This window comes from Cheilinus undulatus, linkage group 5 (genome assembly GCF_018320785.1).
Source record: "Cheilinus undulatus linkage group 5, ASM1832078v1, whole genome shotgun sequence".
Classification (NCBI taxonomy): domain Eukaryota; kingdom Metazoa; phylum Chordata; class Actinopteri; order Labriformes; family Labridae; genus Cheilinus; species Cheilinus undulatus.
In genome coordinates, this window is record NC_054869.1 from 51462228 (window position 1) to 51599114 (window position 136887).

The 136887-nt window shown below is 38.8% G+C and overlaps 2 protein-coding genes across 2 annotated transcripts; one reads left to right on the forward strand and one right to left on the reverse strand.

Annotated features, from left to right (window-relative positions):
* Nucleotides 1-17237: 17237 nt before the first annotated feature.
* si:ch211-158d24.2 (multiple epidermal growth factor-like domains protein 9) lies at nucleotides 17238-97188 on the reverse strand. Its single transcript, XM_041786636.1, has 6 exons — nucleotides 96544-97188; nucleotides 86925-87129; nucleotides 51155-51294; nucleotides 40236-40385; nucleotides 22929-23198; nucleotides 17238-19497 (listed from the first exon to the last, which is right to left on the reverse strand). The coding sequence occupies exons 1-6, from the start codon at nucleotides 97082-97084 to the stop codon at nucleotides 18974-18976; spliced, it is 1830 nt and encodes a 609-aa protein (XP_041642570.1). The 5' UTR covers nucleotides 97085-97188; the 3' UTR covers nucleotides 17238-18973.
* Nucleotides 97189-102366: 5178 nt separating this feature from the next.
* LOC121510152 (serine/threonine-protein phosphatase 6 catalytic subunit) lies at nucleotides 102367-111163 on the forward strand. The gene is made up of 7 exons (XM_041788087.1): nucleotides 102367-102477; nucleotides 104866-104961; nucleotides 105101-105166; nucleotides 105254-105395; nucleotides 105501-105580; nucleotides 107004-107213; nucleotides 110255-111163. The coding sequence occupies exons 1-7, from the start codon at nucleotides 102403-102405 to the stop codon at nucleotides 110501-110503; spliced, it is 918 nt and encodes a 305-aa protein (XP_041644021.1). The 5' UTR covers nucleotides 102367-102402; the 3' UTR covers nucleotides 110504-111163.
* The last annotated feature ends 25724 nt before the right edge of the window (nucleotides 111164-136887 follow it).

Below are 136887 nucleotides of genomic sequence, written 5' to 3' on the forward strand. Positions count from 1 at the left end.
CGATTTTAGTGGTTATCCTTCCCTAATTCCTGCTGGAGGTCCAAGCCAACAGAACAATGTTGTCCCCAGGCTGGTGACCCTCTTGACATCGATATTCATCACCAGTGATTGACACTTAATATTCTTCTTCATGGCCTAGTGCAGGGGTGTCAAACTCAATCACAGCAGGGGACAGATTCTGAATTTAAGTCTAACCTGAGGGCCGAACAGGGTCATCATTTAACCAGAAACTTTCATCATCATCAACATTAATGAATTATGGAAAAAAACTAAGCACTGATGACGGTTTTAAGATTAAAAAATTCTAAATGATAAGTGTAAAGGCTCAAAATCTGAGATTAAAATTCAAACTTATAAGACCAAAAGGTCAGAACAGGAAATTAGAAGTCAAAAAAGTTTTTTAAAGGCAATTACATGAGATAAATTCAAAATCATGGGTTCTAACAGTCCAAATATAAGATAGAATTCAGAATAATACATTTAAACTTCAAAATATGAGATTAAAAAAGTCAAAATCAGACATTTTAAAGGTCAAATTATGAGATAAAACTGGAAATCATGAGTTTTATCAGTTAAAATATGAGAAAAAAAAATCAAAATCATGAGTTTTTAGGGTCAAATTATAAGATAAAATCGTAAATCATGAGTTTCATCAGTCAAAATATGAGAAATTCAAAATAATGAGTTCTGAAGGTCAAATTATGAGATAAAACTGAAAATCAGGATTTAAGGATATTTTAAATTGTTGAGGTTAACTTTACATTTTTATACTGAAGAAATCTGCAGACCTCATACTTGTGGGCCAGTTATAATAAAAACATTTATGGTCTTGTGGGCCGGGAATGACTGTGCCATGGGCCGGATTTGGCCCACGGGCCTTGAGTTTGACACCCCTAGGTCTCAGGTTTAAGTCTGGTCTGTGGCTCCTTTCCCACATGTCTCTCCCTCATCACTGGGGCAGGATAGCTGAAGAGAGACAGGAAATATGGGGAGGCAGAGTTGAGGAAGATGTGTACCAAACTGTGTCAAGACTGGCATTTGATCCTGTGCATTGTGGACTGTAGTGTCTGTATATGGGTGCCTGCTCTACCAACCAAGCTAAACTGGTACCCATGTCTCCCCCTCTTTGTCATCTATGTTTCGGACTCTATTGACTCTCCTCCTTTATGATTAAAGGCGTAAAAATCTCCAAAATGCATCTTTAAAAAATGTGATAAAGCATACTTAGTTCTAATCTATTTGCATGACGCAGAGGTAAGTCTTCATTTCTGTTTAACCCCTTCTGTATTCTCCTGAAGAGCTAATAATTCTTAAATACACATGACTTTTGGGTAAGTCCCTGGAAAAAAGAATGCAAAATCTTCCAGTACGTTCCAGGAATTGTCTCCTGTTGTTCCTGAAATGCACACAATCAGCAGTTTAACTGTGTGGCAACCACACAGCTGATCCTAACTACAAACTAACTTGAGTAGTCTGTCTAGTTAGTTTGTTTTAAGGCTATATAATGTTCCATTTGTAGAACATATAAACATGTCTAAAGTGCCCTCGAAAACACGTGAAACTTAGTGCCCTCTTCAGTGGCGAGAACATGCTGTATGTACCTTTTTTTTTCTTTTTGCCCCTACCCTTGAAAAAGTGTGTGCACACAACTGCAGACAAGTAACAGCAGCATGAATGCCTTATTCTGTAAGAGATGAAACAGCAGATAGGCACCATGGCACAAAGAGGGAATGTGAAGAACATGTAAGGCCGTGGGTTTCAAAGTTTTTTTTCTCACCCAAGTCACACCTAAGGTTAAGCCAAAATCTCAAGGCACACCATATTGATATCGATACAAAAATACTTTTTAAATAATATAACTGTCAAGGTAGCCCATAAAGGGGGATAAAGGGGTGAGCTTCCTGGGGCCCAGCCAGCTGGGGGTGGCAAAAGTGGGCAAAGGTGGCAAGACAAAGTCAAAATGGGTAACAATTGGCATAAGGGGCCAAAAATTGATTAATAGTGGCAAAAACATGTTGAAAGTGTCAAAAAGGTCCAAGAATGGGTAAAAGTGGCCAAAAAGGGCTAAATATTGTAAAAAAAAAAAAAAAAAAAAAAAAAAAAAGTGGTAAAATGGGTTAAAAGTGGTGACCAGACAAAGAGAAAGTAAGTGAAAATTGGCAAGAAGGTGGCAAAAATGGGTTTAAAGTGGCAGAAAAGTGGCAAAAGGGTTCAAGTTGCTTAAAGGTGGTAAAAAGGGGTTAAAAGTGATGAAAAAATTGGCAAAAAATGTCTGAATGATGGCAAAAGTAGGCAAAAAAAAGCAAAAAGTAGCAAAATGGGTTAAATGTGGCAAAAAGTTTCAAAAAAGTTATAAAAATTGGTAAAAAGTGTCCAAAAAGGCCTAAATGTTGTAAAAAGGTGGTAAAATGGGTTAGAAGTGACATAAAAAATTGGCAAAATTGGGCAAAAAAGTGGCCAGACAAAGACAAAGTGAGTGAAAATTAGCAAGAAGGTGGCAAAAATGGGTTGAAAGTGACAAAAAGGTGGCAAAATAGGTTACAAGTGGCAGAAAAGTGGCAAAAAGGGTTCAATGGGCTAAAAGGTGGTAACAAGGGGGGTTAAAAAGTGATGAAAAAATGCCAAAAATGTCTGAATAAAAGCAAAAGTAGGCAAAAAACTGCAAAAGGTAGCAAATAGGTTAAATGTGGCAAAAAGTTCCAAAAATGTTGCAAAAATTGGTAAAGAGTGGCTAAAAGGGCTAAATGTTGTAAAAAGGTGGTAAATTGGGTTAAAAGTGAATTAAAAAAATGTGCAAAATTGGGCAAAAAAAGTGGCCAGACAAAGATAAAGTGAGTGAAAATTGGCAAGAAGGTGGCAAAAATGGGTTGAAAGTGTCAGAAAAGGTGGCAAAATAGGTTACAAGTGGCAGAATAGTGGCAAAAGGGTTCAGTGTGCTAAAAGGTGCTAAAAAGGGGTTAAAAATGATGGAAAAAATTGGCAAAAATTGTCTTTATAAAAGCAAAGGTAGGCAAAAAACTGCAAAAAGTAGCAAAATGGGTTAAATGTGGCAAAAAGTTCCAAAAATGTTGCAAAAATTGGTAAAAAGTATTTTGCAAAAGTTGCAAAATTGCAAAAAAAAAAAAAAAAGCAGCTAAAATGGTTTAAGTTGTCAAAATAAGTGGCAAAATGGATAGGAAAATTGGTTGACCTGGTTAAAAGTACCTTGAATTTATAATTTTAACACCACTTTCAACTCAGTAATCGCTTGCCAAATGAGATAACTGTTAGCCAGGATACTAGCACCAATGCTACTGATCCAACACACTTGAACTGATATCATCAATAAATCACAGCTGGGGGGAGGTCCCACTCTCTGGGCTTTTTTCAGGGGCCCAGGCAGATCCCCAAAGCACACCTTGACTTTCCTGCCTTGCCACACTTTTTGAGCACCACTGCTGTAAGGGATGGCCAGGTTAAATTGAAGTAGTGAATTTTCATTTTCACCTGCTCAAAGAAGATTGAATTAAGGCTGGTTTTGTTTCATTAAGATGGTAGTATGAAGTAAATTTATGAGCTAGAGCAAATCTCAAAAGTTATCTTAGTATAATAAAGAACACCCAACTTAGTTTATGATTTTATGGCAATGGTGCAATGCTAGCAAGGCGTAAAACAGTGAGAAAGTAAAGTGTACAGTAAGCTTCAGAGATAAGCACAGTAATGATTTGTTTAAGAATGCAATGCTGCAAAGGTGTGCAAATATAGTCCTCTGATAGTCCAATGAGGAGAAGCTGACCCCTAATGACCCCAGGCAGGGAGAGGGGTCAAAACATCTTCTAGCTCTAAATATACATTCATGACTTAGCTGTGACTGATTTCTACAGTAAAGATAGAAGAAGCATTCCAGTGTCCACTCCATGTCTGTGGTATTTATTGATTTCCAGGGCTATTCATTAATTCCTCACCAAGCCCTTTGGACCATTACACTTGAGTTATTCTCAAGTCTGTTGAGTATGACATGGCTGTTTTTACATGAATGTGTGTTTTTCTGCATGGAAGAGTGCACCAGCGGTGAGAGGTGTCTTTAATTCTGTTGTATCCTGTTAAAATGGTGGTGAAAGCATTTGTTTAAATGCTTTTTAAAGAGTTTAACCTGAGTGGGGAGAATGATGAGTGCTTCAAAGTTTTATGGAAGCAAATTTCAGCTATGAAAAAGAAAACCAAAGTTTGGTTATTATTCAAACAATATTAAAGTTGAAACGGTAAGAAAAAAGTCACATAATAAGATTAAATGTCAATTTGTTTGATAAAAGGTCAAAACTGTGAGATCAAAAGACATAATTATGGGTTAAGACATTGAAATCATGAGTTCACGTCATACTTATTAGACAGGAAGTCAAAATTTTAGATAGAAAGTTATAATATGTTAAAATGTCAATCTGTGGGATAAAGTCAAAATTGATAAAAGTCAAAATTTGGATACAAGAAGTCAAAATCAACCATAATTGTGAGATGAATAGTCAAAATTATGAGTTTGAGTCCCGAAAAGATTCTATTTCAGTTTGTGAGATAGAAAGTAAATTATGATGTAAATTATTATACCCCACAAACGCTCAGCACGCTCACCGTCACTCCCCTCTGCTGCCAATCATGATAACCTGATCCACATTCCCCTTCAACCCCCTGTTCCCTCTGCCCCTACCTGTACTCCAGTCAACTTGGGACTTTTAAAAATCAGATCTTTAAATAACAAATCTTTTTTTATGTCATGATTTTATCTCTTCAAATAATTTAAACTTTTTAGTTTTAACAGAAACATGGCTTACTCAGGGAGATTTTAGCTCACTCATTGAGGCAGCCCTGCCTGATTTTATCCATCTACATCAACCCAGATTATCTGGCAGGGGAGGGGGGGGGTTGCTGTTGTTTTTGAAATGGTTTTTAAATGCTCATCTTTTTTACCAGTTAGTTTTTCGTCATTTGAATACCTTGGTTTTATTGTCCATTCTAAAGCCCCTGTGTTAGTTTTAATAATTTACAGACCACCCAAACCAAACAGTGATTTTATTCAAGATTTTGCTGACCTTTTATCACATTCTGTGTCCAGTTACGACAACGTTTTAATTTTAGGTGATTTTAACATTCATGTCTGCTGTCCTCAGAGTCTTAGCATGGATTTTATTGACGCCTATGAGTCTTGTAACCTCACACAGTCAATTCAATTTCCCACTCACTCAAAAGGTCACACCCTTGATTTGGTCTTACACCATGGTCTCAGCCCTTTTAACTTTGAATCTAAGGATATCTGTGTGTCAGATCATAAATTGGTTTTATTTAGTGTGGTTTTATCATTTTTACCTGTTCCTAAAAGTGCACCTATCTCTCGCCGTGTTTTTACCCCTACCTCTGCCACCAACTTTTCTGAACTTTTTACTGCTGCTTCTTTTACTGCTTTTAACCCAAATTTTAATACAGAGGAGCTGGTCTCCAATTTTAATGACATTTGTAAGGCTTCTTTAGACTCCATCGCGCCGTACAAAACAAAAAAATCCTCTAAGACACTGCAGCCTTGGTTAACTATTTATCTATTTCATTACTTCTCTTTTATTTACACTACTCTTCTTATTCTTTTTATTATTTTAAACTCTTCTCATGTTAATTTTCGTCTCTATCTCGTGTTTACCTACCTAAATTTTACTTATCTGTTCTCATCTCTACTACATTTCTGTCTTGAATCTTATCTTTATTTTATCCCCACTGATGTGATGTCGTCATTATTATCATCATTATCTTCATGTATTTGTTTGGTTGTTTTGTTTGAATATATGTATTTAACTCTCTTCCTCCTACATCCTACCATATCTCTCAGAATATTATCATAGGAATCATTGCTTTTCACTGATGTTATTATGTTTTAGATTTTACAATTTTCTACTGTAACTCTCATTCAAGTTCTACTTGTGTCATTTTCATTTTTGTTATTTTTCCTTGTTATATGTCCACATTATGCTCTTCCCTTCGTGTTTGATTCTACAGAGCTCCTATTCTGCTCTGATTGCTGATGTTTATTTTTCCCTGAGTTTTTGCTCTTGCTGTATGTAAAGCACTTTGTAAACAACTGTTTTTAAAAGTGCTATATAAATAGTTATTATTATCATTATTATTATTATTATAAGTCATAATTAATGGGGAAGAAGTTGAAATCATGACTTTAAATCATACCTGTGAGATTAAAAGTCAAATTATGAGATTAAAAGTCACAATTATGGGATATGAATTCCAAATTATGAGATTAAAATCCAAATTATGAGATAGTAAATCATAATAAGATTAAATGTCAATTTGTGAGATAAAAAGTCAAAGTTATGAGATAAGCCAAACTTATGATATTAAAGGTATGAAATAAGATTTCAAAATTCTGATATCAAAATTAAAAAAACTGAGATGGTCTAAATTCCAGTGAACATCTGTGGAAGGAGCTGAAACATGCAGTCTGGAGAAGGAGACAGCTGGAACAGATTGATCAGGAGGAGTGGGCCAAAATACCTGGGACAGGTGCAGAAGTCACACTGGGAGTTACAGAAATCAATTCAAAAGCAATGACTGATTTTCATTGGTTAATTTTCACTACATTTTATTATGGCCCGAGCACTGTGCGAGGACCTAATTGGATTTGCTAGGATTATTTTACTTACACATTTGGCATCGTTGCATGGACTTTTGAGACCCTTAACATTTCTGCCATTGCAGGAAACTTTGCGCGTACATCCGGTCTCGTGAAAATTTTGATTTTTTTGGGGTCTCCAACATGAAAATTCAGAATTGCAAAAATAGCGCCCCTTAACAGTTTTCAAAGTTAAAGCCCCCTCCTTTGACTTTGTCGTAGATTCATCAAATTTTGTGTGCAGGTGCGGCTTGGGGAGATCTACAAAAAGCCTCTTGGGCCTACACTCTATCTCCAACAGGAAATCCACCATTTTGAATAAATATGGAAAAAAGGGGCTGTTTTTGGCCTTTTCCAGGGGTCCTATCTGGATTAACTCCTCTGAGGGATTTCATCCCATCGACTTGTACTTCAGCACAGAGCTACATGAGACATGGATGATTAAAGTTATTCAGGGTTTTCTCATTAGTCGAAAGGTGTGGCCATGGCGAGCCCTCAAATTTGCATATTTCTTTGGTAAACAGGAAGTAGTTTATCACTCAGCTGTGCATTGTCCAATTAGACTCATATTGCTCAGGAATATTGACAGTCATGGCCTGCATCCATTCATATGGTCAAATATTTTACAGATCAAAGCGCCACCTAGTGGTGACAGGAAATGTCAAGGTTTATGGTGCAAGCTACAGTTTAAAAACTATCCAAGATATCCACTTCAAATTCGTGTCAGGAAGGACTAAAGAAGTGGATTTAGCGTCGTGAAAAATAAAATAGACTTTTCGTCAGAGGGTGTGGTCCCGGCGGGGGACAAAGTCAAGAGTCGCCATTTTGTCTTGCCAAAAATGTTTAAACATTCATAACTCTAGTATACATGGTCATATCTGAGACAAATTTCATGTGCTTGATAGCAGTCCAGGCCAGAACACATCCATACTTGAAATTTTGAAGGATTGTACAGTGCCACCCTCTGGCAACAGAAAGTCCCTACTCCTGAATTTCACATTGCAGTACGTACATGGTTGGACAAATCATTCTGAAATTCACTCAGGCAGTTCCCAAGGAGTTGGCCTTACACAGATACAATGATCAAAAGTTAAAGGGCATGGCCATGGTGATTTTTTGTTTGCCATGAAACAGGAAGTAGATTTTTCAAATGGTTATAATACATCTACAGCAATGAAACTTCACAAAAAAAATCTCATTGACATTCTGAGATGATTGATATTCATTTTGTAGGTGGGCATGGCCTACTGGCTCAATGGCGCCCCCTAGAACATTTCAAAAGTTCAGCCCCCCCAGCAGGCTTAACCTAGGATTTTGAACATGTGTGGGCAGATGTGTCATGTCAGGATGCACAAAAAATCCTCTTGGACCCATATCGTAAGTCAAACAGGAAGTCAGCCATTTTGAATTTTTTTGTAAAACAAGGCATATTTTAGTGGTCGTATTTGAACAAACTCGTCCTAGGGCGTTCATCCAAACTACTTGATCTTTGGTGTAGAGCAAGAAGAGATGTCTTAGGTCCAGAGTTATTTGGGATTTTCTCATTAGTCGTAAGGCGTGGCCATGGCAGCCCCGTAAATTGAAATGCTTCATCATGTGATAAAAGTGGCTAAGTGGTGCTAACTAAAAAAACTTCCATTTATTACAAGATTGTCCAAATCCTGCTGAAATTAGCCCAGGCACATCCCTCAAGGTTGATATTACTCAAATTTGAAGGTCAAGAGTCCTTACTTAAAATGGTGTGGCGGTGACAATTTTTCATTCACCATGTAACAAGAAGTAGAATTATCCAGTGCTTACAAAACTTGTAAAGCCATGAAACTTGGCAGAAAAACACCCAGTAGCAAAACGAGATGATTGATAGGATAATTGTTGATGGGCGTGAATTTTTGGCACAGTAACGCCCCCTGCAGTAATTTGAAAATTCAGCCCCAGGATTATCCGAGGACTTTGAAAATTCTTGAGTTTATACATCATTTTAAGTTCTACAGAAAAAAAGCCTTTTGGACCCATGCTGTAAAACAAACAGGAAGTCTGCCATTTTTATTTTTGTGGTCAAAAAGCAGCACATTTAGCATAATTATCACTACAGCCATTTTTACACAAAACTATCCTCTGAGAACAGAATCCCTTTTCTTCTTTGTTTTTTTTTTTTTTTTTTTTGTTTGTTTTTGTTTTTGTTTTTTTTTTTAATTTGGTGTTTAAATGTAAATCAGATCACTAATGTGCCTTAAACTGCTGTAGTATGCATGCCAGGCCAGTAGTTGGCAGTGTGACTGACAATGAAGCACATGCATGCACACCTTTCCTTCCTCCTGGTGGTGTCAACAGACAAACATGGCTGACACACAAATGTTTGTGTGGACAGATGAAGTTGGGTTGCTTCCTAGTGACAGTCAACCACAAAATAAATACATATTTAAAAAATGGGAACATATAAACATTGGCTGGAAGTGAGCAGCACAAACAAACAGCACATTTTTGTGTGGTCTGTGCAGCACCAGGCCAAGATCAAGTCTCTGACCGACTACATGCAGAACATGGAGCAGCAGAAGAGACAGCTGGAGGAGAGACAGGATGCTCTGACCGAGGAGCTCGCTAAGCTGCAGGCTCACGGTTCTCACATTGATACACATCTCACATTTATATTAACCATTAAAACATCTTAGCTCAATTAGAAACAGGTTAACTTGATGGAATTTTCCTCTTTGTTTTTCATCAGAGAAAAGACATGAGATAACAGGAGAGGAGAAGGAGAAGGAGGACATCGGCAGACATGATGGGGACGGAGACAGGGACATAAAGGTAAGGAGGAAACACGTCACTGAGAATCTCTGTTACAGAAATGTGAAATAGCTGAATGTTTTTGTGTCTGTGTGGCACAGAAAACTCTGGAGAAGCAGCTGGAGAACCACAGAGAGGCTCACCATAAACAGCTTAGCCCACTGAGAGACCAGATCAAGACGAGCAGAGGATGCTGGACGAGCTCACAGAGTAAGTCTGACTGTTTTAAATCCAACTACATTTTTAAAGATGTAGGAGAGCACAGACATAAGAAGAAACACAAGGCACGAGATATTTAAATCAAAGTCTGCAGTAAAATAAGTACTCCAATTATTTAGACCAGTGTTACTGAAAACTGCTCAACAAAAGAGCCAAATTGTTGAAAAATACCTTTGCAATAGCCACATTTAAAGTGGTGAAAAGTGGCAAAAATGGATTAAAAGAGGCATAAATGGTCAAAAAGCAGAAAAAAAAATGGTAAAATGGTTCAAAATTGGAATAAGATGGCAAAAAATGGGTGAGAAGCAACATAAAAAAGAAGTTACAGATAACAAAAATGGTCAGAAAGCAGCAAAAAATGTGCTAAAAATAGTGAAAGTGACTAAAATGGCCGAAAAGCAGAAACAGAATTGGTGAAAAGGCAAAAAATAGGCATTAAATGGCAAAACTAGGTGACAAGTAGCAAAAATGGGGGGAAAGTGACATAAAAAAGGAGTTATGGATAATAAAAATAGTCAGAAGCCGCAAAAATGTGGTAAAAAATAGTAACAAGTGACTAAAATGGGCAAAAAGCAGCAAAAATGTTGTAAAGATTAATGAAAAGTGACTAGAAGGTCAAAAAGCAGAAAAAATGTGGTTAAAAAATTGGTGGATAGTGACTGAAATGGGACAAAAGATGCAGAAATATGGTAAAAATGAATGAATAGTGATTAAAATGACCAAAAGCAGCAAAAAATGGTGAAAAGGTGCAAAATTGGAATAAAATGGCGAAAAATGGTTGTAAAGTGGCAAAAATGGGTGAGAAGTGACATTAAAAAAGGAGCGACAGATGATGAAAAAGGTCAGAAAGTGGCAAACGTAGTAAAATTTAATAAAAAGTGACTAAAATGGTCAAAAAGCAGCAAAAATGTGGAGGAAAAAGTGAGAAGTGACTAAAAAGGTCAAAAAGCAGCAAAAAGATTGGTGAGAAGGTGCAAAATTGGAATTAAATGGCAAAAAATGGGTGAGAAGCGACATAAAAAAGGAGTTACAGATGACAAAAATGGTCAGAAAGTATCAAGAAATGTGGTTAAAATTGTGAAAAGTGACTAAAATGGGCAAAAAGATGAAAAAATGAATGAAAAGTGACTAAAATGGCTAAAAGCAGCAAAAAAAATTGGTGAATAGGTGAAAAATAGGCATTAAATGGCAAAAACTATGTGAACAGTAGTAACAATTGGTGAGAAGCGACATTAAAAAGGAGTTAGAGATGATAAGAACAGTCAGAAAGTGGCAAAAATGTGGTAAAATAATGGTGAAAAGTGACTGAAAGGGGCAAAAAGTGGCAAAACGGGCAAAAAAATTATGTGAAAACTGACTTAAATTGTAAAAAGTGGCAAAAATGTGGTAAATTATTGGTGAAAAGTGACTAAAAGGGCAAAATGCGGCAAAAATTGCCAAAAACATCAAAAGTGTCATTTGATGGCCAAAAAAATTGCCAAAAAGGAGAAAGAATTGCAATTAGCAAAAAGCAGGATGAACGTGGCAAAACTACAAAACTGGCAAGAAGAACTGGCACAAATGGGCTTAAAGCAGCAAAAATGGATTAAAAATGTCAAAAAAAAGGCAAAAAGGAGAAGAATTAGAAATAAGGGTAATGAAAAAAACTAAGGGAAAAATAAAGGTTGACAATTAAAGCCTCCTGTTTAAGAACTGATTAATGTGACTTGGAATGTACATTTAAAAGTACATTTTTGAGATGATAAAGTCGTATTTTTTTAAGAACCTGAACTCAGAATTTTCTAGTTCAGAAGTCCTAAATTACTACATCATGCACTTCAAAATTTCAAGTTTGTAATGTCAGAATTTAACATTCTCAACTAGTAAATTAACAAGGATCCAAACTGAAAAAAGTGAATAGAAATGTCTCTTCAGAGTCTGGGGAATAATGATAATGTGATCATTCTTGGATCATTTCCTTACTGATCAATCCTACTAAAAAAATCTCCTGATTAGATCAACTGTAGGATTTATGGCAGGAAAACAGCTTCTTCTCTTGTAATTTTCTTTTTCCACGGCTCTTTTTGATTTTTAAATGACAAAAAATTATATGTTTTAGTTGACATAAATTTCCAGTTTTCTTTTTCTGGTAAATTTATGACTTGTTAAATTAGAAATGTTAGAGATTTTACTTAAAAATTGACTGAACCTTCTCATTTTGGTATTCTTATGGTGGCTCTTAATGCCGTTGTAATGATGGATAGTTTATATGCAGATATTTATGAAGAACTCGTTTATGCAGGCCTGTTATGCTGGGATTTAGTCAATAAAACAATAAAAAATGATGTTTAACTTTTCAGAGATTGTCCTGGGGGCCTTTAGAGTGTTTAGAGTAGAGGGACCCCTAAAGAAAAAAGGTTGGGACCCACTGATGTAAAGGTCTATCATTTCAGAAATGTTCTGCCTTCTACCATTTTTGAAGCCAAATAACTGTTTGGAGAAATTTCCAGAAACCAGATGAACAAAATGAATCTATGTTGATGTGGTTTGTTGACATTTCTCCAGACAGTTACTCTGCTGTTAAAAAGCGCCCAATCAGAGCTTAGCAAGCGTCTCCTCTCAGTCTGAACCAGGGTCTGCTGCTGGAGCAGGAGAGGCTGATGTCAGACCAGGACACACTGAAGACTGAAGAGCAGGAGAAGGATGCCAAGCTGCAGAAACTCATGTGAGTAAAGGACTCATCCGTACATTTATTTATGTGGAATATGAGCTCATGTGGTTTTTGTCTGCAGGCTGCTGAATGAGCAGAGGGAGCAGACCAGAGAGGACCTGGAGGGCCTGGAGGGTCAGGGTACCAAAGTATCATTTATTTTGACAAGGCATTTGAACATACGGAAATCAAGAAAACGGACAACTTCTCTGGTTTTTTGATATGTGTCCAGAATGGAAAAACCAGTGAAGTTGTCAGTTTTCTTGATTTCCGTACGTTCAAATGCCTCTTCAAAATAAATGATACTTTGGTACCCTGACCCTGAAGGAGGCCATGGTAAGTATTTCCTGTTTGTACAGTGGAGGAGATGAAGTCCCCATGAGGGGCTCAGTGATCATCCATGCATGCAAATAAAAACTCCAGCTGTGTCTACGTTTTTGTTGCATAACCCCCTACTTACATCTTTGATGGCTCCCCAGGGGGGCGCCGCACCGCGTCCCCCCCTTCTCCATCAGGCATGCCTTGATCCAGGTACCGGCCACAGTGGGGTTTGAACCCCAGCATTCCCTGCAGAACTGGTCTAGTCCAGTCCTCTGTGCCACCGCCGCCATACCTTTCACACTACAATCTCTTCTCCTGGCGCATTTATCCTCTTTGGTCAGGATGTGGCTTTAAAATTCACTGAGACCAAGAAGGGGTTTGAACCTGGAACCTCCAGACTCTGAGTCAGTCCACTATCTCTTTAGGCTACAGAGCCAGACATGCAGCAGAGCCTCAGAGGGGCTTTTCGTTCTTTATTTGGACTCAAATCTTGAAAACTTTCAGACATTGGTTAGATTTGTAAAGGCCAACTCCTGTCCAGGTCTCCTGAAGTCTAGATTTGGACTTAGAAAATAGATGAACCCATGGTAAGATTTGAACCTGTAAACTTCTGATTTACAGTCAGTTGGCTTTTCCACTAATCCACTGAGACACACGCCTGTTCATCTTTCTCAGAGGATCTGATCTCTGCTTTTGGGGACTGGACTTAAAAATGCACCAAGAATCAAACCCACAACCTTTCAACACTATGGCAGTCCTCTTTACTCCTGAGTCAGCGATTTACACCATAGCTTCAAAATTCCACAGAAGATTTGAACCAAGAACCTCATGATCTCAGGGCAGTTACCTGTCCAACTGAGCTAACACACAGGCTGAACCTAGCCACAGTTTCTCTGAGACTTCACATGTGGAGTAGAACATCTCAACAATCCACATTCTTTGCTGCTGAAGACCACTTTCAAACTAGAGTTGCACATCTGCAAGAGTTATAATCTTTGCTGCTGAAGACCACTTTCAAACTAGAGTTGCACATCTCCAAGAGTTATAATCTTTGCTGCTGAAGACCATTTTCATACTAGAGTTGCACATCTCCATGAGATATAATCTTTGCTGCTGGTGACCACTTTTATACTAGAGTTGCACATCTCCATGAGTGATGATCTTTCCTGCCGAAGACCATTTTCATACTTAAGAGGAGATATAAATAGCTATAAAAGCATTGATGAAAATGATGAAACAAACTAGTAAACATCTTCAGCTCTCTATTTGCTCCTCTGGTTGATCTTCATCACCAATGATTGGAACATTCAGTTAATGCTTTTAGCCACTCTGTCATTTTTCTCCTGTGGAGTGAGTGCGCACACGAGGGAGAGGGAGTGAGGCTGCCAGCCTGCAGGAGAGAGAGATAGAGAAACAGTGGCTGAGCCAAGCAGAGCAGAAAGAGGAGCTGTGAAAATGACATTACAGTGATTTGTTCATAATTTGGAGCTGCATTCAAGATTTTCAGTGCGCATGCCTCCTTCCCATTAGTTTTACAGCCAAAATAATGGCAAGCTCTGGAAATTAATGACAGGCATCACCCTCTGTTTCTGTGACGGTGTGAGTGTTGCAAAGCTCACATAACCTATGGGTGCAGCGTGCTTTGTTGCTGGCACTCAACGGTTGCTACGTATCCACTTTCGTGTAACACCTCAACATGCAACGGGTTGGGAGGGCCCGTTATCGCTGCTTGCAGCTTTAATTTTAATTACTTTTTCTTTTTCTACACATTTTAAATTGCTTTTAAGTTTTAATTTTTTTATTGAAATTTTTAGATACCGTGCAACACTTTTTTAAACTGAGCTTTATAAATAAAGTGGATTGCACATGATTGACTGTCATTATTGACTCCTAAACTTAAAGTTTTGACTTTTTAATCTTATAATTGTGATTTACTGCTCCATAATTTTGACTTTCATTTCACAATTATGCCTAAACATTGCATAATTTAAACTTCAAATTTTAATTTTCTTTTCTAATGACCTCACTTTCATATGATCTTTCTTTTTTAAGTGGTGGAAATGGTTTTCATACATGAGGCTGGCAGGATATGAAGAGCATTGTATGAAGTGGCATACATAGACACTGATAGTGGCAGTGAAGTGGTCGGCCAGCAGATATTTATTGATCTGCTCTTCCTGAAGAGGAACTTTAAAATGTTATGGTGGTTTTAATGCAACATAAAAGAAACAAAGACAACAGTTAAACCCATTTTTATTGAGAGCTGAGCTTTGACTTTGGGGTCTTATTTACATCATTTTATTCTTGGTTTGTGTCGTGGATGGTGCATCATTAGTCCTGCAGCTGTGTGAATGGCATAGTCCACTGAGAATAAGAAAAAAATAAAAATTACAAAAAGCTGTGGGCTGACTGCAACATCACACCCTGAACAGAGTGAAAGGTCAGGAGCTTGTCGAGTGACGGTGTACACAGTATTCTAGCTGTACAATAATAGTGCTACTATTCACATTCATCTGTACAATAATCATATTTACAGTGATCACATTAGGGAAAGAGCCAGTACCTGAGGAGTTAGATCCATAATTAGCTCAACTCATTCACCGAAGTAAAAGGAAGCGCACCCAACCAATGCTAGTCCAAACAACACATAAAACAAGGATCCACATCCAGGATCAGGTGTGACGCTTTGGAGTTTGTCAGAAATTTATTGTTGGAGCTGAAACAGCTGGACTGAAGGATATCATAATGTGCAGTAGAAACATGGAGAAGGTTCTACTTATAAATCAGTACTTGAATACTGCTTTTGTTTGGGAAACCACGAGCGGTACACCACGAAGCGAGCTCAACAAACCCGTGCTTTCCTCGGGTATTTTGGTGCGATAAAGCCTGGAGCTCCAGTTAGAGATACTGGGAACCATGAAGCCTTTCCCTCTGTTGACTCAAGCTTTCAGTTTCAGGCTACAAGCTCACAGGAACGTGGGCGCTTCTTTTGCACGCAAACAATCACGGCTCTCTGCCTCTGTCTGATTAATATGAGAGGAGATGATGAATGCATCAATGTTATTGAGCTGTGAAAAGACAACACTGCTGCAGCACTGAAGGAGAGAAACTGCAGAAAATTATAATTTATAATTAAAACTTCCCACAGTAGAACTCTTCATCAATGATGCACATGACTGTGGAAGTATATCATTAAAATCTGATCAGGTCTGATAGTATTTATGTTGTGGAAAACACTTTTGTTTCACAAGAAATATAAGCCAAGATAACTACTGGATCAGATTAGTAACTGACGATACAGTCTATGGATAATATCTAAAGCAGCGTTACTCAACCCTGCCCAACCAAAGAGCCAAATTACTGAAAAATACCTTTGCAAGAGCCACAATTTAAGTGATGAAAAGTGGAGAAAAAAGGCTTTAAGTGGCAATAAAAATTAGTTCAAGGTGGCAAAATGGCCAAAAATGGGGGGAAAGGGGCGAAATAGGCATAAAATGGCAAAAACAAGAAAAAGTCATGGGAAAAAATGGCTGAGAAGTGACAAAAAAATTAGTTATAGGTGGCAAAAAAGGGTCAAAAAGCAGCAAAAAAATGGCAAAAAAGGAAAAAAGGGGCAAAAAAATCAAATAAGGGCAATAGAAATGTACAGACAAAAAAAAGAGGTTGACAATTAAAGCTTACTGTTTAAGTGTGGGAAACAAACTGATTAATGTGACTTGCAATTGGCAGTTTCAGAGGTCAAAGTTGCCCTTTTTTAAGTTTTTCTGGGGGAGTCATGTCAAATTAAGATATCAGAGAGCCACAAATCATCACAAAAAAACCACGCTAGTATCACTGATCTAAAGGAATCTCAGCAGATCATCTTGTCCGTGTCTTTATGCTTAAATCTTGAGCATTGGTTCCTGCTGTGTGATTGGCTGCTGCTTGCGTGTATCTAGAAGTGATCAGTGGTAGCGCTCAAGTAGAACATCTCCAAGCAGTAATTACTAAAAATGCAGAAAATGCTAAGTTGTAACCGTTACCAGGTACTGTTGCTATCTACAGCAGTGGTTTTCAACTGGTGGGTCTGGACCAGTGTTGATTTTGGCAGCTATTTTTAATCTTTGTTTAAGTTTTAGTCTTTTAATTAAATGCATTTTAGTTTTAGTCACACTTTAGTCATTTCTATCCTTTTTAGTTTTAGTCTAGTATTAGTCGACGAAAACTCAAAACATTTTAGTCTAGTTTTAGTCCACATAAAGTCCTCACATTTTATTCTTCACTTTTATTCCAACTATTTATTCTCTTGTCTGAATCTGGCTCCAAATCATGGTAGTGTGTTTTCTGCACTCAGCAAAACCTGGGGTCCCTGCTTTCTACAGCTGTGAGGCAGAAGAGCAAAAGTTGCATTGTTTTCTGACAGATTTGCCACCAGTAGAGAAATATCATGGATTTTGAATGACTGACAAAAACTAAATTACATTTTAGTCTGGTTTTAGTCATTTTGACAAAAACTAAAATTATTTTTTGTCAGTTTTAGACATCAAATATCTATTTTTGTTAGCGTTAGTCTAGTTTGTGTCATGGAAAAAAAGGCTGTCGACGAATAGTTTTAGTCATAGTTTTAGTCAACGAAATTAACACTGGTCAGGACCCAAAAGTGGGTCACGGAGCAGTTCTCAGAGGGGAATGTGTGTCTGGAAAAAAATGGTGGCATAATTCTATGAAGAACATGCAACCACACCAGTTATTTGACTCTGTTTTATTGTGGTAATTGGGTAAATTTAAATGTTTTATCAATATTGCTAATCATTTATCTACTTTTCTTGCAATAAAGAGCTTTTTACCATGTTAATGAAGTAATTTCTCAAGATCTCTGCAAAATTGGCTAAAATTTACACGTTATAATGGGGAAAGGGGGGTTGTAAAACGGGTACGTTTGCCATGTCTCTTGTTCCTGTCATAAATTCTGTTCCCTCCAAGATCTTAAGTGCAACATTTTTATTTACTAAATGTGCATTGCTGAAAATTTTTGGCTATTCGGGTCAAGATTTGTCATCACAGATATCTGTGGGTCCTGAGGCTAGACCAGTTGAGAACCACTCATCCACCGGACTGAGGAGTCAGCTTTCAGATATGTCCTTAATGGTTTTTATTGCTGGGCATGGCAGCGCACAAACCACAATGAAAACATTTGAATGAGCAGCGTCTGCATGTTGAAATCTGTCTAAAGGTGTGTGACGTGGTTTGTACACTTCCTGTGTGTTTGTGCACCTAGAGAGGTCAAATAGTTGAAGTGTGCTATTTCCTTTACTGTGGTGTTCTCCCACACAGCAGGCCAGACTTTCCCTCTAATCTCGCTTCCTGGTACACCTTCGTGGCTCCCTATCACCTAAGACTGAGCCATAAACCCAACCTCTACATAAACATTTGTAAATAGTTTGTTCAACATTTGCTAAGGTAGACAGCAAAAAGCGGATTAGATAAGAAGTCGATTATGGTGGTTTACGTGAGCCGAGGATGAGTCACTACCCCGCAGTAGTGCCAAGTGGTGCAAGTTTGTAGTTTCTATAAAAGAAACACTCCTCTAAGATACTTCAGGTGAGCTGGCACGCTTTGAAAAAACAGGAAGCTATTAACAAAAGAGGAGGTCATTACAATGCATGTGCCAGCAGCCTTTACCTTCCCCCAAAAAACACACAAACTATACATGAAAACATACTGGCCAATTCAAATTACCATTCGACAGCACATAAGATAAAACACCATGAATAAACACGTCATACATGTGCAGCATTTCTCCCGAGAATGAACATCAACCAATAAATAAGAGCAGAATAAAAATTCATTAAATAACAATCATTGTCTCCGTTTAAGATCACTCCTTCAGTGATCAGGTTATAACTTAAACAGTCTGAAGTCCATTTTAAAAATATCTGAAATGCTAGGCTCCTGTTAGTCCTCTAACCAGTGTCAGGATCATGTTTCAGCAGACAGGTGAGTGTTTGCACCTGTCTTACACCATGCTATCACCTAACTTGTCTGCACAACATCGCCCTCTGCAGGCACAGCTCAAACAAAACTCTCTTGTCTTTGGACCCATTTCACTAAATCCACACATAATCATATCAAAAAGGGAAAATGTTTCAAGTGGAAATCAGTCTCCTTTCCACATATTTGATCACATCAGCTTGATCTCACTGTCAGTCTGAAAAGTGTGGTGAAGTGCTGCAGGGTTACAAAAAGCAGTCAACATGAGGAGCTTTGGATTTGGTTCTTTCCAGCAGCTTTGTGTCATCAGTATTTCTGGCTGTCCAGTCTTGGGGGTGTATGCCGTGCTAAGCCTTGTAGCAGTTCCCCTGCGTGGTGAGGGCCAGCTGGCCATTGGGCGCCACCTCGTTGGCTTCATCCTCCAGCAGGCCCGACACGTCAGCGTTGGGGATGCTGTCGTGATAGCTGCTGAAGCTGATGTTGTCCTCTTTCAGTTCTATGGTCCAGAAAGGGGCATTAAGCTTGCGGTTCTGGTACTCCCGGTACGTGTATACGCCTCCGACAAAGCCCAGAAGCAGGAGCACCACCAGGATGATGACGGCCAGGATGATGATGTTGAACTGGGTCCAGGAGACCTCGGTCAGGGCGGCCGTGGTGTTGTCAGTGGGGCTGCTCAGGCTGGTCAGCAGGGCCTGAGTGGTGGCAGCCGTGCTCACGGCATCGCTCGCGTTGCTGCTCGACGTGGAGGCGGGGCGGCTTCTTGCTGTGGAGGTCAAAGGTGTACTGGTGGTGGGTGTGGAGGGGTGGGGTGTGCTTGATGTGGGGGCTTCTTTTGGGGTCGCAGCTGCGGGTGAGGGAATGAGCCGAGGAGCTGAGGAGAGAAAAACAGGACTTAATTCAGGGAAAAAAAATGTAAAAAACTAAATAAGTACATGTTTCTCTGCTGCGTAAAGGCTTTTATTCCTCCAAGATGCTGCTTCCAGCAAATTCACAACCCTGTAGCTCACAAACTAAACAGCCAACATGTCCACCTGAACTCCCTCCCCTCACTGCCCATTAAAGTTCCCTGGTCCTACCTTCACAACAGAGCCAAAAGACTTTATCTAGTCCCTTCTCTGTAGTCTCCCACTAGTGCAGGGGTGTCAAACTCAATCACAGCAGGGGCCAAATTCGAGATTCAGGTCTAACCTGAGGGCCTAACAGGGTCACCTTTTTAACTAAAAACTGTCAACCTCATTTTCACTAGTAGTAAAAAATTTAAAAAAAGAAGAAAAATCAGCACTGATGATAAATCATTTGGAAATTCAAAAAAGTTAAAATGTTAGGTGTAAAGGCTCAAATCTGAAATAAAATTCCAATTTATTAGTTCAAAAGATAAGAACACGATATTATCAGCTGTTTCAGTTGTGACTACATCATTGGGATGTGTCCATACACATGGCAGCATCAGAAATCAAAAATGGGAGGGATATGAACATCAACCTCCACAAGTTTTACCCAGCTAAAGCTATCACATCATTATATAGTCATAATATATACACTCTAAAAAATCATTCAAGGGCAGAGTAAATCTAACAGTTATATTTAGGTATTTTTACTTAGTAAACCCAATGAACATCATTATTTTGAGTATTTTGGTTGAAATGATCAATATTCTTGAGTTAAACTCAAACATGAATCTTTGAGTGAAATCTACATATGTGAAATAAGTTAATTTGATTAAAAGAAATGATGACTTGACTGACAGATTAAATCGTTTGAATATCATTAATAATAATGTCTGTACATTATACACTATGAAAAGTTATCACTTTTCAGGACAAAAAATGTTAGATAGTTTTTCTCAATACTATTAGTGACTTGACTATTCTACTCAAAATAAGTGATGTCACTCTCTAACGGTTCTGATTCAAACAGTGCATTTTTGGCAGAACAGCTACTCTCAGTCTGACCAGACTTAAGACTACAACAAGACTACAAAGTCATTTTAAACAATATTATATTTTTACATACACAGCAGTAAAAGAAGCAACACATAATCCCACTGTGAGACTGAACAGTTGAGGTTGGTTAAAGAAAAATAGGTTGTGTTAACTTAAAAATCCCAAATAGCTGTTTCAACTCTGTTTTTCTGAGTTGATGAACACAGTTTTAGTTGTAGGTGAACAGTACTGAATCTTTGTAATTATGTTTTGTCCCAGAATGCCTTAGGGCATCAGACACTTTTAGGGGACAGGAATAGTATACAGTGAGTGGTAATCGTAAGATGACAGAAGAGAATTTCCTGATTTAAAGTGCACTTTTCACTTATTGTCATTTGTAGCCGCTTAAGTTGGACTACACTGGGAGGCGTTAACGTTAAAGATAGACGTACATGATGGAAAAAAGGGAAATTTGAGGTTAATGAAGAACACGTAACTTTATGGAAAGTATCCAACATAGCCATATGAGTAATGATTACTCAAAAAATACATTTCTACCACTTATAAAAATTTGACAAAATTAGTTTCAACAAAGAAAAAGAGCAGTTTTGTGGTTCCTCTTTATTTTTTCTGTATGGTTTACAAAGTATTTCAATTACATTTACGCAATTTAATTTGGTAATTCTACTAACTTAATTTATGTGGCCTTATTATATAAGTATATAAGTATATATATAAATATAAGTTAGATTTACTTGGTTTTAATGATTTGTTTTACTTTATTCCAAAGCTTTGAAATCTACTCAGTATTTCTGAGTGTAAAAAAAATCACTGATTTAATTGAGTAAAGTGCAGTAATATTATTTAGAGTGTATAATGATATGATCATATAATCAGATTGATGATTTAATATAACCATGTAATATAGTTATATAATATAATCATATTATATGGTGTGACTTTAACCCGTCCAGCTTTACTTTAACGATATGAACTAATGATGACAACATATTTACAGTATAAACAGGACATTTAAAAGTGGACTGAGTGCTCTAGGACCCCCCTTTCCCCTTTATATTACGCTATTTCTTTATTTTCAAGAGAAGGAAAACAATGCGCATTGGATTGTGGGTAATTCCTGCAAGCAGAGGATCCATATGTGCATCCTTGGAAATTCTCTCTTTGAAGGACCCAGTCCTTGGAAAAATTTGAGGACCCTCGAGATTGAAACAGTCCTCTGACGGTAGTCAATGATGTAGTATCCTTCAAAAATGACCATCCGGGGCGTGCAGATGGTTGAGTGGTTTAAGGCATTACCCATGTACGTGGGTGGCCCGGGTTCAAATCCGGCCTGAGACCCTTTACTGCATGTCTCTCCCCACTCTCTTCCCTGTTTCTGAGTCGATCCACTGTCCTTGCTCTATCAAATAAAGGCCCAAAAATAAATTTTAAAAGAAAATGGCCATCTGGGGATCCTTACCTGACAACCAGGCACACCTACGGCCAATTTAGAGTGATCAATTAACCTAACGAGCATGTCTTTGGTGACAGGAGGAAGCTTAAGTACCCGGAGAGAACCAACAGGGAGAACATGCAAGCTCCCATGGAGAGGCCCTGACCGAGGAGGGAACCAGCGACAAGAGGCCACAGCACTAACCCCTGTGTCACCGTGCAGCCCAAAATGTATTATTCTCAGTGAGTATCTTCGTTATAATAAGACTGAGCTAACAAAGATGTTTTGTGTTTATATGAGCTGTGATGCTGCGCTACGACAGTAATTACAGTGATTATCATGAGGATCCGATGAAAAACGATAGGTGGAATCATTTCCAAATTTATGGCATGATTTTATCTAACTTGACATTTACAGCCCTAAAAAAAGGAATAATATTTCCTCTCTTCACATTATTTGTTTGCAACATTCTAAATCCAGTTGACAAGCCGAATTACAGGAAATCACTCCAGACGGCTTGCCTTAACCTGCAGTAGCTTGATTCAGACTGCTATGACACTCGTGCATGCAAATTGAGTGCAACCATAGTGTGCATGTGCATTTTCAGAGAGTATTGTTCTGCCCCTCTACACGGAGGACCGAGGTGGGGGCATTTTGAAAATGTTTCACTCTGTACCAAAGTTTCCTACTTAGAGTGTTGTTGTGTAAGCATGGCCTTAGAAGAGAAGCATTGGACAGCTAAGATTAAGCTGAAAATAAGGTTTAATACGTAGGACTCAGATAGCATGGAATATAGCATGATAGCATGGAATTATAAACATCTGTCCATGTTCTGGTAGATTTCTTCAGATAGGAAATGAAAATGTACATCACACTGTGTATGATGAGCTATATTTAAGAGCATAACATAATGATATTTATACTAACTTGGACGGGTGCAGTTCTGTGCTCTGGCGTCCCCTATGAACCCTGGTGCACAGAGCTGGCACTGGGGCCCTGTGGTGTTGTTGATGCAGCGGAGACAGTGGCCAGTGTCGGGGTGACAGAGCTCGACGGGGCCCTTGGGGTCAGCATTCCCGCTGCAGTCACATTGAACACAAACTCCTGACGCTTTGTAGAAGCCCGCGCTGCACTGATCACACTGTGGGCCGCTGTACCGAGGAAGGCACTGGTCACACACCGGGGAGCCACTGGAATCTGTGCAAGGAGACACAAGGGTGCATTTTAGAGAGACCACTGCAGACCATACAGCCACAATGATAAACTAATGTAATGGAGCCACTCCTCATTAAGAACTGCTGGTCATCTGCTGCAGCGAAACATTGAAGTATAAATTTAGACATCTCCACAACTACCTCATATCTCCAGCTTGTTAGTCATTTTCTAAAATTAGAACTCAAAACTTCAGTCAACATAACACAAGAGTTGTTGAAAACACTCACAGGGATTGTGCTGGAAAATATAATTTCAAAGGAAAATTCAAATCTTTTGGTTGTGTTTTAGGGAGAAGCATGCAAAAGTATGTGGCTCTGTCTTCAGTCAGCTTTTTCTGAATAAAACAGCCACAAGGTGGCGCCACATGACAGAAATCAGTGCTCAGAAGGAGCTTGTTTTACCCACACAAGGCAGATTTTACCTGGAGAAAAATACTGATCTGTTATAAAAACTCTAACCAAGGCCAGATATTAAGGAAAAACACTTTAAATGATAAATGTCAGGAAAATTCAACACATCAGGAAACAAAGAGAATGTTTCTAAGCACTTCTCCACCCTGTTACTGTAGGGCAGCGATCATCAACTACATTAGTACAAGGACCAGATTTGGCCCAGGCTTTGGGGTCAGACTCTCAGACTAACTAAAATAAAATAATTTTTTTGGTCCAAATAGCATAAATTGTGTTAGTATTTGTATTTTCTTTTAAATGAAAGTAATTTTTAAGCATCCTATCGCCTATGGGTGATCAAAATATCTTATCAGGACGGCCATATCCTCCATCTTCAGGTTTGATGCTTGTCTGGAAAATCCCCATTCTCCAAGAGGCTGACCTTACAGAGAAAACTACAGGACTGGACAGATAAGTGCATGTTTATCAGGCATCATATGCACTTCTAATAGCTGATGATGGATTTCTGTAAAAAAAAAAGAAGATTAAATATCGAGTCATTCCTGATAAAACTGTTGTAAACCTGATTATTTTGGACTTGATTTCATAGCTGTAGGGATTTAAAGACATAAGATACCCTAAAAACCACAACACCTCCTTTCAGCATCACTTTTTTCTGGATTTGACAAAGGTAACTATGACTTCAGGAGAACATTTAAATCCAAATCTGTCTGCATGTTCATGGTGATGAAAAGTTTTTGTGCGTCTGTTAGTGGGAGGAAACTGGAATACTCTGAATGTGGAGCTAAAGCAATGTCTTAACATGACCAAGTTTAAAATGAAGTATAAAGAAATTATTTTCATTCCTTACAGAAATGAAGAGGGTGTTTAATGTTTACTTTGATGTTTATTCTTCTCACGCATCACCCAAATAAAAAATTCAGCCATATTTGAGGTTTTTCCAGCATGAACTGCCCGTTAAAGGTCACACCACAGCATCTCAATGGGATTTAAGTCCGGACTTTGACTTGGCCGATCCAAAACCTTAAACTTGTGTTTTTTGACCAATTCAGAGGTGGACCTGCTGGTATGTTTCAGGTTGTTGTCCTGCTGCGTAACCCAAGAGCGCTTGAGCCTGAGGTCATGAACTGTTGGTTGGATGCTGGCCTTCAGGATTTTCTGGTAGACAGCAGAATTCATTGTTCCATCAATCACAGCAAGTGGTCCAGGTCCTGAAGCAGCAAAGCAGCCCCAGACCATCACACTGCCACCACCATGTTTGACTGTTAGCATGATGTTCTTTTTACCAAATGCTGTGTTATTTTTACTCCAGATGTACCGCACACCTTCCAGAAAGTTCAACTGTTGTCTCGTCAGTCCACAGAATATTTCTCCAAAAGTCTTGGGGATCATCGAGATGTTTCTTGGCAAATGTGAGATGAGCCTTTGTGTTCTTTTTTGTCAGCAGTGGTTTTGGCCTTGGAACTCTCTCATGATGCCATTGTTGCCCAGTGTCTTTCTGATGGTTGAGTCATAAACTCTGACCTTAACTAAGGCCATTGAGGCCTGCAAGTCTTTGGATGTGGTTCTGGGTTCTTTTGTAACATCCTGGATGAGTCTTCATCACACTCTCAGAGTTATTTTGGTTGGCTGACGACTCCTGGAGAGGTTCACCACTGTTCCCAGTTTTCTCCATTTGTGGATAATGGCTCTGACAGTGGTTCGCTGGAGTCCCAAAGCCTTGGAAATGTCTTTGTAACCTTTTCCAGACTGATAGATTTTGGTCACTTTGTTTCTCTTTTGTTCTTGTGTTTTCTTTGGATGGTGGCATGATGTGTTTCTTTTTGAGATCAGAAAGCTTCTGCTCTCCTGAGTCGGCTTTAGACAGAACTCTTCTTCCTAAGAACTCCTCAGCTAAATGTAAATTTGTCATCCACGCGAGTTTATGACTGTCGCCTTATTCTTCTAATGGCTAACTACAGTCATCACTATATGATTAGTTTAAGAAAACACTGTCAGCTGTTGAAGTGAAAACTGAGCTGAAATAACTTGTTTTCAGTTAAGTTTGTTGTTGCCGTCTCTGTCAAGTCCTCAATCCCAAAAAGCTAATAAGCAGCTGACAAAATAATGGGTTGGAAGAACACGTTGCCGAATGTTGCATTGCAAAATAGGGCCAAATGCAGAGGCTTCTGGGTAAAGAATTCTTCAAAAGCTTGCTACAGAGTGTCAGTTTAGCCAACATTGATTTTTGGCCCAAAAACTTGCTAAATTAGGTGCAAAAGTTGTACCTGCCTGTAGCACTGTATAGCCTAGCTTCCCTACCAGTATGATCAGTGATCTCTTCAGTGAAATCACTGGAGGCTAATACTAGGGATGCACAATATTGGACTTTTGCCGATACCTGATATGCCAATATTTAAATATGTTTTACATAATTAAAAATTCAGTCCTTTGAACACAATTTAAAGGTACATATTTACCCTTTTTAGACAAGTTTTCTTTCATCTCAGAGGTCCCCAAAGCATGCCTGTGAAGTTTGTTGCTGAAAAACATTACAGTATTGTATTTTTGTCTGCCTAAAACCCCCTCTGTTTCAGCCCTGCTCAGAGCGAGTTGTTTCTAAATCTGTGGCTTTAAATGGTCATGAGCTGTCTGACTCCTCCCCTCTCAGGAAATGGCTGTGGCTTAATGGATGTGGCTCTCCTGATCTTCCTCTCAGCTGGCAGCTGAGAGGAAGTAGAGGAGATCAGTAGAGGAGGGTGGAACTTTTTTCCAAGTGGGGAGGGCCAACTGGACCTGGGGGCGGGGCTAACACGCCACATGACATCATGAGGGGAGAATCTGAGAACAGCTTATTCTCAGATTGAGAGGTGGGTAGGTGGGGAGAGAATGGAATTTTCTGGTAGTTGAAGAGATTGTGGACAGGCCAGGGGCACATACTTTGCCTGAAAAAGAGATTTTTGCAGAATATGTCCCCTTTAAGATTTGAGGATGAAAAAAGAAACAAATGCTCTTTTATCTTCAAACACATTTTAAAGTTTAAACAATGAGGACAAATAAAGAAAAAGATATCAAATTACATAGGTCTGTGGGCCCAGCCTAAAACTCTTCTAGTTTATTAGTATATATGGTCAGATTTTACACTTAATATATGCTGATATTCATGGCCAAAATATCTATCAAGATCTAAAATATCGGCAAAAATTTTGATATCTGCTGATACTAGGACGATAATAGCGTGCATCCCTAGCTTATACCACCACTATTACCGAGTACCTGATACAACTCAACTAAAAAAACATCAAAATAAGCCTCTAATAAAGGGACTTAAGATCCTGAAAGAGTTCATTCAGACAGCGCAGACCTCGGCCATTAGCCCTATCTCCCAACAGTGAAGAATCCTTTAAAAACATTCCTGGATCCAGACAGTGATCCAGATCACTCCCAAAATCTAATTCGCCAATTACTCCTTCCCCGGTGGGGTGGAGTCACAGTGAAGTAAAGCACTGGCTTTGCTATGTGTGGACGGTCAGGGCTGAAGCATTGCCTGCCTAGCCAACAGATGCACTGACAGTCTCACCCATGGTCTCACCGGACGACTGAAAGTCATGGCAGAGGGTGAATATTCCTCTATTCCTCCCAGCATTGTGAGTATTCTTGCTAAAATTCGCTGTCTTTCTCTCTGTTATGCTCCGACTCGTCTCTTCGACCGGGCGTGCATCTTTCAAACTCTATAAACTCCAAAACTTTGAATAGAAACACACCCAAAACATGCAGCTGGGATTGAAGATACTCATGTCCGTCATCTCCTGGTGTGAAGTGGTAACAGCGCAGACCTCGGCCATTAGCACTATCTCCCAATAGTACAGAACCCTTTTAAAAAAATTCCTGGATCCAGACTGTGATCCGGATCAGTCCCAAAATCTAATCAGTTCTTCCTTAGGCCATTTCTGACCTTTCCTGAAAATTTCATCAAAATCCATCCACAACTTTTTGAGTTATGTTGCTAACAATCTAACAAACAAACTAACAAACTAACAAACCCACCTGATCACATAACCTCCTTGGCGGAGGTAATAAAAAAGCAGGAAAACACTACAATAGAACAAAAAAATGGGGGATTTCTAATTCTGGTTTATGGTCCTACTCATGGGGAAGTCTTCCTAAAGGACTCCAAAATGAGACGTTTCTAGATAAGACCAAAAATGTAGAATCATATGCAAACAATATAATAATGCAGCAACAGAACAACAGCTGATAAAACATGGTTATCATAGCTTAGCTTTACAAAATACCATTTTTTTGCTGACTTTCATGGGCCATCCCAGGTTCCAGCAGGTTTTCAGCTATACCCCTTTAATGGTATGGTTAATGGTTAATAGTATTAATTATTTTTAGCAAAGATAACAGTTAGTACATAACAGTTGTGTGTTCATGTTTGGCCTGTCTGCAATCACACTAGTTATCTCTCAGTGACTCCACCTTCAGGAGAGTTGTCAATACCCGACAAACTGATAGAAAGAATCTAGGTCAAGATATTCTTTTCCGTGATCGTCTTTTCTTCTCCGACTTTAGACCCGAGCAGCAAGCTGAGGTCAGAAAATTAACTCTGAGTTTTGAGGAGGCATCTATGACTCCACCTGGTCATGGAGGTTCATTGAACACTATCCAAATGTCAGACTGAAGTAGCTGGCTGCACGATTGCCCCAGAAAAAGCGTACAGCTTTATAGCCCATGTATGAGTACACATAGAGTACTTGGCCTATGAGTTGAATCTGAAAACATTCCAGTTCACCACCCTCCTCTGCAGCTCTGCTCACTGCGTGATGCTCTTCATGTAGACTCCAGCTCTCTCCACAGCAGAGTCCTTTGGTGCTGAATGATTTAGACACAGATAACTGCCTTCCATTGGCCTAGATGTACACGGTCACATGGCTGTGTTGTATTCCAGCACTGAACAGGCTGCTCCTGATAAGCTTGATTTAACCTCTGCTGGAGGTTCAAAGGCAGCCGGCCTGCTGGGTTATATAACCAGGAGGAAAGATGAGCTGCTGGGCTCTGGGCCGTAGGACGCGACCTCTTTGTTTAACACCATCATCAACTTTGATGACACACATTTAAAGGCCAGGTAACTCCTGAGCAGGCACTTCCAAACACATGTGCGCTAATAAAAGGAAAACAACGGGAATAAAAGTAGAGAATGATTGAAATTATCAGCAGGATGAGCCCAGCCGTGGTACATCACTGAGATACAATCATACAAGCATGATTTAACATGTGTGACCCATATTCTGAACTGGTGCAATGCTCCATTTCACCTCTGTGAGTGTGTCAGTGAAGGGGGTATTCATTTACTGCAACAGGCCTCATCAGCACATTTAGAAAGCATCTATCCTCCGGTATGGAGCCCTGATACTGCATTGTGGCATCTTCTCATCTGTCACTGTTGCCAGGGCAACCTCTACTTGAGGGCTGCTTCTCTTTTCACTTCCAGGGTTTCATCTAAAAACATCATCCACCACCACGCACACAATTAACATAAGAGCAGCTCTCTGTGGACCTGATCCCGGGCAAATTTACGATCACGTCCTCGCTAACGCGGCTCTTCCTATGGTTTCTCTGTCTAAACAGAGGATGCGATGCTGCCCATCCCCCTCAGTCTGTTGCTGCCTGACTGGCGCTGAAATGGCCCAGCTGTGTTCATGCTGTCCCAGCTCCGCTCAGCCTGGTTTGTGTCCCTTCCCCTCCCCTCCCACGTTGTACAACCTTCCTCTGCGGCCCCTGGTACAAGCAAACATAACCTGACAGCCTAAGTGCATCTATACGTGGCTGTTGCCATGCAGGCAGCCGTGCGGGGGGGGGCGTCGGGACACGGGAATGCTGTCGACGATTGGTCCAGACTGAGTAAGGGTGAGGTGAGAGATAATGTGATGAGGAATATCCATGTAAAGTGAACGCGATGATGCGGTGCTAAATGGAAACCTCAGTAGGCAGTTTGAAGAGAGGGTTCAACAGCCGTTTGACGAGGATAAGCTGTGATCTAAGCCGCCGTGTCACAGTGTGATGTCGGAGCCAGGTGAACTGAAACCATTAGATGCTGAGGACATGCACAACATGGCGTAACGTGGCTCCTAGCCACACTGTAATTAAGGCCTTGAAATAGGAGTTCACACTATTAACTCAGATAAACCAGAAAACTCAATTTCCCCGAGGCTGGGATCAGACTGCAGCTTGTTTTTTCATTAACCTAAATGATTTTAAATTAGGTTGCGTTAAAAGAAACATAAGGAGGATTCCCACGAATATGTCATCTCTAACATGCACATATTAGGATAACTGCATTCCACTGTAAAGGAAACCACTAAAAGCGTCTGTGATCTTCTATGATCTTAACCTTTATTTTGTGTTCAAGTCAAATTTGACCCGTTTTCAAGTTTAGGTATGTAAAAAGTATCATTTGCTTTTTTGTACTGGAACGAGGCTTCATTTAATCCTCAGACACAACTATTTTAACACAACAAAAGAACTTTTCACCATTTTAGTAAATTCTGAAGGTCTCAAAAAAAAAAAAAAAAAAAAAAAAAAAAAGTGACATTTGTGGTGTTACGGGTCAAATATGACCCTGCAGAGAATACTGGCTGTTGCATGTATCACTTAAAAGCTGTGGGGTGCTCTGTGGATCAAATATGAATCAATTTGCCTCAAAACACACACATGCACACACATCCCAACACACCTTCATACAGACACGCACACCATCAAACAGACACACACCTCCATATAGACACACACAAACCTTCAAATAGAGACACACACATTCATAAAGACACACACACCTTCATACAGACACACACACCTTCATATAGACACACACACCTTCATATAGACACGCACACCTTTATACAGACACGCACACCTTTATACAGACACGCACACTTTTACACAGACACACACAAACCTCCACTTAGACACACACACCTTCATATAGACACACACACTTTCATATAGACATGCGCACCTTCATACAGACACGCACACCTTCATGCAGACACATACACCTTTATACAGACACACAAACCTTCACATAGACACGCGCACCTTCATACAGACACACACACCATCATATAGACACACTCTCATACAGACACACACACCTTCAAATAGACACACACACATTCATAAAGACACATACACACCTTCATATAGACACACACACCATCATATAGACACACCCCCATACAGACACATACACCTTAATACAGACACATACACACACCTTCATATGGACACACACCCTTATACCGACACACACATCTTCATATAGATGCACACACCTTTATATAGACACACACACATTAATAAAGACAGACACACACAAATTAATAAAGACAGACACACACCCACACCGACACACACACCTTCATATTAACACATACCTTCATACAGACACACACATCTTCCCACACACCCGCCCTGACACCATATTGTTGTTTTATGTTCAATTTATGGTATAATTTTCAATTTGCACTTGCTATTCTGAGTAAAAATAAAGTTGTTTTTTTAAAAAGGAAACAACTTTTTACCTTTTTTCTAACCCTAAATCTGTACGGGTCAGTTTTAACCCGAAACACCTCACATGTCACTATTGTAAATAATGTTAAGTTAGAAAAACAACACAAGCAATATTTTTCAGTAGGTATGCTCTAATATTAGTCTATTAGACTTGGATAATATACTTACCCATTATCTTCACTGTAGGGAATAAAATAAGTGAATTTAAACGTTTTTTTTTAATTGAAAATGAGCGGTAAATTCTAAGAGAAAAGGTCTATTTAGCAAAAAAACAAACAAAAAAAAAAAAAAACAACAAAAAAAAAAAACATTTAAAACAGTTTTTACATGGATATGAATACATACTAAGTTAGTTATGGGGTGAAAAACAATATTGGAAGATAACTATTGTTTTTAAGTATTTTCAATCTTAGTCAAATTTGACCCGCTAACACTAAAGATGTGGGCAGCTTTCTAACACATTACAAGGGTTCAAACATATGTAAACATATGAGGCAATGATAAGATGCTAATAAAGGATGTGCTGATTCAGGTCTGGTATCAGGTAGCAGCTCAACAGCTCAACCCCAACAGTTAGATTGGGTATCAGGGACAGTGGGCCTGTCGATGGAGCTGATCGATTAGGCTCATCTATACACTTTAATTCTATGCTGATCTGTGTTTATAGCAATGCCACTGTTCTCAGTGAGCCATAAGGCCTGTGCATAGCAAAAAAACGCACTTCCATTGATCTTCATATCCATAGAGGGGGCTCATTCTATCCTCTGAGCTGCATGGATATTCTCAGAAGAAGGAGTCATCTCAAAAAGGATAAAAGCATTCAGAGTTATGATGTCCATGATGGACTCTACTCTGCACAGAGCAGAGATAAATGTCAAGCTAACTGGTGCCATTAAGAAACCAACATTCAACACAGTCAAATCTGCACAAATTTAGGAGAGACTCAGAGAGTGTGTCCTTTTATGCCATCTGAGGTCAGACCAAGACTTTCTTACTTCTTGGCCACTGTCCCATTCTTAATCCTACAGATTTTCAATCCTCTATGTTTAAGATGTTTGAACCTACCAGTGACGCCCCGATGAGTCAGTGACTCATTCAAGAGATTTAGGACTCTATCTTTAAATCCCTCATATTAACAGATAATCCAGGCCTAACATTAATTCAGACTCAAATCGGACGTCTTCTTTGATTTTAATGAGGAAGGTTAAAAAAATCAGCCTAAAACTTCTTCAGGCTTAGACTGAAACTGGTGCTCTGTCCATGACTAAACATGCATCAAAACTGCAAATATAGCTGGAATAATTAGAAATATTAAACTACATCTGTGGCAACAAAATGAACTAGCATTTGCTCATAAAATTTTTTAGTTACTTTATTCTGAGCCCCTCTTAAACACTGCATGAATTCTGGGTGTGACTTCCTGTGCCAACTGTCATCGAATGAGGAACTGTGATTTTCCACCCAGACATTGATCCTGATTATTAAACAAAGATTAACAAAAGATTGGCAATGCAACAGGGCTGTTTTAGAACATTATGAGGGAATGTTGCAGCAAGGGCTGGGCAATTAATCGCAAATTAGATTAAATCACAATATGGCCTGCTGCAATTTACAAATCGCAGAAGTTGCAATATTTCTTTAACTTGAAATGTGTCAAAATATCAATTTAATAAATCATTATTTTGCAGCAGCAGAGATTTTATGCACATTATGCAAGCATTTAAGTGTCAATCTTTTTTATAATAATTTACAAAAATACTCCTTTTTGTGTTTTATGTATGTTTTTCTTAATCAGAATGAGTAACACGAAAGTGATATATCCCTTAAACAAAGCAAACAACATCAAATCTGCAATACGAGCAGAAATCGTTAGCTCATTCTATCTAAAATTGATGAAGCCTAGCGTTTCTTCATGAAAGTCATGCTTTAGCTATGATCAGCTGTAGCCAGCCTCACCTCCTCCACCCCAGCCGCCTCCTTTATAGCTTAAGGCTCATTGCACCCCCATAGTCAGATCCATGCTACCATGGATTAATTGCTTCAGAAATAATTTCATTGTTTTCAGTACACGTGGTGTTACTTATGGAATTATTTATTGCTTGAATTTGTCAAAAAAATACACAAGATTAACCCAAGAATAATCGCATGTTAAATTGCAATCAGTGTTAATTTTGACAGCACTTTTTAATTTAGTTTTAGTTATAGTCTTTCACCAAAATTATCTTTTACTTTTAGTCTAGTTTTAGTTGACGAAACTTCCCAACATTTTAGTTGACGAAATTTACAGTAAATTTTTTAGTCGACTAAAATCTCCCCAACTTACTCTGCCACCACGCAGCAAAAGCAGTTGTGATTGGTTCTCCCTCGTATCTCATCCCACCTTTCCACACAGCCAAAGTAGCTGTGACTGGATATATGCCTAACTTGCCCCTACTTTCTACATGACGAAATTAGATTAGATTGGATAAAGTCTCTGTCAAACATTTACGTCTCCTTTTTATTTGTTGACTAAAGTGTCAATTAATTTCATTTTGATTTTTCTCCATGTGCACTTGTTTTTATTAGTTACTGTCTCATTTTCGTCAGGGGAGAAAAGGCTATTAACGAAAACTATAAAGAAAATAATTAGTCAACAAAATTAACACTGATTGCAATTGTAATATTTGGGGGAAAAAAATCACAATAAGATTATTTTTGCAAATCGGTCAGCCCTAGTTGTAGCCATGTGAACTGAGCTTTTACAGTTTAAATCAGGCTGGATAAAGTGTGGTTCTCTACAGGAAATCACTGCATGAGCTCAGAAACACTTCCAGTTCACCGTGCTGAATAGATGTTACAGCTATATCATGGAAAGAAGAAGCCGTATGTGAATAGGATCCAGAAACACTGCTGTCTCCAGGCCAAAGCTCATTTAAAATGGACTGAAGCAAAATGGAAAACTGTTCTGTGGTAGATGATCATATTCTCCTATCCAGACAACATCTCTTTCAGGGAAGGCCTTGACTATCTCAGTGAAACAATGCTAAACCACACACCAAATCTATCACAACACCACGCTTCACAGGAGAAGAGTCCAGGTCCTGAGCTGGCCTGACTGCAGTCCAGACCTTTCAATAACAGAAAACATTCTCAGCAGAGAAGACCTGGGACTGTTAAACAGCTAGAATCCTGAAAATGAGCTTTTTTTTAACTGGGACCTTTTTCTTTGTTGATCCAGGTGACAAAACTACATAAATGTGAGTGGTGTGTAGACTTTATCTAACATGTTGCTTGTGACACACACCTACACACTCAAACGTCACATTAAGTTACTGACTTCAGCTGAAGGCAAACACCACTCCATAAATCTGAACATTCTGCCTGGTCTGATGAGCTAATGTTTCTGTCGTGACATGCCAGAGCAGGCAGTAACAAGAACACAAGAATCTTCATGAGTCCCGGCGTGATGATCCTAACATTTCTGTGTCACACTCATAAAGCTCTCGCCGTACCTCCTAGCCTCACCTGCTTCTACAGCTTCTTATGCATTCAGCGTTAACATTTCCGGCAGACTGAAATTGTTTGAAATGCGACTTCGACAGTTTAACCCAGATCTCCACCCAAAAGAGACCCCTGGGTGTGGTGTGTAAGTAGGGCAGCAGCAGCCTGGAGGTGGAGGAGGTGGGGTCATACGGCGAGGTCACTGTTATTTCCAGACTGTCGCGTTGCACAGCTCACTTTAGAGTCTCCTCAATTATTTACCTTACTACAAAATATTTTTTCTTAACTATCACAGATAATGAGGGACTCTGAACACAGCCTGAAAGATAAACTCTTTTCTGGTGCTCATAGAGTAAAACCGCACAAATCTACTTTTGTTTTTTAGGTAGCATCAGAGAGCACTATGAGGAATCACAACAGAATCAAAAAGCACTGGGAGGTGTATATTCAAACTGGGAGGTGGATATTTAAACTGGGAGGTGGATATTTAAACTGGGAGGTGGATATTTAAACTAGGAGTTGGATATTTAAAACTCTTGTACATGAAGAAAAGTCCAACTAAAGGCTTAGTGTTTAGGTTTTGTGTTTGGTTAGAATTAGAGATTTTTACTGCATCAATGATCTTTTTTTTTAACCCCTGATGTAAATGATTATGAAAAGAAAGCCGCAGCATTCACAGACAGATCTAAATGTAAGATTTCAGATTGTTTGTGTTGGGATTTAGTCTGTAATGCTCTGACCAACTGGTTATAACAACAATAAGTTCATAAACCAATTACCTGCTTGGTGGGAAATCGTCTGTTTTTCTTTTTTTTCAGCAAAAAGGTGTGCAAAAGCGGCGATATTTTCTGCTTCCATGTTATTGGATGTCAGAAGTTGCTTTATATCTGTGTCATTTCTGCAAGTACACTTCAGCTTTTTCTTTTTTGTTATCGTAATGGATACCAAAAGTATGGAGCCCTGGAAGGGCCATGGGGGAAATAATATAAACGATAATGGAATTAAATTTTTTTTTTTTTTTGGAAACAGTTTGTGAGATCTTGCAAACCAGCCAAAACAATGGAGGAAGAGCATCCGTGGAGAAGAGTCTTGACTTTTACTTCGAAATTGGCCTTGCATAAAAAGACATTCAATCCGTGCTTAGTTGCAGGCACACATTTCGTATCAGTGAAAGGCATTTGAATAGAATTTTGGGTGAAAGGGGACTATCTCGTTGTAAAACTCAGTTCTTGCAGACCTGGTCAAATTCATCAGCAACCAGTTGCAATCCTCTGGACAGCTGCACGGGTACAGATGGGTGTGTGCTAAATGGAGAGAGCTAATATTATGTGTAAGGAAAGAAGATGTATGAATGATTTTGAAAGAGATGGATCTCAGAGAAATTTCATTAAGACAAGCGAGACGTTTAACCCGAAATTTCCACATAGGACGAATGCGCCACGCATCGAAGTGCCGTTGGTTTGGTCTGACCGACCAACTGGAAGCAAGTCTAGAGCGCTGTGCCATGGCACACAGCACTGATCAGCAGGCAGAGCTAATGGGAGAACTGCGAGCTTATGCAGGAATAGCATGTCAACAGCAGACTATTTTACCTTTAGGGGTTAAATTAACATCCTCTCTGGTATAAGTCCATGATATTATTGTTTCTGCCATTGGGTGAGTACATTAGGAAGTTAAAAGGTTAATGCTTGCTTAAAGGATCTGTGGTTTTATGTAAAATTTTTTGGCTAAATATCCCCAAAAGTTAACTTTTCCTCGTCAGTTGCGCCGTTGTAGCTGTGTGACCCACTGACCTCTCTGTGACCCTTTGCTCTCACTACAGGATGAGTCATAATGTTGATATCGTGATGATTTATGATTGGGGGTCCGTGCTTTGTGTTTTTACTTTGAAAGAACCGGATATCCTACTTTTGTGACTTCCTCTTCTGGAGCTTTCTGATCGACGAGGTTTGGCAGCGGCCCGCACTGAAAATAGACCTGCAGCGTATCTCGAACGAAGCGGAGCGAAGTGTCAGTCCAGGCACGCACCGCTGCCGGTCTGGAGCGCCAGCTGTGGAAATAGACTAGAGAGGGAGTGATGTGCTCCACAGTACGATTCGCCAGTGGATCGCGGTGCATTCGCTGTATGTAGAAATTGGAGGTAAGAGGACGGAACTACTTACTAAGCTACTAAGCTACTTAGCTAACGTAATTTGGCACTTGGACTCGTACAATGAACTGAAGCCATATGGAATATGCATCAGTGGGAGCATTGGTGGCTTTTCAAGGAAAGTAATGTGGCTTAATGCCTACACAACATTTGGTACACACCCACCTGTACCTGTGAAGCTGTCCGGAGGATTGCAACTGGTTGCTGATGAATTCGACCGGTCCCCCCCCCCCAAAAAAAATCCATTACCATTTTTTTTTTTCTCCCATGTTCCTTCCATACTTTGTAAATGATGATGTATCAATACTTCAGCATCGATACTCCCACCACTAGTGCTGACATAGACCACACATTCAATGAATAAAGACTTTAAAAGTTTGTCGCAGCCCTACTTTAATCTACGACAACTGACTAGAATTCCCTCAACTGTATCTACAGGTTGGATAGCTTTACAGAATCATGAGCAGTCCTAAGTACAAAGGCAAACACAGACGTCTAATCCACTGAAGTACACTAATTGGCTTTCTGGCAGGTCGCTAGTGAGAGGACTAAAACCACACTGACATCTGTCTGCTCATTTAACCTAAAGTCAACCCGGCTGTGCTGTCCAAACTTTTATCACCGGGGGCCACATGCAGAGAAATATCAGGATGACAAGGTCACTTTGATCTAGCTAACGCAGATTAAGACATGCTTAGTGTCTGAATATACTCAAAGCCTCCTTCACTGCTTTCCAGGAATGGCTGACCAAACAAATCATAGTTAAAGATTCTGAGGTGGCCAATCAGATTTCAGGATGAGAAAGATGCTCTATGCAGGAGGGAAACATTGATGGCTCATCTCCTCATTCAGAGAAGAAACAAGAGCAAACTGCACAAAGCTGACAGACTTTATAGGAGTGTTGGTGCTTACAGATGATTAGTGTGATGTGCTCTGAGACGGAGCAGACAGTAGAGTAAATAAGCATGATTCATGCTGCTGTAATCCTGTTGTCTTTATTCTTTGGGGGCTTCATGAATCACACTATCATTATTATTTTGGTAGACAATATGTTTGTCATTTTTGTTATTATGTCAATTCATTAGCTCAGGAAAAAGCTTGTCAGCACATTTTTACAGATTTAACATTGGGCTCAGTTGATACTTGGAACCAGAGGGTCATGGGTTCAGTCCCTGGCTCCTACAGTCAGGTGATGTGCAAAGTCATGAAGACTTTTATTTGAGGGAAAAAAAACTTTTTAATGGGGGGAAAAATCACAATGAGATTATTTCCCTAATTGTTCTGCCTGAGTAAAATAGCAGCAGAGCAGATACATGATTCCTGCATTCAGGTTGGAGCATTTTTAAAAAATATGACAAGATCATATTTCTCATGAGTGGGCATGGCTTCAGCTCATTCAACAGACACACCCACACCTACGTGGAGCAGATTTTACTGCCTCATTTTTCATGATTTTGGATCTTAATTTGACAAACTTAGAGATGTTTTTCATGACTGAAATTTGGCCTGGTGGTTCAAAACACAGTGGCCTGTCATACAATGAACCTAAATATAGATTTTTTTTATCACTTTGCAGGGACTTTAAGACTGGCAGCCACTCTGTATTGCAGCTTTGCATCAGTGTGTGTGTGTGGGGTGGTTGGGTGTAAAAGGGTAATTGCGACCTGTGGAGTAAAAGCGCTTTGAGTAAAAGCTTAAATCCGTCTATGACCATTTAACACAGCTGCAGCAGCTAGTGTCAAAATTAGAAGTACAACACAGTTAATGACAAGCTTCTAAGGTGGGCCATATTTCATTTAATTCTTAGAATTAGGTGTGACCAATTGCATATGAGCTAGGGCTGAAGGATTCTGGAAAATAATCTAATTGCAATATTGCAATATTGTTTTGGTTATTTTTTGCCACTTTTATCAAATTTCCAGCATTCCTGGCCCAAGAGGGCTACTTATTACACAAATGAATTAAAACGATATTTGTTTCTTTGATAAGAGTGGTTATTATTCAGATTAAATATAAAATACCACAACTTCAATTTACAATGGACCATGATCTTGCTTGCCCCCAGTTTGGCTGGGCCCCAGAAAGCTCTCCCATTTTCCCCCCTGTAATGGGCAGCCTTGTCTGCACATGAATATTCTTGAATGTGCATGGCTGTGTTCAGCCACCTTCAGCTACAGTGGGGGGTCCCCTGGCAGCTTTATTTTGGGGGTCACAGGCTGAAAAGGTTGAGAATCAGTGATGTATAGCGTCTCTGCTGCAAAAAACATCTAAAACTCCTCTTTTTACACTAATTTCAGGTCAAAGAAAAATTGCACCTTCTGCGATTTGAAAATTGCACAGGCCATTCTGCGATTTATTCTAATTTTCAATTAATTGCCCAGCCATAATATGCACCGTTGAGAAGAAGCTGGATTCTCTGCCTGAAATCAAGACCAGGCTGCAGTCTGGAATTCGGCTGAGCCAGGATCCCAAACCCTTGGGCGCCGGCTTGGTCGAGCTCAAGTGGAGTCAAAGACATCCTGTGGTATCTTAACTATATTTTAACCCAGAACTTTGAGTTTTTGTCTATTTTTCTTGCAATAATTTTAGAACACCATCCCTCAGTGCAGACCAGCTGCAAAAATCACAAGACTACCCATGTCCATGGTCACATTTCTCAAACAGATGTCTTTAAAGATGTTTCATTTACCAAACATTATACCACAGTTTTCTTTAATGTATGTTTTTGGCATGATGAGGGAGAAAAGCTGTTAAAAACTGCCACTATCAGCTTGCTCCACTCTGTAAGTACACAAAGAAGTGCAGTGGGGAAAGCTCAGAATGCAAAGCCCAGGTGGAGGAATGAAGTAAAATCTGATGCAACTCAGTTTATCAGTTAGGTGAAAGTAAAGCAGTGCAGACTGTAGCCATCTATTCACAGACTGAGGCTCTTCAAAAAGCTCCACTTGTTCATGATACAGAGTTATCTGCATGTCTGCTCCTTATCCTCACTGCCCAGTCAGTCCTAAACAATAAATAGGATAAATCTATAAAGCATTCGTCCATAGTCAGAATATTACTTTAAAATTTAATTTATAAAAGCCAACTTATAAAGAAAATGTTTGGCTTGGCTCCATAAAGAGTTAATGGGATGGGACAGGCTGAATGTAGAGATAACATGCAGCAGGTTCATCTTTAAATCAAGAGTTGACTCACTGGTTTTAACTGTTTTTCTGTCATGCACTCTCACACTGCGTGTTAGCTCACTTGTTTTTTTTACTAAATATAGCATCCATCTTTTTGTCCCTGTAACAACAGATGTCTTTGTTCCACTGTAAAACAAACACATGACAGTACAGCCGTCAGGTGCGTTATCAGTACCTGACTACTGATCAAACATGTTTGACCTTAATCTGAAACTGTCAGATCTGTGGGTGTGCAGGGACTGACCAGTGTGACAGGTGCCGGTGGACGTGGAGTTGGAGCAGGGACATGGTGCACAGGCTTCGGTCGAGGTGGTTTCAGGGCTGCGGTAAAAAGCAGGCTTACACTCCTCACAGTTTGAGCCCTGTGTGTTACCCTCACAGTTCAGACATACACCTGGAAGACAGAACAAAGGTCACATGATTAGAGGGATATTTGAGCTGCACACAGAAAGTGAGATAACTCTGTTATATGACTCACCCTCAGGTTGGTTGGTAAAAATCATTCAACAGTTCAGGAGTGGAAGGGTTTAAATATTCATTCACATAAATGAGCTGATACTAAAGGGGACATATTCTGCAAAAATCACTTTTTCAGGCTTTTCTAACAAATATGTCCCCCTGGCCTGTGCACAACCCCCTCAAGTACCAGAAAAATCCATTCTCTCCCCACCTCTCATTCTCCACCTTTCAGAAAATGTGTGCTAAAACAAGCCGTTCTCAGATTTTCCCCTCATGATGTCATGTGGGGAGTTAGCCCTGCCCCCAGGATCGGTTGACCCTCCCTGCTTGGAAGAAAGTTCCGCCCTCCTCTCCTGATCCTCCTCTCAGGATCAGGAGAGCCACATCCATTAAGCTACATCTATTTCTTGAGAGGGGCGGAGTCAGACAGCTCAGTAACATTTAAAGCCACAGACACAGAAACAGTTCGTTCTGAAACAGAGGGGTTTTAGACATGCAAAAATCCAATACTGTAATGTTTTTTCAGCAACAAACTTCACAGGCACGTTTTGGGGACCTCTGAGACCAATATAAACTTTTCTTAGAAAGGGTAAAATATGTCCCCTTTAAACCTTCACATTCAAATAGTTTCATCTGGATCAGAAGGATTAGGATTGATATTCTGTATTTTGCCATCTCAAATCAGCTCATTCATCAGATGTTGGTACCATTCTCAGAGGATGACACTGAATCATCTACTCTTCCTTCTACAGAGCCATGAGAAGTAAAAAGGGTTCAGGCTTGAATGTTGACTGGGAGTGAACAGCCTAAACCGTCCACTATTGTTGTGGAAGTCCACCTACTCTGACATGACTGAAACTAATGCACATGTGCATGATGAAGTCTCTGTTTCAGAGGAACTGAAAATTAGCAACAGCTAGAGAAGCAGCTATTTTCAAAAGCTTGCAATCTGAAACACATTTTTGAAGCTGTACATTTCCAAGCACCCAAAACAACATTGGTGACAAAATGGAAAACCCAAAACCTAACCAAATCCAACCACTTTTAGATGAATGTGTCATGTAAACACAGCTTTAGTGTGACCCCTATGGAAGCACAAATCTGCCAATTTTAAAAAGAAAGCTAGGTAACTATAGAAACAAATATATTAAGTCAGAATTATGAAATAAAAAAGTCAAAATTATGAGACAAACTGTCACATAATTTGGCACACTATGGTTTAGTATCTTGGTTACCAACCTGGGGTCCAGGACCCCCCAGGGGGCGCCAAAGATCTTAGGGGGGCGTGAGGCGTTGTCTGCTTTTAGGCTGCCAAAATTAGATTTGCAAATATTGTCCAAATTCATGATAAAGTAGTTATAAAGTAGTTTAAAGGTCTTATGATAACAAAAAGCATGCACAGGCCTTTTTAGGGTTTTACCAGTGAAACAATTAAAGTCTATGTTGATTTTTGTCAGTAGTGTGTCACTTCTTCTTCTCTCCTTGGGTCCCGGGGGAACTCTGCTTTTCTGAGGTGCATGTAGGGGAGACTCCAAGGAAAAACGGTTGGGAAACACTGGCTTAGTAGGTGGAGTCAGTCACCTCATAATCTGAAGGTTGTGGGTTCGATCCCCAGCTCCTGCAGTCACATGTCCATGTGTCCTTGGGGACTTAAGAAACTTAACCCCAGTTTGCTCCCACTGCTGCGTCAGTAGCGTGTAAATGGGTATGGAAGTGTATGAATGGGATTAACCAATACTGATGGTCAATTCTCCTTAGTAACCTCTGCCATCGAATGTGGAGTGACCTGCAGTGTAAAAGCCCTTTGAGTAGTCGGATCAGCCCTGCAAGCATAGGTCCATTTACCATAAAAAGTCAGAATTAAGAGATAAATAATAAAGCTATGTGATTAAGACTAAATTATGAGACACAAAGTAAAACTTATGAGAAAAGTTTAAATAATGAGTCAAAAGTTATTACTAACTTATCTTACTATCATGACTTTCTACCACTTTTGATTTTTCATCTCATACTTGTGACTTACTTTCTCATTATTCTGGCTTTAGATCATTTAGTTTAGTTTACTTTCATAATTTTATCTTCCATAGACTCATCTGAACCAACAATAAAATGAAAAACACAAATATATATATATATATATATACACACACACACACACACATACAGTGCTTAACAGATTTATTAGACCACCACCCAAAGTAAGGTTTGTGCCACAGCTGCCCTAAATTAACAGCATTGGTAATTACCAAAATCATTTTTTGCATTTCTGCAATGGTTAATACACCAATATGTAGAAGCTCTTTAACCCAAATGAAATTTTTAATGCTAAAATATTATTAATGTTGTTATCCATGAATTTTCAAATTTACAAGAAAAAAAAAAAGAAAATTTGAGCCGGCTTTCAGATTTCTCGATTAATATGTCAAATTATAGTTATTTACTTGTATTCCTGAGCAGAAAAATGAGTTTTAGTGGTTGAATGTTATGCTTGATTAATTTCTGACTTCTCAGAGAAGCCCAGGGAGCCGGCTCAAATTTGGGTGAATTCAGTTTGAAATTCCTCATTCCTGTTCAAAATGGTAAAATGTGGAGAGCTGACTGAAAATGAAAGAGTCTGCATTAAAGCACTTCATGATGCTGGATGGTCTCTGAGACAAATATGACAGGTGGTCTAATAAATGTGTTAAGCACTGTGTATATATATATATATATATATATATATAACTGCCATTAAAAGATAAACAGATCTTTGGCTGTGTGAGGGAATGGGATTAGCTGCTGCAGCCCAGGTTAAACAATGATGGCCTTAAAAGAGCAAATAGGGATGTTGAAAGGCTTTAAACGTAACTTCAGGATGTTCCTAGACGACTGATGTCAAATCAGATTAAATGCAAATCTGAATGGCGTTGAACAGACCAGTATAAAGTAAAGAAAACTGTCGACACTGAGGACAGCGTCTGTACCAGCACTGCCTGTTTTCAGTTTTCTTTTCAGATTAATGATAGCAGAGCTTTGTGCTGATCCAGTCAAGAGGTTACACATGAATCTGAGCTAATTTTCTAGATAAAAATACTGCCGAACCTCGCTGCTGCTAGGAGGTTATATCGATGCTATCCACTCACTGAGCTTGGTTCCATCTGATGCACTTTCCATCAGCCTTTCTCAAACTGCAGCCCAATCGAGACCTGGACGATCTTCTCAGGACCACCGAAAAATTCTTGTACACCCCTGACATAAGACTTAAATGTACTTTTTAACATATTTTATTTCATACACAGGGGATGTCAGTGCAAGGTTGGCTTTCAGACACATTAGCATTGTTTGAAAAGTGTTACTGGGATCACAAAGTGCAATTAATGAGCTGCTGACTTTTTGAAACTTTAATCAGGCATCTGCAGTTACAGTTAAAGATTATTTTCTAATAACTTACTCTGTAAACGGACTCGTGGCCCAGCAAACTCTTAATGTCTCCAGTGATATCTGCTAAATTCTTAAAATCAGTCAATCAATTTTAGTCCCATTTGAGTCCATTTTTAATCTTTGATATTTAAGTTTAGCGTACTACAAATCAACAGGAACTCAAAAAGGTTCTAACATGTTAGGCTGTCCTTTTAATCAAGACTTTTATTTTATCAACTTATTTAAATCAGCCAAATTTAAATAAGTACAAATATAAAATACTTACACTAGAAATAATTCATTTGAATTAAAATACACTGATGAAAATACTGACATACTTTATATGCACAGTGGTGAAATACAGGCCACCCACAGATTTTGCTTTGCCCCTGATAAACCCAGAGAAAAGACCCTCCAGTTTAGTGATGATTGTATTTTGGATTGGTAGCATAGGTGCTAGCATCCCGGCTAACAGTTACCTTCTGGCTACCCCTTTTAATTGCTTTTACTGCACATTTTTATCAGTTTTGCTAAATTTTGGCCCATTTTTGCTACTTTAAATCCCATTTCACCACCTTTTACTCACATATTTGTTTCTTTAAACCAATTTTGCCACTTTTTAATCTCTTTTCACCACCTTTTCTTGCCATTTCTGTAACTGTTGAGCCATTTTTGCCACTTTTAAAAAATTTCCACCCCTTTTTCTTTCCGATGTTGCCACTTTTAAACTATTTTGCCCTTTTCCACCTATTGTTGCCTATGTTAGCCCATTTTTGCCACTATTACCCTAATTTTCACCACTTTCACACTTATTTTTGCCAGACTTAATCACATTTCACTGTGTGTACTGTTTTTTTTGCCCCTTTTCATCTTTTTTCCTGCTGTTTTTTGCCACTTTAACCTATTTTTTTGCCTCTGTTAACCATATTTTGCCTGTTTAAAAACCCATCTCTTTTAAAATTCCATTTCATCCACTTTTCCACCTATTTTGCAACTTCTAACCTGTTTTAATTCTGTTTTAAGAAAAGAGTTTACATCTTTAAGAAGGTTATATCCTACTGCCTAAATAAATACTTGTTGTTTTAAAAAAGTGTGGTTATTATTCAGGTTAAAAAAAATATACAGCTTAAGTTTACCAGGGACCATGATTCGCAGACCTCCATTGGGCCCAGATTTGGCTGGGCCCCCTGAAGCTCTCCTATTTATCCCCCTTATGGACGGCCTTGGTGAAATACCGTGGATTTTTGACGTCCAACAGTCTCTTTCTCATGTAAAAAACATAGTCGACTCACATTTTAGTCAGTTTAAGTCCACAAAACAAAAACTGGTGTAACGTCTACATTGTGTTCTTTATCATTCTTGAGATTTAATCCAAATTCAGTTTCATTACATAATGTTAATGCACATAAAGTCTTTTTAAAAAGCTAAACAGTTCTTTAAAACCTATATTCATTGACAAAATAATGTTCTGAGTTAGGTCTGGTTTTTTTACTACCTCCTTGTTAAATCACCTGGAGTGTTTATTTAATCACTGACATAAAAACTCTGAAGTATGAAGTCATAATTTGTTATAATGTAAATATCCTTGAAGGTGTCTCCTCCATTCTTTGTTTTTGGTCGGCTTGTTTTGCCTCCATGGTTTTACTCTGTGTCCATGACGACATGACTGAACCTGTCCAAGGCTGCAGGGCATGCTATACCTTTACGTAACAGTGGTTTGAAACCTCATCTCATCAGCTGCTAATGTGGAAACAGCTCTCTAACACACCTGAACATTACAGGGTTAATGACGGGCTGAAGAGGGGTTTCACCTGGAGGAAAGTGCTGCGGACCAGTAATGACAAAGGACAGCTTTTGACAAAGTGTTTAAGAAAAAGTATGCTCCTTTGTCTTTTTCTTATTTTTTATTTTTTTAGGGAAATCAGATCAAGATATACAAATAATCATGTAATACCTCTCTATTAATCATTTTTGCTTTTATTATGATTTCAACAGCTTAATGTTTGTGGTTTTACCAGCCTGAAAATTGAGTGGCACGTTACCAAACACAAACCGTGTTATTCATGAGATGTACAGTTGAATATTACTGATATAGGATCAAGCACATGTAAAGAGAAGCTGTAGGAGGCAGACAGAAAGTGCTGAGTATAAGAAGAGAACAGAGGTGTGCACTTGTGTTTGGACAGTAATTTAAATGAATAACTAACGATCTCAGTCTCCAATCATAATGTAAGTGTCAAAACTTTGTCTATAATGATCATCAAACTAATTTAAATATCTCACAAAGACAATCCAGGTAAATACAAAATCAGTCTAAATGATGATTTTATTTATTAAGAGGAAAAATTCCAAACCAATCTGGCCCTATGTGGAAAAAGTAATTGCCCTCCTTGTTAAATCATGAGTTAACTGTGATTAACCACAGATCTTGGAAAGCTGAATTCAGTTTCACTGGCCACACCAGGCCTGATTACTGCCAGATTTGTTGAATGAAGAAATCATTTAAATAGAAGCTGTCAGACAAAGTGAAGTAGGCGACAAGATCTCAGAAAGAAACGCATCAGGCTCCAATCCAAAGAAATTCAAGAACTAATGAGAAACAAAGTGATTGAAATCTATCAGTCTGGAAAAGGTTACAAAACCATTTCCAAGGCTCTGGGACTCCAGCGAACCACAGTCAGAGCCATTATCCACAAATGGAGAAAACTGGGAACAGTGGTGAACCTTCCCAGGAGTGGTCAGCCAACCAAAATGACTCCAAGAGTGCAACGACGACTCATCCAGGAGGTCACAAAAGAACCCAGAACCACATCCAAAGACCTACAGGCCTCAATGGCCTCAGTTAAGGTCAGAGTTCATGACTCAACCATCAGAAAGACACTGGGCAACAATGGCATCATGGGAGGGTTCCAAGGCCAAAACCACTGCTGACAAAAAAGAACACAAAGGCTCGTCTCACATTTGCCAACAAACATCTCGATGATTCCCAAGACTTTTGGAGAAATATTCTGTGGACTGACGAGACAAAAGTGGAACTTTCTGGAAGGTGTGTGGCCCGTTACATCTGGAGTAAAAATAACACAGCATTTGATAAAAAAAAAAAACATCATGCCAACAGTCAAACATGGTGGTGGCAGTGTGATAGTCTGGGGCTGCTTTGCTGCTTCAGGACCTGGACCACTTGCTGTGATTGATGGAACAATGAATTCTGCTGTCTACCAGAAAATCCTGAAGGCCAACATCTGACCATCAGTTCATGACCTCAAGCTCAAGCACTCTTTGGTCATGCAGCAGACAACAACCCCAAACATACCAGCAAGTCCACCTCTGGATGGCTCAAAAAACACAGAATGAAGGTTTGGAGTGGCCAAGTCAAAGTCTGGACTTAAATCCAACTGAGATGCTGTGATGTGACTTTAAACGGGCAGTTCATGCTAGAAAACCCTCCAATATGGATGAGTTAAAACAATTCTGTGAAGAAGAGTGGGACAACATTCCTCCACAGCGATGAGAAAGACTCATCAGCAGTTATCATAAATGCTTGATTTCAGTTTCAGTTATACTGTGCTTGTTTACATCCAGATAGTGGAGTATGATGGCTGCATGGCACTAGGCCTTTAAAAATGCCAGGTTTTATCCTATATCTAAAAGTCAAATCCTAAATCGAGACTGTTTAAACCTCACCATCCTGCTTCGACTCCACACAACACAGAAAATGAAGAACAGTCTGCATTTCCTGCATTCTTCCATTTCAGCAGTGGCAGTAAAACTGTTTGTGGACAGTCTGCCTCCGTCCCGTTGGAACTTGACGAGTCCCCGTCATGTTTATTTCAGGTCCGCAGTGTTTGGTATACTGTATAATTTGCATTCGCACAATGTGTTCTTGTGCAGGCGGCCCTGGGGAGAGACCGGGGTCAGGCTTTAAAGGGAGCTGTCAAACCTGAGCTATGTTAATCCACAGCAGTGTGAAGACTGAGCCCAGGCAAGGCTACAGCACTCCATCTGCCCCTGCATTATAAAGGAAAGACATATGGCTCCTTAAACTACCCCCACCACCAAAACGCCGTCCCCTCCACCTTTCCTCCTCCCTGTCACTAACGGGAACTTTAAAGCCTGACTGCTGGCACTGAGCAGAAATCCTCCTTCACAGAAAATCACAGGCTCAAAAGACGAGAAATCAACTGAAATTCAGACAGTAATCAACATGTGAAGGCTTTAAACTAGATACGTTTGTAATATTTGAGATCTAAATATGCGTCTGATGCTGCACCTTGCCTTTCTAGATTACTGAACATTACACTCCAGTGGTGTTTCCACAGTAAATATCAACTTTAGAGACTCTAGAGGTTTGTGTACTCCAAACTCTCACACCAAACCCAACAGCTTACTGTCAGCATGTGGTGCAGCAGCGCTAATCTGGACGACACACAGGAGTTAAATGCGTTATCAGGGCTACTCCTGAAAGTTGCTGATTTAAATCTTTAGTGCAGAAGAACCTTTAAATACCAGCTTGATCTCTGCACCTTTCAGCTGTGTCATTGCACACGCAGCAAAGAAGGAAAAACATTCAGACAGAGATCCCCCTACTGATCGACAACTGAGATCAGAAGACTGGGATTAATGCATCTAGTCACCAATCTGATCAGCTGAGGTTAACGCTCTGAGATCCTGTAGGAGCACCCGTAGGAGTCATGGTCAAATCTGTGGAAGTACACATGAAGCCCTGAGGTTCAGCTTTTTAAGTGAGAGCTGACATTGTGTTGTTGGTTTTTACATGGAGCTTAAACTTACCTAAATATTGTCACAGATATAAAGTTTTTTTACTTCATTTGACCAATCAGTGCAGAGCATTTTAATGCTAAATCTAGCCTCTGCTAGCTGTCATTGATCCTCAGACTGCACTAAAATATGTCAGAGTATTATGATGAGACAATATCTACAGCCTGAACCCTAAACCGAGAGCCAGTGTAAGACAGAGGTGCCAAACCCACCCGCAGTACAGTCATACCCAGCCTGCAATACCAAATCATATTTTTATTATAACAGGCCCACTGGTATGAAGACTGCAGACTTCCTCCAGCATCAAAATGTAAACCTAATCATGAAAGTTTAAAATTTCCTGTTTACTCACAAAAATCTGAAAAAGTAAAAGAAAAAAAAAAGTTAGATAAAAAGTCAGGAATATGAGAAAGGAATTAATCTATGTTTTTATTTCATATTTTCAATTTTGCATCTCAAAGTATGACGTTTACTTATGATTTGGTATTTTCAGTTCATATTTTGACCTTCTAGATTCACAATTCTACATTTTATGTCATATTTTGACCCTTTAAAATCGTGATTTTTAATTTTATCTAAGATTTTGACTTTTGAAAGTCATAATTTTGAACTTAATCTAAGATTTTGACCTTTTAAAAGCCATTTTTTTAGATTTTTATTTAGATTTTGACTATTTTAAATCATACATTTTGAATATTATCTTAAATTTTGACCGTTTTATAGTCATGGTTTTGAATTTTATCTAAGATTTTGAACTTTTAAAACTCATGATTTTGAATCTCATCTCAGACTTTTACCTTTCGAATTCATGATTTTTTAAAATTTTACTTAAGATTTTGACCTTCAAAATTCATGATTTTGAATTTCATCTACAATTTTAACCTTTTAAACTCATGATTTTGAATCACATCTCAGACTTTTACCTTTTGATTTCATGATTTTTTAATTTAACTTAAGATTTTGACCTTTAAAAGTCATGATTTTGAATTTTAATTAAGATTTTGACTGTTTTAAGTCATAAATTTAGAATTTTCTCTAAGATTCTGACCTTCTAAAGTCATGATTTTGAATTTTATCCAAGATTTTGACCTTTAAAAGTCATGATTTTGATTTTTATCTCAGATTTTAACTTTCAAAATTCATGATTTTGAATTTTATCCAAGATTTTGACCTTTTAAACTCATGATTTTGAATCTCATCTCAGACTTTTACCTTTTGAATTCATGATTTTTTTAATTTTACTTAAGATTTTGACCTTTGAAAGTCATGGTTTTGATTTTTTCTCAGATTTCAACCTGGTCAACTTCCAACACTGACATTTAATTCCATATTTTGAATTTTTGGACAAACAATATAAGACTTAAACTCATTTTTTGACCTTCTAAACTCATAATTTTGAACATAACTCAGATTCTGACCTTTTAAAGTTATGATTTTGTCTTTCTATCTTTTATTTCAATGTTTTAAAAACATTTTGACTTTTAATTTCATGTTTTGACCTTCAGAGCAACAAGTTTGACTTTTTTTTCTCAGATTTTGACCTTTTTTAAATTTCAGAATCATTTATCATCAGTGCCCTAGTTTTATTTTTCTCATAATTCATTTCTGGAGAAAAAGAGGTTTGGAGAGTTTATGGTCAAATGTTGACTCTGTTAGTCTCTCAGGTTGGACCTAAATTCAGAATCTGCCCCTCTGCTGTGATTGAGTTTTACGCCCCTGGTGTGAGATGAGAGCGACAGTGGGAGTTGAAATTACCACTCACACTGGGTAATTTTACGCCTCTTTATCATCACACAGCTGGAATCATCTCTGCTCATGGAAAAGAAAGAGCGAGTCCTGAGAAAGTCTTCAGAAATATTCGAGGGGTGTAATCGATCACAGAGAGCGCACTGCTGACATCTAAAATCCACGTAAGTCCTCATCTGTTTATCATGCTCTGAGCTATCCCACCTTTCAAAACTCTCAGTAAGATAACCTCATTTATGGAGGACTACACCTACCAAGAGGTGGGTGGAAGAGTCACATTACAACTTAAGCCTAACAGCCTAAAACTGTCTCAGCTGGTGCAGAACCTTCAGGGTCTGAGTCTCAACATTATCTTTGCTAGGTTAGGAAAGTTGACTTCTGCTTCCCTCTGTTGTATCCATGATGTTATTTGTAAATAGCTCCATGAGCTGTGGGCTAGGTGACAAAAACTATCTGCTGCTTTGTATTTTTAGTATAAAATAAACTGAAGTAGACACTGCAGCTAGAAAATAACTCTTTTAACTCTTCTGCTGCTGTGAGTCAGTCATCCTAATCCACTCCCAGCAGCCGTGGTAAGATCCCAAAACTTTGCATTCAGAAAGTTTCAGACTCCCTTCATGTTTTACAGTTCTGAAAAAAATTCTCTTTATTCTCAGTGCATTGGTGTGCACATTCAAGTAAAACTACAAACTAGTCCCCTGCGTCATCAGGCTGCAACATCAGAAAACTGAACAAAGTGAAAGGGGTCTGTTAAAGCCGACATTTGATAGCAAGACTCACCGGACTGTGGGTGGCAGTAGTTGGTGTGGTTGTTACACTGGCAGGGCCGGCAGCCTGTGCTGCTGAAGTGGAAGAAACCGGGGTGGCATTCGTCACACTTGGGTCCGTACACTCCTGTCTTGCACACACAAATCCCTGAGCTGAAAGAGGCAGAGGAGAGTAGAGTACATTAATATATACAGTCTGATAAAGAAGCAGTTCATTTAATGCATCACAGCAGAAAGCTAGGGATGTGGGCGGAGGTCAGTGGGCTCGGTCTTTTGGATTGTTGTCATGACAGCTGATATCCAGACTGTCGAAGGGAATCCACACTTGACTTCCCGCAGGTTCTCCTGTCGATCCATCTGCTTTGTGCAGCTCTGCTCCAGGCTTTGAGTGTGAGGGAATCTGTTACTCTGCTAATGTGCTAGTACGGTACGCTGTGGTCTCCCTTACTCTTAATGTGTTATTAATTTAACAGGACAACAGCTATTAAAGGGTTAATGGACTGCCTTTGTAAAGTGCCTGCTCTTCAGGGCTGTCCAATGATTTAAAAGTTTTTAATCAAGATTTATCTCAGAATCTCTTCAGTTAATCATGATTAATCTAGCCTTGTCGTTTCCACTATTTTGCAATAAAAACTCTTTTTGTTTCATTTTGGTTTCTGTCTTAAACTTTGGCTGACTGACTCGAAAATTAGGAACTTTGGATAGATCTAAGATTATGACATGAACCAAACCACAGAAAAAGGAACTTATTATACATCTAAAAGGAAATAAGGGAACAGTAGAAGGTGAAGATGACTTCTGACTCGTCCACTGAGCTGTCTGAGAGTTTCTAAAGTGAAATGAGACATTAAGGAGCAGAGGTGGACTGATTTACATCACTGTGGTTGCAGGGAGACGATGACATGGCTTAACCAAAGTGTGCTTAAAGCAGGGGGTCTCAACCTTTTCAGACCGCAACCCCCAAAATAAAGGTGCCAGAGACCGGTACCCTCATAGTACCTGAAGGTGGGTGAACACAGCAATAAGCATTCAGGAACAGTTATGCCCAGACAAGGACACCCTTTAGAGGGAAGAACTTTCTGGGGCTGGCCAAACTAGGAGTCAGCAAAATCCCGGTCCACTGTGGAGTTAAGCTGTGATAACCATATTTTACTTTTTAACCTGAACAATAACAGCTCTAATCAAAGAAAAAAACAAAAAAAATTATATCAATTTGTGCTGTAGTAGTAGTAGTAGTCTTCTTAAACATTTGAATTGCTTTTCTAAAAAAAAAAATGAAGAAGAATGTTTTAACTGAGGCAGGAAAATAGGAAGACATTGGAAAGAATGAGTAAACTGGCAAAAAAGGCATAGAAAATGTGAAATCTGGTTAAAATGGAGAAAAATGTGCACAAAAATGGCTTAACAGTGGCAACAGTAGGCTGAAGGGGCAAGAATTGGTTTAGAATTGACAAATAAAGGCAGAAAAATGTGGTGGAAATGGTTTAAAATTGAGAAAATGGGTATAAAGTGATAAAAATATGTTGATATTGATGGGAAGAAGTGATGAAAACGGGTTCTAAATTAGATTATCCTGTTGTAAAGTGGCAAAAAGGGGTAAAAGAAGAAAAAATGGGTCCAAATTGTGCAAAAATGAATGAGAAGTGGCAAATAATAGTGGCAAAAATGGGTGTGAAAAATAGTTAAAAGTGGAACAAATAAATACTCTCAACATTATAACTAGGGCTGGCCAATTAATTGCAAATGAGATTAAACTGCAATATGGCCTGCTGCAGTTTTCAAATTGCAGAAGGTGCAATATTTCTTTAACCTGAAATTTGTGTCAAAATACCAGGTTAAGAGTTTTTTTTTGCAGCAAAGACATTATGCATTACAATTAGATTATTTTCCTAAATCGTTCAGCCCTAATTATAACCCAATAATAATTTGACACTTTCAGCTCTAATATGAGGAAACTGTTATTCAGGATATTAGCACCATGCTTCTGATCCAAAACACATGCACTGATACTATTAATAAATTGGATCTGAGGAGAGCCCATCCTCCAGGTTTATCAGAGGCCACGAAAAATCTGTGGGAAGTCCATCACTTCTATTTCAGGATTAATCTCACCTTATAACCATGTTTTTATTCTACTTTTATAAATATATGCATCATTGTATTGGATGCATATATTTTCATGAGAATTTACAGTTTGAAATCATTTTAAAAATATTTCATTTTTTTAAATTTTGGGGTTTCATTATCTGTAAGCCATAAATATCAACATTTCATGAAATAAAGGCTTGAAATATTTCACTCTATGTGTAATGGGTCTATATAATACATGGGTTTCACTTTCTGAATGAGTGACAAAAATATTGAACTTTTTCATGACATTCTAATTTTTTTAGATGTACCTTTACATGCATAAGCACAGCTGTATATGCAAATTTGGCACAATAGGGCTGAGTGCAATCATATCAGCCCTTTATAAACAGGCCAAATGTGCAACTTCCTCATGCACATTAATGATCATGTGCAAAACATCAGCACTTTGGCACTATGCATCTGCCTTATGCACTTAAACATCCAGGTCAGTCATGAGCAAAGTCATACAGCCACCTTCTGTATTGTTATAGCTGGTTCTTTGTATAATAATGTACTGTTTATGTTGTTTGGTCTCTGTGTGTTGTCTGATTTAATGCTTGATGTTCACTTTTAAATGTAAACCAACAACTACTACTGATGGAAACTAGCCTGTGGCTACAATCTGGCACATTAACATGTCCATGTTCATTAATGTGCACTGTCCCCTACAATAAATATATAATAAAAGATGTATTGTGATTTTAGTCAGGCATGTTAGCGTGCATTTTAAAATTCTAGCACGATAACATGGACTTTATTCAACTATTGATTCTAAAGAGTTTGTGCAAAAGGCTACAAATACCAGAAATAAAAGAACTTGGCAGCAAAGCCTTTTATTGACCTCATGTGTTTTATAACAGATTATGACTGTTCTCGGTTGATAATGCTTCCAAGAATGCTCAAGCAAAGTTAAATCCAATTACATCTGAGGTCTTTGTAAAAAAATGACTTATTTCTGTTTGTTCGTGTCTCCTCCAGGATAGATCTGCACTCCCACCGCCCTGTGGAGCTGGCGCTTAAAAATAGGAAGTACACGCTCATGTATACAGACAAGCGTGAGTGGCAGTGAGAGATTGTATTTGTTGTTAGAAAGAAATCATCTTTAGCTCTCTGATCCCGCCCAAGCTCAAGGTAATATACGAGGAAAAGTATGACGCCAGGGGAAGCCGGATCAGCCCACAAATCCAGACAATGGCCTCTAAAACCTAATCTGGGGACAATAACTTCAAAACAATTGAAGTAAATCAAGAGTGACTGGAAGCACTTTCCTTCCAGTGTGAGCGTGGGTCTTCATACAAGCGGGGCTTTGTTAAAACAACTGCACTTAATGCAAATGAAGAGGCCCACGGCGATGCTCAGCGGGGCGTGGGCACTGCTGAGGACGAGGCTGGGAGATCAACAGTCCTCATTCTTCTGCTCAAACGCACACGCACACATTTGGAGATACAAAACAAACACAACTCAAATTATTCACACGCAACATTGTGACCCAGGAACGCAATGAAGTCAGACAGATAATGTCCAACTGTCACAGAGGCACTGAGCAAAACTGCTCCCACTCAGCGAAAGGGCTTAATCTCAAAATGCCATTATTATATAAAAATATCTGCAATCATGGTCATCTGAGTGTGCAACATGCAGATGTCTTAGTTTCATCTTACTAAACTTTATATACTGTGTGGGGGATTGCAACGTAACACCGATGTAAGGCTGCATGTTAGAAGCACAACCTTTGTCCAAACTGGCAATTTTTATGCTTGCAGGAGGAACCGGCTCTAAAAATCAATCATTTTACTCCCTGTCGTGTGTCAGAGCAGTGTCAGTAAAGGCCACATTTTGGACGCCTCCCAACCTCCTGACAGATAAGTCTAACTTACATGATGGACCAATGAGAGCACAGAGTGTTCTGCATGAGCGTAAACAAATCAAATGGCAGAGTGAAGAAGAGTGATGAAGAGTTTGTCGAGCTCTGCTAACAACATCCCTGCCTCCATGATGCATCGAAGGACTCCTATGACTGACTGAGAAACAGAAACAGAAATGTTGGTGAGATCCAGCAGACACATTTCAGCAACTCATGAGTAACTGCTGTTAGCATTAGCATCAAGCTATCATCAATCCTACCGTATGTTTACATTCTTCTTCATGTGTGTTGTCTTCTCCTAACATCATCGCACAGATTGGCCGGGTATCACCATGTCTGATTCTGTGAACACCTAATCTGACGCAGTGGCTAACAAAACAGCAAGATTAAGCAGTCTGACCTTGACATGAGATTAAAAAAGAACATGAGTATGGGTATGTACAGGCAGAAAGGAATAAAGGATAAACACCTCCATGCAAAAACAAAAGGAATGTCATTACAAGAATAGTGTCACCACTAAAAAACTGACAAAAATGGCAGGAAAAATCATTGGTATGGCAGCACCTGTAACTCCCCAAGACCTGTTTGAACAAACAACCCTCAGACTTGCAGACAATATTCTATTTGATACGTCTCACGTACTGTATGGGTCTGGGTCTTCCCCCAGAACATTTTCAATTAAGTAGATGCCATTTCCTGTATTCTAGTGCATTTTAACACCATATTAGCACCAGATAACCCAAACTGGTTCTGTGAGATACAGTTCTGGCTCAATATAGATCAAAAAAAGGCCTAACATAAAAGTCACTGCAACAGTAATGTTTCATAGTATTTCTTGGTCTTAGTGGTCTTCTGGAGCTTAGTGTGTTTTTTCCACCCAAGAGGGCAGTTTAGTGTGTTTTGCCAACCAGGAGGGCACTTTAGCAAGCGTTTTGGCTCCAAAGAGGGCACTTTAGCACGCGTTTTGGTTCTCGAGGGCAGTTTAGCATGCGTTTTGATTCTCGAGGGCAGTTTAGCATGTGTTTTGATTCTCGAGGGCACTTTAGCATGTGTTGTGGCTCCCAAGAGGGCACTTTAACGTGTGTTTTGACACCGGATTTAGTAACGCCGCTGCTGGAGCCACCATCACCACACTACAGCCTGCTTCAGGGGACTCTGGATAATTACTGTGCTCCCTACTGCCAACCACTGACATGAAGGAGTATTACTCTTACCAGCCACCACATTACTGGCCCAGGCACTAAACAATGAAGTGCAGTGACTAAATAATATATTTTTTGAACCTATTTAGTGAAACTGGATAATTTCCCACGGCACACCTGAAGATCTCGCAGTAGTATTCCACGGCACAGTGGTTGAAAATCACAGCTCTAGTTCTCTCCATGCAAGCATTGTTTTTTCTGTACTCTGGCTTCCTCACACAGTCCAAAGGCAGGCTTGTTAGGTTGACTGGGGACTCTTAATTGCCCGTAGGTGTGAGTCTGAGCTTGTCTGTCTCGATGTCAGCTCTGTGATTGACTGGTGACCAGTCCAGACTTGACCCTGCATTTTGTCCAGTGGGTTCTGTGATTGGCTCTGGCCCATGTGACCCTGAAGGGGATAAGCAGCATAGATAATGTTAAAGAAAATTCCACCGCCAGGAGGCTCTAGATAAAAAAACTGCAAAAGAAGATGTCAAAGGGAATAAATCCTACGATTCCCTGCCATAGTCCAGATGAACCTGTGTGACAGAGCGTGCAAACGTCGTGGTCCATCTAAGAGGCAGAAAATACGAATGAGACTTCAGAGCTGACAGATTATTTGGTGAATAAACCCCAAATCTAAAGATGTCTCACTTTGGAGAAATCAGCAGATTGCCACATTTTAAAAGCTGAAAACCAAGAATGTATAGTGTTATTTTTGTTTTTTGTTTTTTTGACAGTTTATTATATTTTCTGCCTTTTTAATACCCTATAAATTGACTTACAGATGCATGAAAGAGCATTAAAATCTACAAATCTATATGAGCTCTGCAGGTCTAGTCCATCATATTTAAGAGACTTGTCTATATTGAGAACACAGATGTGAGAAAATGACAGATGTAAGTCTGTCTGCTCTCAGTCAGACTTACATCTGTCATTTTTCTCAATATTTACATGTTTAACAATAACTGAGATGAGCTGGGAGTCCTGCAGGTGAAAATTCTTTCATACTTGACCTAAAAGCCTATAAAATGATCTTTACATTCACACTGCATTATGACCGTTTTGATTCGTTTTCTATTATTGATGATTTTAATGTTTCAGTATAGTAAATGTTGTTTCTCCCTGATGTGCAGCTGGAGTTTGGAGCTTAAAGCTGTGGACAAACCTGTTCTGGGGAGGGATCTGAGATGATTTCATTTACATATTTTAAGCCCCGTCTCATTAAAGAGGAAGCAGTGATGTGATGAAAAGAGCTTCCTCTGGGAGTGGCCCTTGCCCTTTCTGTCCTTGCTGGTTGAATAACATAAATATGTTAACAAAGTTTGTGGACCTCCGGGCCCATTCATCAATTAGAAATAAATGCATTAAATGCCTTTTATTTGCCTCATAGCAGAAAAAAACATCTGAGTGCAAACACTAAATGTAATTTTCAGCCATCATGGATGAAAACAGACATACTGATGCTGTCGAAAATACCTGAAACTTCCTGGACTGTGAGAGTCAGTGGGAGTAGATTTGTCCCTGGTCCTACTCCAAACAAAAACACAGAACACGGCTGTGTGCCAGATGGGCGGAGCTTCTCCACCGTTTAAATTTCAGCATATAAACGACGCATGCCACATAATCTGACCTCCATTGACGGCGCGCGAGGAAAGAAAACAAAGTACCACGTGTGGCAGACAATAGACGAGGCTAAATGCATGCCTGGCATGGCTTAAACCAGTTTCAGTGTCCTAACCTGGCATGAATGACTGTCACTGATACTATCCTGGCCCTCAGTTAACACTTTTTCTTCTTCATCCTCAATAAGCAGCATCTCAGAGCCTTCACAAGCCTCTGTAGCGGCCAGGATGGGTAAAATTGTTTTATTTTGTGTATTTATTTAACCTTTATTTAAGCCTTGAAAACCATTTACGACGATGCAGACATACAAAAAGACACAAAACAAACCAAGAAGGATGACATTCAGGGAAAACTGTCAGTCCTGAGACTTTGCTGTAAACCAGGAATACTCAATGTGTGGCTCTTTTGTGATGATTTGTGGCTCTTCATGTCTTATTTTCAAACATTATTCCCATTTTTGCCACTTCTTTTTGCTACTTTTATCCTGCTTCTTGCAATTTTTTGCCCTTTTTTTCACCTTTTTGTTGCCACTTTTTGCCCAGTAAATCTGCTTTTTGCAATTAAATGCCAGCTATTTCCCACCTTTTTGCTGATTTTTGTCCACTTTAGTCACCTTTCACTCATTTTTTACCTCGTTTTTTGCCACTTTTGGACCATTTTTGCCACTTTTAACTCATTTTTTACCACTTCTCATCCATTTTGCAACTTTCTGCCCTTTGTTGCCACTTTTTATTGCCATTTTTGCCACATTTCTCTCAGTGTTTGCCAATTTTAGCCCCTGTATGCCTATTTTGCCACTTTTCACCCATTTTTGCCATATTTCTTCTAGTGTTTGCTGATTTTAGCCCATTTTTGCCACTTCTTTTTGTCACTTTTCACCCATTTTTAACAATTTTTTCCTACTTTTAGCAATTTTTTTTGTCCCTATTTGCCTATTTTTGCCAATTCTCACCAATTTAAGCAGCCTTTTACAGTTAAATTTTATGTAATTCCTATTTTTCCACCTTTTTTTCAGATTTTTGCCACTTTTTGACAATTTTTTGCCACCTTCAACTTATTTAAATGGCCACTTTTCACATCTTAGATTGTGGCTCTTGCAAATGTATTTTTCAACAATTTGGCTCTTTGGTTGAGCAGGGTTGAGTAACACTGCTGTAAACCGTCCCACATTTTAGGAGCATCAAAGCCAAACAGAGTAGTGTTCATTTTGATAGCTATTCTAAATTTCAGTCTCAGTCTTGGCCTTTAGATTACATGTCTTTTAGTTTTAGTCACGTTTGAGCCATTTCTACCCTTTATAGCAGGGGTGTCCAAACTTTTTCAACAGAGGGCCAAATACAAAAATATATTAGCATGGTGGGGCCACTTTCATATTCCTTGCCATGAGGAGTTTAAAGTTAGTAAGGCTAATCTAATGTAAGTTAATATATAAAAATAAAAGTAATTGAGTATTCTTAAATAGCTAATTAATGGCTTACAGGGCAAATAGACTGTAGGTTTCTGGATTTTGGGGAGCCAATCAGATTTCAGGATGGCCCCTTTAGCCCTGGCTGCCTCTGGCTCTGCCCCTGAAAAGTTATTGATGCTGCTATTTGCTGTGATAATCCATCAGAATCTGTGTATCATTCGTTTGTTTGATATTTGATTGATAATTGAATAACAAATAAATGAAAATGGCTCATTGTTCGCTTTTCTGTTTTAAAAACCAAATCAAATAATGACAATACAGTTCATTTTATAGTTTTCATTTTTGACTTTTGCTCTTTATGTTGGGATCAAAGAATGTAATGTGAAAAAAAACAGCTGTAAGCAGTCAATTTGATTGCAGTATTGATTTGTGTAACCTGGTGCAGGTGTTGTGCTCAGAAAAGCATCCTGAAAATCACATGCCCATCGCTGAGGAGTTCACGCTTCCTGGAATGATATACAGAACACAAACGCCGGCACCGAGCTGGAGCGCACTCACCCTAGGTGCTCCAGGTGTTCCTGGGTAAAAGTCTTTTCTAATGTAATAATGACGTGCTAAAATTCTACTATAAAAATAATTTCTGATTGGCATCTGAAAATAACTTGATTTCACTTTGTTATATCTCAAGAGAATGTGGGCCAAATGCTCGTAGGAGTTAAAAGATTTCACCACATCCTGCCATGAGACGAATGAGGTTTCAAAGAAAGTGCTGGTTTTCTATTTGTTTGTCTCTTTCTTTCTCTTTTGTTGCAGTTGTGGTAAAGTTGGCATGAGTGTGGTGGTTCTGCTCAAGGTTTCTACCATCAAAAGAAAGTTTTTCCTTGCTGCTGTTTCTTAAATGTTGCTGCATTCTGACGTGGAGTCTTTAAAAAACAATTTTAATACAGTCTAGACATTCTTAAAATAAAATGTGGATACTGTCCTGAATGCACCTGCAGGGTCTGCTCTGCCTTCTTCTTTGACTATATGAGCAGCTTAAAACTAAGATCATGACTTATTGAGAAACATGTCATCTAATATGCATCTGCAAACCCACCAGGTCTTCTGTTGCCCTGGTCTTGGGGGTCTTGAGGACAGATTATAATCTTGAATGCACAGACACGATGCTTGTCAGAAGATAAAACCTTCTCCCTTAGCGATCAGTAATCCTGGTGTTAATTTGCGCCCTCTTGTCCAGAAGGAGGGGGATGTTATTGTTTTGGTTTGATTTCACTGCTCTGTGCTTTGCTGGCCCAGCCGCTCTGCGTCAGATCTGCATGTTAACTAGGTCAGTATTACATGGGCGATGAAGCTTAACCCCATTCTGAGGCTGCCGCGGCGACGACTGGCCCATCGGCTGTTTCCTCGTGTCAGATAAAGGCAGACAGTCGCAAACATCCTCTCTGCAGCGGGGAGGTGATCACCAGTTTAATTACTGGGAGGTGAATTGTTGGCAGAAATAAAAAGGGAGCTCTGCTAAGCAGGTTTAGTTGCATTGCTTGGTGTGCTGCCAAATCCTGAAAGGGTATGTTCAGCAACTGAGCAGCAGGACTTGTGATCCACTGTTCCTGGGTAACACCACTTTCTGCCAGCTTCAACAAGCATGGACTCGTCAGGATGTTAGGAGAGTTAAAGAACCAGTTTCCAGGGAAAAGCTCAGCATTCCCAACCATGTAGTCAAGAGGAATCCTGCTATGTCTTCTAGCTTGTTTGATAACAGGGCAAAGTCCTGATGGCTTTGGTCGCGTTCAAAGGTACAACATGAAGACATTTTGGGCTGAAATGCGAATGTATTTATGAAAAATAACTAAAACTATGTTAGATATGTTTTTACTTTGATTATTGAAATCAGTTCAGGTTTATAGTTAAAACACGACTGACACACACATGTTTAGCATTACCGTGTGGAATCCCTGGATGTTACAGAAAAGACTGCTATATAAGAAAGCAGGAACTGCTGCTGGAAGCTGTTGTTCTGGTTCTGAACCTCATTCCTGTTTGATGCTGCTCATACCCAGCACACACTAAAAGATTTTTAAAGCCTTTACTGTTTTCAAAAATGTGACAGACTCCACATATAATGACAGATTAGCCACTTTTGTTGTTGTAGTGCAGTAGTTCTCAACTGGTCTAATGTCAAGACCCACCCCCACTTCCTTAAAGAGCCTGTAAAGTGAAAAAAATAAATCTGTATTAAGGTTTGTTGTATGATAGGTCACTGTGTTATCAACCACCAGGTCAAATTTCAGTCAAATAAAACATCTCCAAGTTTATAAAATAAAGCTTCAAAATCATTAAAATGAGGTAGTAAAATCTGCTCTAGGATGTTGTGAAGCCACACCCACTCAGAAGAAATATATCTCTTGACCTTACATTGACCTTATGATCAGAGCGCAGCTGCCTGGCTCTGTGCCAGAGAAGAGACAAGGGCTGTTTTCCCTGTCATGATGCTTTAAATGATCCATAGACCACTGTGGCTGATAGATTTGGCAAATTTACCTCACAATGAACAACAAACAGAATTTAACTGACTGTTAACTATCAATAAAGGCAGTGACATCAGCTAACAACAGACTGGACTGAAACAAACTGCTCTGTGATTCTAGTGATAGAGGGGTGGGGTCATTTCCCACTGTGGGCCGATTACATCACCAGCCCACATATTGGTCCCACCTACATGAAACCCAGCCAGGAAAGAGGTGAAAAACTTTCTAACAGTCTCAATCCAGAATTCAGTCACTTGTAGTTCTCAGTGTTTTCACATGTTTACAGCAACTATAATCAAACATGTCGTGTGTTAAGACAAAAACTTTGGATTTCACTTTACAGGGTTTTAAACGACAAATCATGACTGATATTAGTTTTTCAGGGCTGATATTGATGGGATTATTAGTCGTGCATGTGACTGATATTTGGAACCAATATGCCTTTGTCATGACAAGCAAAATGTACAAAAAAAAAAAAAAACTCTGCATGAAATTAGGTTGAATAAATAATGAAGTACAAGCTCATGAGAAACAGCACAGAGCAACACTGTAGCAGCAGGAAACAGAAAGTGATTCCTAAAGACTCTATAGGTCTGTCTGTTTCCAGTCTTTTACACACTAATGAAGTGAGAATAAAAAATACTCACTTTTTTATTGCAATTTTTTAGATTAAATCCTATTATTCTAACCATCTTACCATTATTTATCAAAATAATATTTAAAAAATTATAATGTTGTTGTTATTATTTTATTTAGTTTCTATTAATATAATTTAATAATATAATAATAATAATAAATTAATATAATTGTTGTAAATAATTAGTAGTACTATATATATATATATATAACTAGTAAATAATAATTTATTTACATTACTATCATTTCTTAATAATAATCTTACAATTTATTTAATTTTTATTAATAATTATCTATTAACTATATTATATTTTAAATTATTTTCTACAAATCAGATTCTTATTAAAATCAAATCTATTTTTTAAATAATTTAAAGTCTTCTATTGCCCGTTTGATTTGATATACTAGATTTAAGACAACGCAAATAAATTGTGCAAATGCAAAAGCCAATAATTTCAAGGCATACTTCAATGTGCATTTCTATGACTACCAAATTATGTATGCACATTAAAAGACATTCACGCTGTGAGAGCTGTGTCATGCTGTGCACACTTCATGATGATTTGGGTAATTTTGGGCCCTGATTTTGACCAGTTTCAACAAAAGCTTTAGGATTTATTCTCAGGTTCTAAAGATGATCTTGCCAGGTGAGGTGTGAGGTGTGTGAGAGTGAGTTCACCCTCCCTGATCTGCTCAGAAGATGATTCAAGTTGCTACAATTTGAAATGGTAAATATTAGACATTCAACATTTATGATCAGAAATCCTGCTGTCATTGGAGAACACAGAGGACAGCCAAGCATGCACGCTTTGGATTGTTATGAATTATGAAGCAACATCCAATCAGGAAGCAAGCTGACGGGAAAAGGAAGCAGAACAAACACAGCCATGGTAATGATTGTAAATCTAAAACATAAAGTTAAGATTTACATCAGAAATGGATGAATGTTGCAGCTAAACATGAGCGTTAAAACAGCTTGGACTGTATAATGGCCACTATCATACTGAAAGAGACGGGAGTTGGGCCAAAATTGTGACCCCATTGGATTACCTTATAGCCAACAGTTAGCCACATTTAGCTTGACTACTCCAGCATGTTGCCTGACCACACAGATGTGCAGTTTTAGAGTGGAGAACAGCTGAGAAAGTTTTGGATAACCACACAAACAGTCCCTTACTGAGCAGGCAGCATCAGTATGTAGACTGAGCGCACAGACACAGATGGGATAGTCGAGTCACGCACAGACTGCAGGTCTCCTGAGTGTAACCATCAGTCAGGACTCAGACATGTGGCTCCAACCCTGCAGCCCTGCAGTCCACTGCTGCTTTCTGATGACAGCGCGATGCTGGGAATCACTTCACTGCTTCCTCTTTTTTTTAACAGCAACACACGGAAGTCAAATGCTCCACTGAAAACAGATGCTGTTGCATTACATTCTGAATCCTGAGCAGTATGCCTAAGGTTTGTGTGTTTTTCAGACACGTTAGCCAAAAATAACAACAGCAAAATGTGGAATCTCAAAGCTTGTGCATGTTTGTCCACGTTTAGTCTCAACATCGGAGCATAAAACATCGATATCCTGGGAATATTGCTTCCTAAAATCCTTTTAGAGTGTTATCAAACAGAATGCAATCAATGCAAAGCGAAAATACACTGATGGCAAAGATGCATCCACTGCACAGTGACACATGATGCAGAGGCGGAAACATCTGCACCCACAATCAATATTTCATTACAGACTGAGGCTCTTTCATGCAGAATTGTCAAAAGAAATGCCTTACAGACAAAGCCCACAGGAGCTGACCCAAATACAGAACTGGTACTAAACGAAGAAACAAGAGGTTAAAACAGCTCTTTTGTCAGAAATTGGCTTGACCTCAGTCAACAAATGGGATAACAGCATGTCTCTGTCTTACACCGCATGATTTGTAGAAACACAGCAGGCAGAACGCCACATTATGACGACAAGAGGAGGAAATCTCATTAGTGCTGTTACAGATCACCCGTGTCGCACTGAGGGAATTTCATCAGCCTGACTTTCAGGCAAGTTCATGTCTACAGGAGCAGCTCTGCATTTTCAGCGTGTTAATATCTGTCTACTCATGTCCCTCTGAACAGTGCCATTATATAACACTCCATCCAGGACACAGAGACAGCTAGGGATGGGCAATCACATTTTTGTTTTTCATTGAGTCTTTACTTGAGCAGAAAATTTACAAATGTCAGTTTCAGAGCGTCCTGGCCAAGACTGGCAGTTTAAATAAAGTTTCTGACAAACAATTAGCAGCACGGTAATACAAGTAAAAAGACAATATTGTCAAAATCAGCCACAATTAAAAATCACATCGGTCAAAAATATGTAGACCAGTGTTATTTAACCCTGCTCCACCAAAGAGCAAATTGTTGAAAAATACCTTTGTAAGAGATACAATCTAAATGGTGAAAAGTGGCAATAACAGCTTAAAAATAAGTTCAAGGTGGCTAAAATGGTCAAAATGCAGCTAAAATGGGTGAAAATTGGAAGAAAAAGTAGGAAAATGGACAGAAAGCTGCAAAAATGGATGATTAGTGACCAAAAAATGAGTTACAGGTAGCAAAAAATTGACAAAAATGAGTGAAAAGTGACTTAAATGGGCAAAAAGCAGTCAAGATTGGCAAAAATGGGCAAACAAAAAGGGAACTAAGTGGTATGTAACGGAAAAAGGCAGCTTAAATGGGAAAAATGTGACAAAGAAATGGTAAAAAGGGCAAAAATGGGCAAAAAAGCAGCAAAAAGAAGAGGCAAAAATTTGGGGAAAAGAGGAGCAAGTGGTATTTAATAGGAATAGGTACCTTATTTGGATGAAAAGTGGGAAAAAAAGGTTAGAAAATGTAAAAATGGGATAAAGGTGGCAAAAATTGGGAAAACTGTCAAAAATAAGTTGCAAAAATTGGTAAAAAATAGGAAAAAATGGATATTTAATGGCAAAAAAATGGTGAAAAAGGGCAAAAAGTTTTGCCTTTTTAAGGTTTCCTGGGGGAATAATATTTAAAATTAAGACATAAAAGAGCCACAAATCATCCCAAAGAGACACATGTTGAGTATCACTGATGTAGACAGATGTATCTGCCTCCAGGTCATTTAGCATCCCCAAAGCAGGGGTGTCAAACTCAAGGCCCGGGGGCCTAACCCAGCCCGGGGTACAGTTACATCCGGCCCACAAGATCATATCATATTCTTATTATAAGTGGCCCTAAAATATGAGGTCTGCGGATTTCCTCCAGTAAAATTAATGTAAACTTAACCTGGATGATATGAAATACCCTTAAGTCATAAAAATTTAAAAAAAAAAAAAAAAAAAAAAAAAAGTAAAAATAACTAGATCAAAAGAAATGTGGAAAATCAAATTCATTTGTGTTTTAAATTCATATATTCCATTTTGCACTGGACAATTATGACTTCAACCTATTATCTGAACTTCTATTTCATATTTTGACCTTTTTCAATTGATTATTTTGACTTTTTATCTCATATTTTAAACTGTCATTTTAGGATTTTCACTTTTTATCTCAAATTTGGACGTTTTCAATTGATTATTTTGACTTTTTATCTAATACTTTGATCTTTTCAATTTATTGCTTTGACTTTTATATCCTATTTTGACTTTTTGGTTACATCACTGTTAATTTTAAGTCATGACTGTGACTTTCTTTTTATATATTTGCCTTTTAAAAGCATTGTTTTTAACATCTAATCCCATGGTTTTGACCTTTTGAACAAATAAGTTTGACTTTTTGCCTCAAATTTTGAGCCTTTTAACTTATCATTCTGACTTTTAAAATCTCAAAATCATTAATCACCATTGCTAGATTGTTCTCCATAATTTATTACTGGTGAAAAATGAGGTTGACAGTTAAATGTGGACCCTGTTAGGCCCTCAGGCCAGACCTTAATTCAGAACCCGGCCCCTTCTGTGATTGAGTTTGACACCCGTTCTCTAAAGTGTCTAATGAGAGCCACTCATTCAGTTTTGGGTTCAAAGCAAACAAAGCAGCAAACTTAAAAGCCTTTTACTCCAGTTACAGTTCTGTGAAAAAAAAACACATTTTACCTTCCCTGATTTATATTTCTAACTAACTCTAATTCTAGACAAAGATAACCATAGAAAATACAAAATGCAGTTTTTAAACAATGATGCTGTTATTAAGGTATCTTAAAGTGTCTTTGCCCCCTAAACCTAATAACCGGTTTTTCCACCCTTGGTGGCAACAACTGCAAGCAAGCATTTGCAATAAATGGCTAGTGAGTCTTTTACATCACTGTGGAGAAATTTTGTCCCACTCTTCTTTGCAGAATTGTTTTAATTCAGCCACGTTGGAGGGTTTTCCAGCATGAATGGCCTGTTTAAGGTCACACCACAACATCTCAATCAGATTTAAGTCCAGACTTTGACTTGGTCACTCCAAAAATGTTCATTTAGTTTTTTTAATCCATTCAGAGGACTTGCTGGTGTGTTTGGGATCATCTGGAATTTCGAAAAACCTATCAAATATCGCTAAAAGGCTTTTTTACACTCTCATGAGGAGGATTTTCAGATGTTTCGATATAGAAAAATATCGCAAAAGTGTAATGGAAACACTCCTTACGCATTTACAAGTCACAGGACGTAACGATGGCGTCACATGACCACGTCACTCCGAGACAACATGGCACAGTACGTGTGTACAGAAGAGGAGACAAGACTTTTCTTATCATCACACTCATACCCTCATGTGTGGCTTTTGCCATACACACAGACTTTACCTCTGAACTATCATCCGTCGCCTTCGTCTTTTGTTCAAAATTATCAAGGCAACCGCTGTAGCTGTAATCACAACCGTACGAAAGCAACAGGTTTTGAGCATCCAGCTTCCTTACAGCGGAGTCACGCGAGCTGAGATTTTAACAAAAATTACGAGGCTCATGCCCAAAACTGCCTTCAATGGAAACACATTCAAAGCTTTTATTTTGTTAAAAATCTGTAATGGAAACGCAGCTGTTGATGCGATCTTGGAGTCATTTTGGTTGGCCGACCACTCCTGGGAAGGTTCACCACTGTTCCAAGTTTTCTCCATTTGTGGATAATGGCTCTCACCATGGTTTGCTGGAGCGTTATAAATGTCTTTGTAACTTTCTCCAGACTGATAGATGTCAGGGACTTAGTTTCTACATAGGGTCAGGCAGGTTTGGATGGCTTTTCCTCTTTATTAAAATTTGTCTGATGATCTGAAACACTTATGTGTGACAGATATGAAAGTTCTGACCTTTAAACAGACAGCCAGAAAGGATCCTGTGACCACAGCTTCTAAGTTCCTGTGCTCCTCTGGTGTAGGTCAGAAGGTAGGAAGGAAGTAGAACTGAAATAGCTTTGTAAATAAAAAGATGCCTGCAGCGTTTAGTCTGGACAAGGAAGACTATAAGACACGTGCATTCAACAAACACGAGACAGAGCTTTAAAATGAGTGATGAGCCTCAGAGCTCCATGATGCACTGCGTCCAGAGAACGTGAGCTCTGAGCCGAGGCTGCAGATCATCCTAACACCTGTAAGGCAGTACAACGGGTCAAACACACCAACACTGCTTCAGCCATCTAGACGGGGAGCATAGGTCATGTCATTATCAGCACTTCCTGTACAGGACGAGTTAATCATCGACCTAAAGCCTGACGCTCTCTGGCACTGATGGACGGCCGCTTCCCCATTACAAGCTGGGATGTTTGCTGTAAAAGAGAACAGCTGGATATTCAACAGTGAGAACTTGATATTCAGACACCAACAATGACGTGTGTGTGAGTGTGAAGAAGGAGCTCATGTAAAGTACGAGTAGCTAATCTCCCTCTTTGTTAAGTGCCACTACAAATCAGACTGACCTTCACATGACTGAGGTGGCAAATAACAGTCATTTCTGTCTCATAGAAAACATGAATGAAAACAAGTCTGATCTAAGCTTGAAAGACGAGTGAATCAGAGAATTCAATCCGTTTTTAAATCTCTGCTCTTTCTGATTAATATGATCTGAATGATAAATGGGAACAAAAACTTTTGGAATTGTAACAGTAGATGAGTTACGCTGGCAGCTGCAAAAAAACAGAGCTGCAATGACTGCACCGTTGTCCCTGGCAGTAAAAATACCCAATCAAAAGAATCAAGAGCTTATTTTCTCCATCACAGACTTAGACTGGTATTCTAAATCTGTGACTGATACACAGAGATTCATTCTTTTATTAAAGTGTTGTTTTGGATTATTTTTTTATGCTTTTGTCCTGATAGGACTGCCGAAGAGGGACAGCAAACACGGAGAGAGCACCTGCACTCCGCTTCACCTTCTAAACTGAACCAGTGCCCTAGAGTTTGATGTGTCTTTTAAAGATTATTTTCTGGGCTATTCAGACAGAGCAGCTGAAGAGAGACAGGAAATATAGGAAGAGAAAGAAGAGGGACCCATGCAACACACATGTGCCAAGTCTGGGAATCGATCCCCTAACCAATGTGCCAAGGACTACAGTCTCTTTATGGACACCTGCTCTACCTACCGAGCGACACAGGCACCTGAGTTTGATGTTTTTAAAACCAAACACACGTATGATATTGCCCTCCAAGAACCTGCAAGGTGCCGCTTCATCAATCGTTTGATTTTTTAATGTTAGGTTATTTTCGTGATCAGTTACAAACTAACCCTTTAGAGATGCAGGATATTTGATTTTTGCTGAGATCTGATATGGCGATATTTCCAAACTCATTTCAGCCGATACCAGTATGGATACAGATTCCACCTAAAATACAAAATACACACTCTTAAAGTGTTAAAATTAACTATATGTTGCACTGTCAATACTGCTGTGTATTTTACTTTATTACAGCGGTGTGACTTTACCTGAACAGCCTGGTTGGAGATCTATTCTCTTGGTGTTCTTAAAAATAAGGAAAGATCAGATTTTATTGCACAACTCCTCAGCAGCTGGTCGGTTCTCAAAGCTAACTTTAAATAAAGTACTTTCAACTTTTACTTTGGATTTTCTAGACCAGTACTTCTACTTGTACAGTAAATTTCAACTAGAGTAACTGTGCTTTTACTTAACACACAAACAGAGTAGTTGTCAATCAATCAATCAATCAGTCTTTATTTGTATAGCGCTTTTCATACAACACAATATAGCACAAAGTGCTTTATACACAAAAAGACTACGAAGGAAAGAATACCTGACTCTACCCCATCCCTGTATCTATCCCTGTCCCCTCCCTCCCACCCCGTAATCCAAACTCACTAGTGGCAAGTTATAAAGTGCATTGAGTAGTCAGACAACTAGAAAAGAGCTATACAAGCTCAAATCCATTTACCAAGTCCAGTTTATATGATGAGCAGTGGATTCAGTAAAAGTAGGAATGTGTGCACTGAGGAAACGCCATCTTAAAATTCAAAATGAGGAAACACTGGAGGTTAGGTTAAAATCGTAAAACAAAGTAACATGAAATGAAATTTAAGGAAAAAAAGTTTAAAAACTGTATACAATAGGTCTAATACGCATAAAAGAGAATATGGTAGATTATGATATGAGGATAAAATACTAAAAGACAATCCTGACAATTAAATCTAGAGAGAGATGAATGCTAAAACTCAAACAAAATTCAGTTAATGATATAAAGTTTAGTTAAAGGCCAGACTAAAAAGGTAGGTCTCGAGTTTGCTTTTAAAAACATTAACACTTGGTGCAGCCCTCAGGTCTTCAGGTAAGCTGTTCCACAGACGGGGGCCATAGTAATAACAAGATGCCTCACTGTATGTTTTAGTTTTAACTTTGGGTACTGTTAACAGAGAACTTCCCGAAGACCTGAGGGCTCTACTGGGCACATAAGGTAAAAGCAAATCTGATAAATAAGATGGGCCAAGGCCATTAAGAGCTTTAAAAACCAGTAAAAGAACCTGAAAATCTATTCTAATGTGTACTTTTGTTGTGTAAATGTATTACTAAGTATCTATGAATGTACTTGTTTTGTGCAGTTATAACTACATGTCTTGTAAAATGAATATTGGAGGAGGTAAATAAGATGTATCAGCAAATGTTAAAAAGGGACTTCAAGGATAGACGATTTACATTTTTGAAAAAAAAAAAAAAAATCTGAATTAACACCATGTTTGGTGGAAAAATTGTATATTTCACTATTAATAGAATTTAAGATAAGATAAACTTTTTATTGATCCCCCATCGGGGAAATTTGGTCATTTCAACAGCTCAACAAAAGATAAAATGTGCAAAATATTGCTTAACTACAATATAACCAAAATTAGCAATAATATAAATAACAATGATCCATCCAGCCATTTTCTATACCACTTATCCCGTTGGGGGTCATGGGGGGGGGCTGGAGCCTATCCCAGCTGTCACTGGGTGAGAGGCGAGGTACACCCTGGACTGGTCGCCAGTCAATCACAGGGCTGATAGAGACAGACAACCAGGCACGCTCACATTCACACCTATGGCCAATTTAGAGCCAATTAACCTAACGAGCATGTTTTTAGTGGTGGGAGGAAGCTGAAGTACCCGGAGAGAAACCCACACATGCATGGGGAGAACATGCAAACTCCACACAGAAAGGCCCTGACTGAGGAATAATGTGCAATAATGATATTTACGTATTAGTGCACTTTAGCTTGTGGAAGGACAAGACCAGATCATAAATAAAAACACACAGTGTGTATGGTGCTGATGTGAAAGAGGAACTAAAAAAGAAACTAGACTAGACTGGAAGATCCCCATCATTTACTGGATTTGGGACTCTTTTATTTAAAAAAAAAAAGAAAGATATTGAGAATCCAGTATAAAGAACCTATTTCTGCTCTGATTATTCCTGTTGTTGTCTCAGAGTCTTAAAAACAATCTTGAGCATTCTAAATAAGAATATTACATGACGTACTTTGATCGAGCTAATTGGCCCTAAAAGATTATGTCCCATTCCAGCCTGCCCCATGGCTGACGGATTAAAAGATCTACCAGAGCAGCACCAAAACTTTGAGTACCCATAATTCATTAAGCCTCAATATTAAGTAATCATGGGGCCTAGCTTCATGAATATCCTTATTATGCTCACAACCACAAAATGACGCATGAATTTACTTAAAGAGAACAAACCTCCACAGGGTTTTTCTTCTCGTTGCAGACGGCTGAATGACTGAGCAAACTAACAGCTCTTTGATTTTCAGGAAGTGATGCAGGAGTCTGAGGTTTACATTGATGTTGTACAAAGCTGAAAATAAGTTTTCTATTACAGTCCACCCTAGCTGCTGGAAATATCTCCTTGTGAAGTCCCGTCATCTATATTTGGCCAGATATCCAGACAAATGCACAACCCCACAAACACGAGTCAAAAACTGAGGGGATAATTATTAACAGCACTCAGTATAGCAGAGTCAGCATCACATCATATCCAGAGCCATGCACAAATCCAGATCTCTGGTTTCACACCAAAAGAAAAGGAGCCTTTAAAAAGCCAGCTCTGTCTGGCTTTGAGCTATATATTGTTCTGCAGTTATGTAATGATGCCTCAGACAAAAGTGGGGCTGCTCCATCACAGCGAGCACACGGAGTTATACATGTGAGTAAAAATCCTTTCAGCTTTTCCTTCCTGCTGTGTCATAAAGGCGGCCTGCCTCTACTGGTCCATCCGTGCTCCTGACATCAGAAACAGCTGTAAACAGCACTGATGGAGTCACAAAGGACACCACGTACGTCAGCTCTGTCTGTGCATGAATCAAAGGGTCTGTCATAATTCCTGAACTGTTTAGGAAACTAAAGCTGGAGTAAAAATTACACCACATGCTGATTCAGACTACGCAGTAATTTCTGGACTTGTGCAATTTGTCTTATCTTGCACAACAGACTTGGAACAGGACAGGTGTGGTCTTGACCAATCAGGCGGGTCAAAGAATAGGGATAGGATAAATCAACAAAGAGGAAACAAGTGTGGAATAGTCCTGATTACAGTGACTGAAGGTTGAGGAGTGATAGATTTAGGTGGTGTCACAATCATATCAGAGTTTTTATTGGCTCAAAGCTGGCTTATGTGGGAGTCATTGGCTTAGTATGGTTGTTTTATGGTGCTGTGGACTCTATATGTATTTATTTGCTTTTTGATGACATGGTATTACTATAATAATTTATTTTGAATTATTCTGCAGACCCCCAAACTGTAGCTCGCAGGGGTCCTTGGACCCCACTTTGAGAACCACTGATTTAAAGAAAACACCAGGATGGGTTGATCTAATCTATAAAGATCTTGGGTCTGCTGAAGGCGGAAGTGATGCAGCAAGAAAATAAAGCCTAGGGTGCAAGTGCAAAACACCCAGTAGTTCCTCCAGGGTCCACTTGAGGCTGTTCATTTTTACAGTGGAAATCCACAAGTTCACAGCCTGGTTCAAAAACCGCACACACCCTACAGGGGCTGAATCTTTTATTTCTCAGTTATTTTGGTTTTAAGAGGGATACAAGTCATGCACAGTTGGTGACGTGGTTAAAATGACTGTTAGAAGAAAGTTTAGGACTTTCTTCAGTTCTACTTCTTTGTGTTCTAGTTTAAAGTGAGTCTGACAGTGTTTTCCATAAAGGGACTTCCACAGACTGACTTTAAAAGACCGCTCCAATAACCAAATGGATGACTTCTCTCCAAAGTCATTTGGTAGGTTACATAACTTATAAGAAGCACACAGGGGTATAAATTAGGATTAGGGCTCTCTTCACTGAGTACTTATCCCTCCATTAGAGCACAAGTATCTGTGTTTATGTCAAATTAGCCTTAAAATGAGAACCTTCAGCAGGATGTCTTCTTTTTATCATCCCTGTGACAGTGTTGTCAGTGTTCCAGTGCTCTTTTTTGTGCCAGATCAGGCCCCCAAGGTCATTTTTAGTGGCCCTTTAAAGATCCAGTATGTAGAATTTCAGTTGAATTTGTAATTGAATAGCCCTGTCTTACAGTATCTCAGGTAATTCCTAAACTGTCTTCTCTATTCTAGTTCTGAGCATTGCTCCTTTAAGAAGGACTCGCTGGCTGTACCGGCCAGGAAGCTATGCTATACAGCGTAACAGATGGCTACAGTTTCTACAGAATTTTACCAGTTTTTGGTAACAATGCCTTGCCTTACCCAGAAAGCCTCTGTGTTTTTGCCACTATTTTGCCATGCAAGAGCATGCAACCGGTAGCCAAAGCATGCTGGGAAACCCTCCAGTGTGACTAGATTAAAACTATTCTGCAAAGAAAAGAGGGCCAAACTTCCTCCACGGTGATGTGAAAGACTCCTCGACATTCATCAAAAATGCTTGCTTGAGGCTGTCGCCACCAAAGGTGGAACAGCCAAAAAAATGAAGACAGCGGTGAATACTTGTTCACAGCATCATCTCTCAGGCCCTTCTTATGGACGCTTCTTCAGGAAGTGGCCCTCATTCCAAATTAACTGAATAGCCCTGTCCTAGAGCTTCTGTCCAACCTTGGCTATTTTTATATTCTGTAGCTGTGTAGTCTTCCTTAGCTACAGTTAGCTACAAACCGTTGGTCTGTGTGTCCATGAGGATGATCGCTTTGCCTGCTGGTTTTTCGGTCATCAGCGCGCTGAAACACCACTAGGTAAACAATGGAAAGGAGCATGGAAGCCATGGACATGGAGGTCAACTGTTTTACATACTTTGTACTTTTGTCCCTCTTTCAAAATATACAAACTCAGCACAGACTGAACGATACAAAGGCGGATTCCTCGGCGTGCAAACAAAGCCTCACTCACTCAACATTTTAGCCATGTTGGTAGATATAGTTGTGTCTCGCACAGTCCTTGTGACCTGGCACCGAATCTCCTCTTCTCCACGGATCAATAGAAGCTCTCTGATCTTGCTGTCTTGCCAGTGCTGTGCCATCTTGCAAATATAAATCTCACACGCTGAGTACAAAAAAACAACAATGCTCATCCCTCAGCTGCCGGTGTCCTTTTGTTGGCATAAGTTATGGGCGCGATATTATGACGTAGGCACGTTACACCACAGTCATCCCGCGTTCACCCAGGTATGACGTTCCCACTGGAGCCGATCGGAGGTGAGCTGATAAAAACCTGTGTCCATTGCAGGGTCAGTCGACACGGGTCCAAATGCCGATTAGAGCCTTTCCCACTGCCAACAGGAGCAGATTGTTAGCATGTTTAAACTGGTTTTTCGGCCAGTGGGAAAGGGGTATTATTGAGCCGTTGTTATGACCAAATCCCCCCTAATGGGGGAATCAATAAAATTTTATCTTATCAGTGTATCCAAAGGTCATGTTAGGAGCCTGAAGAAATCTCTACAATCTATTCCTTCAATCTGAAAAACAAAAAGTGGCCCTTCTATAACCCGTCTTTAAGAATCTAAGATAAAGACATGCCAGAATTGTATTTATTGACACCTACAGAGCCTCCAAACATTAGATGGTCTTGTCCTTAAGTATTGTGATAGATTTATCAGGGTCATACTAAGCAGACGACTGAACGCCTGACAACTGAAGTGTTTGTTCTGTTTTCACTGTCACTGTAGAGGGCACAGCTAATGCCCTAACTGGCTCCATCTCGGCTTGATTGCTCATTACTTAATGGGAATGAAACTTAAAGCAGCAGCCCGGGGGGCAGGAAAGCTTGCTAATCTGTATAACTCACAGTGATAAGCTCCTGAGGGGGGTGGGCTATGCTAGCAGGGCTAGCAGTGACCAGGCTTGGCTCAGACTGTCTGAGAAGGGCTGTATTAGCTGTGGAACTGTGAGAAAGCTGAAAGCCCTGGAATAACCCCTCTGCATGCACCTTCACCTACATCCTACTGAGCTCCAAACGCCACATTTTCAGGCCTGTGAACATGATAAAGACATCATATTTCAAGCAAAGAACTTCACCTTTTAGGATTTAGCTTATGTAAGCCTGTACTGTGACGTATTTTTCTGAGCATGACAACACAAATCCTCCACACACTGTTGAAAAGCAGCAGCAGCATTCCTTTTCATGGTTAGAGGCAGAAAGTACAGCCGCTATTTTTACCACGTTCCTAACCCACACACGCAGCCTCCTTTCCAAGTCGCAGCTCTCGCGACTCGTGGAGAAGCTGCATGTATGGTCTGCTGTTTGTCCTCTGGCTCTGAATTTGACGGGTGAGCAGGATCTGAGCGTTTCTCTGCCTTCTGGGCGGTCTGCAGGAAAAAAGTGGCCTGACTCAGTGAACAGAATATGATTCTGCAGGGCTACAGAGATATGAGGAGCACAGTCTGAGCTGAAGAACATCTCATCTCAGCCTTTATGAGATAACAGACACTAATTCACTGCGGACAGTCTGTTTACTAGTACATCACACATTATACAGAGGCCATTTATCCTTTCACCTCTGACACCTGTTTGGACAATTTTGGCCCAAAAATCTCATTTCAATATGTTTTAGATGAATGGGGATACACATTATAAGGCGTGATATTTATTTCTGTAAAGTAGGGATGCACCAATACCACTGTAGAGTAAATTACATAAAACTACCTCCACAGTTCTTAAAATTACTTCAAAAGTTTATTTCATTTTCTTCCTAACTCCTCCTCTTGACAGCAGAGCTGTGCATAATTGCAAACCTGTTTGATACCACAGCAATAAAAACAGAAGTCTATGACGCCCAGCACTGGGCAAATCTTCTTCCTTGTTTGTCAGAAATGGCAGAAAAAACTCCTACATGTTGTCTGAATCATTAGTTCCCAGTGCCATAGATCCCAGGGGGGACATGAGAGTTAGTCTGCTCTGTGGTTGTAAAAAATTAGCTTAACAGCTAAACAGGCTTTCCAGCGGTATAAGATTTATTGCCAAGAAGCATTGTTACAACAAAGAAATAATCTACCAAACACAAATTTCCTTACTTTTTCTGCTAAGATTATATGGGGGGGATTCATGGAGTTCAAGCTATTTTTTCAAACGTGCATCTATAAATTAGATTTTTTTGTTTAGACAGTGAGTGAAAGTTTAGCTGCAATTTTTCATCATCAGAACAAGAAATTACCAGAAGTCCAGTGTCTCAGACTAGAACTTCTGCTGTAAAACAAGCAGGTGATTTGTACTGTTGACATGAATGCTCCTAAATAAAATAAAAAAGCTTAAATGGTCATTTCTCATTGACTAAACATTTTAAATAGATGATCTAGTGATCATAAAGCATACTACTGTCAGTGCTTCTTACTTTAAACAGTCACTTGACATTAATTTTCCATACAAACATAAACTATGTTAATATCTTACAAGCTCTCTATATATTTCCCATCCCCACTTTTAAACATATCATCCAAAATCTCAGTGTAAATAAGACACCTGAATACTAAACTAATTCTTAATCTAGAACTGAAGAGTCTGATGTGTTCAGATGACAGTGAAATAATGAGCTGTGTTGTTTTTTCCCACGCTCTGTAGAAACCGTCGTAGGCTGCCAGTCATCAGCTGTTGTTACTCTCTGCTCACACTTCAGCTCTCGTTTACTCACGGCAAGGTGAGCATTCAATCTTTGTGTGCTCGCATGACAATTCAGGCTGGGGTTCTGACCAATCACGCACCGGCATGCAAATCAAGTCTTATTACACGCTTTGATGCAAATCAAGTCTGACCTCACCCAGTGTCTTGAGTCAAGAGAGACGTTTAACTTAACTATTCAAGAGCCAAATACACAGATGACACACACGACTGCATTACGATAAAGGAACAGGGGAAACATTACCCCAATCTTGGACCTTTAAAGAAAGTTTGTTTCTTAATCACATTTCTCTGCACTCTCCTATTTGACCACATTTACAGACTTGTCTTCAAGAATCCTTCATTTTTAACCTCACTAATGGGTGTTTTTATGGTTAGATAGGAGTTTGGTGTTGGGATAGGCTTGTTGTTTCCAAATAGTGTGCCAAGGCATGCTGGTGTCAAGTCTTGGCATGCTGTGGAAATGTAAAAAACAATATTACTACAATAGAGCAGCTAGAGACATGGTAACGCGGGTTAAAGAGGCTCTTATGCAATGAGTGTGGAGTACCTTAAGATTTTGGCTTGAACTCAGGCGTGCCCTCGGCAAAAAAAGTTTGAAAACCACTGGGTTAGGCCATAAACTCTGGATTAAGCTTTATGTAGAAATTACAAAGACAACAAAAAACAGCTGAGCACTAGGGCTGAGCGATTTGCAAAAATAATCGAATTGCAAACTTTTTCCCAATATTGCGATTGAATATGCGATTCTTATTAGATTACTCAACTTATGCATTTTTATTTTTATTTTTTTCTACTTGTGTAAATGGCATTTATTTACATTTTTGGTTTTTTTAAATACTTTTTATTATTTTCAGAACAAAACACAACATAACAAAAGGCTCAGAGTTCACATTATAGCATGTGCATATCAGTTGTCAAATTCCAAATACAAATAAAGATTCCAGATATTCCCCACCCTCCCAAATAATAATAATAATAATAATTATAATAATAATAATAATAATAATAAAAAATGTATACAGAGGAAGACAAATGAATAAAATGGTAATACATGATACTGTAACAAAAGGGCAGACCTCGGATGGAGAAAGACAAGTTGTGTACCTGACAATGTTCAATTCATAAGCATAACTGAAAAGTAAATATATGAAGTAGATAGTAAAATTTACAGAAATAGAATCTCATATGGTGAAACGTCCCCTAGCTCCCAACTTACACATTTTTCAACAAATTCAAGCAATAAATCAATATTATAACCTATATTCATTCAGAAACACTTATCATACAGTGCTTAACAAATTTATTAGACCACCCTAACCCTAACCAAAGTAAGGTTTATGCCACAGCTGCCCTAAAGTAACAGCATCGGTAATTACCAAAATCATTTTTTATGTTTCTGCAATGGTTAATACACCAATATGTAGAAGCTCTTTAACCCAAATGATATTTTTAATGCTAAAATATCATAACTATTGTTATCCATAAATTTTCAAAATTTACTGATTTATAAAACATCTGAAAAAATAGCAAAGCACATTCATATTTCTTGATACATCAAATTATAGTTATTTACTTGCATTCCTGAACAGAAAAATGAGTTTTAGTGGTTGAATGTTATGCTTGATTAATTTCTGACTACTCAGAGAAGCCCAGTGAGCCGGCTTAAATTTGGATATAAAAAGGTGTATTCAGTTTGAAATTCCTCATTCCTGTTCAAATTGGTGAAACATGGAGAGCTCACTGAAATTGAAAGAGTCCGCATTAAAGCACTTTATGATGCAGCTGTGGCATTAACCTTACTTTGGGTGGTGGTCTAATAAATTTGTTATGCACTGTACATTTAACCATTTAATGGCAAAACTGATGTAGCTGACAGTTTTACTTGGCAGGGAAGGCTCTGCTCTGAAGAAGCTCCCTGGGTTAGTCAAGCAGCTGTTTTGACTTTGCAGGAAGCACATTGCTAGAATTCCCCATAAAGATACACACATTTATGACAATGTGTATTAAAAAAAAAAAGAAATATTTCAGAATCAATTAATCCATAGCAGCATGAATCTGAGTATGAGGATGCAACAAGCTTTAAGCTATAAAGGAGGCAGCTGGGGTGGAGGAGGTTAAGCTTGTAAAGCTGCTGCAAAAAAATGAATGTTTTAAACTGCCATTTTGACATATTTCAAGTTAAAGAAATATTGCAACTTCTGCGATTAGTAAATTGCAGCAGGTCATATTGTGATTTAATCTAATTTGTGATTAATTGCTCTGCCCTACTGAGCACCAAACTCATAGTTTTTTTCCCCATGTGAGGCCAAGGTTCAAGCAAGGTATAACTTAACATATTAGTCATTTTTTGTTAGACTGTCACCTACACATCAGCATCGATTATCAAATCCTAACCAGTTTAAAAAAAACCTGGGAGATTACAGACATAAAGACACTTTCAGTGGATTTTTGGCATTATAATCTTCTGAATGAAGGATAGTTGTCGTTCTAGGGAATGTCTTGCATTAAACATTATAAAGGCACTCATGTCGCTGCCATAATTTTATGGCTCTTCTTCTTTTATAAGATCTAGTAGGTGACACTTTCAGCCAGCTCACTCTCACTGCTGTAAGAGTCTGCTTCCAAAGCCGCTCTACTTCCTACCGGCAGGCCCAGAGCTCATCTAACTAGTTGCCTGTTGCAGCTAGATCTGAAAACTGACTTCTTCTCGCTGTAGTATTTATAAGGTCTGTTTTAAATAGCTTTATAGTTTCTATTACTCAATGAAATATGACCAGGAAATGCAAAGCTGTGTAGAAATCCCATCCTAGCTTTAACAGGAACTGTAGAACTGTAAATTACATCCTGGATGAGTCAGATCTGTCAAAGATTTCTGATCAAACAGTTGATGCCAAGGGTGTTTTCAGCGCTCAGGTTGCCAGGCACTAGAAATGTGAGATACATTGGTTTTATAATAATGATGAGAGCTGCCAGTGCTCAAAGTGTCAGCTGTGGACTCAGACACTTCAGGGTATTCCATGGCAGCCCGATCTGGAAAAATAAATATCAAACATGTTTGGCATGCAAGGTTTGAGATGAGGGAGGTTCCAACTCCACTGAGAGCTGTGAAATAATGATACCACACCTGCAGCCAATCTCAACTATGGCACCTGATTGTTGGGGCAGCGGGTCTGGCCCAAAATTGGGAGTTAAAGCAGTGTTAATTTCGTTGACTATGACTATGACTAAAAATGTTAGTCAACAGCCTTTTTTTCCATGACAAAAACTAGACTAAGACTAACAAAAATAGTTCTGTGATGACTAAAACTGACTAAAATGTAATGTAGTTTTTGTAAAAAAAAAAAAAAAAAAAAACAATGCATCTGTAGCTATTCTGCCTCTAAGCTGTAGAAAGCAGTGACCCCAGGTTTGGGAGAGTGTAGAGAGCACACTACCATGATTTGGTCCCAGCTTTAGGCAAGAAAATAAATGCTTGGATTAAAAGTAAAGACTAAAATGTGAGGACTTTCTATGGACTAAACCTAGACTACAATGTTTTTGAGTTTTCATCATTTAAACTAAAAAGGACTGAAATGACTAAAATGTGACTAAAACTAAAAGACATTTCGTCTAAAGACTAAGACGAAGATTAAAAATAGCTGCCAAAATTAACACTGACTCAAAGTCAATGACAAAAAGGTTGTTCTGAAAGCGTTTTTTTCCTTAAATCTCTGGGGTTTTGTGAAAAGATAGTGTGGGTAATGACGTGAGAAAGGAACCACAGCCTGGGTCTGAACCTGGGCCACCCACTTCAAGGACAACAGCCTCCGTCAGGCACTCATATTTTGTCATTTCTTAAAAGGTACCATGCATGATCAGACAAGTTTATCTTGTTGGATAGATTTTTGCATCTCTCAAGTGTATATTGAACTAAAAAACTCACTAAATACCCAGATATCTGCAGTTTGAGTAAATTTGAGCTCACAAACTCACCAGGAGGCCGCCATGTTTTGACGTCACAGTGCTGCAGCGATCTTCGCCGTTGTTATTAACCTTTTTTCAGACGTTTTTTCTGCTTGCAGCTGTTGCTGCCATAACAGTTTTCATACCAGACACGAGTTTACTGCATGTTGGTTTTGTCTCCCTGCTGTCAAAGCTCTGTCATTCCTCCTACATTTTACCTCAATAAAACTCCCTACAAGTCAGATACAGTGTATAGCGGAAGCGTGTCGGGAGGTTTTCAAAATAAAAGCAGTAGGTACATACAAACAGAGTTTCTCTATAGAAATGCTAAACTGGATTTTTATTTTGAAAAGCACAAACCGGAAGTGCTTTGGTTCTGTGTTTATCTTTACCTGAACCGTGTGGAAACAGAAAGCTTCATAAAGAGTAGAAGTTCGGGGAACAACTTTATCAAACAGACGCATTTAGCTCGCGGCCTTCATCTGGTTCATCAAGAAACTGATTTCAAACAGATTCTGCAGATGTGGATGTAAATATTTGCTACAACAAGGTAAATATGGCTCTGTATTTATCATTTTCTTGTCTAGATTGACAGATAACAGCTCGTGATGCAAATAAAAAATAGAGGAGACCTCAAATTTTAGAATTCTCCCTGCGTCAGATGTGCTGCATCTCTGAGGTGCAGACGTAACTCTGACTGCCAGTCTGGAACAGCGGTTACTGCATAGGGACCGCGAGCTCTGCAGAACCGTGACGTCACAGCGCATGGCGGCCTCCTGGTGAATTTATAAACTCAAATGACTCAAAATGCAGATATTTAGAGAGTTTTTTAGTTCAATATGTATATGATACAAATATATATCCAACAAGATGAACTTGTCTGATCATGCAGGGTTCCTTTAAACAAAAAATACAGTTTCTCCTTTACTAATATTTGTGTAAAGTCTATAAAAGTTCATACTAGGGATGCGCACATTTCATAGGTAGAACGGTTAAATTTGTTAATTAATTTAGCCGGTGCGGGTTCTACAAGTAAGTTAAACTAATTACCTGTCACGTTTTATAAACACTGGCTTGAAATCCCTGTCTATAATGCTCTTTTAAACCGTCATGAACTACCCGCCACTAGAAGCAACTGTAGCTTAAGTGAATGGCCGCTGCCTTCCTTTGTTGCACTTCACCGAATGTAAATATGAGAAGCTTAGTGTTGGCTTGGCGGTTAGCGTGTAGCAGGAACAGTGATATTAATCTGCAAAGAGGAACGAAGGCTGGTGGCGCTAGCTGCTAATGTTAGCCACGCTGTAGAGAGTATATCAGGCTAACATCACACCCGCTGACACAATGAGACTGTGTGGAATTTGACTGTTCTCTAGAGATTTTCTCCTCTTTAGACTAGTTGGATAGTCGAATATGGAAAATAGACGGTTAGAATCCTTAGTTCATACTGTCTCCACGGGAGTATTCCCTGTATTCTTATTACGTTTTTCACTAGCCAGCTAACTTCCAGCTGTCTTTTCAGACCAGACAGGATGACTGAACCTTGTAGCGCCACATTATGTAATAATGCCGCATTATGTAATAATGTAATAACGCCACATTTTGTAAGCCACTAAGCGGTTAGGGTTAGGGCAAGGTAGTAGGGTATACCCTGGAGCCCACCTTAAGTCCTAGGGTTAAGGTTAGGTGTTTAGTCTAGAGCCCTGAAGGGGGGTTAGGTTTAGGCATAAGTCACTAAGCAGTTAGAGTTAGGGCAAGGTAGTTAGGTAGGGCATACCTTGGAGCCCACACTAAGTCCTATGGTTAGGGTTATTACATAATGCAGCGTTATTACATAATGTGGCACTACAAACCTGTACAAGATCTGCTGATTAGACAAGTCACAGCAACATGAGTCTGCAGTCGAAACATGTCAAGGTAATAGAAACTTGGCTGGTGTGTCAGAGGGAAACTGAAAGGGAAAACTGTTGTGTTGTTTTGTGTAACTCCTGTTAACACAGCATAATCATAATCACATCAAGCCCCTTCATAGTGTATTTTCTAAAATAACACCTAAAAATGCTAAATCAAATGGTGATCATGTACTGGTTGAACTGGTATTAAAAGGTCTTGAGAAACAGTTGGCTGATTTGGATTTATTTTCCAGGCTGCTAAAAGACTGAAGTCCAACATTAAGTCTCCTTTAAGCTCTGCTTTGGTCTGCATCATCTCCTGAGAAAATATCAGCCGGTTTTATTTTGTTATAGCAGCTTTCAATTGCTACTGGAGTAAAGTTTGATCAGGCTGAGATTGAACTACATAGTTCAGAAGTAGGCTTTAGAAAAATAAGGAGCTTATGAGGCTCTTAAACCTTTCACAAATGCTGATAGAAACTAAACAACTGAGTTGTGATTATTCTCTATGGATTAGTATTGTTATTCAACGAGACTACACTTTATGCAGTGTTCCTAAGCAGCTGGAATAACTGCCTCTGTGTCCTTCAAATATTTCACACTAGAAATAAAGAGACAATAGGAATGGGTCTGAAATAAACAAAAGTGATGGAACCATAAATTTACAGAAGAAAAAATTACACCAGAGGACAGCTGTTTTACTCTACCTATAAGCACAGTAAACAGGTGGATGAGGACCAGAGTGAGAAAAACTCCCTTCAGGCTGAATCCACAAGCATCAGACAGATTTAGTATAGTTGTTCTATTGTTCAAAGTAGAGGAAGATTTACAGTATGCTGCTGACAACAAAGTCAGGCATAAATCTCCCCAGTATATTATCCATGTTTACCATCATTCATTTAGAGGTCAGTTTTCCACATACTAAACTGAATCGTGTTGTAAATATGACCCCGTCTGCAGTGATGGTACTCACACAGGTTCCTCTTTAAAGCTGACCGGTATCTCCAACTATTTGTGGACTCTTTTTTTTGGTCTTCCCTTTAAAATCAGCCGTGTAAATAATCAGGCATCATGGGGTTTTCTGTGCAGCTATAAAAACATAACCCATTGTCATAGATGCCTTTGAGATTTCCTCTGAAAATATATAAAGAAAATTATTTTATTGTGTGCATAGTGGCAAAAACAAAAACAAAAACTTCCTTGCCACTTCTTGCAAGACACAAAGTATCCTAACTCCTGTATTCCACGGTGATAGCGTAGTGTAAAAAAGGCCCGTGTAAAATAGAGCAATCTATCGATTTATTTTAAAAACAAAACAAAACAAAAGCAAAAGTTACAAAATAAAGTTGAACAACCTAAACAGCGACTACTGTTGCTCTCTGTCCTGCTTAATTGAAGCCCCTCCCCTCAGAGCATGTGCTTTGCAGGGGTCACGTTTCCTTAACCCTGGTGAAAAATACAGGGTGAAGGAAAGGTGGGAGTAAGAGGAAAGGAGAACAGTGCTGATTAGGGAATCCAACCACACTTTCCCTAGGCAGATGTGTGTTTTGTGAGTAAAAATACAATTTAAAGTGGATGGACTACAAAGTTCACATCTACCACTCAGTGTGTTCGTGTTTAGTGTAGTGAATGAAACATGAAAACCTTAGTGATAAATACAAGCTCATTAAGATTTTTATATCCTAAAGTCTCTTCGGGACGAGGAACTGTGACTGTGAACATCTAGAATAGCAGAAACTTTTCTCTGAATTCTCTGCAAAGTCAATACAACTATATGAATAATATCCAAGTCCTTCTGTATCACAACGACATTAAATCATTTTCTTTTATTCCCTACCTATTCATTTTTTAAAATTCTCCCGTCACTGTTAGTTTTATCAGTCTACTCTGGTTCGGTCTTTTTTAGCTTGTCATGTATAAAGCTCTACAAAGCTCTTCTTACATGCCTAATTATGATGATAAATATAATAATCACAATATGGCAGTATGCCAACTTTATCGCTTGAAATTATTGTGATTTACAAACTTTTATCACATTTACTTTTAGATTTCAAAATAGCAAAATTGGTTTACTGTTTGGATAAAAATAGAAATGGAAAGAAATGAAATGGTTATCATAAGTGGAATGACATAGTTTTCATGTCTGTAATATTCCTTCAGTTTGTCATATGTATTATAAGTTTAACAGTGAATTTTACTGTTTAAATCGGGGCTAGTAAAGTTACAGTCAAATCGATCGCTTATTTTGATGAGCGGTCAACAGATGCGTCACTTTTAATTAAGTTTACGCAAAGAATCATGGGTCGTCTTTTCGTCCCTCCTTTGGTAAAGGATGGTCCAGTGTTTCCTAGGCTAAAGGAAATAATAACGGAGGTAATGAAGCTCCTTTCCTTATCAATCAGACAAACGGCCTTTATCATGGCCGACACTAAAATACTTTCGGGTCGTTTCACTCAGGTAGGAACCTTCCTAAGCAAAAAGGACTATTCGAATGGACCCCCTGTGTCTTTCCTCACTTTACTACAGTTCCTTTCACTTTATGGCAGAAGGTCAATTTGCAGCAGCAGGACAAAGTAATCGAGCTCAGATTTCCTGATAAGCCAAAAATACTCAAATAAATTAATATTAGAAAAGGATTACATGTAAGACAATCTTACAATCCTAATATAGAGACAAAATAAATAGATTAGTATTTAAAGGAGAGAAAATGTGCAAAGCTACACCTAAATTACTTTCTTACTCTAACAGTGTGGCTGAACTGCTGATATTGTCTTGTTTTCCTTTTGAGTCTAAACAAGAGGGTGGGGGGCTATACTGTACTCATCCAGGGATGGGAATTAAAAGGATTTTATTGAAATTGGTGCCATTATCGATTCTTCTTATTGATTGAATTCTTTAACAATTCCCTTATCCATTCCTTCCTGTGAATTTTCCTTTTAGAAAAAGTAGACTATACAGGTTTTCACTGTAAACTCAAACTGTATTGAGTCTTTTTCTCTCTGAACACTGGACCAGACATATGTCACCTTCAGCAAGAGTCAATGAAAAGTTACTGTCTATAATAAACAGTTTAGATAACTAAAAATGTTAAACATCAAGTGTTTGGAAGGAGAACCTGCTAAAATAGACAAAAAACTCTCTTTTGTTGGAAACATCTCAGTTAAAATAAACAGCTGTCTAGATCTTTAATCTCTGAACTTGAATTAGAATTAAAAAAAATAAAAAATAAAACTAGTATATAAAACTAGAGTCTGGATCCTAGATCTCCGGACATTTACAAATAAGTTGAAAATCTTGTACAAAATTAACAGTTCTTGTGCAAAGAGATGCATGCCTGGCATAAAATCATTGTACCATAGATGTTGCACATTGCTGACTGCCTCTTGCAAAACCATGTTTTTCAAGGAAGTAAGGCATTAATAAGGGAATCAGTAAGATTAAATCTAAATTATGTCGCCTGATTGAACCAACTGGAACCAGTACTCAATTCCCATCCTTAGTAGCACCTGTAACAGCACAGCTTGGAGCCCCAAACGGCTCTAGTAACATATTCCATCTGCTTAATCAGGACATGGTTATCAAAAAGCCAGCACAGCTAGTTCCTGTCAGCTCTAAGTGCTTCCTGCCTTTGGAGCTGCACTGATCACACTGACTGTATACCACCTAGGAAAGCATCTCTTGCAACCCTACATCAAAATACAGAACTATACCTTTCAGTATCAAAACCTGATCCTTGAGTCCCAAATTTAACACACTCCCACCTCCTGTTCCTGAGATGTTTCACTAAAAAGCCCAAGGGTATGATGTTGCAGAGTAAAAAGTATTCTGAATGGAATACTGAGGTTTTGACCTTTAACTTGGGTTTGTTTACAAAAACATTATTATCATCTTAACACAAACATGGATTCATTAGTTCAGGCTCACTTCCCCTAAAAACGTCACATTGTTTTAGCTCTTTTTCCTCCAACACCAGCATGCTGACACAGGGAACTATCGCCCCCATCACACAGTAAGTACCACAGGGCGAGTTCCTCCGAGTGAGAGCATAACAGAAGAAGAGCGAGCAGCCTCACCTGTCACAGAGGGGGTTCACGGCGCCGAAGGAGTCGCAGGCGCAGGGCAGACAGCCACTGGTGCCGTTTGTGAAGTATCCCTCCTCACATTCCTCACACTGCAGCCCCGTGTAGCCCAACAGACACGAGCACTGACCGGTGCTCTGATCACAGTCTTGTGGATCCAGAATCCCCTCACTACCACTGCTGCAGTTACAAGGACTCTCTGGAGAGATGGGAGAGGACACGGAGAAGAAGAGAGAGACAAAATCTGCATGAGTCAGGAGCAATACATGGATAAAGTGTTTAGGCTGGAATAAAACTCCATGAAAGGATAGAGCAGTTTCTAAGAGTAAGTTAAATTCTATGAGGGTTTTGAGGGGGCTTCCATGCTCTTATTTTGAAAGGATAATAAAAAGAGTCAGAAATCAGGAGAAAGAGAGAGGTTGGACTTGAACCGCCATGTCCTCTTGATTTAGCTGATTTACACAGTGTTCCAAATTATTATGCAAAATTTATTTTAGTGTCATAAGCATTCAATTTTTTGTTTTTCAGTAAAACTCATGCATGGTGTTGTGTCTCATGGCTCTTTGGATCACTGAAATCAATCTCAGACACCTGTGATAATCAGTTTGCCAGGTGAGCCCAATTAAAGGAAAACTACTTAAGAAGGACGCTCCACATTATTAAGCAGGCCACAGGTTTCAGCAATATGGGAAAAAAAGGATCGCTGCTGCTGCAAAGCCTCAAATAGTGTAATGCCTTGGACAAGGTATGAAAACATTAGATATTTCATGAAAGCTTAAGCATGATCATCGTACTGTGAAGAAATTTGTGGCTGATTCAGAGCACAGATGGGTTTGTGCAGATAAAGGCATTATGAGAAAGGTTTCTGCCTGACAAATTCATCAGATTAAGAGAGCAACTGCTAAAATGCGATTACAAAGCTGCTGTTGCCTCTGGAGTCCCACCAACCTTAAGGTGTAGGATCCTCTAAAGGCTTGCAGTCATGTATAAACCTACTATTTAGCTACCCCTAACCAATGCTCACAAGCAGAAATGGTTGCAGTGGGCCTAGAAACACATGAAGACTCATTTTTAACTGTCTTGTTTACTGATGAAATCCGTGCAACCCTGGATGGTCCAGATGGATGGAGTAGTGGATGGTTGGTGGATGGCCACCATGTCTCAACAAGGCTGGGATGTCAGCAAGAAGGGGGCGGGGTCATGTTTTGGGGCTGGAATCATGGGGAGAGAGCTGGTAGGCCCCTTTAGGGTCCCTGAAGGTGTGAAAATGACCTCGGCAAAGTATATAGAGTTTCTGACTAACCACTTTCTTCCATGGTACAAAAAGAAGAACTGTGCCTTCCGTAGGAAAAATGTTGCAAAGAATCCCTCTATGTCATTGGCTGCTATGGGCATAAAAGGAGAGAAACTCATGGTTTGGCCCCCATCCTCCCCTCACCTCAACCCTACTGAGAACCTTTGGAGCATCCTCAAGCTAAAGATCTATGAGGGTGGGAGGCAGTTCACATCAAAACAGCAGCTCTAGGAGGATATTCTGAAATCTTGCAAAGAAATTCAAGCAGAAACTCTACAAAAACTCACAAGTTTAATAAATGCAAGAATTGTGAAGATGATATTAAAGAAGGGCTCCTATGTTAACATGGAACTTGGCCTATTAAGATCTTTTTGATTGAAATAGCTTTGATTTCAGAAAATATGTCCTACCGACACTGCAAATTCAACAAATGACCATTTTTAGTTCTTTAAAACCTCTAAAATGTTTTAAAACTCTGTTGTGCATATTAATGTGGACCTGTACATTATGAGTTTTTTATTTTTGAAAAATAATAGTCATCATTGGGAGGTTTTTTCAATAAAATCTGAATTATACTCAAACGGTTGATAATTTGAAAATGATACTGACTGTCATTTACATCAACTATATAGGAAAATCAGAGAAAAATATCAGTTGTATAATAATTTGGACCGTGGTGTAGAGAGGAGAACATCATAAAAGAAGCGTGTGTGATTCATTCCTTTAAAGGACTATTCCCACTTTAGAGCAGTAAGTTTGTAGATGGTTCATTCAGCCCATGCAGGTGTATGTTTTTGCAGTAAACACGGCAAACACGATTAACTGAAAGCTGCTGCAATGGGAGCTTTTGTTCAGTTCTAACTAGTGCATCCACAGGATGTAATGACACACATGTGGATGACCCTGTAAAGCACAGAGTGGTTATCTATTATTCATCTGATCTCAGGTTAGGTGTGGCATGTGACGACTGCATGCCTGACTCTACGTCTCCATTTGGTGCTGGCAGGCAAACAAAGAAAGCAGACAAGATAAAGAGATGTGAGATTAGAATAAAAATGTTTCTCTTAGGTGGAATGCATACAGGTTGAGCACAATACCTTTGCTAGCATTTCAGTAAAGGGCAGCTGAATTTTAATGTAAATCTGCCCTGGTGCCCCACTCAGATTATGCTCTTCTTCTACTGTTGTTTTTTATGTAACAAAGAAAGGCCTGTGGTTATGCAAGCCTGTGGAGCGCACTGTCAGACCCTTTGCTACAGTAAAGGCCACTGGAGAAGAAGTGTCGGCTCCGATCACGCCGCAGAATGTGTGAGATCCACTGAACGCTTTTCACCTCACACACTGCGATTCATTGTTAAAAGCAAGCGTCCTCTAGGTGTGTGGGATCGGGGTTGTGTGTGGGGGGGGGGTGAGATCTGTAAAGCCACACAACAGGTTTGATGTAGATTGAACTGGACCCGTGTGTAGTGGAGAGAGGAGGGCGAAAAGAGTTCACCTCTCTTCTATCTCTCCGACTGCTGTAAAGTGGTGTGACAGCATGGCTGGTATTCAGACACGGGCAGCGGCAGGCTGTTCAGGACAAGTCATGTCTCACTACTCCTTTTTTGCCTAAATCACCTGTCTGGGCTTCTACAGAAGATATAACAGCAGTGGTAGTAGGGCTGGGCAACACATCCAGTTATATTTTTTCCAGTGAGACAAATGACACTAATGTTTACATCCATATGTTGATGCTGATTTTAGCTAAATAGATGCTAGGTCCAATGGTTAGTCCTTATGGGGAATTATAATGTTAGTTATTATGCGTAATTCAGAAGGATTTATATTCCAGTAGAGCTGGCAACCATTTTTTAAAACATGAAAAACAGCTGACTTTCAAAAGTTAATCACAATTAATTACAGTTTATGGATGTAAATACAATTTTAGCATTGCATATTTAAAGGGGACATATTTTACCCCTTTAAAACAGGTTTATTTGGTCTCAGAGGTCCCCAAAACATGCCTGTGAAGTTTGTTGCTGAAAAAACACTCCAGTATTGGATTTTTGTATGTCTAAAAAATCTTCTGTTTCAGCCCTGCTCAAGACGAATTGTTTCTGTGTCTGTGGCTTTAAATCTTACTGAGCTGTCTGTACCCCCCCCGACCACGTCCATTTCAGGACATGGATGTGGCTTCATGGATGTGGCTCTCCTGATCCTAAGAGGAGGATCAGGAGAGAAGGGCAGAACTTTCTTCCAAGCGGGGGGGGCATCTGAACTTGGGGGCGGGGCTAATTCTCCACATGACATCATGAGGGGAAAATCTGAGAACAGCTTGTTTTAGCACACATTTTCTGAAAGGTGGAGAAAGAGAGAGGCGAATTTATTTGAAACTTTGTGTTATTTCCCAGAAGTCGTACCCCCAGCCCTGATCAGCTGATACCAATTTTTGCCTCCCAGCTCCCACAGCAATCACAGCTCAGCATCTGAACATAGCGGTCTATTTAAATATAACGTACCTCTCATTAATCCCTGCTTGCATTGATGCTGATGCACCATGCTGCTGTTGCTGGCAAAGCTTCACCTCCTCCACCCCAGCTGTCTCCTTTATAGCATACAGCTGCACCCTCATATTCAGATTCATGTTACTATGGATTTATTGCTTCTGAAATCATTTTAATTGTTTTCAAAGCACATGCTCATAAATGTATGTATACAGACGAGGAATACTAGCTATGCACTCCCTGGAAAGTCAAAGCATGCTGCTTGACCAACCTGGGGAGCATCTTTTCAGTAGAGCCTTCTCTGCCGAGTAAAACTGTAGATCCATTTTGTATAAAATGGTTAAATGTATGATTACTTCCTGGCTGAATGTAGGTTATAATATAGAATGATTTTTTTACTGTAAGTTTTTGAAAAACAACCCAAGACAAGGAACCTAATAACAATCATGTACTAAACTACAATTGCAATATTATTTTGCATAATCGCATAATCATTCCTGCAAATCTTTCAGAATCTGAATAAAGGCTAAAATCTTTAAATGGAGATTTGTCTTTTCAAAACCCATGGTATTTAAGTGTATAGAAATTTTTGACAACCTCATGAGTTTCTCTGTAATTTTTGATAATTATAAAATAAAAAAATTTCCTAATATTGAGTGTGTATGACTTCCTTTTTTTGCGGTGGTATCTTACAAGTTTCAATGTTGTCTGACTTTTACTATAATAATAAAGTTTGTATCTATGGTGTTGTGATGACCATTTGTTATTTATTCCACAAAAAAAAATATTGAAATATGTGGTGCATGTCATCATTAAGCTAAAAATATTGTGATGCCATTTTTTTTTCATTTAAATTTGCTCAGCCCTACAAGGAAGCTCCCCAGTGCAGAACCAGTCGCCGCACTTTTAATTTTCATTCAAGTATTAAACCACACTCTCAGCTTTCAGGAAAAACTGAAGAAAAGAAACCTGAGGTTTGTAAAATACATCGTATACCTGTCTGTAGGGCCACTGCCCCGTCACTGAATACAGATGGAGTTGATGTGAGGCGTTAACCCCGGTGACGCCCTTTGTTGTTGACATGATAATATCACGTCAGAGACCCTTAGGCTACAACTATGACGAGCACTGAGGTCCTGGATAAGCTTTCAAGGCATGCTAAAGCTTTCAGGTATGACCTCACATGGAGACCCAGATTCCATTTAGAGTCCGGGGTCCAAATAAACAGCATTAATTAACCCTCACTATGCAGACTGCCTTAACGGTAAACAGGGCGCCATCTTAGGTCGATTCATATTTAATGAGGAGTGTTAGGGTCCACATGCTAAAAAAGCATTTATATTTGGATTCTACTTTCCATTAAGTTTTTTTCTCATGCAGTTGCAGCAATATTTTTGAGTTTATAGAGTCAGAACTCATCTATATTTTACACTTGCATCCTTATTAATCATTCTGGTGTAAGACTCGATAAATGAGTCGATAAAAGGGCTGATCTGACAGTCATGTTCACCGCATTCATAATCCTCAGTCACAGGCTGAAACCTAGACGTAACGCAACACACAAGACAAAGAAAAGCAGCAAATCTTCTCAGCAACAAAGCTGGAGGAAAATCAATGTTTCATATTTTTGACAGAGGAGATTAAGTGATGATTAGTAATGTTGTTTTCACTCTCACTGATTAATCAAATTTATGTACGGTCATAAATACTCTTACAACCTCCAGAGAAGAGTTTGGCTTTCGTTGCAGAGGATTCCACGATGATTTGATCAGGACAGTAATTTTAAAAATGTCAAAAATGTGACTCTTCAGGTGGATGAAAGAACCGCATAAAAACACAACTGGCCTTTTATAATACACCACGAAAAATCTTCTCAAGTGGCGACTTAATGCTCAACTACCGATCACCATAGGATGCCCCCATCACAACAACCAGAGCTCTGCTCCCGCCTATTTCTTCTAAACCGTTTGTTTTGATATGAAGAGCCATTTATGACTGTAGCACAGCTTTTCTAATCCCCCTCCTTTCACTGAGGCTAATGCTGACTGTAAGGTAGCACGGAGCATGGAGAACAAAGGGTCAGTGCAAAAAACATGACAGCACCCCTGTTGGGACGAGCCAAAATCAATCAGAATATTAAATAAAACAGTCTGGATTTCATCTTCAGGCTTTGGGGCCTGCATGGCAAAATAACTCTAATTTATCATCGTCTGCACAGGGAAATAATGATATTTTAATTGACAAAGACGACCGTGTAGGACATTTTTATTTTGGTCCCTCTTATAAATCTAGATTAGTGTTGGGCAATAAACCAAGTTTTAATTTCAAACACAATTTTGATGTCTAACACTCACAGAAACAAGATTATCATGGTTAAATTATTATTTTGCTGCATGTTGTGTTATGCTTATTTAGTCTGTTGGTTTTGTCGTGAGGTGAATGTTTCAGTCTTTACTGCAAAATTTTTGCCATTTAAAGTAATTATGTCACAACTTCAAATATTTAAGTGTTGAGTGTTTACATTTTTTAGAAATGCTCATTCAGATGTACCATCAGTGAGTAAACTTGTTTTTAATAGCTATGATCTTAAAATAATTACAAAGCCCTAGTATAGATAATTAAAAAGAATGGACAGCCTCCAGGTTCTCTCCTCTTAGGCCTGAGTTTTATAAATGTTTCAGATGCATCAATATTGTTCAAATAGGATATAAGGTAAGATATCGATCCATGCTGCTTTAAGTAATGTGTTTCTTCAGTCTTTGTCTGACACTTGGTTGGTGACCAAAGAAAGAGGCCAGGCTCAGTAAAAAAGATTCCTGACTAGGCCTGGGCAATATGGCCTAAAATTGATATGCTTATATATTTTTGCTATATCCCAATACATGATATTTATCGCGATATTTTGAAATGTCCTCTAAGTGGCTGTACAATGTTCAATTCAGCCCTAAATAACAACAGTATGGTGATTTAAATAGACCATTTTATTGGATTTTTAAAAAATAGAATGCAGAAAGGGTAAAAAACAATTTGAAGTGGAGCATTTCAAATCATTATTGCTGAATTTATTGTGCTCTGATTGCACTTGTATCACCTGACTTTAATGTACCTTTTCTGATTGATATGATGTACAGTATTTTTAACTTGCTAATGTACTTTATGTCTTTTGAAGATATTTGATATGCATTTTCAATATTTTTATGCTTGACGTCATTTTAAATGAGGGCTCGCTCTCAGTTTAAATAAAGATAAATAAATAAATAAATAAAAGTCAAGTTCAGCACACTGTTTTGAAAAAGAATTCAATCTTTTAACAAGAAATCATACATACATAAATCGTGAAATACTCAGTCTTTTACAGTGTATGGACAGTTCTGAAATGTTTTCTGTGTTATGTTTACTATTGCTGATTATGAAATGATTATTTTCTTCATTAAGGGTAAAGCAAACCTTCACAAAACTCACCAATCCTGCATGCAGCCGACAGTCAAAACCCTGCAGTCTAGTCCACCATTCAGGCTCAAAGCTTTGATTACATTAGTCCAGTATCTGTGCTGATAAACGCTGGACCAGTTTCTGACAAGTTCATGACATGAGAGTGTCTTATTCAAGAAACTCTTGTGTGATCATGGGGGAAAAAGCTCATCTGGAGGTGGCAACATTATACACATGATTTATACTCGATGTTTGCGATATAGTCATTTTATACATCACACGTGGCACAAGCCGTGATACATTGAGTATACTCGATATATCACCCAGCCCTATTCCTGACCATAAGAAACCACCGGCAGCAGTGTGCTAATTATCAAATCTAGGGGGCATTTCCATTTCTAGAAAATGCTACAATATTGTTAGTAAATTATATGTCATAAATGCCCAATATTGGGTAATTTATTAGAGTTAGTAGGGCTGAACAGTTTGCAAAAATAATCTAATTGTGATCCCCCCCCCCCCCAAATATTGCGACTGCGATTAACTAATTTGTGATTATTCTTGAGTAATTGTATTTTTTGACAAATTCAAGCAATAAATAATTCCATAAATAAGACCATGTGTATTGAAGACAATGAAATTATTACCGAAGCAATGAAACCATAGTAGCATGAATCTGAATATGGGGGTGTAACAAGCTTTAAGCTATAAAGGAGGCTGCTGGGGTGGGGGAGGTGAGGCTGGCTACCAGCTGATCCCAGCTGGGGAATGACTTTTGTGAAGTAATGCTAGGCTTCATCAGTTTTAGAAAGAATGAGCTAACTATTTTAGCTAGTATTGCAAATTTGATGTCATTTGCTTTGTTTAAAGGAATTATTATTTTTATGTCACTCATTTTGGTTGAGAAAAACATAAAACACAAAAAGGAGGATTTATGTAAACCATTATTTAAAAAATGACACTTGAATGTTTGCATAATGTACATAAAATCTCTGCCACTGCAATATTAATATATCAATATTAAACAAATATTGCAACTTCTGCGATTTGAAAATTGCTGCGGGCCATATTGTGATTTAATCTAATTGCCCAGCCCTTGTAATTAGTTATCAAAGATTGCAGGTAAAATCCTGCACACTGTCTCAGTTGCATTGATACATTGGTAAAATTTGGGAAAGAAGGTGTAGAAAAACCTTGTTCTCATTTTTTTGGTAAGGGGACCATTACTGATCATTAAGTTTCTGTTTTTTACATATCATTGCATTTTTGGAAATTCTGAAAACATCAGTACAAAGAAGTTAGCTAATGTTTTGCACAAGTTAGACAGTTTGTGGAAGTTTGTCTACATTTTAGATTAAAAACTGTCCAATATTAGCTGTCTTCTAGTTGTTGTCACCACTCTAAGTTTTACAATAATTTGATGTTCACTAGAATTAAATTCAAGGTTAGATTTCTTGAATTGTGCAACTTAAAAATATAATAGTGCATGTCATGTCTCCCATTCACCTGAAAAATATAGAGATGTGATTTTTGGTCCATACTCCCCAGCCCCTCATCCTCTCATGTGCTTAGATACCCACATTTATGGCTCCAGCAGACTTCCCCTAACATTAAGGGTCCGCTCTAGATAGCATCCCTCAGCCTGTGCTAGGGCTGAGGACCAACACATCCACATGGATGCTGGTGTGTGAGAGGAGGGGCTCCATCGTCATTGCTCATTCATGGCTTGCTTGGCCTGCCTGCTTGGCCATTTTGGTTGGATGGCCTTGTTCTGTGCATGCCATGCAAACAACAATAGAGGAGATGAAGCAGCTATTTTAGCAGCTTCTTGTAATTTCCTGTTACTATCAAACATGCCTGCTTTAACAAAAAGGGATCAGGGGGTCTGTATGGGTGCTGTGTGCACTGATGGATTGGATAAATTGCCTGAACAACAAGAGGATCAACCTCACACCCCCTCACAGCCCCCCTTTTCCTGCCCACTGTAACACTGGCATCCTATAATAAAAGGCCTCTGGAAAATATCAAAGGCTACACAGCAAAATTCATGCTGTGCATGGATAATGCTTTATTAGTATGATTTGGTCAAATTGGGATTTATGTACTGGTTGGGTAGGCTATACCATGCAACCTGAGGGGTCTGCCCATTGTTGCAATCTGGTTTATTCGGTCGCTCTCTGCGTCAAAAAACCACCGTGCGACCACCCTGCTCCTTCTAGCAGCCTCTATTAGACATGAATGTTGTTTTCTAAAAATGAATGCTTTTAAAAATGATTAATCCCACAATTTCAACCCCAATCCCCTTCTATTTTTACCTGATTCTACAGCACCATAAACCACAGCTCTCTATTTAAATATTTTGTTTTTTCCTATTCCTAGAAGCTCTCTAAACAGAATGTACTCACCTTGAATATACTCTGGAAAGGTAAAAGATGGGTCCATATGGGTAATATGTGCAGCCCAGGCATCGTTTTCAGTGCGCTGAGAGACCATGGTCTGCAGCGTTTTCTCTGGAGTAAAAAGTGATGTCTGGACATCGGTGGATCTTTTGCTTGTAAGCCTGGATATCGGCGCTGTTATTTGATTTTTTGTGGCTGAATTTGATCGAGTATCCTGGGTTGTAGCGGTGGTAGTCGGGTCCGTTGTATGAGGGTGGAAGGTGGTTTCAGTTTTAGAAATAGGGCTAGTAGCAGTGGTGGTAGGGCCGGCAGAAACAATAGCAGGCGCCGGTGTAAGAGGCCCGAGGGAGACGCTGCTCCCGGGTAGAGGACGAGGCATGTCGGTGTGGAAGGTCTCCCAGGTGTCGGAGGCTGAGCCGGGCTTTCTGGTGATAGGCGACGCATCGTAGAGGCTGATGCGAGGTGCAGCTTCAGAAAATCCAATATATACATACAAAATAACAAGCAGAACCGCAGATATGTACATCATTAAGGATGTTCGCCTCATATTCACTTTCAGCTCTCCATGTAAGCCCCAGTAACGGTCTTTCTCAGACCTTTCCCTGAATAGACGCGTACTCCACCATTGATGTCTCCCGGCGGCGTACGCTGCTGTTTGTTGCCCTATGAACCACAGTCAACACTTCACCTGCCCCGCAACCTACCATGATGCGTCTGTGAGTGACGTACTGATCAACCAATAGGACGCGAGATTGGGGATGCACGCTCTTTCCTTGATTGGACAGCCGCTGAAACACCCTGTGGAGACACATTTGTAAATTATTTAATGTCTTCGCTCCTCTGAAAATGATCAAAACATAACCTGTTTCCATTCATAAATTTAATATGGATATTTAAAATGTATTTTACCTTTAAAATAGAGCTATACTGTTTGTTACTGTCATAGCTGTACACATAACAGACCAGATGTACACTACGTTAATTGTAGAATTCCCTTTGTCGTGGGAATATCACAGATTAAGCTTCAGATATCCCACGAATGACATTTGTCTATGGTTTCACATCAGTCTGATTCTTTCTGGTATCAGTGATTTAGAAATGAAAACATGTAGACTGAAGGCTTAAATAAAAGGCTAAACCCATGAAACAATGTCTGCTTGCATATTCTTTTCTTCATTACACACCAGAAAATGTACCGTGTTTTGATAATGAGTAGAGAAACCGTCATTTCTGACAGCATTTTAATGATCACGGATTGAGTCTGCTGCTTTTCAACGTGTTATACAAATCTGTTTTATTCTATTTTATTTTGTAGGCTTTCACAGGAAGTAGAAGCTTGCTTATTACTACACCGTACCCCTGAATAAACCCAGAGAATGGACCCTCCCCAGATGTGATTTATTGATAAGCATGTGTGTTGGATCAGTAGCATTGGTGCTAGCATCCTGGCTAACAGTTACCTCATTTGGCAAGCTATTATTGAGTTGAAATTTGTGTTGAAATGATCATTATTCATGCTACTTTTAACCAAGTTAACCAATTTTTCTACCCATTTTGCCAGTAATTTTGTCAACTTAAACCATTTTTGCTGCTTTTTTGCAATTTTGCAACTTTTAAAGAACATTTTTGACCCATTTTTTGCTACTTTTTGCCACATTTAACCCCTTTTTGCTACCTTTTTGATGCTTTTTTGCCTAATTTTGCTATAATTTGGACATTTTTTGCCAATTTTTCATCATTTTTACTATGTCTTATCAACTTAAACCCCTTTTGCCACTTTTCTGCCACCTATAACCTATTTTGTCACCTTTTGACACTTTAAACCCGTTTTTGCCACCTTCTTGCTAATTTTCAACAAGTGGCTGTAATGGCTTTAAAGTGACAAAATTGAGTAGAAATGTGATGAAATGGGAAAAAATGGATATAAACTGGTATAAAGGGGTTAACTAAGGCAGAAAAATAGGCACAATTTGGCAGAAATTGGTTGAACTGGCAAAAATGTGCATATCAAATAACGAAATGTGGTTAAAATTAGCAAAAATAGGTATCCGATGTGGTTAATAGTTACAATACGGGGTCAACAGAGGCAACAATAGGCAGGCAACGACAAGAATTGGTTTAGAAGTGGCAAAAACAGGCAGGAAAAAAAAGTGGTGGAAAGAGTTTAAAATATACAAAAATGGGTTTTAAGTGGCAAAACTGTGTTGAAATTGACAAAACAGGTTAAAATTGAGCAAAATTGGTATGAAGTGGCAATAGTGTAATTTAAATATATTCTTATTTCTTTCTTTTTCTTATTATTAAGGCATGTGGAGACCCCCTCTCAGTGTCTTGCGGCCCCCAAAGGGTCCCAACCCCAACGTTGAGAACCACAGAGATAACAGACTTGAAAGTAATTTGAGGAGAAAACTTTATCACACTTAAATGCTGTACGCCTGTCATCCTCCAAGTGTCACCCAAAGATGCAAAATGTCTTGCTTATAAGGCTTTTTCTCCCCCTACTTTGATTTCGATCTAATTCCATTCTCCATTCAGTCTTGTGAATTAGTGAGGTTTTTTATTATATCCCAGGTCTGAAAAAAACAGCACACTGAAAGTTTTTGGGAAATAAGGAAGCCCCATCAGCAGTGAATGAATGTTTGTTTTCAAGACACAGCAGACCACCTACTTTATCTAAATGATGACTTCTTCGACTCACATTCCTCATTTTGACAGCATTTTAATCATTTAGGAATGTATGTCCGCTGGCTATAACGTGCTTTGACACGCTGTTCGCTATAGACTATTTTATTTTGAAGGTTTTGACAGGAAGTAGCAGTAGTCTAGTTTTACTGGCTTGAGCGTAATCTAGGCTAAATCAAATTGGAGTCATCTGGAGACCTTCTTATAATTTAGATGGAGAGATGCAAGGATACTTCTGCAAGTTTTGTTTTTTTTCTCATTTTAGGATACTCAAACTAAATTTCGATAGACTGAGATCTGATGTAAACCAGCACATGGTTTATAATTCCTCTACCGCCCCCAAGTTATTTTATGGTGCCACTGCATCTCAGCTCTCACTATTATTTCATATTCGTTGCTGTCAATTTTTGAATTTATTAAAAATAAATTACATCTACAATCTCTGACAACCTAAATACCTTTTGGGGTAAAGTAGCAGGTTATTAAAGTTTATCCAAGAAAAAAATAATAATACTGATTATTCTCATGTGTATTTATTTTTAAATCACTGTAGCAAAATAGACCCATAAACGCCAGTGGGAATCTGTGAAAAATAAACCTAGTCACATAAATAATATGATTACATAAACGTGTAGTAGACCTACCTTCGTCTCCATATTCTAAAATATTATAAAAGGCGTTTTTCAGAGCAGGCCTGTGGGCTTTATACACTACACAGCAACGCTGATGGGAGAAGGCCTCCCTGTTCAGTACAGCATTTAAGTTGTAGGCTGTGAATAATTCGTGCCAAATTTCTGCAGGAGCATAAGAAAACATATGAGTAATCTACTTACAATAAGCCAGCAAAAATCAAGTCAGACAACACATCCCAATGACAGAAAACCTTCAGTGAAAATAAAATTAAAGGTTAACGGGATTTTAAAGCTGTGTACGGAAGAAAAGTCAACTGCTTTCAGTTTCGTTTCATTTTTTAATTCTGTTGACTGTACAGCTATGTACGGAGCCCCTCCGTAGGGCTATGATATTTTTGAGGTTACTTTGGTTTTGCAGATTATGGCTCTGCAGTCATTACAGGCGCTAGATGGCAGTAAAGAGCAATTTCCTGGTGCATTCAAATGGTGTCGGAATAATTTGAAATATCAGAATGAAAAGTTGCAGTGAATTCTCGCTCCAGTGGGAGATATAGTTAATGCAGAAATTTTTCAGCATGGACAAAGCAGAATAATTTTTGGTGAAAATAAACAGTTCCATGACAATAAGAAACATTTAACTGTTTATTATATGGATAGGTTTAATCGATGTACCTCCTGTTGAACATTTTAACATTGTGTTGTTGTATGCACAGGGTGATCAATAATAACAAGTCTTATGATTTTATTTACATTAAGACATTAATTGAATATTTGAAATGTAAGAATCCAACATTTTTGCCCTACTTTATACATTCCGTTACCTTATGCTTCACTTTTGCATGTTGAAATTGAAATCACGTTTTAAACACTTTGATGTACTTGAATGTAAACTGGGATTTCTATGAGAGATTATGGCTTTCATGCAGTAAGGGGACTTTACCAATAGGCAAAGGTTGGCAATTGTCTGGGGCCCCAACTAGTCGGGGGCCCCTGAACACATAACTAACAGCCTTTCCACTGCACCTTCTTGTCTTTTGACCATTTACAATTTCATGGGGTTTGCTACACCAGGTAACCTTGGTCATGTTAAAGTGGCAAAAAAAATTTTTTTTGTTGAAAAATATAGTGTCAGTATTTATGTGAACAACATCTTTTTTTTTTTACTTTTAATTTGAAAAACATCAAAAACAATAAATATGGTTTAACTGTTATTTTATAAATAAATATATATATTTTTTATAATACCACCAATTTTATAATAAATTTTATGCAAATACACGTATTTTGGATATTTCGAATGGTTTTGGTGGGCCAAAAAAAAACTACCAAATAAGAAAAAAATAACGAAAAATGGAAACTTTTTTTTTTTTTCGAAAACTGTTATTTGTATGCATTTTAAAAACTAAACTGTATCTCAAATTTGTATAAATAAACTTTATGCCTTTTTATTTGCAATGGCTTTTAACACATGATTGGCTTAACATTTTGATATGCATTCTTTTAAATATTGCTAGTTCTTTATGTTTTTGTGGGTCAGTTATTGTGCTTTTACTGTTTTGTCAAAGCCTGTAAAGCACTTTGGTCAAATAATGCTTTTTTATGTGCTATATAGATAAACTTCGACTTGACTTGACTTATAGTTTGTATAAATATATAATTTATATTATATTAAGTCAAAATTTGTATTTATCTTCCATTAACATTTGTGTAATTGTGTAAAAATAAAGATGCTATTTTAGTATCACAAAGCTCTGATGTAATTTCATTACCTGATGCCCATTTAGAGTCTCCAATATGCATTTTGAAATCCACCTGGACATTTTCTGTTGAAAACAATCATTTTCTGTTGGATGTAGATCAAGTTATGAATTGGACTTTCTTTGCTGAATAGGAATTTAAATGGGGTGGAAAACAATGGATGTAGAGGGCCCCATGTCTGTGTCACCTAGGGCTCCAAAATTACTAGATCTGCCCCTTTATGCAGTAATTTAATATTAGGAGCACACGGCTTTTGCCATTGGTAAGTTTTTCATTACCTTCTTTTCTCAGTTTATTTCAACTAAAACTGGTGAATGTACAAATAATGCACACAAAAAAGTTAAATCATGGGATAAACTTGAAGGTAATTTACCAAAGAAGAAATGGAATGATGATGTAAGTAAGTAAAAGCCAAACAAACAAACAAACAAACAGAAAACAGGTTAAAATTAAATTAAAAAGATGCTATGCATGTTTTAATAATTCATGAAATTTTTTGAAAAAGCACATTTAAAAATTTGTATCAACTACATGCAAAACGATGTTTGTATACATCTAATAATGTGTGTTGTAATTTACTCTTTATAGTTGATGTTTCAGCATTAGGCAGATCAGCCTAAACTCATTCTCTAAACGGGTCTTATGTTCTGCAATTAAAAAAAAACACTGCTTTAAGCACTAAAATGCTGGTAGATGCCCACGCAGAATTGTGAATTAGGGCCGTCCGAGGGTACGCGAATGCACCATTAACAGAAGTGTGTTGCAGGAAGTTGCGCATGACAACTGAAGAATAATGGCGCCTCTAGACTTGGATAAATATGCAGAGATCGCAAAACAGTGTAAATATCTTCCAGAAAATGATCTCAAGGTACGTGAGACTTTATGGAAATGTCTTTTATTTCCACTTGTGATTAGCTTAGAATGCTAACGCTAGCTCATCTTTGTTTTGAGTTGTAACGACGTACTTAGCTAGCGATAGCTTTGGCTAGCTTGTAATGCTAGCTTGCTGACCTCATCCCTTTGCGAGGAAATCAAACGTTTCCAAATAAAAAAATGCTCTCTAGCAACGAAACCTACATACAAACCAGGCCATGTTAATACTGAAAATGCTACCGAATCAAGGATGTGACTGGCCTGCTCTTGTATGTCTGTATTCGCTGATGTGATACTAGAATGACAGCTGACTGTAATCAACATTACGGACTGAAAATGTGTCTACTGATTCATAACTGTGACTGTATGAGATTTGGCAAAAACATAACGTTCTGTTTATTTTCTTGAAAAAATATTTTAAGTGCAGTATTGTTATTATATTGTTATTGGTATTATTTCATTACACTCAGACTGATACATTTCAAATGTTTATTTCTTTTAATTTTGATGGTTTTGGTTTACAGCTAATGAAAACTCAATATTCAGTACCTCTGAAAATTAGAATATTACTTAAAACCAATATGAAAGGATTTTTAACACAGAACTGGTGGACTACTGAAAAATAAGAACATGTGCAACACTTAATACTTGGTTGGGCCTCTTTTTGCATAAATTACTGCGGCAATGCAGCGTGGCATGGAGGCAATCAGTCTGTGGCACTGCAGAGGTGTTATGAAGCCCAGGTTGCTCTGATAATGGCCTTCAGCTCTTCTGCGTTGTTAGGTCTGGTGTCTCAATTCTCTATGGAGTTCAGGTCAAGCCACTTTGCTGGCCGGTCAAGCATAGGCATACCATGGTCCTTAAAGCAGGCGTTGGTACCTTTGGCAGTGTGGGCAGGTGCAAAGTGCTGCTGGAAAATGAAATCCGCATTGCCATAAAGCTGGTCGGCAGAGGGAAGCACAAAGTGCTCTAGAATTTCCTGGTAGATGGCTGCCCTGACCTTTGACCTGATAAAACACAGTGGACCAACAACAGCAGATGCCATGGCTCCCCACACCACCACTAACCGTGGTAACTTTACACTGGACCTCAAACAACTTTGGATTCTGTGCCTCTCCTCTCTTCTGCCAGACTCTGGGACGTTGAATCCCAAAAGAAATGCTAGATTTACTTTCATCTGAAAAGAGGACTTTTTGGACCACTGTAGTTGCAGTCCACTCTTTGTGGAGCTCTCCCAAATTCTTAAATGGGCTTCATTTCACAGTTCTTACGGCTGCAGTTATCCCTGGTGCTTGTGCACCTTTTTTACTACATTTTCCCTTCCATTCACCTTTCCATTAAGGTTCTTGGATACAGCACTCTGTGAACAGCCACCTTCTTTAGCAGGGACCTTTTGTGACTTATCCTCCTTGTGCAGGGTGTCAATGATCGTCTTCTGGACATCTGTCAAGTCTGCAGTCTTTCCCATGATTGTGTATCTACTGACCCAGACTGAGAGACCATTTAAGGCTCAGGAAACCTTTGCAGGTGTTTGGAGTTAATTAGCTGGTTAGCGTGACACCATGAGTCTCTAATGTTAAACTTTTTCATAATATTCAAATTTTCTGAGACACTGAATTTAGGGTTTTCATTCTCTGTAGGCCATAGTCATTACAATGAAATAAACACTTTAAATAAATCGGTCTGTGTGTAATGAATCTATATAATATATGAGTTTCATTTTCTAAAATTGAATTACTGAAACAAATCAACTTTTTGGTGATACGCAAATTTATTGAGATGCACCTGTATGTACTGAATAAAAAATTAGCCACACATGGTTGAAGAATGGTTTTTGGTCTCCATTGGCCTGCTGATAGTTTGGCAGTGAAGGTTTTTTATAAGACTGTTGAATACCAGTACTAAATTCCACACCCGCTGACCAAATCCATCCTCTCCAAGTGCCTGCAGTAACCCTTCTTCCTCAGAAAACTCAGAAAGCTTTTAGCTCACCAGTCAGTTCTGAAAGCATTTTACAAATTTGAATCAGTTTAAATTTTAAAGATTAAAGCCTGGTTTGGGTCCTTGTGTAATATTTACAGATATCAAACAAACAAAAACAAATGAGCAGCAGAATAACTGGACGATAGCAGGAACAGCTTATGAATACCTAACAGAGTTTGTGCCCACATCCATCAGACTTATGAACGACTGATTTATTGTTGTTTTTTTTATAATGTGTGTACCATAATAAACCCTACATTATAAAAAAAAAAACAATCATGTTAACTATGTCCACACTGATGCTTTTACATGAATGAGTAGTTACAGATAGCTATTTGAAGGTGGCCAGTACTAGGTGAACCCCTATGCCTCATGTCTGTGTGTGTTTTCATGTAAACAGAGGTTATGTGACTACGTATGTGACCTTTTGCTGGAGGAGTCCAACGTTCAGCCTGTTTCCACTCCTGTAACAGTGTGTGGTGACATTCATGGGCAGGTACAAACACTTCAATCACAACAATTTTCATGTAGTTTAAATAATTTATCTATTATCAGATTTGTTTTTATTTATAAATTTAAAAAAACTTACTGAAGTCCAATATGTAGCTTATATTTTTCATCTGCTTGTGTCTTAGTTTTACGATCTTTGTGAACTCTTCCGAACTGGCGGCCAGGTCCCAGACACAAACTACATATTTATGGTCTGTACATCAAAGTTAGATTTTGATGCATACTTTTTATACTGATGGTTCTCGACAGCGTTGGTTAATGCTTTGTGTCATCTGTAGGGTGACTTTGTCGACCGAGGATATTACAGTTTGGAAACGTTCACCTACCTGCTGGTGCTGAAAGCCAAATGGCCCGACCGTATTACGCTTCTTCGTGGAAACCATGAGAGCAGACAGATCACCCAGGTTTATGGCTTTTATGGTGAGAACTGATTTATGTAACATGTTTTTGGCTGGCTTTAAACATTATGACAAATCTCTCTTCCTGAACACGTTTCTCAATGACAGATTGTGTTTTTGTTTACAGATGAGTGCCAGACCAAATATGGGAATGCAAATGCCTGGCGTTACTGCACCAAAGTGTTTGACATGCTAACAGTTGCAGCTGTGAGTACTGAAGCGTCAGTGTGCTTTTTACTGATTTTATTGGAAGTTTAGATGATAAAAGTTTGATGATGTAACCTAATAGTAATTATTCTTTAAAGCAGTGATACTCAATGTGTGGCTCTAGAGCCACATGTGGCTCTTTTGTTATTATTTGTGGCTCTTGTATGTCTTAATTTGAAATATTATTCCACCAGAAAAACATACAAAGGGGAAACTTTGAACAAAAAAATTAATCACATTAATCAGTTTGTTTCCCAGTCTTATGCAGAATGCTTTAATTGTCAAACTTAATTTCCCATTTTTCACCTTTTTTTTTTTTGCCACTTTTCACCCAATTAAGCTAACTTTGCCATTAAATACCACTTTTTTTTGCCAATTTTTGCCATTTCTTTCCCTATTTTTGGCCTTTTCACCATTTTTTGCCACTTTTTGCCCATATGAACCACTTTTTGCCACTAAAAAACAATTTTTTCCTTTTTTTGCCCATTTTTCCACTTCTTTTGCCACTTTTTCCCATTTTTGCCACTTTTCCCCATTTTATGTAATCATTTTTCGACTATTTAAGCTGCCTTTTTGCCCATTTTTGCAACTTCTTTTTGCCAATTTTATCCAATTTTGCCCCTTTTCACCATTTTTTAAACCTTTCACCAATTTAAGCTGCCTTTTGCCATCAAGCACCCCTTTCTTCCTACCTTATGCCCATTTTTGCCACTTTTTTTGCCACTTTTCCCCCATTTTTGCCTTTTTTCACCATTTTCTGCCACCTTTTACCCATTTAAGCTACCTTTTCACCTTAAGTACCCCTTTTTCCTTTTTTGCCCATTTGTGCCACTTCTTTTTGCCACTTTTTTCCTATTTTTTCCCATTTTCACCACTTTTTGCCCATTTAAGCTACCTTTTGCCATTAAATACCACTTGTTTCCTATTTTTTGCCCTATTTTGCCACTCTTGACTGTTTTTCCCATTTTAGTTACTTTTCTCTCAATTTTCTTTGCCACATTTTTGCCACTTTTGGACCATTTTTCTCCCTTAACTTATTTTATTGCTACTTCTAGCCGTTTTTGCCACTTTTAACCACTTAGATTTTGGCTCTTGCAAAGGTTTTTCCAACAATTTGGCTCTTTGGTTGAGAAGGGTTGAGTAACACTGCTTTAAAGGCTACAAAAGGGTTTATTTCTAAGGTTGACATACATAGGCACAGTATTTTAACTGCCTTGTATAATGGGACTGATCTGTGCCCATGTGCTTTGTTGCCATCATTTTTACATCTATACATACTGTAGGATGAATAAAATATGTTACATCTGCACATCTCTGACTACTTCATTAGGTTTAGTTCATAAGGTTTGTTTGGTCACCATTTCCTAACTGCCACAGAAGTGTGGTTTCCTGAACTCTTTCCTATTCATTTTAAATTTGTTAGCTGATGGATGAGCAGATCCTGTGCGTCCATGGAGGCCTCTCCCCAGACATTAAAACTCTTGATCAAATCCGAACCATTGAACGGAACCAGGAGATCCCCCACAAAGGAGCATTTTGTGATCTGGTGTGGTCAGACCCTGAAGATGTGGACACTTGGGCCATCAGTCCCAGAGGAGCCGGCTGGTTGTTTGGCGCAAAGGTCACCAATGAGGTACAGTGCACCCCTGTCATTTAGGTCAGGCCATGCCCTTTGTGAAAGGGTTGTGATGAACACAGGTATGAATTTAGGCCTTGTTTACACGACAACCTTCTGCTTCATTTTTCGTTTCTGTTTTTAAAGAGCTGCACGTTTAGATGGCATCATTTTGAAAACAATCTCTGTCTACACAAGACTGCAGGAAACACAAAAACGCTGTAGTAAAGTGATTTACTGAACAAGAATTCTGTCTCTACAATGAGGACAGTACTGCACAGTCACTGTTTTCATGGGTTTTTGATGACATGTAACGTTTTTATCATACACGGGTGCATGAGAGTAATTTATCACTAAACCCTCATCACCATCGTAGCGTGGCAGTGAAATTTCATGGCACATATAAACACAGAAATGCTTTGCTAGACCAGTCTGGTTATAATGTAGATATCCTTTGAGACAGTTTAATTTTCCACAGACACATTTTTCTCCTACAGCCTTTAATTTCTTGTGGATTTTCTCAGTAGCAGCAGGAAATAGATAGCCTTTTCAGAACGACATTTCTATTTCTCCTTTTTCTGTTTTAGCTGCTTCTTGGAAGTAATTACAGCTATCTTTTTCAACCTTAACACAGAAGCTTCAATCCTGTCTCCTCCATAAGCTGAGCACTGATATGATAGAGGAGACATTAGGGTCTATGGGCTGAATTTTTTGTGTTAAAAGTTTAAGAAAAAAAAGTCTAAATCACTTCCAAGAAGCAGATGTGTTTGAAAAAGGGGAAACAGAAATATCATTGTGAAAAGGCTCTAGCTGCACTCATGAGCAGCGCTACTCTTTATGAGAAAATCCATAAGATATTAAAGGCTGTAGGAGCTGAATTTGTCTGAAAAATTAACTATTCTCAGCAGATATCTATGTTATAACAAGACTGATCTTGCAAAGCATTTTTTTATGTTAACATGAGCTGTGAAATTTCTCTGTCGTGCTACAATGGTGATGACTGTGATAAAAAAGGTAGATGCAGTAATTTCCAAAATTTGTAGCATGACTTTATCTAAAGAAACTGGCATTGATAGCCTTCCAAACAAGAATAACATGTCCCCTTTTCTAAATCCAGCTGTACGTGACTTGACGAGCAGAATCGGTGGTAATTACATCAGACGGCTGGGGTCGAGCTGCCACGGCTCGGTTTAGAGTGTCGCGAGAGTCGCGCTTGATGACTGACTTAAGCCGTAGTGTGCATGAGCATTTTCAGAAAGTGTTGTTTTCCCTGTTTACATAGAGATGGAGAGAAGGCGTTTTTTAAAAAAAAAGTTCACTCTGGTGCCCGTTTCTAAATTGTTCCATTTTCAGGCCTCAAAACGCCATTTTCATGTAAACAGACTAGCAAAATGCTACAAAAGTTTTGCATTTTCACCAGTGTTAATTTTGGCAGTTATTTTTTTATTTTAGTCTAAGTTTTAGTCTTTAAATGAAATGCATTTTAGTTTTAGTCACATTTTAATCATTTCTGTCCTTTTTTAGTGTTAGTCTAGTATTAATCCATAAAAAGTCCTCACATTTTAATCGTTACTTTTAGTCCAAGCATTTATTCTCTTGCCTAAACCTGGTACCAAATCATTGTAGTGTGTTTTATGCACTCTGCTAAACCTGAGGTCCCTGCTTTCTACAGCTGAGAGGCAGAATAGCTACAGCTGCATTGTTTTATGACAGATTTACCCACAGTGGAGAAATATCATGGATTTTGAATGTCCGATGAAAACTACATTACCTTTTAGTCTAGTTTATGTCATCTTGACGAAAAATAAACTTAGTTTTTGTCAGTTTTAGTCATAACAGATCTATTTTTGTTTGTGTCATGGAAAAAAGGCTGTTGACAAACAGAACAGGGTTTTCCAGATGAGGTGGGAGTGACAATGACGTCCCCTTGACAGCACTGCTGCCTCAGAGTGATCTTTTGAGGTGGAGGACCCCCCTCCCCAGAGTCCCCTGGAGTGGTGGTGGAGCGTGGTCATTCTGAGCACTACCTGTTGGGGCCGTTGGCTCCAGCACCGGTGTTACTAAAGTGCTCATACTTCTTTAAGTTAGACACTTATATCAGTGATCATCAACTGGAGGCCTCAGGGCCAGTAGACTAATAAATTTAGTAAATGTGAAGAGGAAAAAAATGTGGTGCAGTATTAAAGGTACAGTGTGTAGAATTTGGCTGCATTTCACAGAAACGGTGTAAATGGGATATAATGTTTATATATTTATGTGAAGTATGTTAAAATAAGTGCACAATCATCCCCTTTAAACTTTCGTTTTCTTTTTACAAAATTAGAAAAAAGCTTTTTAAATTTACATTACTGTGGGTCGCCCTCATGGAGGCTGACATAACGAACCGCCATGTTGTCTATGGCAACGTTTTGGGGACAGAAAGAGTGAAATGCGATTTTTAAATACGAACCTGCCCGCCGGTCCTGAAAGCTACCTGGAGGGCAGGTGGAGAAGAAGACTGACCTATAATCTATAAAAATAATGGTTACAAAAATGAATGAATAAACCCTCACCTCGTCACTGCTGTAAATGATGTCTGGCTCACGATCCTTTTTGGTCTTCACAGGCTCTCGTCGCTTAGTGATGTGATATTTTGGTAACAGATTGGCTCATTTTAAAATCTGAACGCTAGATGTCACTAAAATTCCAAATTCTACACAATGCACCTTAAAGAACATCTCTTTTTTTCTCAAAAATTCTCTATGGCTATTTAACCAACCCCCAAAACAACTGAGACCTTATGGTAGATTCTTTTTACAGAAATTGCCCCGTCAGCCTTTATTAGCAAATATTCAACTAGGATTATGAGCTACTACTGTCAATAAAGCTTTGTTTTCTGTGGTGGTGGTGCACTGATTATTAGTGTGTGCAAGGTATGGAGCCTTTTGACAGAAGCTGCCTCACAACCAGTCCAATGCAGCCTTTACAGTCACAAAGGAAAATAAGGATCGTTTGATAGTTTGTTATCCTGAACACTTAAAATATTTTTCCTCTTTCTCATATTCTCTGCCTGTCTCCAGTTTGTTCACATCAACAACCTAAAGCTGATCTGCAGAGCGCATCAACTGGTCCACGAGGGTTACAAGTTCATGTTTGACGAGAAGCTGGTCACAGTGTGGTCGGCTCCTAACTACTGCTATCGCTGCGGCAACATCGCCTCCATCATGGTCTTCAAAGATGCGAACACAAGAGAGCCGAAGCTGTTCAGAGCAGTGCCTGACTCTGAGAGGGTCATTCCACCCCGAACGACGACGCCGTATTTCCTGTGAAACTATAACAAGGCAGCATTTTGTTTATTGCACAGATACCGCGTGACAGCAGCATTAGCACTTATGAACCCATATGAATATTTGTATAGTACATTTAGATTGTTTACAGTGCATTATTGGTGCCAACTGTTGATTATTATTCCCTCTTTGGTATTTGAGGCTGTCATTCTGCAACTTAAATCACATTTGTATTTGCAGCAAAGGATGTTTCCTCGAGCGTTGCTGTGCTTTTGAATGTTGAAGGGGAAGGATTAAAATGAAGCCAACAGACTGCTTGAAATAGTTTGTAATGAATCCGAATTTACTTTGAAATTACAAATCCTCCTGCAGAGAGAAATAGACCTGCAGCCCTGTATAAAATGTTTCGTTTTATTTTGTTATACTGATGTATTACATATAAGTGTAAAATAACAAGCACTGTACAAAAGCAAAACTATGTTCTATCATTACAAAACTCATGTGACAGTAGACTTACTGTTATTAGTGATTTTACTCGATGTAAACCTAAGAGTTGATGCACAAGCATTTACATTTTTCAGTATTGTCAATCCTGTGGTACCTAAAAGGACTTTCTGTTATTGCCAGATTTGAATCATTTCTTGTAATTATTCTTGTGTGTGCGTCTCCATGCAGTTTTTAAATAAAGAAAATCAAAATGTGGATATTGTTGTGCAAAAAGTCTGTGTATGTATGGATGCAATTGAATGGACTTAGCTGTATTAGCTAGAAAACTCTGCCATCAGTTTATGAATGAGGAGTGGATGGTGTGAAAGTGCTTTTAGTTGTCTGATTTACCCCCCCAGTCCAATTATGTAGACCACAGGTGTCAAACTCAAGGCCTGAGAGCCAAATCCGACCCGCAAGATGATCTCATATTTCTGTTATAACTGGCCCATCCGTCTGAGGTCTGCAGATTTCCTCAAGAATAAAAATCTAAACTTATCCTTGATTTAAAATATCCTTGTTAAGTCATAAAATCTGAAAAAGTAAGGAGTAAAAATATTTAGATAAGAAGTCTGGAATGTGGGAAAAGAAATTAATTTGTGTTTTAATTTCATATTTTCAATTTAGCATCTCACAATTAGGACTCAAACTTAGGATTTTGACTTTTAATTTAATACTTTGAGAATTTCAACTTATAGTTTTGACTTTTCATGTAATATTTTGAGCTCTATGATTAAAAATTCTAGTTTTTAAGTGATATTTTGACCTTTTTAATCAACTATTTTGTTTTTTACCTCATAAGTTCAACTTTAAGCCTATTAGACTCAAAATTGAATATTTTGAATCATATTTTGACTTTTAATTTCACGATTACAAATTTTATTTCATATTTTGACCTCTTAAACTCATAATTTTGACTTTCTTATATATTTTCCTTTAAAAAACATTAAAATTTTATGTTTTGACAATTTTGAACTAATTAATTTACTTTTCTCAGATTGTGAGCCTTTAAACTTACCTTTGCAACTTTTTAAATGTCAAAATCATTCATCATCGCTGCAACTTTTTTTTTTTTTCATATTTTAGGGCCCTCAGGTTAGCCCTGAATCCAGAATCTGGCCCCTGCTGTGACTGAGATTGACACCCCTGATGTAGACAGATGAAAAGCAGGAGCCAGCATCACTTGAGTTGTAGTAGAAGCCTCCTCTACTGAACTTGCCTTACAATACAAGACAATACAAGAACTTTATTTATCCCCGAAGGGAAATTCAATTGTCTGGGATTCTCATCTGTTTACTTTAGAATTATACAGTCTAATTGCTGATGGTATGAAAGATTTTCTAAATCTTTCTGTCCTGCAGCGCAGGGATAGGAGCCGTCCACCACCGTTGTTTCTTTGCTCATTGAGGGAGATATGAAGTGGATGATTCATGTTTCTCAGAATGGCCTCCACCTTGCTCAGTGCGCGTCTCTCCACCTCATCCTCCAATGAGTTCAATTTGATTCCAACCACCTCCCCAGCTTTTTTTAACCAGTTTGTTCAGACGCCTTGCATCCTTGTGTTTTACACTACCTCCCCAGCAGACTGCAGCATAAAACAGAACACTTGCCACCACGGACTGATAAAGCATCTGCAGCATCTCACTGCAGCTGTCTATTGATCAGAGTCTTCTGAGGCAAAAGAGGTGGCTCTGCCCCTTTTTGTAGATGAAGTCTACGTTTTTAGACCAGTCCAACTTATTATCCAGGTGTACACCTAAATATTTATACGATGTCACCACCTCGATGTCAACGCCACAAGTGTTCACTGGCTGAAGAGGGGGTTTGGATCTGCAGAAATCTATGATCATTTCCTTTGTCTTTGAGGTGTTGAGTAGGAGGCAGTTTTTGTGACTCCAGTCACTGAGGGCACTTACCAGATCCCTGTATTCAGCTTCTTGTCCATTTCTGATACATGCCACGATAGCAGTGTCATCTGAGTATTTCTGGATGTGGCAGGACTCAGTGCTGTATTTGAAGTCCAGTGTATTCAGTGTGAACAGGAATGGAGCCAGGACTGTTCCTTGTGGAGCCCCTGTACTGCTCACTAATGTCCCAGAAACACAGTTCCCCAGCCTGACAAACTGTGGCCTTCCTGTCAGGTAATCTGTGATCCAAGAAACACAGGAAGGATCCACTCCCATCTCCGTGAGCTTGTCTTTGAGTATGGTGGGTTGGATGGAGTTGAATGCGTTTGAAAAATCAAAGAACATGATTCTCACATAAACTCCAGGTTCCTCCAGATGAGACAGGGCACGGTGAAGCATGAAGAGGATGGCATCATCCACTCCAACGTGTTCTTTGTATGCAAACTGCAGGGAATCAAGTTTGTCTTTGACCTCAAGCCTCAGTAGGCATAGAATCAGCCGCTCCAGAGTTTTCATGATGTGTGAGGTAAGGGCAATAGGTCAGTAGTCATTTAGTTCAGCCGGACATTTGATTTTTGGTACCGGTACAATACAGGATGTTTTCCATAGAGCTGGCACCCGGCCCAGCTGTAGACTCAGGTTGAAGATCCTGTGGAGAGGTTGACACAGTTGCGCAGCACAGTCTTTAAGCAGCCTTGGACACACACCATGTGGGCCAGCTGCCTTCCCAGAGCAAAGTCTCTCAAGCTCCAACCTCACCTCTGTCTCTGTGACAGAGAAGGGTACAGGTGCTAGAAGGGAAGTGGCTGCAGCTGTGGAGACGTGTAGGAGACAGAGAAGGAGAAGGAGGAGCTATAGTGGGGATTCCCATATGTTGAGGAGAAGAAGGAGGAGCAGCAGTGGAAGTAGGTGTGTCCACAGTGTCACAGGTTGAGTTCATCAGCTCTTTCCACATCACCCACTATTGGCTCCCTTTTCTTTTTATTGTTATGTCCAGAGATGGTACCGATTCCTCTCCACACATCACAGATGTTGCTGTGTTGAAAATTCCTCTCTTTCTTCTTTTTGTATTCCAGCTTTGCCATCTTCAGTCTCCTCTTCAACTCATGGTGCACTTCTTTGAGCCGTTCTTTGTCACCGTCTCTAAAAGCTTTCTTTTTCTGGTTGAGGATTGCCTTTATGTTGCTTGTGATCCAGGGTTTGTTATTGGGGAAACAGCGAACAGTCTTTGCAGGTATGACTGTGTCTCTACAGAAGTTGATGTACTCAGTAAAACAACCAACCTGTCTGTCAATGTTCATACTGTCTTCATCTGTTTCCAGTAGCACATTCCAGTCTGTTGATTCAAAGCAGTCCCTTAGGGCTTCACTAGCTTGAGGAGTCCATCTTCTGATTTTGACTTTAGTTGCAGGCTGCCTCAGCACACAAGGTTTGTAACAGGTTTGCAGATAAACCAAGTTATGATCTGACCTGCCCAGTGGTGGTAAGGCAGTAACTCTGTAAGCTTCTTTGACATTGGCATACAGCAGGTCTAGGGTTTTGTTTTTTCTGGTAGGGCAGTTAACATTCTGTGTAAATCCAGTCAGGTGAGAGGATAGGCTGACATAGTTGAAATCTCCTGATATTATTACAAGTGCCTCAGGATGTTGAGTCTGTATCCTAGCAACAGTATCATGCAAAACATCACACGGAACCAAATCAGTTGCCTTGGGTGGAATGTATACAAGTATTGTTATGATATGACTGAACTCCCTTGGAACATAATATGGCCGAAGGGCAACTGCCAACAGTTCAATATCTGGACAACACAACTTCTCCTTAACAGTTATGTGTGAGGAGTTACACCATCTCTGGTTAACAAATAAAGCCAGACCCCCTCCTTTCTTCTTGGACCAAGGTACGTTGTATCAGTCAGTTTCCTGGGTATAAAACACACAAGCAGAAACAAAAAAACAAGCTGTTTTTCCATTTTTCCATTTTGCGCAAAAAACAAACAAAAAAAATGGAAACAGGTTGTTTTTTCGTTTTTTTCATTTTGAGCACAAAACAAAAAAACAGGAAACAGTTCGTTTTTTCGTTTTCACCCCAAAAATGAAAATACCTCTCCATATTTCATTTCATTGGTGGGCGGGACTTCGAATCCCGCCTGTGCGGTGCCCTTCAAAATAAAGGCCCTACCCTGTAAAATAAAGCTCCTGCTTTGGCAGGCATGGAGAAGCTGACTTTCGTTCTATTGCCTGCCCCCATATGCACCTATTCTAAATTAAAGCAAGTTGTGTACACAGTACAGAGTTTACACGGAAGCAGGCTGTCTATTGAGTGTGAGAGAGATATTTATCAGCGACAAGACACAACAAGACAAGACCGACAAGGCACACTGAGAGTAGGTATTTAAAATGACCAGCAGGTGTCGCCGTGCGCCAACGTTGCCTTCAATCATCCCCTATAAACATCCCAGTGATTTAGGTATTCATGGATATGGATTTATCCTGGCAGCATGACCTCAAAAAAGGCTTTAGTTTCGAGATACCCCTACCCAGCTCGAACGACACACCACGTTTGTTTATATCCAATAAATGTGTCACATTCATGAAACGGATGGTTGACGTTTCCCAGGATGACTGATGGAAGAAAGGGCTTATATCTCCATTTCCCAGCCTTCACCTTTGCACCAGCACGGCAACCACGAAAACACCTCAAGACGTCCACTGGAATTGGATGTTGTTGTCCAGATTTGTTCTGTCTCAATGAAAAAAGCTCCTCTCTTGAATAAACTCTTGATATATATATAAATATGAAAAAATACAGCAAAAATTGAAAACAGTTAAAGGTGCAGTGTGTAATATTTAGCCTAGTAGCATTTAGCAAAACAAGCTTGGTTAAAATGAAACATAACATTTATAAGTAGATTGATCTAAATCAGTGTTGACATCTGATAACACATTTTTTAAATTTATGTTTTAAATGAACTCAGAATAAGCCTTCTATTCATACATAGGGAGGGTCCCCTCCAAGGAAGCTGCCATCTTGGATTTTTGCATTTTGCCTGTTTCTATGGCACCATAGAAGGAACCAAATAACAGTTAAGCATGTACTGATTTTTAAACTTCACTGGTTCCCACAGTTATCACCAGAGAAATGAGCATCACACTCCAGAATTGACTGTTAGATGTTGATAGTTCCAATTTTACACACTGTACCTTTAAGAGACACCAAACTTTGCAGCCACTTTCAGAGGCGCAGGTTCTGGAAAGAGCCCACAGCCCAAACAAAACTGCCACTTTCGGCAAACCCAGGCTTTTTACATGAAACTCTTGGTTGTAACATTACATTTCTTAATCAGTATATAGACTTGAGCTTGTATGACACTTTTCTGACTATGAGCCATACCACTTATCCCTTTCAGGGCAATGAGGGTCCTGGAGCCAATACCATCCAGTCTTATTGCGTAAAAAGCTGGTTATCAGTCAATCACAGGACAACCAGACACACCAATGGTCAATTAAGAGTCATCTTTCACCCTAATAAGCATGTCTTTGACTATGAAAGAAGCAAAGATATATATGCTCACTAAAAGGCTCTATTATCTGACCCAGATTTGAACCAGGTACTGTCTGACCTGTGAGGAAACAGTGCTAAACACCACCACCATGCAGCCAACCTTTGGTGCTACAGCGGTGTCTTCAAGTAATTTATAGCAAAGCTAAAGTAGACCAAAGTGACTTCACAACTTTTTTCATATAGAACTTCCATTTATAACAGTATTATAAAACAATTTCGGTGGGAAATTAACACCTGCCACCAGCCAAAGCATAGGTTAGACCTGCTTTGTTCTGCTTGTTTCGACTGACTTTATGAGCAAAGCTGAGCAGACATACACGCTCAGACCAAAAACCCCACTTCCTCCTCCCTTTGCCAGAGCTGCTTTCAATGTTTACAGGTAGCTGTGTGGTGGGATGGTTTGACTCAGAATCACAGGAGCGTAGTTCTCCACTGCAACAGATATACAGTGCCATGAAAAAGTATTTGCCCCCTTTCTGATTGCTGATTTTTTTTTACACATTTATCACACTTAATATTTTGGATCATCAACCCAATTTTATTATCTCACAAAGACAACCCAAGTAAATAGAAAATGCAGTTTCTAAATGATGATTTTATTTATTAAGGGACAAAAGTTAAATCTATCTGGCCCTATGTGAAAAAGTAATTCCCCCCTGAATCAAATAACTGGTTATTGTTCCATCAATCACAGCAAGTGGTCCAGGTCCTGAAGTAGCAAAGCTGCCCCAGACCATCACACTGCCACCACCATGTCTGACTGTTAAAATGATGTTCTTTTTATCAAATGCTGTGTTATTTTTACTCCAGATCTAATGAGCCGCGCACCTTCCAGAAAGTTCAACTTTCATATCACCAGTCCACAGAATATTTCTCCAAAAGTCTTGGGGATCATCAAGATGTTTCTTGGCAAATGTGAGACGAGCCTTTGTGTTCTTTTTTGTCAGCAGTGGTTTTGGCCTCGGAACTCTCCCATGATGCCATTATTGCCCAGTGTCTTTCTTATGGTTGAGTCATGAACTCTGACCTTAACTGAGGCCATTGAGGCCTGCAGTTCTTTGGATGTGGTTCTGAGTTCTTTTGGGGCCTCCTTGATGAGTCGTCATTGCACTCTTGGAGTCATTTTGGTTGGTTGATCACTCCTGGGAGGGTTCACCCACTTTTCTCCATTTGTGGATAATGGCTCTGACCGAGGTTTGCTGGAGTCCCAAAGCCTCGGAAAAGTCTTTGTAACATTTAAGCTACCTTTTGTCATTAAATCCCACTTGCTTCCTCTTTTTTGCCTGTTTTTGCCACTTCTTTTTACCACTATATGCCATTTTTGCCCTTTTCACCACTTTTCACCCATTTCAGCTATCTTTTGCCACTAAATGCTACTTGTTTTCCTATTTTTTTTGCCCATTTTTGCCACTCTTGACTGCTTTTGGCCCATTTGAGTCACTTTTCACTCTTTTTTATTTGCCACATTTGGGCCTTTTTATGTCACCTTTAACTCATTGTTTTTGTACTTCAAGCTGTTTTTACTTCACCTCTTAAATTGTGACTCTTGCAAAGGTATTTTACAACAGTTTGGCTCAGGCTTAAGTGAAGTGGCAGTGTTTAAAAAATTTTTTTTTAACTAAATTCTATATTTTGAGCAATGATTTCACATTCTTCACAAATCAGGTATTGCACTCTTCAGCTTTTATGCTATTTTCAGATATTTTTCCACTATTTTCCAACTATCTTCATGCTATTTTAAGCTATTTCTATGCTTTTTCAGGCATTGAATGCCATTTTCATCTACTTTTATGCTATTTTTCAGCTATTTTAAGACTACTTTCAACTAACCTTGAGCTATTTTTCAGCTATTTTCAGCTATTCTTAAGCATTTTTCAGCTATTTTAAGGCTACTTTCAGCTGTTCTTAAGCTTTTTTCAGCTATTTTTATCCTTATAGCTACTAAATGCCATTTTCAGCTACTTTTGTGGCATTTTATGCTATTTTCAGCTATTTTTGTGTTTTTTGGCTATTTTCAGCGGTTCTTCTACAAGTCAGCTCTCAGCATCCCCATGCAATTTCAGCTTAAACTGCAATTTTGATCTAGTTGGAAGATGAACACATCAAACTATGGTATTTTTGTTTTATTTATGTTTATTTTTTATTATCTTTGATATTGGTATAAACCTGAGCACCAGGAAAAAACCCCTAAATGGATTGGCCCTCCAGGCTCTAACACAGCTGTCACTTGCTGTGTCAGAGCCTAGAGTGGTCATCCACACCTACAGGTAGGAGCGTCTACGTGCAGGTGTTTTCTTAGGGCCTGAGGGAGGAGGGCAGGGCTTCTTCTGGCCTTCCTTGTCCGAAGTTCCTACAGGTGTGTTTCTTATAGCAACAAGTGGAACAGGCTTGTCCTGTAACAAAGGCAAATGTTCCCGTTTGTCTTTGCTGCTGAACGAAGAGCCTGCCACCCGAGAGGGGGGACAAACAGCACCCGCAGGTGTTTCTTTGGCGCTAATGGGTGGAAAAGAGGTCTTCTGCAGCTCAACATGACCAACTTCTATAACAGTCAATGTTGGCTTGTTATGTAACAAAGACGAACGCTCCAGTTTGTCTTTGTTGCATGGGAGGCAGGGTGGGCGCCGGTCAGACTGAGCATGTTTGGTGTTTAGCAGGGCAAACCTCTGAGTGCCTGCAGCTTTATCAAGTTCAAACTGGACATAATTCTCATATTCTCTGTCCTGCTCCGCCAAACTTTTTGCAATCTTCCAATCAGCATCCTGTTCCTCCGTTCTCTGTCTTTCTCGAAGGGCCTGTCTCTCAGCTATTAATTTAGGATTCTCATCTGTATACCTAATGTTCTTTTCCCTAATTATCTGAGCCCTTTGTTTCTCCTCCTCATGAAACTTCTTATCTGCCCTTTGCTGGGCCTGAATCCAGGCCAGATCGCTCTCCTTCTAAGCCTTTTTCTCCTGCTCTTTTCTGGCTATCGCTAACTCCCTGTCAGCAAAACAAGACTTCATCATTTGAGCCTTCTTCTCCTTTTCTTTTTGTTTCTCTGCCTCTACTGCCCTCTGGTCAGCCTGTTTCTTAGCCCGGTCAGCCTCCTCTCTCATGGCCAAAGAGGCAGCCTGCTTCTCTTTAATAGATGCCAACTTTTCTTTAGCAGCATCTATCATTTCCTGTCTCTAAGAAATTTTACGTGGTCAATTTTCTTCTGCTGACAATTCCATTGAATTTCAACCTGATCACATGTTGCTTTTAAATCTTGGCATTTCAGTTGTTGGGCCTCTTAACTTTTGCAGGTTTTTCTCAGAGATATCATCCAGCCTGTTTTTATGATGACATCTCTGTAACTGTGCTGCTCTGAGGGCCTGTTGTTTTTGCTCCTGAGCATAAATATCATCCAGACGTTTGAGTCTGGCTCCCTCTTCTTTTTCTGCCTGCATCTCTTTCAGCCTCTTCTCTATCTTTTCCTCCACTCTCTTTTCGTTAGCTTTAACATGCCTGAAGACTTGCTGTTCCTGGAGGAGAGATTTTTGCTGATCTTTTCTCAGAGCCTCTTCTGCCTCCAGCGTCATTTTCACCCCAAGCTGTCTTTCCTTGTCCTCTGCATTCCTCTGTTGCTCTCTTCAGTTTGATCAGAGCCTCAAGGACCATGTTGGCATCAGTTTTCTTCTGTTCTATCTCCTTTGAGTATTTTAAGAACCGTATATTTTCATCCCATAAGAACTGTACATTTTTGTCCTATAAGAACTGTGTGTTTTTATCCCATAACAGCCATATATTTTCATCCTATAAGAACCGTATATTTTCATCCCACAACAACTATGCATTTTCCTCCCATAAGAAATGTTTATTTTTGTTCCAAAAGAACAGTATGTTTTTGTCCCATAAGAAATGTATATTTTCATCCCATAAGTACCGTATATTTTTGTCTTATGAGAACACTATATTTTCATCCCATAAGAACTGTGTATTTTCCTCCCATAAGAACCATGTATTTTCATCCCATAAGAACTGTATATTTTCATCCCATAAGAACTGTGTATTTTTGTCACATAAGAACTGTATATGTATCCTATAAATCTGTTGCTATTTTACAGCCTAAAAAACACTACTTATTTAAACTGAGCCATCAACATGTACAAGTTTATCAACGGCGGTTTCTCCTTGTGATGACGTCGGCGTGTGACGTATCCATGCCCAGGCCTGGGAGCGTTAAGCAGTGTGAGTGTGGGCCAAAGGGGGCCAGGGGAGGGGGTTTTGTTAGCAGCATCTATTATTTCCTGTCTCTGTCTAGGTGCTTTTAAGTGGTCCATTTTTTCTGCTGCTGATTCCGTTGAATTTCAACCTGATCACGTGTGGTTTTCACATCCTGGCATTTCAATTTTTTGGGCCTCCTTTTCCCTGTGCAGGTTTTTCTCAGATATATCATCCAGCCTGTTTTTGTGATTACATCTCTGGAACTGTGCTGCTCTCAGGGCCTGTTAGTTTTTGCTCCTGAGCATGAATATCATCAAGATGTTTTGGTCTGGCTCCCTCTTCTTTTTCTTCCTGCATTTCTTTCAGTCTCTTCTCTATCTTGTCCTCCATTCTCTCTTAGTAAGCTTCAAGACTTGCTGTTTCTGAAGGTGAGATTTTTGCTGCTCTTTTCTCAGCGCCTCTTCTGCCTCCAGCTTCATATTTACCCCAAGCTGTCTTTCCTTGTCCTCTGCATTCCTCTGTTGCTCTCTCTTCAGTCTAATCAGAGCCCCATTTTCCTGGCTCACATAAGTGGAGATCAAGTCAGAGTTGAATTTTCCGACACAATCTCTGAACAGATAAATCTAATAACTGGCGCTGTCAAGGACCTGGTTGGCATCAGTTTTCTTCTGTTCCATCTCCTTTGCAGCAAGCTTGTTGAAAAAGTCCTCTCTTTCTTACTTCGTAAGTTCTTGCATGGTCTCCATGCTCTGCTCATTGGCATCATCCAGATCTGTCTTCTCTTTTTAAAATTTGGGGGCCTGTTCAACTTCCTGCTTTAGAAATTAGTCTGAGTGAATCCTCCCCCTCCTTCACCACAGAGACGCACATACAACAGCACAGCTACAGGCGCAAATTCTGATCTTCATACCATAAGAACTGTATATTTTCGTCCTGTAAGACTTTTTTTTTCACCGCATAAGAACTGTGTATTTCCCTCACATAAGAACTGTTTATTTTCGTCCCATAAGAAATGTGTTTTCTCCTCCCATAAATACTGTGAATTTTCGTCACATAGGAACTGGGTATTTATTGTATAAATCTGTTGCTATTTTACAGCCTAAAAAACACTACTTATTTAAACTGAGCCATCAACATGTACAAGTTCATCAACCGGGGTTTCTACTTGTGATGACGTCGGCGTGTGACGTATCTGTGCCCAGGCCTGGATGCGTTAAGCAGTGTGAGTGTGGGCCAGAGGGGGCCAGGGGAGGGGGTTTTGTTAGCAGCATCTATTATTTCCTGTCTCTGTCTAGGTGCTTTTAAGTGATCACTTTTCTTCTGCTGTTGATTCCATTGAATTTCAACCTGATCACGTGTGGTTTTTACATCCTGGCATTTCAATTTCTGGGCCTCCTTTTCCCTGTGCAGGTTTTTCTCAGAGAAATCATCCAGCCTGTTTTTGTGACTACATCTCTGGAACTGTGCTGCTCTCAGGGCCTGTTAGTTTTTGCTCCTGAGCATGAATATCATCAAGATGTTTTGGTCTGGCTCCCTCTTCTTTTTCTGCCTGCATCTCTTTTAGTCGCTTCTCTATCTTGTCCTCCATTCTCTCTTAGTAAGCTTTAAGACTTGTTGTTTCTGGATGTGAGATTTTTGCTGCTCTTTTCTCAGAGCCTCTTCTGCCTCCAGCTTCATATTTACCCCAAGCTGTCTTTCCTTGTCCTTTGCATTCCTCTGTTGCTCTCTCTTCAGTTTAATCAGAGTCTCATTTTCGTGGCTCATATAAGTAGAGATCAAGTCAGAGTTTAATTTTCTGACACAATCTCTGAACAGATAAATCTAATAACTGGCGCTGTCAAGGACCTGGTTGGCATCAGTTTTCTTCTGTTCCATCTCCTTTGCAGCAAGCTTGTTGAAAAAGTCCCCTCTTTCTTGCTTCGTAAGTTCTTGCATGGTCTCCATGCTCTGCTCATTGGCATCATCCAGATCTGTCTTCTCCTTTTTAAAATTTGGGTGACTTTTCAACTTCCTGCTTTAGAAATTAGTCTGAGTGAATCCTCCCCCTCCTTCACCACAGAGATGCCCATACAACAGCACAGCTACAGGCGCAAATTCTGATCTTCATACCATAAGAACTTTCCATTCTCGTACCATAAGAACTGTATATTTTCGTCCTGTAAGACTTTTTTTCACCGCAGAAGAACTGTTTATTTTCGTCCCATAAGAAATGTGTTTTCTCCTCCCATAAATACTGTGTATTTTCGTCACATAGGAACTGGGTATTTATTGTATAAATCTGTTGCTATTTTACAGCCTAAAAAACACTACTTATTTAAACTTAGCCATCAACATGTACAAGTTCATCAACGGTGGTTTCTCCTTGTGATGACGTTGGCGCGTGGCGTATCCGTGCCCAGGCTTGGATACGTTAAGCAGCATGAGTGTGGGCTAAAGGGGGCCAGGGGAGGGGGTCAAATGGGCTTTAGCACGGTTAGAATACGGCACAGCACTCTCTCTTTAGTTTAATCAGTCCCTCATTCTCCTCATTCACATAACTGGCGATTAAGTGAGAGTTGAATTTTCTGACACAATCTCTGGACAGATAAATCTAACAACTGGCTGTGTCAAGGACCTGAATGGCATCAATTTTCTCCTGTTCCATCTCCTTTGCAGCAAGTTTGTTAAAAAAGTCCTCTCTTTTTTCCTTTTTTTTTTTTACCTCCCAACTCTCTTCATTAGTTTTTAGGACATTGCAGCAAAAGACAGAATCAGTCAGCATGCTTGTTGAAAAAGTCCTCTCTTTCTTGCTTCATAAGTTCTTGCATGGTCTCTATGCTCTGCTCATTGGCATCGCCCAGTTCAGTCTTCTTTAATTCAAAATTTGGGGGCCTGCTCAACTTCCTGCTTTAGAAATTAGTCTGAGTGAATCCTCCCCCTACTTCACCACAGAGACGCACATATAACAGCACAGCTACAGGTGCAAATCCTGATCTTCGTACCATAAGACCTGCATATTTTCGTCCCATAAGAATTGTTTATTTTCGTCCTATAAGAACTGTATATTTTCATCCCATGAGAACTGTTTATTTTCGTCTCACAAGGACTTTGTATTTTAGTCACATAAGAACTGTATATTTATCGTATAAATCTAATGCTATTTTAAAGCCTTAAAAATACTACCTATTTAAACTAAGCCATCAACGTACAAGTTCATCAATGGTGGTTTCTCCTTGTGATGACGTCGGCGTGTGACGTGTCTGTGCCCAGGCCTGGATGTCTTGAGCAGTGTGAGTGCGGGCCAAAGGGGGCCAGGGGAGGGGGTTTTGTTAGCAGCATCTATTATTTCCTGTTTTTAAGTGCTTTTAAGTGATCACTTTTCTTCTGCTGTTGATTCCATTGAATTTCAACCTGATCACGTGTGGCCTGCTAACAGGGCCTGTTAGTTTTTGCTCCTGAGCATGAATATCATCAAAATGTTTTGGTCTGGCTCCCTCTTCTTTCTCTTAGTAAGCTTTAAGACTTTCTGAAGGTGAGATTTTTGCTGCTCTTTTCTCAGAGCCTCTTCTGCCTCCAGCTTCATATATACCCCAAGCTGTCTTTCCTTGTCCTCTGCATTCCTCTGTTGCTCTCTCTTCAGTTTAACCAGAGCCTCATTTTCCTGGCTCACATAAGTGGAGATCAAGTCAGAGTTGAATTTTCCAACACGATTTCTGGACGGATGAATCGAATTACTGGCTTTGTCAAGGACCTGGTTGGCATCAATTTTCTTCTGTTCCATCTCCTGTTTGTATCTTAAAAACCAGATATTTTTGTCCCATAACAACTATATATTTTAGTCCCATAAGAAGTGTATGTTTTCCTCCCAAAAGAATCGTATATTTTCGTCCCATAACAAATACGTATTTTCCCTGATAAGAACTGTGTATTTTCGTCCCATAAGAACCATATATTTTCGTCTCACAAAAACAGTTTTTTTTTTTGTTTAATGACATATGTTCATTTCCATCCCATAGGAACAGTATATTTTCGTCCCATAAGAAGTGTATATTTTCATCCCATAAGAACTGTATGTTTTTGTCCCATAAGAAGTGTATGTTTTCCTCCCAAAAGAATCATATATTTTTGTCCCATAACAAATACGTATTATCCACCCATAAGAACTGTGTATTTTTGTCCCAAAAGAAGTGTATATTTTCATCCAACAAAAACAGTATATTTTCGTCTAACAAATGTGTATTTTCCCTAAGAACCGTATATTTTCGTCCCATAGGAACATTATATTTTCGTCCCATCAGAAGTGTATATTTCATCCCTTAAGAACAGTATATTTTTGTCCCCTAACAACCGAATATTTTCATCCCATAAGAACAGTGTATTTTCGTCCCATAAGAACTGTATATTTTTGTCCCTTGAGAACTGTATATTTTGTCCCACAAGAACAGTATATTTTCGTCTAATAACTGTGTATTTTCTCCCATAAGAACCGTGTATTTTCATCCCATAAGCACTGAATATTTACGTCCCATGAGAACAGCATATTTTTGTCTCATAAGATCTATGTATTTTCATTCCAAAAGAACTGTGTATTTTCATCCTATAAGGACAGTTTTTTTTCATCCCAAAAGAACCGTTTATATTTGTCTCATAAGAACCGTGTATTTTCATCCCATAAGAACTGTATATTTTCGTCCCATAAGAACTTTGTATTTTTGTCCCATAAGAATTGTATATTTATTGTTTAAACCTGTTTCTATTTTAAAGCCTTCAAAACACTACTCATTTAAAATGAGCCATCAACATGTACAAGTTCATCAACGGCAGTTTCTCCTTGTGATGACGTTGGCGTGTGACGTATCTGTGCACAGGCCTGGATGCGTTAAGCAGTGTGAGTGTGGGCCAAAGGGGGCCAGGGGAGGGGGTTTTGTTAGCAGCATCTATTATTTCCTGTCTCTGTCTAGGTGCTTTTAAGTGGTCCATTTTTTTCTGCTGCTGATTCCGTTGAATTTCAACCTGATTACGTGTGGTTTTTACATCCTGGCATTTCAATTTTTTGGCCTTCTTTTCCCTGTGCAGGTTTTTCTCAGATATATCATCCAGCCTGTTTTTGTGATTACATCTCTGGAACTGTGCTGCTCTCAGGGCCTGTTAGTTTTTGCTCCTGAGCATGAATATCATCAAGATGTTTTGGTCTGGCTCCCTCTTCTTTTTCTGCCTGCATCTCTTTTAGTCTCTTCTCTATCTTGTCCTCCATTCTCTCTTAGTAAGCTTTAAGACTTGCTGTTTCTGAAGGTAAGATTATTGCTGCTCTTTTCTCAGAGCCTTTTCTGTCTCGAGCTTTATATTTACCCCAAACTGTCTTTCCTTGTCCTCTGCATTCCTCTGTTGCTCTCTCTTCAGTTTAATCAGAGCCCCATTTTCGTGGCTCACATACGTAGAGATCAAGTCAGAGTTGAATTTTCCGACACAATCTCTGAACAGATAAATCTAATAACTGGCGCTGATAAGGACCTGTTTGGCATCAGTTTTCTTCTGTTCCATCTCCTTTGCAGCAAGCTTGTTGAAAAAGTCCTCTCTTTCTTGCTCCTTAAGTTCTTGCATGGTCTCTATGCTCTGTTCATTGGTATCATCCAGATCTGTCTTTTTTCTTTATTTTAAAATTTGGGGGCTTGCTCAACTTCCTGCTTTAGAATTTATTCTGAGTGAACTCTCCCCCTCCTTCACCACAGAGACGCACATACAACAGCACAGCTACAGGCGCAAATCCTGATCTTCGTACCATAAGAACTGTATATTTTAGTCCCATTAGAATTGTTTATTTTAGTCCCATTAGAATTGTTTATTTTCGTCCTATAAGAACTGTATATTTTTCTGTCCCATAAGAACTGTATATTTACGGCTCATAAGAACTGTGTATTTTTGTCCCATTAGAACTGTGTATTTATTGTATAAATCTGTTGCTATTTTATAGCCTAAAAAAACACTACTTATTTAAACTGAGCCATCAACATGTACAAGTTCATCAACGGTGGTTTCTCCTTGTGATGACATCGGCGTGTGACGTATCTGTGCCCAGACCTGGATGCATTCAGCAGTGTGAGTGCGGGCTAAAGGGGGCCAGGGGAGGGGGTCAAATTGGCTTCAGCACGGTTAGAATACGGCACAGCACTCTCTCTTTAGTTTAATCAGTCCCTCAGTCTCCTCATTCACATAACTGGCGATTAAAGGGACACTTTAACATTTTAGCAAATTTGTCCATTGCCATAATTCCTATGGTCTTAGTCATAGGTTCGTTGCCTTCAGTTGTCGGTGCAAGCTGTTTTTTATATCAGCCATTGCTGAGTTCGGACCTGCTGTGCCAACTCAATATAAGCAGACGGTATTCCGGCTTTCCCTCATCAAACTCATCAAATACACAATCCAACAACTCCAAAACGCTCTCGTGGACAAGTTGTGACCTGTACATTCACCACGCTATGAAATAATCATGGAACATTATGAGATGGAGATGTTTTAAAGCTAAATACAAAGCCGGAACTACACTCCTTTCTTGTCCTCCATTCTCTCTAAGTGGCAATTCAGTCAGTGCCATGTAGCTGGCCTCGATTATCTTCTGATCATGTGCACAAAGGCACTAAGGGAAGCCATAAGCTTCCATCACTGACCAAAGATAATCTCTCGAGACTAAATCAAAAGCTTTTTTTTGTTCTTTCTCAATAATTTCATCTAGTACAAAATTTAATCTATTCTCTATTATCTTTACTAATATTTTATAGTCTGTATTCATGATCGATCAGTGTCTGTAATTATTCACATTGGTTTCCTCACCTTTTTTATACAATAAATATAATACAGCATCATAAAAGAGTCTCCAAAGACTCCATTTTGCAGACCTTCATTGTACATGGATGTTAGCAGATTTAACACATCATCTAAATATAATTGGTAAAACTCTGAGGAGAGACTGTCCGGTCCAGGACTTTTACCAGGGTTTAACTGTTGGATAGCCTGAACCACCTCTTCTTTTTTAATCTCACCTAATAATAGATAAAAATTAACTATGGAGATTTTAGAAACAGGATTCAGTAAAAGTTTCACACAACCAGGATCAATATCAGTGTTTTTATAATTCTTCACACAAATCTCTGATCACTTCTCTTTTCTTCTCTTCGCCATAGAAGAGAGCTCCATTTCCATTCTTTACAGTTAATACATTTAGTTGAGATTTGCTTTTGTCCTGCTCTAAGTGCATAAGACAGATTACCTCTGTTATTTAAATCCATTTGTTGGTAAGGGTTAAATAAAAGTTTGTTATTTAATGTCTGATTTTAAATCAGACTTAGTATTTTCTTCCAGAGAAGTTATTTGTTTCTTTTGTTTAAGGTTTATGTATTGATTAATTAGAGATTCATGTCTTATATTCTTAAGTTGATTTACTTCTCTACAGTTAAATTTGAAGAAATCTTTCATCCTGTTTGAGTATTTCTCATAATCTAACATCTGATTTAGTAATGATGTGTAATTGAGTTATTTCATGAATTTCACACTTTAATTCGGAAACTACATCATTGTTTTTTAAACACTATTTAATTTCCAATAGTTGTTTTTAACAGTTGTGCCATGAGTCACAGATGTTTTTACTAGGAGGTGGTCAGAGAAGGTGTTGAGAATAGTTGAATAGTTAATGACATTAAAATGAGATGACACTAAATAAAATAAATTGGATGGATCAGTGTTTTTGTTTTAGCATGAAATGTGGTGAATTCCAAACCAGTTTTAAGAGCTGGACACACATGAATTAATTGAAAGTGTTGAATAATTTCTTGAAGAAGTTTACCTTCAGTGGACAGAGTGAAGGAGACGGAGCTACACCTGTCATTTTCTGATGTGATGGTGTTGAAAATGACGGCCCAAGATAATATTAAAAGCTAGTGGTAAAAGCTCCCTGAGTCTTATAAGAAGTTGTCTTTTTTTCCTAGTTTAAGGAGCAGTTTAAACATTAATAATAGGATATTTGTCCCCCTTCAAATAAGAATGTATGATAGTAAGTGTGCCTGGTATGATGTGTCTTCTCCTATTGATAGTGAGGTGATGAGTGTTAAAGAGAATCCCTCCAGCATGTGCAGAGCTTTGAGCAATATAAATAAGCCATTTCCCCTTAAAGGTACAGTGTGTAAAATTGGGACTATCAACATCTAACAGTCAATTCTGGAGTGTGATGCTCATTTCTCTGGTGATAACTGTGGGAACCAGTGAAGTTTAAAAATCAGTACATGCTTAACTGTTATTTGGTTCCTTCTATGGTGCCATAGAAACAGGCAAAATGCAAAAATCCAAGATGGCAGCTTCCTTGGAGGGGACCCTCCCTATGTATGAATAAAAGGCTTATTCTGAGTTAATTTAAAACATAAATTTAAAAAATGTGTTATCAGATGTCAACACTGATTTAGATCAATCTACTTATAAATGTTATGTTTCATTTTAACCAAGCTTGTTTTGCTAAATGCTAATAGGCTAAATATTACACACTGCACCTTTAAAACACATATGACAGACATTTTTCCCATGATCTTTAGTTGCTAGTAAGTGAGTTGTTGAGTAGATGGAATCTGGAAGTTTGATTTGAGAAGAAATGTAATTGAGCAGATTTAATAGCTTGTACATTTTCAAGTACAGGGTCTCTGCAGGTTTAAACAAGTCAAATTTAAGACTTTTTAAGACAATAATAAATACAATTTAAGACCCATATCACATCCATACTGGCAAAAAAGTAAAAAAGACATGAAGGGAAATCAGAGGCCCAGAATTACTTGCAAAGTATATGTAGGGCCCAATGAAATCTGTTTTATTTTTTGCCAAATTCTGTTTTTTCTGTTATGTTTTTTGGAATTCTGTTTTTTAACCTTTACACTAATTTTACTAGAAAAAAGAGTGTTTTGTTTATGTAAATGAATCAAATGTTCACTAATTAAATAGAAATAAACTTAAATTTATTGAACAAGGGCCACAGTTGGCCCACGAGCCATTGTTTAGATAACCCTGTTATAAAATAATTGTAACCAGTGTTACAGTCACATATTTCCAACATTTCAACACACATCAACGTGTATAATCACATCCTAACTGATGTTTATAATGCAAATGAAGAAATCCTGTTCTCTCATCACAGACATAGATAGTAGCTTAATAAGAAGGTCACATTAAAGTTAAATGGTTAATAGTAAACCTGTTACCTAAACTTTTCTTTACTCTCACAGTCTGTAACAGTCCATGCAGTTTGATGCTGCATTGTTCTACTCCTGACTGTAACGGTTCTCTCCTCATCTCCCTCGCTGTTTGTCTGTCTGCCTCATATCAGAGGGCTACGTTAACACAGACAGGTGGTGTGGTGAGGTAAAACAACTTGAAGCACGGCTGAGTTTTCTTGAAGGTTTAACATTAAGTCCCAAAGTAATGGCCCATATGGGGCTACGTGATGTTTGCCTGTGTTTCGTGCAGCCGCTTTGACATGCTGAGGGGCGGGGTGAGTGAGGGACAAGTTGTGCCCCGCTTTAGTGTTCTTCCGGGGACATATTCCTCAGATATACTTTCCTCTTTCTAAAAAACACAGCATTTCAGTCAAATTCATTCAACTCAAAAATTACCGCAGTCAACATAAATTGGAATGTTCTGAACAAAAACACCACAAAAAACAAAAATTAATGACTCACTTTTGCATTTTGGAAACAAAATAATATTTTTAAGTCTAGTGCCATGCATCATGGGATTGATGAATGCTCACGATGTGATGTGCCGTGCTAAGCTTGCTGTTGATCCTGTTTGCGCCAAAATCGACAAAATATGCATTGGGCTTTAAAACCTAAGAAGCAAGAGAGTAGGAAACATTCAAAAGTGCCATGTTCTCCTCATACATCTTACTGCTCATCTAGCTCATCCTCAAACAACAGTAAAGATAAAAACGGACAAAGACGACGGTGTGCTGACTGCCTGTCAGGACACTGCGCTGTCTGTAGTGCTGAAATATTTTAATCTGAAATCTTTATTCCTCTTGTTATCCTTCTGTTGTTGTTCCTAAGAACAAACTTCGAGGTGAAGTGGCTTAACTGGATGTTTTATCAGACATAAATTCTGTTAGGGATTACCTCTGGGAATTTGTAGTGATCGTGTCAGGAGGGTCTGGCTGCAGCCCTCGAACAAACCTCTACACTGGGGCGTTTGGCTGGAGACCTCTATGGTGGGGCGAAGCCTCTTCGCTGGGGCGTGCAGCATGTTAGCTGTTGTTAGCATGACTACACCGCTGTGCTTATGACATATCAGCATAGCCCCATACGCTGGACCGTGCAGTAGCAGACGCTGACCCATACACTGGGGCAAAGCCCCAGCATACGGGGCTATGCTAATGTGTCATAAGCACAGTGGTGTAGTCATGCTAACAACAGCTAACATGCTGCACGCCCCAGCGTAGAGGTCTCCAGCCGAATGCCCCAGCGTAGAGGTTTGCCCGAGGGCTGCAGCCAGAGGCCTCTGGATCATGTAGGGTTAGGGTAGGGTTAGGGTTTGGGGGTGTAGGACATCTGTGTTTTTGATCCCCCATAATCCCCCATAACTGTATGTACATTAAAAATTTTAGGGCAAATTACCGACCATATTTTTAAAATTCATTTAGTAATGCAGTTCAATTAATTTACAGAGTTTTTAGAATATTCTAGTTAATGTTTAAACCGTCAATATTAATTTGTTTTTCTCAGCTGTAGTAAAGCTTCGGGTGTAATTTACAGTTTTCACCACAAGGCGTCATCAATGAGCAAAGTTCAGGCCGATACAGAATTGAGTAGAAGAAGACTCTGTTGTCATTACGAGTGCTAAGCAACAAGAGAGAGCACCTACAGTATGTATCGGCAGCCAGAGAAAACACTAATAAAAAGTTAGAGAGACTTTGTTGTCGTGTTCTGTTCAAAAATAAAGAAGTAAAGACTGGAGAAACTTCTATCGGTGTCCGCCCATGTCCTTGGCTGCAACACAGGCTGCGTCGAACACTGTGAACAAAGTGAAGTTAGTTTTAGGTTGGATATTCGACAACGACAGACTACGGATCTGCCAGTGTCACTCTTCATACGGAATGGTAACAGCTGGGCGGTTAAATCTACTCAGCACCCTCGTCGTCAACGTCGAGTGTTAATGAAGGGACCGTCAATAAATTACCTGTTGGAGTTCTCAAGACGGCAGTTTTTCTTCAATAGCTTCCATGTGATTTGACTCTCTGTCCAAAAATCAACCTAAAATGATAATACTAAGGTGCAACAATAAGACACACCTATTTTTTTTTCACAAATTCTGTCATGTGACCAATTGTTCTAAAATAGATCTCAAATAATAGCACTAACTTGGAACTATAAGACACACCAATTTTTATCTCAAGTTTGTCCTCAAAAAAAAAAAAAAATTGGGTAAAATTTAAAGCCAAATTTTGACTTTTTTCTTCAATAGCTTTCACATCATGTGACCAATTGTCACATGCCCCTGTGTCACATGCCTATGTCCCCCTCCCTCTCTGCTTTTTGACTGAATCCCTATGGGAGGGGAGGATGTCCATTGTTTGTCCAAGTTTAAATCTATTTCCATCTTCATGTTAAACATCATATCTTGTTCATATTGTTAGTCCTTACATTGTCTTGCCATACATCTCCACCTGTTGACATATTTATGTGCTTTAAATTTCTTGTATATTTACTTATTTGGAAGTCGTGGATGTTCGTTTGCAGCGCGTGGTAAGTTAAGCTAACTTGTATGCACGTTATTTTAAGCTAATATCACGTACTGTATTTTTATTCTTTGTATGATCTGGAGCGGCCTGTGAAGTTCATGGGAGTTTTTGTCTCTTGTTTTCTCTGCCAGAAATTAAACGTGGTCAGTGAGAGAATCCTGGTGTCACAGTCTGTTTCACACCATCATAAACACAACGCAGATATTTCCACTGGTTACATAGCTATGGAAGAAAGGAAAAGGATCAATTGAATGATATTCGCACAATGTAGAGGAATATTAAATCGCTGAGAGAGGAAAACGAAGCATTGAAAGCAGAAACACACCGGCTGTCTCAGCAAGAGCAATATCAGGAAAAGATAAACAACATTTTTCAAGCACAACAGGAAGTTATGTACAAATTGGAAGAGGTAGAGGAAGTCAATCAATAAAGAGATAAAGGCATTACAATTCAAAGAAAACAACAATGAGACTGGGAATTGTTTGAATACTATACAGGAACTCGGAAAGGAACAACAAGAACCTGGGAACGAAATTGAAAGAAGACAGGAGGAGCACATACTAAAGCACCTGCAAAGACCAGATTTCCAAGAAGAGTTGCCAACAAACGAGGAACCTGATGAAGCAACAACGGAGCATGAACAGACTAGCCCACTGATCATCAACAGGCGGCCCGGGGGCCATATCAGGCCCCCCAAAGCTTCCTGTTAGGCCCCCAGAAGATCATTAAATTTAGAAAAGGAGGAATAGAAGATGTTTTGGTTTTAAGAGTATCCTTTGGCTTTAAATGTCTGCAGCTGTTAAATCCAACCAAAAAACAATCAATATTGAAATAGTTTTCAAATTCATTCACATTTAATTTGTTTTTATAGAAATTCACTTGTCAGGAGTTATTGATAAATATGTAAAAATATAAAGGGTTACAGTTGGCAGAAATGTTGCAAAAATGGCCAGATACAGTGGTGGAAAGGGGTTAGAGAGTGGCAAAAATGGGTTGTGGAGTGGAACAAAGGGACAAAAATCGGCAGGAAAAGTGGTGGAAAGAGGTTAAACTGTGGCAAAAAAATGGTAAAGTAGGATTAAAGGGGCAAAAAGTATCAAAAATGAACTGGGAAGTGGCAAAAAAGTAATGAAAATGGGTTAAAAAGTGTCACAAAGAACATAAGTGACAGAAATTGATAAAGGAGTGGCACAAAGGGAATAAAACATGAAGGAAAATTGGTTTAAAAAGGGTTAAAAGGGCAAATAGGGGGAAAAACTATCCAAAATGCATTAGAAGTGGCAAAAATATAGCAAAAATAGCCTGGCAAACTAGTGAAACGGGGTAAAAGAGTGGCACACGGGCAATACTTGGCAGGAAAGATGCAAAAAGGGTGAAAGTGGCAAAAACTGGTGCGAAAGTGGCAAAAAATAGTGCAAAAAGTAACGAAAAAGGTTAACAGTGGAAAAAACAGAAGAAAACTACCAAAATGGTTAAGAGTGACACAAGAGGGATAAAACATGCAGGAGAAATGGTTTAAAAGGGGTTAAAGAATGGCAAAGATTTGTGTTAAAGAGGCAAAAAGGAGAAAAAGTATAAAAAAAAGGGGGGTTAAAAGTGTCTAAAATGGTTAATAGTGGTGCTAAATTCCCATCAGGATGGGCCAATTCTCTGGGATTGTCAGGGGCCTAAGCAATTCTGTTGTCAGGCCTGTCTCCTGTGGGCTACTGCTTCATAGGGGTGTTATTGTTTACTTAAGAATGTTAATGCCTAAAAATATCCTGCATTTTGAAAGAAAATACAAACACTAAGACCATGTTAATCAGACCAAAATATTTATTTACTATTGTTAACTTGAACGTCCGGCTCCCAGAGTTTCTGTCGATACTCTAGTCTGGCCATTGTGCAAATGTACTTGATGACCCCTGGACCAGCCAGTGGTGGAGCTAAGGTGGCAGGAGCCTTCACCTTTTGTGTCCTTCCTATACGCATCATGTCTGGCATGGCACCTAACATCAACTGTCCAGACCTTTATTGCAACCTGTTGAACGTGGCCCATCACCTGCATGATTTATAGTGCTAGTCTAATTACGCATACCCTTAATCTATAACTATACCAAGAATGCATTATGAAGACAATTTGGCACTGAAAATGAGACTCACATCAGACAAAATCAATTTAAATATCACTTTTCCTCCATTCCTATTAATTCCTCATGGCTGTCTCCCACTTCCTGACCCAGCGGACATTCTTGTGATAACATGATTGCAAAGAACCCGTACCAAGTTGCATAAGAATATCAGTTACCCTATTTTCCCACGTCTGCACCACCTCTCCTTTTCTCTGTGTCTAGACTGGATGTCAGGAACTTCAGAGGCTCTAAAATAACAAAACAAAACAAAAATCTTCCTTTGAATTCATGTTATTAAAGTGTATTTATTGTATTTGCATTCCCTTTATCAAATTATTCTATTTTTTTATTTTGTCAAATTGAGCATGTATCAGTATTGATCAATATTACCACACACTCATGAAATCAATAGTATTTTTAGGGATGTGGAGGGTCTGTTGGCTCTGAATTTGTTAAAACTAGGTTTACACATACTATCTAAAATCATGATAAAACACTTGTGAATACTTCACACGAAGGTCTTTTGATGAGAAAACTTGTGTTTTGGATGAAATTGTTCTGGTCCCAAGGGCTTCAGCTCTTTGTTTCGAGTAAAGGAGGGCTCAGTGGAAAAAAGGTTGGGAACCACTGTTCTTGAAAACAATCAGTTCTAGAACCCTTAATGCACAGGTTTCAAACTCAAGGCCAGGGGGCCAAATCCGGCCCGTGGAAATATTATATCTGGCCCACAAAATCATATCATTTGTATTATTCCTGGCCCACCATTATGAGGTCTGCAGATTTCCTAAAGTATAATAATGTAAACTTCAACTTCAATAATTAAAATATCCTTGTTAAGCCATAAAAATCTGAGAAAGAGTAAGAAATATATATATATAAAGCATAATATTATGACTCAAACTTATGGTTTTGACATTTCATTTCATGCTTTGATCTTTTCTACTCATAATTTGGACTTTATACAGTGCTTAACAAATTTATTAGACCACCACCCAAAGTAAGGTTTATCCCACAGCTGAAGTGCTTTAATGCGGACTCTTTCATTTTCAGTGAGCTCTCCACGTTTTACTATTTTGAACAGGAATGAGGAATTTCAAACTGAATTCACCTTTTTATAACAAAATTTGAGCCGGCTGACTGGGCTTCTCTGAGAAGTCAGAAATGAATCAAGCATAACATTCAAGCACTAATACTCATTTTTCTGTTCAGGAATGCAAGTAAATAACTATAATTTAACATATCAATCAAGAAATGATAATGTGCTTTACTATTTTTCCAGTTTTTTTGTAAATCAGCAAATTTGAAAATTCATGGTTAACAATAATAATTATATTTTAGCATTAAAAATATCATTTGGGTTAAAGAGCTTCTACATACTGGTGTATTAACCATTGCAGAAACATATATGATTTTGGTAATTACCAATGCTGTTAATTTAGGGCTGCTGTGGCATAAACCTTACTTTGGGTGGTGGTCTAATAAATTTGTTAAGCACTGTATGTCACATTTTTATCTTTTGGTTTCCCAATTTTAAACTTTATGTCATATTTTCACCTTTTCAACTCCTTACTTTGGCTTCTTAATCCCATATTTTGACTTATATGATTTACATATGATTTAAATTTTTTCTCATTGTGTCTGTTTTTCAATTTTAAATAAATAAAATTTTTACTTTTGATATCATATTTGACCTTTTACACTCCCAATTTTGAATTTAAGTCATATTTTTTTTTTTTACTTTTTAAATCATTATTTTGAATTATAGCTCGTATTTTGACATTTTCAACTCCCAATTTTGACTTTTTAATTCCATATTTTGAACTATTAGGCTCACAATTTAAAATTTTAAGTCATACATTGGCTTTTAAACTCATGATTTCAAATTTGCTTTCATATTTTGACCTTTCAAACTAATGATTTCAACTTTCTCCTCATGTATTTGCTCTTTAAAAACATTATTTTTCTATCTTTAATATTGTGTTCTGACCTTTTAAACTAATACATTGAAATTTTTATCTCAGATTTGAGCCTTTAAAAGTATCATTTTTACTTTTTTTAAATTTCCAAATGGTCTATCATCGGTGCTGTTTTTTTTTTTTTTTTTTTTCATATTTTATTACTGGTGAAAATGAGGTTGACAGTTATGGTTAAATGTTGACCCTGTTAGGTCCTCACCTAAATCAAGAATCCGGCACCTGCTGTGACTGAGTTTGACACCCCTGCCTTAATGTATCCCAGAACCCTTTGTACACTCCAGAACAATCACTGCATTTTAGTACAAAGAACCTACAACAGCTGATACATTCTAGAACCACCTCAGAAAATTACTGCAAGAAGCAAGGAAGAAAAAAAATCCTGGTATTTTAATAACTTCACTATTTCAGTGCTGCCCTTAAGCTAATATAAACAAACAATAAACATTGCATGTAATTC

What these genes read in the sequence shown, in the direction of transcription:
- si:ch211-158d24.2 (XM_041786636.1), bottom strand. Translation starts at nt 97,084, where the DNA reads ATGAGGCGAACATCCTTAATGATGTACATATCTGCGGTTCTGCTTGTT. An exon ending in CTACTGCCACCCACAGTCCG is followed by an intron (nt 40,386 to 51,154) that starts GTGAGTCTTGCT and finishes TCTGTCTTCCAG; the next exon opens with GTGTATGTCTGAACTGTGAG. An exon ending in CACCGGCACCTGTCACACTG is followed by an intron (nt 23,199 to 40,235) that starts GTCAGTCCCTGC and finishes CTCCTTGCACAG; the next exon opens with ATTCCAGTGGCTCCCCGGTG.
- LOC121510152 (XM_041788087.1), top strand. Translation starts at nt 102,403, where the DNA reads ATGGCGCCTCTAGACTTGGATAAATATGCAGAGATCGCAAAACAGTGT. An exon ending in TTCCAGAAAATGATCTCAAG is followed by an intron (nt 102,478 to 104,865) that starts GTACGTGAGACT and finishes TCATGTAAACAG; the next exon opens with AGGTTATGTGACTACGTATG. An exon ending in GTGGTGACATTCATGGGCAG is followed by an intron (nt 104,962 to 105,100) that starts GTACAAACACTT and finishes CTTGTGTCTTAG; the next exon opens with TTTTACGATCTTTGTGAACT.